At 35.9% G+C, this 144,179-nt stretch overlaps 9 protein-coding genes, 1 long non-coding RNA gene and 3 pseudogenes across 10 annotated transcripts; 5 read left to right on the top strand and 8 right to left on the bottom strand.

Annotated features, from left to right (window-relative positions):
• Positions 1–24,113: 24,113 nt before the first annotated feature.
• LOC116129421 (NADPH--cytochrome P450 reductase 2) lies at positions 24,114–29,797 on the top strand. The gene is made up of 17 exons (XM_031415163.1): positions 24,114–24,712; positions 24,829–24,905; positions 24,991–25,048; positions 25,146–25,229; positions 25,334–25,370; positions 26,078–26,147; positions 26,241–26,435; positions 26,532–26,624; positions 26,791–27,016; positions 27,124–27,207; positions 27,301–27,452; positions 27,690–27,786; positions 28,055–28,204; positions 28,307–28,384; positions 28,486–28,608; positions 28,720–28,833; positions 29,301–29,797. Exons 1-17 carry the CDS (start codon positions 24,281–24,283, stop codon positions 29,379–29,381), a joined length of 2,151 nt encoding a protein of 716 aa, XP_031271023.1. The 5' UTR covers positions 24,114–24,280; the 3' UTR covers positions 29,382–29,797.
• A 3,823-nt stretch (positions 29,798–33,620) lies between these two features.
• LOC116129759 lies at positions 33,621–34,820 on the bottom strand. The gene is made up of 4 exons (XM_031415492.1): positions 34,803–34,820; positions 34,523–34,627; positions 34,329–34,366; positions 33,621–33,948 (listed from the first exon to the last, which is right to left on the bottom strand). Exons 1-4 carry the CDS (start codon positions 34,818–34,820, stop codon positions 33,621–33,623), a joined length of 489 nt encoding a protein of 162 aa, XP_031271352.1.
• Positions 34,821–35,806: 986 nt separating this feature from the next.
• On the bottom strand, positions 35,807–38,759 carry LOC116130075 (probable small nuclear ribonucleoprotein F). The gene is made up of 5 exons (XM_031415826.1): positions 38,663–38,759; positions 38,100–38,187; positions 37,926–37,963; positions 36,653–36,717; positions 35,807–36,073 (listed from the first exon to the last, which is right to left on the bottom strand). The coding sequence occupies exons 1-5, from the start codon at positions 38,666–38,668 to the stop codon at positions 36,004–36,006; spliced, it is 267 nt and encodes an 88-aa protein (XP_031271686.1). The 5' UTR covers positions 38,669–38,759; the 3' UTR covers positions 35,807–36,003.
• Positions 38,760–45,885: 7,126 nt separating this feature from the next.
• Positions 45,886–47,244, top strand: LOC116129304 (auxin-responsive protein IAA33). Its single transcript, XM_031415060.1, has 2 exons — positions 45,886–46,463; positions 46,915–47,244. Exons 1-2 carry the CDS (start codon positions 46,060–46,062, stop codon positions 47,003–47,005), a joined length of 495 nt encoding a protein of 164 aa, XP_031270920.1. The 5' UTR covers positions 45,886–46,059; the 3' UTR covers positions 47,006–47,244.
• A 6,537-nt stretch (positions 47,245–53,781) lies between these two features.
• LOC116130046 ((DL)-glycerol-3-phosphatase 2) lies at positions 53,782–59,863 on the bottom strand. The gene is made up of 6 exons (XM_031415793.1): positions 59,657–59,863; positions 57,454–57,678; positions 56,616–56,676; positions 56,295–56,442; positions 56,075–56,154; positions 53,782–54,168 (listed from the first exon to the last, which is right to left on the bottom strand). Exons 1-6 carry the CDS (start codon positions 59,721–59,723, stop codon positions 54,042–54,044), a joined length of 708 nt encoding a protein of 235 aa, XP_031271653.1. The 5' UTR covers positions 59,724–59,863; the 3' UTR covers positions 53,782–54,041.
• Positions 59,864–67,142: 7,279 nt separating this feature from the next.
• LOC116129754 lies at positions 67,143–68,000 on the top strand. Its single transcript, XM_031415480.1, has one exon. The coding sequence runs from the start codon at positions 67,143–67,145 to the stop codon at positions 67,998–68,000; it is 858 nt and encodes a 285-aa protein (XP_031271340.1).
• Positions 68,001–85,677: 17,677 nt separating this feature from the next.
• On the bottom strand, positions 85,678–87,593 carry LOC116129335 (annotated as a pseudogene).
• Positions 87,594–90,674: 3,081 nt separating this feature from the next.
• Positions 90,675–91,032, bottom strand: LOC116130161 (histone H4). The gene has a single exon (XM_031415916.1). It carries the CDS (start codon positions 90,984–90,986, stop codon positions 90,675–90,677), a length of 312 nt encoding a protein of 103 aa, XP_031271776.1. The 5' UTR covers positions 90,987–91,032.
• Positions 91,033–103,885: 12,853 nt separating this feature from the next.
• On the top strand, positions 103,886–108,505 carry LOC116129738 (annotated as a pseudogene).
• Positions 108,506–109,640: 1,135 nt separating this feature from the next.
• Positions 109,641–115,733, top strand: LOC116129728 (annotated as a pseudogene).
• Positions 115,734–119,987: 4,254 nt separating this feature from the next.
• On the bottom strand, positions 119,988–122,513 carry LOC116130268. The gene is made up of 2 exons (XM_031416026.1): positions 122,331–122,513; positions 119,988–120,395 (listed from the first exon to the last, which is right to left on the bottom strand). Exons 1-2 carry the CDS (start codon positions 122,496–122,498, stop codon positions 120,348–120,350), a joined length of 216 nt encoding a protein of 71 aa, XP_031271886.1. The 5' UTR covers positions 122,499–122,513; the 3' UTR covers positions 119,988–120,347.
• A 7,760-nt stretch (positions 122,514–130,273) lies between these two features.
• On the bottom strand, positions 130,274–134,082 carry LOC116130200. Its single transcript, XM_031415940.1, has 5 exons — positions 133,957–134,082; positions 132,964–133,078; positions 131,905–132,579; positions 131,656–131,758; positions 130,274–130,343 (listed from the first exon to the last, which is right to left on the bottom strand). Exons 1-5 carry the CDS (start codon positions 134,040–134,042, stop codon positions 130,318–130,320), a joined length of 1,005 nt encoding a protein of 334 aa, XP_031271800.1. The 5' UTR covers positions 134,043–134,082; the 3' UTR covers positions 130,274–130,317.
• A 2,292-nt stretch (positions 134,083–136,374) lies between these two features.
• On the bottom strand, positions 136,375–137,647 carry LOC116130277. The gene is made up of 3 exons (XR_004128026.1): positions 137,049–137,647; positions 136,831–136,965; positions 136,375–136,508 (listed from the first exon to the last, which is right to left on the bottom strand). It is a non-coding gene; the product is annotated as an uncharacterized LOC116130277 (long non-coding RNA).
• Positions 137,648–144,179: the final 6,532 nt, after the last annotated feature.

The following is a 144,179-nucleotide window of genomic DNA, read 5'->3' as shown; positions in this document are numbered from 1 at the left end:
GCATCAAGCAAGAACTTAAGTCAAAACCATTTACTTATTTTTCAAGTATTCACATTCAATTTTAGGGGCAACTAATTACTAATGAGATAAATTGATGATACCAAAACATATATTTAGGGAATATTATTCCAATTCTAGAAGGAAACAAATTACTATTAGGGAAACGTTTTAAACATTAGTGTCAAATATGTCATAAATGCCTGCAAATATAGATTTTTTACATTGTAAATGCCGTTCTCGAATCTCGACTCTTTGAATTTTGGTTCAACAAGCAATCTAAGAGTTGAGAAGATGGTAACGTTTTTCACTTTTAAACCATAATTTTAAGGATTTATATCACTTCAATTTCTGTTAATTCTTAAACTATGTGTTATGCCTGGGAAATCAAGGGTTGATGTGGAAAATCACGTGATGGGGTGTGATCTGCTCCCGTCAGAATGGTAAGCGCACGTCAGGCCTACAAAACGCCATGGATCTCCCACGTGTCCATTCCCTGCTCCAAATCGCGTGAAATCAGCTTGGAAGGTGGGCAATGTGACGTAAAGCCGGATTTAGCCCTGACATTCACACCAACCAATGGATTTAATGATGATTGTTTGCACTCATCTCACGATAAAAAGGGGAAGACCCCTTCATTGGGGGATTCGGCCTTTTTACACTCTGAACTAACTTTCTCTCTCTTGTATCTTTGTATTTACTTTTCCTTAATCATTTGTAAGTCAGTCCGCTATTGCGACCTGACCCACAATACTAATACAACTATCAGTGGACGTAGGACTTGCTACCTTAGTATCCGAACTACTTTAAAAAGCTCTCATTGTTGCATTTACTCTACACGTTATCAATACCCACGTGTGTCTCTTGGCCCACCAATGTTACGCACGTGTCGATTAGTTGGTGTTAAAATCACGCATCAACAGTTTGGCGCTAGAAGGAAGGTCATATTAAGTGTTCATCCTTCATCAGGAGAATCTCTAACCTACTGGTCCTACAGCAACAAATGGCCTGCCAATCTGAACTTGAGCAAGCCAACCAGCGCACTGAGGGAGTTCCCCTAACCTAGGGGGATACCTCTTCCAGGATACTTTCGGTTCCGCAAAATGCTGCAGTGGATATCCCAGCAGCTTCGCAGCTTCACCCCGCCATCAGAAGCTACCTGGAGAGGTTCGACAATACTTTCCAGACGGTCAACCAAAGGCTGGACCGTTTGGACCAAGGCGTGCCATATAGAACAGCTGGGGCGATGCAACCGTCAAAAACGCCTGCAGGTCGTGCGAAAGCGCGACAAAGGGAAATAGCCCGTGCCGCGAACACTGCAGCGCGTAGACGTAAGGGTAAGCAAGTGGCAAAAAGCAAACCTACGGGCTCCAAAGGGCCTGCGAACACAAACCGTGCCCCAAGCAGGGTGTCGGTAAAGCTAAGACTCGACAAAAGAGTGAATCCCGAGCTGTCCCATGCCACGTCGCAGATGAACCCAAACAAAAATGCTGGGCGGGGTGATTCTTGTCACCACCAGCAGAACGATCCTGATCGCCATCATGCGGGTGGTCCCCACACCTCGCGGGGCGGTTCGTACCACTGCGAGGGTCGTGAAAATATCCCGCACCATCCATCGCCTTCACACGCCTCTAGCCAGCGTGTGTTGAGAGCGGCCGGAAGTGTCGGCCAAGGCGAAGAGGAGTCCGACCTCCAGACTTTCCTGAACTGTAATCGCGAGGGCCGGACTAGCATGGGTGAAAACAATCCCTAGCTGGCTCCGTTACCACAAATTGAGGAGTTGCAGCAAGCTCTGGATAGGCTGAGAGAGCGGCAAAACGAGCAGGCCCAAGTCGCCTCTGCATCCCCCTTCTCTCCCGAAGTGTTAGCTGCTCCACTCCCACTGGGGTTCAGGATGCCCGACATGCGGCCGTTTGATGGGAAGCATGACCCACAAGATCATTTGTATGAGTTCAACGACCTGATGGAGCTCCACCAGGTTTCGGATCTTGCAAAATGTCGTTGTTTGGCCGTGACTCTAATTTCTCATGCCAAACGGTGGTTAAGGTCACTCCCAGCGGGATCGATCAGTTCGTGGCCTCAGATGAGCACGACGTTCCTACGACATTTCTAAGCAAATCGAAAGTTTTCGATGTCTTTGAGCTATCTCAGCAACATAAGGCAAGAAAGTGATGAATCCCTACAACCCTATATCGATCGTTTCCAAAGGGAACTCAACAAGATGGCTCATGCCCCCGAAGAGTCCATCCGAACACTCATAATAGCTAGAGTTCGCCCGCAAACCAACCTGTGGAAAGAATTACAGGCTGAGGACGATGTCTCCCTCACCAGGTTCTATAACCTCGCGGAAAAATATCTCCGTATAGAGAATTCATTGGCGGCACTCCGTCGTCGCGATCCCGGTGCTTCAAGCAGTATGTCTGGCCGGGAAGAAAGTAGAAGAGCTGATCGCAGAGGAGACATTGACGATCAGCGAAAAGGAAAGAAACCCCGCTACGAGCACAAAAAGTCCTATGCTCCCATTCCTCGTCGTGATTGCGACAGAATCCAATACACTCCGCTGAATGTGTCCATATCTGTAATTCTTGACAAATCCGAGGAGGTCAGCCTGCTCGGTGAGCCGAAACCCATGAAAACCCCTGCTACGGCCAAAAACAGCAAAACATATTGTCACTTCCATCGGGACAACGGGCACCACACCGATGAATGCCGAGCTCTAAAGCAAGCAATCGAAGAGCTCATCAAGAAAGGACACTTCAAGGAGTATATTGATGACTCCGCTCCAAAAGAGAAGAACCTAGAGGAGCAAGGGAAAAAGCGTCGTGATCGTAGAGGGTACAGTAGTGTTAACATAATCTTCGGAGAGCCGCACCTCGCGGCAAACACTCGAGGTGCGCAGGAAAGGTACGCTCGCGAAACGTATCATGACCTGATCAGGGTAATGAACACATCGCAGCGACCACAAAAGGCTTGAAAGGAGGAGCCGATCACCTTCTGCGAAAAGGAAGCAGCTCGCCTCCATCATCCTCACGACGACACCCTTGTGATCACGCCCCTCATAGGGCACCATAACGTCCGCAGAATGCTCGTGGACAACGGAAGCGCTGTGAACATTCTGTTCCAGACCGCTTTTGAAAGGATGAACCTGGACGAGGCCGACCTGAAGCTTGCCTCGATCCCCCTCTATGGCTTTACAGGGGACCACTTGATCCCCAAAGGGATGATCCAACACCCGGTCACGCTGGGTGACTATGACGAGGTAACTAAGGTAACTGAGTTCTTGGTCGTGGATTGCCCATCCGCCTTCAATGGGATCCTGGGGCGACCTCTACTAAGAAGCTCCAAGGCAGTCACTTCTATATACCATCTCAAGATGAAGTTCCCCACCCCGACGGGGATAGGGGAAGTGAGCGGATTGCAAAGCGCATCTCGCGACTGCTACATAAAAGCGGTGCAGATGGCAAGTAAAGGAAAGGGCGTTCCGCAAAGTGCACCCCGACAGGCTATGGCGATCAGCAGGATCGAGCTGCAGCCTGGCCCAGCAGAGGATAATATGGATCATCGAATTCAGGAAATCCATTCCAACGGCCCAGTTGGGGACTTGTTTGAAGCATCTGTTGACCCGAAAGAGCCAAGCCGAGTGTTAAGGATTGGGAGCAGTCTTGATCCTCAGCTCGTGTCCGAGCTGATGAGCTTCTTGAGAGAAAACGTCGATGTGTTTGCCTGGTCGCATGCAGATATGGTCGGGATTAGCCCGGACATTATTTGTCATGCGTTAAACGTCGACAGCGAGGCCAAGCCAATTCGCCAAAAAAGAAGAGCAATGGATCCGGAGCGGTATGCTGCATTTAAATCGGCAGTGGAAAATCTCCTCCGAAATAGGTCCATCCGAGAGGCACTCTACCCGACCTGGGTTGCCAATCCGATCTTGGTAAAGAAGCCAAATGGTAAGTGGCGAACCTGCGTTGATTTCAACGACCTCAACAAGGCTTGCCCGAAAGACAGCTTCCCTCTGCCAAGAATCGACCAGCTCGTGGATGCCACCTCGGGGCGCGAGCTACTAAGTTTCATGGATGCATACTCGGGATACAATCAGATCCCGATGTATGGGCCAGACGAGGAGCATACGTCCTTCACTACAGACCGGGGGCTGTATTTTTACAAAGTTATGCCTTTCGGCCTCAAGAATGCTGGTGCAACCTACCAGAGGCTGGTTAACCAAATGTTCTCCGACCAAATCGAAAAAACCATGGAGGTCTATGTGGATGACATGCTGGTCAAATCCCAGGTCGCTTCAAAACACATTGCGCATCTCACTGAGATGTTTGACATCTTTCGACTGTATAGAATGAATCTGAATCCTCTCAAGTGTTCATTCGGGGTATCGTCAGGAAAGTTCCTAGGGTACATGGTTAATCAGCGAGGGATAGAAATAAACCCCGAGAAGATTCAAGCTCTGCTCGATATGGAGAGCCCGACCAACAAAAAACAGGTCATGTGTCTAAATGGACGAATAGCAGCACTTAGTCACTTCATATCACGGCTAACAGATCGCTGCCTACCATTCTTCAACGTACTAAAGGCCAACAAGAAGTTCGAGTGGACATCCAAGTGCGAACATGTGTTCCAAAGCATAAAAGAGCACCTCGGGAAACCACCCCTCCTGTCCAAGCCTCTTCCATAAGAAATCCTACTCCTCTACCTGTCCGTCTCTCAGTTCGCGGTTAGTGCAACTCTAGTACGGGAAGAGGAAAAGGCGCAATGGCCAGTATACTATGCGAGCAAGCGTCTGACGGATGCCGAGATGCGGTATCTGGAAATGGAGCGACTAGCCTATACCTTGCTGATCACTTCCAGAAAGCTGCGACCTTACTTCCATGCCCATATCATACATGTGATGACCAGTTACCCACTCAGGCAAGTCTTTCAAAAGCCAGAAGTATCGAGCAAATTACTTAAATGGGCAATGGAATTAAGTCAGTTCGACCTGAAGTACAAACCAAGATCGACTATCAAGGGGCAGGCTGTAACTGACTTCATATCAGAATTTTCCTATCTTCCAAGCGAGCAACAGCCTAGCGAAGCCATCCAGGAAGGTATTCAGAATCTTCAACCTAGAGCCTCTACGTCGACGAGTCATCGAACAGAAAAAGGGCCAGTGCGGGTCTTCTCCTTGTAAGCCCCGAAGGGGCCCGAATTCATGGCATTCTCCTGTTCGGATTTAAAGCGACCAACAATGAGGCTGAGTACGAAGCCCTGCTCGCCGGATTGCGACTGGCCAAAGAAATGGGTGCCACCGCGATCAGTGTCTACAGTGATCCATGCTGGTCGTCAACCAAATTTTAGGGGAATATCAAGCCAAGGAAGAAAACATGGTCCGCTATCTGAAAGAAGCTAAGGCCGCTCTCGGGCCGTTCAAACACTTTGAAATCACTCAGATCCCCAGAGATAGCAATTCTATAGCAAACGCCCTGGCAAAGATAGCCTCGTCGTTGGATTCAGAAGCTCCAGATAGCATTCCTGTTCCGTTCGTCGATGCTCTAACTATCAGTTCAACCGAACAGGTCGTAAGTGTGATGCAACCGGATTCCTGGATGGCTCCCATTTTCCAGTACCTCAAGGATGGGACCTGCCAGACGACAAGGTCGAGGCAAGGGTCCTGCGAACAAGATCTGCTCGTTACACACTCATCGGGGACTAGCTGTACAGGAGAGGATTTCAGTGCCCCTCTCTCCGATGTGTAACCAGTGAAGAAGCAGACTACATCATGAGGGAAATTCACGAAGGGATCTACGGTAATCACACAGCTGCTCGATCTCTTGCGAACAAGGTTGTTCGTCAAGGGTATTATTGGCCCCGGATCCAAGAAGATACGCACAATTTTGTCAAGAGGTGTGACAGGTGTCAGCGATTTGCGAACATTCCGTGAGCCCCCTCTCACGAGCTGATAACGATGTCTAGCCCCTGGCCATTTTCTATGTGGGGGATCGACCTTATCGGTCCCATGCCAGTCGAAAAAGGGGGGGTTAAGTATGCCGTGGTCGCGGTAGACTATTTCACAAAATGGGTGGAAGCTGAACCGCTGGCCGCGATCATGACCAGAAAGCTGAAAGACTTCGTTTTCAAGGATATAGTGTGCCGCTACGGAATTCCTCACACCCTCATCTCAGATAATGGAAAGCAATTCGACAACGAGGAGTTCAAGCAGTTCTGCGATGAGCTGGGCATCCATAAAAAATTTGCCTCCGTCGCTAGACCGCAAGCAAATGGCCAAGTTGAAGCTTTCAACAAGACCATCAAGCACACTCTAAAGGCCAAACTTGGGGCAGCCAAGAGAAATTGGGCTGACGATCTCCCCGAAGTTTTATGGGCATACAGGACAGCTCCCAGAACCTCCACCTCAGAAACCCCCTTTTCGCTAGCCTATGGCTGCGAAGCAATGATTCCTGTGGAGGTAGGAACTGGATCTCTTCGGAGAGACTTGTACGATGAGGTTGAAAACGAAGCACTTATGAGAGCGAGTCTAGATCTTGTTGAAGAGCACCACAGCAAGGCTTCGTAAGAATAGCAACCTACCAGCAACGTGCGAAGAGGTTATTCGATTCAAAGGTCAAGCGAAGAGACTTCCAGGTCGGTGACCTTATGCTAAAAGAAGTTCTCTTCAGAACCAGGGAGCCAAGCGCAGGGATATTAGGACCGAACTGGGAAGGTCCGTACCGGGTCGACAAGGTGATCAGACCGGAGACTTACCATCTAAAAAGGCTGAATGGTTCCAAAGTACCCTGAGCTTGGAATGCCGAACACCTCCGACCATACTATCAGTAATCCCGAACTCAGCTCTCATTATAAATTAGGTTTTGATTTTGTTAGTTTCCTTTTTCTTGTAATATGTTATACTGTTCGCTTGTAACAATTCGCATGTAATATTGCCTATGTAAACAAACTGAGCTATAAACTGCACTCATGTATGGTTAAGCGAACAACAATTGAAAGCAAATTGTATTCCATTTATGTACAACAAAAACTGTTAAGACCCTATTAATTCCTAGAGTCGGTCTCATCGCACTATGCCTGGTTAGTGGGGTGATTCTTCGAAGCAGGACCAGAACCCTCTGCCTGGTCGGATCCTCAGGCGGCTGCTGCTGCCTGATCATCTTCCATCGCCAAGGTCTGCAAGGCTTCCTAGCACTTCTTCGGGAGGTCGGACATATCCAGATCTAGGTTCTTTGGTCACAGGGCATAGATGGACCCGATCGCCCAGTTGACGGCCTTATCCTCGACCTTCTTTGACTAGATCCGCATTTCTTCAGTCAGGGAAGCAACTTTTCCCCGACTCTCCTGGAGTTCGGCCTCAAGAGCTAGCCTTCCCTTTTCGGAGGCCTCCAATTCTTGTTCTGCTCGCTGAGCCCGTATTAAGGTCGTCCGGAGCTCCTGGTCCTTCTCTCCGACCTCCTTAGAGAGTCTAGCAGTTGTCCTTTGAAGCTCTTTTACTTCCTCCGCGCGCCGCTCAAGCTCCGTCTTTTGTAAGTCAATTGTACACATAGCGGCCTCCTTTTGGTTCAAGTATCTGTTCGCCGCCTCAAACAATTGCGTTCTTTCTGCTTCGACGGCCTCCAGGCTCTGTTTGAGCTTCGCGATCTCCTCTTTCAGATCATTTTCTCCCTTCGCGGCCCCCAGTCGAGCTTTCTCCATGGACATCCTCATCGCGAGCAAAGCCTGCGAACAAGAAGTGAGTTAGAATGAAAATGGCGGACAAACTCTTCAAGAACAGTTCGTTTACCTTTCTTAGATGCTGGAACGACGTGGTCATCAGGTCATCGCCCGTATCGGCGAACTCATCATATGACTCTGATAGCCCACACTCAAGCAGAGAGTAGACTATCGGTTGCAGGTATTCGAGCAGGTTCCCCAACGAATCCAGCACTGGTGTGTCCTTCGCCTTGTCAACAGCAATCGTCTCGTCTGCGGGCTCCTTGCCCGACTTCCTTCCGACGTCCCACCGCGACCTCAGGGGTTCATCCTTAGATTCGGTCTCTGACTCGTCGACCTGAATCTGTTTCCTCTTCTTTGACTGCTGAGCTGGAGCCTTCCGCCTCAGGCGAGCAGGTAATGGCTGAGCGACCTGTTCTGTCCTGGTCGTTTCTCCCTTAGGACAAGGCTAGGAAGGCGCGGCAGTTCGCACCGGTTGCACCATTGTGGGGGGAGCAGCTTCGACCGTCTTGGCTCTCCTCGATCGAGGAAAGTTGAACGGCACTCGCCGGGGCTGCTCAGATTCTTTCGGAGGCATGGTCGCTGCATGCAAGTACGTTAGTAACTAAACAAAAATTATTCTACGACCAGAAAGGGATCAGTGTCCAACTTACATTCTGGGGACTCTAAGGACTCGTTGTCACTAAACAAACCGTACTTTCGCAAGTTCGCGGTCGTCACGCGCTCCCTCGCGTCTCGACTTTCTTCAGGGAGAACCCCAAAAGACACGATCCTGTTTGGGTCGGTGAGCAGGTCCAAGCTGGTCGTCTTGTTAACTTCAAAAGAATGCAGGTCGTTAGAAGACGGAAACACACAGTTAATGAATCTAGCGAAGAGGAACCTACTTGGTTTCTAAAAGCGGTAGTGGCCGTCGTAGCAGAAGAAGAAGAACTTCGTCTCGTTGGCCCCCGCGTTGCTGGGATAGCTATGTATCCCTTCGGCGATGGTAGATCGCCGAGACAAGTAATAGGAGTCTTTGTCCTTACTCCTTTTGAGGAAATACGAACATCCGAGCTCCACCACTGTTAGCTCGCCTAAGCCGCTCTCACGACACGCGATGTACATCGCAACAGCGATGACATACGCGTTTGACGTTAATTGCATTGGTGCGATCCTAAAGTGATCCAGGACCAACCTAATAAAAGGGTGGAGAGGAATCATCCCCCCACCCTTGAAGATCTCTTCGGAGATCGCAGCCAGGCCATCGGAAGGATGCCACGACGACCGGGTGGCGTCGAGGAACACCTCTACGCGGACGTCAAACTGTCTCTTTATCCTCTCGAAATCTTCTCAGGTGAGAACCGAGAAGACCTCAAGGGATTCATCCACGGGAACATCCCGCGAGGACGAACCGGCTCCTTCTTCGGATCTGGACGCTGAGGGTTCCATTCCGCAGTCTACAACACCGACAGACAGAAGGTCATTTTAGCCATCGTACGTCGCCTCGTACAGCGGCTTGGAACAAATTCCCTAAAACCTAACAATGATTCGAGCCGCCATTCACGGCAGGAACCCGACTCCATCGTCGCGTCTTTGATGAAACATCAGATAACCCAACGCCATTGTACCAAAAAAAAAAAAAAAAAAAAAAAGGAACAAAAAACCCTTACCTTTTGGGGGGCATGACTGTGGACGGTTCTTGCTTCAGGTATCGGAGAGATGTCAATCGGAAAAGAAAGGCTTCCGGTTTACAGAGAGTTTTCGCTCAAGGCAAAAGGGATTCTGGTGGCCTCATCTGAAAAATCTGGGTTTTATATGGACTACGAACCGGCGTTTACCACCCCTCAGAATCAAAACGACGCCTTTCTCTCTCTCCGCATTAAATGCGCCCCACGCCGCATTTATTGTTGTGATGAGAGTTGTTGTTACGGGTGTGTCATGCAATTAATGCTCTGCCAAAGCACGCGTCAGCACACAACGCATTTAATGCGCCTGGCAGACACCTGACACGCGCAAAGCGCCTGTCAACTCAGAAACGACCTCATTAAATCTCCATCTCTAAGGCACGGTAAGGAATGCCCGATGAACTCAGGACACTTGGGCGATGGTTGTTAGGTCGTTCGGACGAGGTTTGCGCGAGGTCATGTTCCCAAAAGGTCCTATCCTGAACTTCTTTCATTCAGATTGGAATGGTCAGAACCTCCAATCGCGGCATGACTTAGTTTCCAAGGTTTGATCCTCAAGCCTTAAAAACTAGGGGACTTCTATTATGCTTGAGAAATCAAGGGCTGACGTGGGAAATCACGTGATGGGGTGTGACCTGCTCCCGTCAGAATGATAAGCGCACGTCAGGCCTGCAAGACGCCATGGAGCTCCCACGTGTCCATTCCCTGCTCCAAATCACGTGAAATCAGCTTGGAAGGTGGGCAATGTGACGTAAAGCCGGATTTAGCCTTGACATTCACACCAACCAACGGATTTAATGATGATTGTTTGCACTCATCTCACTATAAAAAGGGGAAGACCCCTTCATTGAGGGATTCGGCCTTTTTACACTCTGAACTAGCTTTCTCTCTCTTGTATCTTTGTATTTACTTTTCCCTAATCATTTGTAAGTCAGTCCGCTGTTGCGACCTGACCCACAATACTAATACAACTATCAGTGGACGTAGGACTTGCTACCTTAGCATCCGAACCACTTTAAAAAGCTCTCATTGTTGCATTTACTCTACACGTTATCAATACCCACGTGTGTCTCTTGGCCCACCAACGTTACGCACGTGTCGATTAGTTGGTGTTAAAACCACGCATCAACACTATGATATAAAAATTGATTAAGAATTGAGAAGAGATTAATGTTACCAACCTTAGACCATAATCAAAGGGCCGAGAAGATGGTAACATTATTTTTGCAATGAACCTCCAAGTCAAGAAGGTTTGTCCCATTTATTTACTTTTTAGGTTCAAACCTTGTGACAATTTACCACATTTGTGATTTATCAAGTCCTTTAGGTTTATAAAGTGTTCAATAGACTTCAAAGATTAGTTAAGGTACGTGCAAACTAACCAAATCACCCTGGTTACAAAAAAAAAAAAAAAAACATTATTTTTGCAATTTAATAAATCTTGAAGAAAAACAAATCTGGATAAATTCTTTTATTGAACTTATGAAGAAAAACAGAGAAGCTTACAGTTTATATACTGGTCCAGTTCATCAGCTGAACAACCATCAACTAACTATCTAACTAATAACAGAATGCTAACTAACTATTAACAGAATGCTCCAAGACTCCCCCGCAAGCTGGAGAATGTATGTTTAACATGCCCAGCTTGGAAATCATTGCATGAAAAGGAGCGACAGCAAGTGGCTTCATAAAAACATCAGCTAGCTGATCGGTTGAGGAACAAGGCATGAGATGAAGGAGTCCATTGCGTACTTTCTTACGAACCAGATGGAAATCTATTTCGATATGTTTTGTGCGTTCATGAAATGTTGGGTTGGCAGCAATCTGGAGAGCCGATTTATTGTCACAAAAAAGCAAAGCAGGTTGAGGGTGATCAACATGGAGATCTTGAAGAAGATAACGCAACCATTGTAACTCACAAGCTATGGAAGCAAGAGCACAATACTTAGCTTCTGAAGAAGAACGTGATACAGTAGGCTGTTTTTTAGCTTTCCAGCAGATCAAGGATGATCCGAGAAAGACACAAAAACTAGTCACCGATTGCCTTGTGTCAATACATCCTGCCCAATCAGAATCGCTAAAGGCCTGAAGAGCTAAAAAGGATCTAGCAGAAAAAAAAAAGAGCATAAGCTGGATAGCCTTTGACGTAGCGAAGAACGCGATGGGCTGCCTGAAGGTGCTGAAAGGTAGGCTTGTCTAAGTATTGGCTCAGCTGTTGGACAGCAAAAGAAATGTCAGGACGAGTGGAAGTAAGGTAAAGTAAACGGCCAATCAGTCGACGATAGGAAGAAGCATCAGGCAAGATGTCACCATGAGATTGACTAAGCTTCGAAGAGCAATCCATTGGAGACTTGGCAGGTTTAGAATCCAAGAACCTTGCATCAGATAAAATGTTAGTAGCATATTTACGTTGACATAATGCAATACCAGCAGTTGTACGAGCAACTTCTAAGCCAAGGAAAAATTTTAAATCGCCTAAGTCCTTGATTTTGAAAGCATCATCCAAATACCGCTTTACATGATCAATTTCACCAAGATTATTGCCTGCCAAAATAATATCGTCAACATAGATCAGCAAGGCTGTGATGGAACTGTCATGGTGCTTGATGAAAAGAGAATAATCAGAGGAGGACTGAACATATCCCAATGCAAGCAAGGTAGCGGTGAGTTTTGAGAACCATTGAGGGCTAGCTTGTTTAAGCCATTAAAGGGACTTTTGAAGCTTGCAAACCTTATGAGAATCAGAAATATGGAAGCCAAGAGGTAACACCATGTAAACTTCTTCATGGAGGTCACCGTGAAGAAAAGCTTTGTTGACGTCAAGCTGTTTAAGGTGCCACTAATGTATGGCTGCTAATGCGAGTAATAATCTGACAGTGGTGAGTTTGGCTACTGGAGAGAAAGTATTAAAGTAATCAATGCCTTCAGTTTGTGTGTATCCTTTAGCCACTAAACGCGCCTTATAGCGCTCAATACTACCATCTGCCTTGTGTTTAACTCGATACACCCACTTACAACCAATGAGAGCTTTGCCAGTAGGAAGATCAACCAGAACCTAAGTTTTGTTTTGCTCAAGTGCATTGATTTCAGTTTGCATTACCTCTCTCTAGCTTTGAAATTTTACCGCTTGGTGATAAAATTTTGGTTCAAAGGAAGCAGAAATAGCAAGTGTAAATTGTAGATGAGAAGGAGATAACTTTGAATAAGAGAGAACAAAAGACAAAGTATGAGGAGTACCTGAGTGGCGATCACTGGTTGCAGCTGTAGTGGTAGAATGGCAATGATAATTAGCCAAGTATGAAGGAGGTTTAGATACTCTTGTAGATTAACATGGTACAGGTGGTATAAAAGGTTGATTATCTAACGGTAAAGAAGAAATTGGTGATGGTGTAACAGGAGAAAAATCAGAGGTTGGTAAGGAAGATTCACGAACAAGACGAACATGATCATGTTTTAAAGATGCAAAAGGGAAAATATGTTCATGGAAAACAACATTACATGAAACAAATATCTCCCTAGAAGTGAAGTCTAAGAGAACAAAACCCTTTGTACCATTTAAATCCAAGGAAGGTACACTTTCTGGCACCGGGATCAAATTTAGTACGATGAACAGATAAAGTAGAGGCAAAACAGAGGGAACCAAATACCTTTAAAGTGGCATAATCAGGTGGACATTTGTGTAGAATTTCAAAAGGAGATTTGTGCTTAATAAGAGGAGAAAGAAGCCTATTTATGAGATACATAGCATGTAAAGTGGCATAATTCCAAAACATATTAGGAAGGTTGGATTGAAATAATAGTGATCGAGCTACATTTAATATGTGTTGATGTTTATGCTCCACCACACCATTTTGTTGTGGTGTTTCTACACAAGATGTTTGGTGTATTATTCCCTTAGAGGCATAAAAACTGGGAAGATTAAACTCAAGACCATTGTCACTACGAAGAATTTTAATTGTAGTAGAAAATTGAGTTTCAATGAGTGTAAAAAAAGACTGTATAATAGGTCTCACTTCAGACTTGTGTTTGAATATAAAAATCCATGTATATCTTGAATGATCATCAACAATCGTTAGAAAATATCTATGACTATGAACAGAGGGTGTAGAGAAAGGCCCCTAAATGTCAGCATGTACAATATCAAAACAATTATTGGATTTTGTAACACTTACAAGAAACGGCAAATGTTTTTGTTTGGCTAAATGACAAATAGTACAAGTTGAGTTATCAAAAAACTTAAGATCAGAAATGTATGGTGCAAGGAGTTTAAGCTTGGAATCAGAAAGGTGACCAAGCCTATAGTGCTAGAGATCCAAGTTTGCATTGTTGGTAGTAGAAGTTAAAATTTTCGAAGAAGGAAATGGGACGTTGACTGGTGATTTTCTCATTAAGTAAAGACCATTCTCCACCTTAGCTGAACCAATCATCTTCCACGAATTCAAGTCCTATATAATGCAACATGGAAGAAGTGAGGTAAGTTTAGTCACAGAGATTAGATTAAAAGAAAATTCATGAATAAAGAGAACATCTGTGAGAACTAAAGTTTCGGTGAGATGGACAATGCCTGAGTATTGTGTTTTGACTTTGGTGCCATTTGGTAAAGTAACAAAGATGGGTTTGATTTGTTTATAAGATGTAAAAAATGATAAAGAGTGGGTTATATGATCGGTGGCTCCTGTGTCCACAACCCATAGTTGTGAATTGGATGAACAATGCAAAGAAAAATGGTTACCTGCTGAAGAAGAAAAATTAGGAGCAAGAACAGGTTGAGCAGTTACTTGGTTGGTAATGTGCAACGGCTTATCAGTACCAGAAGGCTGAATTAAGGCAAGTAATTGTTGATATTGCTCTTAAGTAAAAGAAATATCAGGTTCAAGAATCCCTTTCTGCATGGCAGTATTTTGATGAGATTCATCAGCTCCTTCAGTATCTTCTCCAGAAATGATATTATGAGCAGTAGAGTTTTGATTTCTTGGCTTATACCTAGGTGGATAACCATGCTTTTTATAACATGTCTCGATTGTATGTCTTGGTTTGCCACAAAATGTACAGAATCTATTATCCCCATTGTGCTGTGATTGGTTTGATTTTTTGATTCGTTGCTTAGAGGAATTCTGCACTTTTTCTCGTGTGCTTGCTTACAAACACTTTAGATGCACCTGAGACCATTTGTCTCTCTTGCTGCACAACCAAAGAAAATACCTTGTTTATGGAAGGAAGTGGTTCCATGAGCATAATTTGGGATCTGATTGTGGTAAATTGATCACCTAAGCCCTTGAGAAATCTAATCACATAATCATTGTTTTGATAAGTCTTGACCTTAGTTAAAGCACCACAAGAACAAGGATTTGTGCAAGAACAGCAAGGAATTGGCCTAAGATTCAGTAACTCATCCTAGAGGATTTTAAGCTCAGTAAAGTAATCTATTACATTTCGATCTTCTTGTTTGAAAGTATAGATCTCTTCTTGGAGATCTGAAATTCTGAAAATATCTCCTTGTGAAAACCTTTCTCGAAGATCTTCCCAAACTTCATATGCTTTATCAATCCATAACACACTACTAGTTATTGAAGGTGAAAGAGAATGATTAAGCCAAGAAATTACCATTGTATTACATCTTTCCCAAGTTGAAAAAGTTGAATCAGTAGTCAAAGGTGCTCGAACAGATCCATCAACAAATTTCAGTTTGTTTTTGGAAAGTAAAGCCATTTTCATGGCGCGTGCCCAAGAATGATAGTTGGTGCTGTTGAGAACAGGTGTAACCAAGACAACTGCAGGATTTTCATTTGGATGAAGATAATAATGGCTTGATGGATTCTGTGTAGGATCTGAATTCGCCATTGGAGTCACCATTGAAAATCACAGTAGAACAAAGAAGAAGAAGAAAACAAAGGAGCGGAAGCGCTCTGATACCATGAAGAAAAACAAATCTGGATAAATTCTTTTATTGAACTTATGAAGAAAACAGAGAAGCTTACAGTTTATATACTGGTCCAGTTCATTAGCTTAACAAACGTCAACTAACTAACTAACTCACAACAGATTGTAACTAATTAAATAGCAAACCTCAACTAACTATCTAACTAATAACAGAATTGTAACTCACTATTAACAAAATGCTCCAAGAAATCTATTGTCACTTATTAGATTGAATTCTAATGTTGTTCATATTAGATTCATTATTATATTTCAAGTTCATAAATAAATTAATTAGGAAATTATTATAGATGATGGATCTCCTAATTCATGAATTCTAATGTTGTTCATATTTGATTCATTAACATTAGTTGAAGATTATTTTATGATTGATTGAATTGATCAACCCTCCGAACATGTCAACCCATTGAGAAGCACCGTATAATAAAGTTTATTTAATAAATTAAATATACTATAATTTGCTGTAGTGTTTTTGACCAAGTAAGTGCCTCTTGTAACTTACTTTTTACTATTAAATAAAGTCACCGAGTAATATGAAAGCGTGGGGATGGTGGACTTAGTCAAATAAAGTCTAACCAAATAGTCCTTAAATATTTGACCTTATTTTGGTCACCAAATTCAATTCATACTTGCCAAAGTCAAAATTTGATAGCTTATTGAAACTATTGATTTAGTGAATATGTTCAAAAAAAAAAAAAATTCAATACCAATTGATGACATGTTCAATCTTGTTTGTATAAAAAATTATATTATATTTTATAGAATTGTTGGTCGTTAGAAATTATTATCATAGTATGGTACTTAGATATCATATCATATAACTTTTGGTAATAGTAATTTTAGTTAATTCATTTTGACAAATTCAAACATGTCTATGTGACTATGCCAAATTCAACAAATTATAGAAATAATATTTTTGATAATATTAATGATAATGAAATTCAGTATGGATCGATAATACGTTGTATGATATTATGAATTAATATTATTGGTATTGTTATATTCTTTTATATGTTTTATCAAATCATCGTTTTAAATAATTATTGTATGTTACTAAAATACTATGATAAATTTTGAAAATTTTGAGATTAGATAGGTGAAAAAAAAAAGTTTTTCATTTTTAAAAAGAGTACAACTAACAATGTTTTCTTTTCTAAAAAAAAAATTGATTGGAATTACTTTTTTAGAAGAACTTTGAATATTTTTCTTGTTTAAATTGTGCTCGGGTTTGATTTCTTTTAATTATTTATTTAAGGCATTATTATTTGAAGAACGCTTCTCTAAAATTGGAAAGAAAAAATATAAAGGATGCATTTTTTATTTTTATCGGTAAACGGTCATTTTTGTTTTTAATAAAAAAGAAAGTATAACCCATGTGATAATACCATTATTTTAATTAAATTCAACCAATGAAAAATAATTAGTGATAAAAAAAACTAATCTTAACAAAGTAATAAGTACTAGATTAAGAAAGCAAAATGAAAACGTGAAAGAAATGAAATCAATGAATAAATAAATAATTAAATATAGTAATTTGAATTTAACATCCTTGTCAATTTGGTAATGGGTTGATCTACATTAAGAAGTTAATTAATTAGGTTTAATTAGACCAATTTAGTGTTTGAATTTTACACACTTATACGGTTACGTATTGAAATGTTAAAATGTTTTTATTATTAATTTATTATTTGAATTTACATATATGTATTATATCTTAAGCTCCAATTTTTATTTTTTATTTTTTTAAATAAATATTTAAACTGCTCTTTGAATTGACTAATAAAAGTGTTTTTCATTTAATCAACCATAGCCCTTAAAATATTTAGTGATTATCTAGATTTGTAGATATAATTAAGACAATATGTCCATTTTACAATTTACATTATACTACTTAGTATTTTCTCTAATTAATAAATTATTCTTTAAAAAATAAATTTCATAAAATTATTTTTATTTGAATGGTAACATAATATTTAGGATACTAATCACTAACAAGGGTACAACTTAAAAAAAAAAAAGGCAAAAGATTTGAATTTTAAAATCTAAAAAAAAAATGTTATCATCAATATACAGACTGACGATACAGTAGAACCTCTCTATAGTAATACTCTATATAGGAATAACCTCCGTGTAGTAATAAAAAATTATGATCCCAACTTGGGTCAGTTATAAATAAGAATAAATTTCACATTGTAATAAGTTATAATTTTTCTAGTTCCCGTCTTAAGAAATTTGCCTCTACATAGTAATAATTATATGTATATTGCAAAAAAACATGTACTATGTTACATTAAAAGTTTAAGATGAAATAAAATATTTATTTAAAGTTGTTTGGGACAGTAATTTATGTTTTTGCGTTATTACCACAACTTTTATCTTGCGGGTATATAATAAGTCGCCAGCATGGATACCTTCTTGTTGAAATCAAAATATTTCTAGCTTCTCAAGTATGTTTAGAGTTCCTTGACACTAAACTTTTAGTATTTTCGTTATCATCCTCAAGATTATCTCCTTCCTCTTCTTGTCTAATTCCAATAATGATTTCTTCTTTAGTTAAAGTATACACGGCTTGTTGCTCATTTGGATGATTGAAGAAGACATTAATATCCATTTCATTAGTGTAGTGAAGTTGTCAAATCTGTTCACTCAATTTATTTGTACTACTGAAACACGAATTATGAAATAAGAAATCAAAACAATATTTTTTTATTCAAAATAATAATTCTTGATTACACCTCTATTAAGTTATAACCTCCTCATAATAATAAATTTAGTTAGTCCCAACATTATGACTATACAGATGTTCTACTGTATTTGCATGACCCTAACATAAGATATTTGGTCGTGAAAGGCAAATAAAATTCAATGTCTTCCACTCCATAGTAAAACATCACTTCGCACAATGAGTAAATCTTCACCATTACTGTAAAACAATTAAAGTCGATCATTTTAGTGCCAACAATGTCGTTGGATAAACGCAGATCAAATTTTTGACCCCTTTGAATAAGAGAGTTTCGAAAATTTAGGTCAAATATTTTGATTCATTTTTTACCAAAAGTTTAATTGTAATTGACTATTAAGTGGGGATATTTGTGAAGGTATTGCAATTGTATCCACTTTTAGATACTCTAAATGAAAATAGTCTAGTGTTAATTACTTACCCTTTATAATATTCCTAACATATGCTTTAAGGTATATGCTAATTAAGATGACCGAATTGAGTAATTTTCACCTTTAATCACCAAAGTTTAGTCTTAGGTACCTATAAATTTCATGTTAGTAAATATAAAATTTAATGTAATAAATTTCCCATTCTAAAAAGTAAGAGAAAAGATGTGGACTTCAATTCTATTTGAATGTGGGGATTTTTTCTTTCAACAAGTGAAAATGAAATCTCAATTTAATTTGTGGGTTTTAGAATTACGATAATATGTGAAATAATAATTCAATTAATAGTGAAGTAGTTAGAAAATGAGTGTTAAAAAATTAAAATTATCATTAAACCCTCGTCACAAGTACAAATGATTAATGAAGGGCTTAATAACTATTAATTTTATTTTTCAATCTAGAAAGGCTAACTAATTTGGTAACACATGTGAGTTCTACCAATGATTTATGTTGCGCGATCAATACCCAAAGCACGGATTTCACGTCATATGTCATTCCATTTAGGATTAACTTTATTTACAAATTTATCATTGTAACAATATATAAGTTTGCTTTTTACTCAAATTATGGATCTTTTTTCATCCCTATTTTTGTAAACCACACTTGTACGTAAAAAAGAAAAACAAACACAGAAAACAATAGACATAGGGTTTGCATCAAGCATCCGAGCCACTTTCAAAATCTTTTGTTATTTGTTGCTTTTGATTTAGTAGATTCCATACAATCCCTTGCGTAGATTTCATGAAGGAATTTATGTACATCTTGTTGATGCGAATTTTAGCATTACAATTTATTTGAGTATTAAGTGAACAAAATCCAATCAATTGTTTGATTTATATCACTCTATCATTCAATATAATTTGTGAGAGTTTGAAACAATTATAAGAATCTAAACTCTAAAAAAAAGTTGTACAATTATAAGTATTCGGTTCATTAATGAAGAAGGTTTTAAAATTAATAAACCAAAGTTGTCGGCAAATTGATTCTTTCACAACCAAACGTAATAAAAAAAAAGGTCAAAATCAAAATTAATATGACAAAGGAAGGAAAGTGAGTGGTTTTCTGAATCTCAGAAAAGATAGCAGGTGACCTCTAATAAGATCCCCTTAAATCTCAGGGGAGATATATAAGCCAAATCAAAATAAAAAATTACCTTTGCCTTCCCTAATGTTTAAGGAAGTACCAAAAGGACCTCCAAGGTATGAGAAATAATTGTAACCTCCCCTTAGATTTGAAAAAATCATGACTTATGTCTCTTTAATAATAAATTCTAACGATCAAAAGTCAAAACTAACATGATCAAGGAGGTAAGTGATGATCTTTAATACTTTTGGGGTCTTACTGATATTCCTCAAATCTCAACTATGACAAGCCAAGATCAATAAATAACTCAAATCACCGAATATTTAGGCTTCCAATTGGAGCAAACCTACTAACCCTCCCGAATGGTTTTCTATTTGTCAAACATTATTATTGGACAATAATAAAGACAAGCGTTTGGATATAGTCATTCACTCATTTGGACATGCCAAACGTGGGAACCTCTTGACCATAAACCCCCCCATGTTCCAATTTATCCTATTTTTTACCTCATTATAATCTAATTAATCTTGCTCCTTTAGTAAGAGGCTACTTTTGGTACCCAATTGATAACATTACAATAATTTCCGTGTATAACCATCTCATTAATTTTTATTCTCTAAATACTAAAGTTTTGTTTTAAAATGCATAAATAACCATAAAATTATGTCAGTTAACATAATATTGACAGAATGCATTAAACGACTTAGTTTAACATGCTTTAATTAGCCTGTTAAATATTAGACTATCAAGTTTAGAGCATATTTGGTTAGGCTTGTCGATCAAAGCTTGTTAAATACTAGACTATTAAGTTTAGAGCATATTTGGTTAGGCTTGTCTATTGATCGAGAGAGCTTTTTTAATCCTATAAGCATTTTTTACTTCTTTTTAGATTGTTCGGTTATGTTTCAAAAGTGTTTATATGATTATAAAAAAAAGCTATTTTATAGCTTATGGGAATAAGCTCTTTTTTAACTTATTAAAAATGCCTCTATTCAATCTTTTAAATTTCTCTTGATCGTTTCTTGTATTTTAAACCTTTTTTTGGTAAATTAATATTAGAAAACTCTTTTACACTTTCCTAGGCAAACCACATTTTTATTTTTTTAATAAAACCTCTACTCTAATAAGTTTTAATTCTATAGACTCTTTTTCCATAAATTCTACTCGAAGAGGCTGTACCAAACGGGCCCTTAGTATGGTCTAACATAATCTAGCTTAAAATGTTAGCATACTTTAATCAAAGTGTTAAATCCTTTGTTATTTCATCAAGGGCATAAATGGTGAGTCACGTGCTTTTATGGTTATATATGTCATTTAGACAATAACTTAGACATTTTGAGAATTAAAATTAGTAAGATGAGTATATTTGTCTAAACTCCCGCATATAAAATCTGTGAGATTGATTACTATTAAACATACTATCCTTTATATACTTTTTAAAATGATTAAAATACCTCGTAAGATAAATTTTAAAAACCTTCTCTAAAAGTATAAAATCGGGGATATTTAATTTTTTTTTTTATGCTATGAGATATTTTTATAGTAATTTATCTTATAGGAATACATGAAATAAATCCCAATTCAATATTATATGGATCCAGTTTTAGTAATAGGATTAGACTATATTAATAAATTTTTTTTACTAAAGTTTTTTTATGATAATTAATAGCCATTAATCCATTGAAATCAAAAGTTAAATAAATAATTATTGTACTATTAATTTAATAATTATTGTTGGATTAAAATCTCGAATAATTGATGATAATATTTGAATGAATTAAAGCCACCCACCAAAACAAAGAAAAATATTATTTGAATTGATTGCACCTCAATCAAATTGAATGAAACAACTAGATTCAAGTGACCGGCTTTCGGCCATTTCATCAAATATAGCATGGGCTTACCTAGTTAGTTCAGCCTCCTGTCCCTTTCCTTTATAGTTGGCTTAATTTCCAATCTCTCTTTAATAAAATTAAAAATTAAAATGTCAAAGATTTTAGAAATTTTATTTAATTATAAAAAAAAAATCTTTGATAATATATATACATATATATGTAAGACTTAATCAAAAAATAATTATTAACTTCCTTGGACATTTCTCATACATGAAGTTAGTTGACACATTAAAATTTGAAAAAGGGATTAGGATTACGTAACATTAAAATATTTACATTTATGAATTTTTTTATGCAAGAATTTTTATATATTTTTTTTTTCAAACAATATTTCAATATGGTTTTCTCGTTTGTTAGACAATTGCTATACAATAACAATATAAGGAATCATTATTAATATTTTATATATAATAACATTTCAAACCAATAATGGATCCACCAATATTTCAACGTCCTCATGACACAATTAATATCAATATTTCTTCACTAAAAAATTAATTTTAATATATTAAAACTCAAAAAGAATAAAAAATTATATAAAAATTTAAATGCGTACATTTATGATTTTTTTTTAAATTTTGAATTAATTTTTTTCGGAGTAGAAAACTTTTCGAGATATAATGTATCTAGAAGCAAGAAATTTTATCTAATGGTTGTCTTTTAATATTTTTGTGACGCGAGAAAACTTGACGGAAATTTAAAAAATATATAGAAAATCCACAAATATCAATGTCAAATAGATTTAATATGTTATCTAAAGACATTTACACACAAAAAGTCTAAATGACATATGCTTCAAAGACATTTTTCATTTTTGGTAAAACCTTGACAATATTTGAAACCCAATAGTCTTTCCATTTTCAACGTTAATCTCTTATTATTTAAATAAATATATATATTCACAATATTAATTTCATAAGATTTTGCCATCCCTAAATATATGGATTTTACAGATTTTTTACATGCTAATAAAGTTAATATTCTTATTTAACTATCAAATTAAATAGATTCAATTGCTATTATGAGATATATAAACTATTTTATTGATAACATTTCCTAAGAGTTGATTTAGAGAATAATAATTTAATGTAATATTTCGATTAAGATTTGAGATGTACAATATTATTAATATAATTACAACTTTATAATAATAAATAAAGAATTATCTAACTTATGGGTAATTTTATTCACATTTATGGCCTTTGGATCGTGGTGCGAGGGAGGGTGTGATCTCTAATAACTATAAAGAATTAAACATCTTTATTTTATTGTAAATTTAAGATTCATCGTTACAACATTATGTTCCACCTTAAAAAAAAAAAAAAAAAAAAAAAAAAAAAAAAATTCTTCTTTATGACTTTACCTCTACAATAGAATTACATTTAGGTCCCAATGTTTAAGTGAATTTTTAACTCACTAGAATTAGAAAATAACATTTTGATCTATAACGACATCAAAACTACCTAAGTTTATTAATATAACTCGAGCCCTTCTAAGCTTGAATATTGACATTCCTACCTATTGATGGGTCTAGATGTCAAATCGCAAATTCAATTAAGTAGAAAATGTCAATTTTAGCTCATGCCTGCACGAGTTTGTTTTTAGGCTTCAGTCAAGCGTTTTCATAAAGAAACACATCTATTAAGTTAAGAGGGTTACACTTTATAAACTTAATTCAAACTCATTCACTGACTAAGTGAGATGTGACACTAAATGTGTTAATTTCTGTTGATGCGTGATTTTGGGCACCAACTAATCGACACATGTGCAGCGTTGACTGACCAAGAAGCACACGTGATTGTGAGTTAAAAGGAAATAAATGCAATAAGAGCTTCTAAAGTGGTTCGGATGCTAAGGTAGCAAATCCTACATCCACTGATTTGTATTAATATGGTGGGTCAGGTCGCTAAAGCAGACTGACTTACAAATGATTGAAAAGTAAAAATACAGAGCCTTTTTTTTTTTGAGAGAGAGAGTAAATGTCAAAATGATCGAATCCCCTTAATGAAGGGGTCGTCTTCTTCTTATACCAAGCTGAATGCGTGTAATCATCATTAAATCCTTGGGTTGGTGTGAATGTCAGAATATAATCAGGCTTTACGTCCCATTACCCACTTCCCCAGCAGATTTTACGCGATTTGGAGCAGGTAAGCGGACACGTGGGAGCTCCAGGGTGCATGGCAGGCCTGACGTACTCTTATCATTCTGACAGGAGTAGGCCACGTCTCGTCACGCGATCCCACGTCAACTCTTTATTTCCCGGGCATAACAATTTCTCTCTTATATGAATTAAAGTGTTAATAGGGAGTGAATTACAATTTTCTCATTTTAATGGATCAAAGAGTAATCAGTCTAAAACTCAAGTACCTCAAAAATATCCATTACCTTTTTACACAAATCACGAAACACAAAAAGGCAAAAACTAAAAGTAAAGTAAAACAAAAAGGGGCATTTTAGACCTTTGAAACAAACTCTGACCAAAAGTCCAGAAAACTTAACCATGGTTAACTTGGGGTTAGGTGGGTTTGACCAGTAACCGGTAGTCTGGTTTGGTAGGCGTTGGTTTGGTTTTAAATCACACCATCTAATAATTTGATTTTAAATTTATTTTATTTAATAAAATGATAAAATTGTTTATATATAAATACCTCCCATATTTCTCTGCCTCTCTCTCTCTCAGGGACTTCTCTCACCAACACCACACCCACCACCAAAACAAACACAGCACAACTCAACGCAACAACAACAGAGAGATCTCTCCGGTTACATCAATTTAACAAAAAGCACGAGCTTAACAAACTCCTTCCTCCGGTTCTTACAATTATCATGCAATCTTCGTCGTCCTCCTCATCTTCCTCGTCAAGCTCGATGTCGCCGTTCGATTTAATGGCCGCGATTATTAAAGGAAAGAAGGTCTTGGATCCGTCGAATGTCTCTTCGGATTCCTCGGTGAGCGAGGTGGCGAATATTATCTTTGAGAATCGTGAGTTCGTTATGATCTTGACTACGTCTATTGCTGTCCTGATTGGCTGCGTCGTCGTTTTGATATGGCGGCGATCGAGCGGACAGAAGGTCAAGCCGGTCGAGCCGTTGAAGCCTTTGACGGTTAAGGAGCCGGAAGTTGAAGTTGATGACGGTAAGCAGAAGGTCACCATTTTCTTCGGTACTCAGACGGGAACTGCTGAAGGTTTTGCTAAAGCCTTGGCTGACGAGGCGAAAGCGCGATATGAGAAAGCGAAATTTAGAGTCGTCGATTTGGTATTATTAATTTACTTGACTTTTTGTTTTTTTTCATAATTTGAGTGAAGATTTGTCAAACACTAAAAAGTTGGACAGGTGTTAATTTAATTTTTATTTAAATTATGAAAAATCAGGATGATTATGCGGCTGACGACGATGAATACGAGGAAAAATTGAAGAAGGAAAGTTTGGCACTTTTCTTCTTGGCTACGTAAGTATTTGTAGATTATTTTTTATTTTCGATTTCGATTTTGATTTTTGTGTGTTGAGTTTATTTTATTTTATTGTTGTTGAAGATATGGAGATGGTGAGCCAACAGATAATGCAGCTAGGTTCTATAAATGGTTTACGGAGGTAAGATTTTGTATGATTTAGTTAGAAATCGATATATGTTTTGAATTTACTGAGCATAATTTGATTGGTTTTGTTGATTTTGTGATTGTTTGTTTAGGGAAAAGAAAGAGGGGAATGGTTACAGAATCTTAAGTATGGAGTGTTTGGTCTTGGTAACAGGCAATATGAACATTTTAACAAGGTTCGAAATTGAATTTCTCAATTGATATTTAGTTTTAGTCTCAAGTTGTTTGCATTTGAGTTTAGGTTGTTGATGTTTTGATTTGTTTTTGTGATGCCAAACAGGTTGCCAAGGTGGTGGATGATACCCTCATTGAGCAGGGTATGCTTTTTTTAAATTGATTTTTGTTTGAGGATGTGCTGATGCATAATGGGAATTGCATCTTAATGTTATTCTATGTTTGTGACATCTAGTTTATGGTTTTTTTTTTTTTTGAAATACTTAAATCGCTTAAGTGAATTGTTGGCACTGTGTTTGGATTATTTTGAATGTGCATGTTTTCTTAGCTTCCTTCATTGGGGCAATCCGTGTGAGTGTGGTACATTTGAAGCTTTATAACTTAATAGTAATATTTTAACGCTGTCATCACCACTCAAAATCATTCAATGAGTTTTGTATTAAATTTTTTTCTAATCAGGTGTATATGAAGGGGACCTCACAATGCAGGTTTAATGTCATATATTTTTGGAGTGCAATTTATTATTTCTGTATGGGACAATGGCATGTTTTTGTTTGTATTTTCAATCCTATGATTTACTCTATCCTCAAATAAAGAGGTTTACAATTTGAAAAAGCTTTCTGTTTTAGTTGCTATATGGTATCTTTTATTCAGCCTTTGTCAATTTTAAAATTGCAACTAGTTGAACATAAATCAACTCACACATACAATGCTTCACGATAGATATTATTCCTCTAACTAGTGAGAATTATAGTGCCACATTGCTCATTGACTACTTTACCACTTGACCAGTGTGCCACATTGGGTCTCTTTTCAGCAGAATCACATCTTTTCTTTTGTCCATTCTCAGGTGCAAAACGCCTTGTCCCTGTGGGTCTTGGAGATGATGATCAGTGCATTGAAGATGATTTTACTGCATGGTATTAAGAAGTTGAATTTATCTTGAATCAATAGTATGAACATTCTTTTACCCATTAATATATTAGAAATCTTATCGATTGTTCCCATAATAGGCGAGAAATGCTGTGGCCTGAGCTAGATCAGTTGCTTCGGGATGAGGATGATTCGACAACTGTTTCTACCCCGTACACTGCAGCTATATCAGAATATCGGGTTGTATTTTATGACCCTGCAGATGCACCACTTGAGGATAAAAGTTGGGGCAATGCCAATGGTCATGCTGTTCATGATGCTCAACACCCCTGCAGGTATGCCATAATAAGTACTTTGTGGTTTTTCAATTTGAATTTAACTCAGAATTCTTATTTAATTTATTCTAAAACACATTTTGTTTGCTGCTGTAGGTCTAATGTGGCAGTAAGAAAGGAGCTTCATACTCCACAATCTGATCGCTCTTGCACTCATCTGGAATTTGACATTGCTGGCACTGGACTCTCGTAAGTTTTTATTTCTATTTAGTTGTGTCTATGTACATTATTGATATAATTTAATTTTTCTTTTTTTCTTAAATTACCTTATGCTGTTCTAAAAAACACAAAATTTATGTACTTATGGTATATGATCATCTCTTCATCTACTTAACATAATTATTTTGTTCTTCAGGTATGAAACAGGGGATCATGTTGGTGTTTACTGTGAGAACTTAATTGAGACTGTAGAGGAGGCATTGAAATTGTTAGGCTTATCACCAGATACTTATTTCTCCATCCATTCTGATAAAGAGGATGGCACACCACTTGGTGGAAGCTCCTTGCCTCCTACTTTCCCACCATGCACTTTAAGAACAGCATTGACTAAATATGCTGATCTTTTGAGTTCTCCTAAAAAGGTTGGTTATTTTCTTGTATCATTGCATCAGGCAAATACTTTTCCTTTCCTTTTTGTAGTTTCTTTGTACTTCAAACAACTGATTGCCTAATTGCATATTTTTGCCAGTCTGCATTACTCGCTTTAGCAGCTCATGCATCTGACCCCACTGAAGCTGATCGGTTAAGATATCTTGCATCACCTGCTGGAAAGGTTATAAATCTTATAGAATGAATTGTTTAGCACTAATAGTCCCTTACTCTGCTTCTTTTTCTTTTTTTTAACTTTTATTATGCACTTATACAGGATGAATATGCACAATGGATAGTGGCAAGTCAAAGAAGCCTCCTGGAGGTCATGGCTGAATTTCCCTCTGCCAAGCCCCCACTTGGTGTCTTCTTTGCAGCAGTTGTTCCACGCTTGCAACCTAGATACTATTCAATTTCTTCATCACCAAGGTGAATATAATTTCTATTTTATAGTTTATTGAGATTTTATGTACCAGTATGTGATTATCGTGATTTTTATTTATTGTTTGAGTTCCTAGTCATGGGAATTTTTCAATTGTTGTTCTTGTAGTTGGGTAAAATGTGTTTAAGGACTAGTCACTGTAACTGTGTAGTTGTTATTTTTGCCATTTTTCATATATATTTCATTCAAGGGTATGTTAATTTTGTACTTAAAACTGTCTACAGGATGGCACCTTCCAGAATTCATGTTACTTGTGCACTGGTTTATGAGAAAACACCCGCAGGACGCATTCACAAAGGATTGTGCTCCACATGGATGAAGGTACTTAAATTAAGTAAAATTTTAAGAAGCTTGGAATTTTTTTTCGAAAACTTTCTTTGCTAGATAAGTAGTCATTAATGCCTGGATGAACTACTTTAGTAAACAAGATGTTTATGTACATGTGCACTGTGCATTTGTGTGCAAGTACGGGAGCCTGTATGTGATTCAATTTTAAGTGGCTCTTTTAACTCTCGGTTTCAAACCCAATTACATTTTTATTGTGACATTTTCATACAAGTTCACCATTTGAGGTTGTTTCTTATTGCAGAATTGTGTCCCTCTGGAGAAAAGCAGTGATTGCAGCTGGGCTCCTATTTTTGTCAGGCAATCGAACTTCAAACTTCCAACTGATCCTGAAGTGCCTGTTATCATGATTGGCCCTGGCACTGGATTGGCTCCTTTCAGGGGTTTCCTGCAGGTTGTTATTGGCACACTAGACATTCAATATCTATTTTGTCATTCTTTATGTTTTATCATGGTATCTTGAACTAATGTGTAATTATGTTTTTGTCCTTTTCAGGAAAGATTTGCAATGAAGGAAGATGGAGTAGAGCTGGGACCCTCCATTTTATTTTTCGGATGTCGCAATCGCCAAATGGTAAGTTTATGGCCTTATAACTTGTAGGAGTGCTGCCATGATTTGGGTGGCTGCTATTTTCTGTAATTCCAGAATTTTATGTTAATTTGCTTAATTTACAGGATTACATTTATGAGGATGAGCTCAACAACTTTGTCCAAAGTGGTGCACTTTCAGAGTTGGTTGTTGCCTTCTCCCGTGAAGGACCCACCAAGGAATATGTGCAGCATAAAATGATGGAGAAGGTATGGTATCTATATCTTGTAAGAAAGAAGATTTTGAACATATGATGGAGAAGGTATGGTGATATGTAATCATAAGCTCATTTTTTTCCCTTTTTTTTTTTTTTGATACAGGCTTCGGATATTTGGAACATGATCTCTCAGGGAGGTTACTTATATGTTTGTGGTGATGCCAAAGGCATGGCTAGAGATGTCCACCGGACTCTCCATACAATTGTGCAAGAGCAGGTATGTTAATAGAAGTGAATTCCCGAAATTAGAATTTGCTGATTTGATGCACACGTTTGTAGTTACCACCTACCCATAAAAACCAGAACATGCTTGAAAAGTTACAAGCAGTTTTGGGCTTTCCCTTCCTATTTTATGGTTAGGTATAATTAGTTGGGAACAAATAAAACTTTAGGAATTATGCATTTGATTTGCTCATAAACGGGAGCCCACTTAAAAGATTTTGCTGCTTGCATGACGTCATATGAGATTTTGATGTTTTCTGCCTTATAAACAAAAATTCATCATCTCATGTTATTCTAGGAGATATAAAGAGAAATATATTAAGATGCATGTAGTGACACACCAAAACCGTCACTTTCATGCTATTACAAATGTTCCTACTTGTTACTTTTTCTCAATTGGATTTCTTAGGTCATTCAAAGTCACTCCTTTTGACCCAATTGTGCTGTCTTACTTGATTTCAGGGATCCTTAGACAGCTCCAAGGCTGAGAGCATGGTGAAGAATCTGCAAATGACTGGCAGGTATCTACGTGACGTATGGTGATGATTCTTCCTAAGCATAATATATGTATTAGCTGGAAAAAAAATATTCAAGGAACTTTGCGTTATATATAAACCTGAGCCAACCTGCTTGGGATAAAATGAAATCTATGAATAGGGCTAATGCAATTGCCATTTGCGATTCCTGGCCCCTGGATCGGCAATTAAAATGTTGTTAGTAGTCGGTTATGTGATTCTTTTCCCTTCCCATATGAAGGATTTTTTTGTTCTTGTAATTTAATCTCTCTTATTATACGCAAATATGATAATTAATTACCTCTAGGGATTTAGGTTCCCTGTAATGAACCAAGAAAAGTGGTTCAAATGACAGATAAAAATGTTGTATTACTTTTTTATGTAACTGTTTTGCATGGACAATGTAAGTTCAAGTTTGCTTTCTGATACTCTATTTTGTGTGTATTTTTTTCTTCTTCTTCTTTCACGTCAGATTGTTTAATTCTGTATTTTTAATCCAATTTCAAATTGTTAATTGTTGCAAAAATGTCAAAAGGGTTTTTGTTTTACCATCAAATCTTTGTTGAACTCGTGATGTTGTTAGAGTTCAATTTATGTATTTAAATTTACCAATTAAGACGTGATGGTTTAAATAATAATTAATATCATTATTATAAATTTTGATTTTATTAGACTCTGAACAAAATCAGAGGTGGTGAGACGTTGACAAATAGTTTATTTATTACAAGTTACTCCCCGAGGTTTCATGAAACAATCCTTTGCCCCTCAAGTATCGCAAATAACAATTGACCTCTTATAGTCATGGTTTTGTTAAAGTTTTCGTCATTCGCCTAGTACATTTTACATTTAATCTGTCAAATTAAACTCTAAAACCCTAATGAAATACTGAAGTTACAGCAGGTTGCAATTGTTATTTATGATACTTAAGGAGGAATAATTTATTTAGTTATACCTGAGGGGAACATGTAACATTGTAATGAACTCATAGTAAAAACATTTGGCTGACATTAATTTAATTAAAATATTTTTCACATTAATAATTCTATTGATAGATACACCATATTGGATTTAGTGCATATGCAATAACATTCTCAGATGACATACCCACCTTGGAAGGCGAGTGATAAGACTAACTTTCGGATGTATGGTTAAGACGTACAGTCTCGTTTAAAGTCCCGTAGCTCCCAAGATTGGACCATTGTTTTAAAAATTGAACCAGAGGACAACCCGCTCTGTTAGCCAGATCACGGTTCAACTGGTTAGACCGCCGGTTAGCTCGGTGACGTCATCACACATCATGATGACATCAGTATATTTTTAAAAAAACATTTTTTTTTTCAGATTTCTATTTTTTAATAAGACAATAATAACTTAATTACTGTATAACATGGTTCAAAGTTCAAATTCAACAATAATCACAACATAATTTAAGTATTTAACAACAATTCAAAGTTCAAATTAAACAATAATCACAACATAATTTAAGTATTTAACAACAATTCAAAGTCCAAATCCAAATATGATGTTGTATTTACATATTAAATGATAAAATACATAATAATTAGTAACAAAACATTTGATGCAAGTGTTTTTTTTTTGATACGTTTCCATGTTGATTGAGTTTCACTCACTAGCATCAAAATTCATCATCATCATCATCATCATAACCATCACCATCATCTACGTAAATTTCAATGAAAAATAGAAATCATAAGTTAAAACTTGTAATTTAATTTAAATAGATACTAAGTTTAAAATATAAGATTCCAAGTAAAAAGTTTATAATATACTTTTTAAAAATGTAATAATACTTAATGTCGTATGATTTTCAAAGTGATAGATGTTGCTGTCGTTTTAATAAGATAACTTGTTGGCTTTACTTGTTTTGGTTCATGAAAACAAGAGTATGACGTCATTAACAGAGAAAATGGATTAAAAATTGGTATGAATTGACCATATCTAATGCTCGCCGGCTTCATAAAATTCAAACCAATCTTATTGTTGACTCCCAAGTCCCAAAGCAAACTTTGTTGACCACATCTTATTGTTTTACTAACTCTAAACCACTCATTTTCCATGGCAAATCTCGTCACATCCACCTCATCGTGAACAATTTTCCCGTTCTCAAGAACCTACCTCAGCATCCCCTTTCTCAACCGATCATACGTGGGCAGCCGTTCGATTGCCACCCACCTCAGTACCTCTTCATCATCCTGCCGTTGGCTCTGTGCGAATAAATTTGTTTGTGAATTCCACGCCTCCCGGATGCTCGCTGATGCCAGACTTGCAGACGCCATCCACTTCCACCGACTCCCCGACTGCATCATCGGGTGACGGCCATCGTTCTCGTTAGATCTTCTCCGGCCAAAGCCACAGCCATCTTAGTTACAATTTGATTGCGATTTGAGTGGGATTTCAGAGAGAAATTTTCGAAGAGAAGCTGAGAAATCTGAGAAATTTTAGTATAGAAACTGAGAAAGAGAAGAAGTTGAGAAACAGAGAAAGGAAATCAGTGGAATGGGCTGCGATAGTGCGATTGCGTAGGGTTAGGGGTTTTTGAAATCAGACCGATTTATCCGTCGGTCCGATTGGACCAGCGGTTCATTGACTTTATCTAGATTTTGACTGGGTTAAAGCGGTTTAATGTATACTAACGGATTTAATGTTGACTCGAACCGAGCACATAACCCGTTGGTCCAGTTTTTAAAACAGTGGATTGGACACCCTGTTTAAAAAAAAAAAGATTTCTCAAATGACTTTTACCTTCCTGTTACCCAAAAACTTTCTTTAAAAATAATCCAACAGACAAAGCATTTAATACAAAGAAGTTTCCAAATTTGGTTAATAAAGTGAAATAAGAAAATGACCAAAAATGTAAAAAAAAAAATATTATAATAATAATAAGAAAGGGTTAAACTTTGACCAAATCAAACTCATCTCCACAATTGATTTACGCAGCACACACGCAAAGACGGTTCCAACAAGTCACTCTTTCTGTAAATTTGGTGGCAACAATTTGAGGCCACCCATATATTTCAACAAAGTGATTATTATTAAAGCTTTAAAAAATAAAAGTATAGTTGAAGCACTTGAGACTCACAAAGCTTTTGGAGAAAGTGCTTATGGTTGTTGGGAGAATAGAATTTGGTAGGTAGATTCCAGATTCTCAGCTACTTCCTTTTCTCAACGTGCTTCATTTCCAGCCAACCACCTTCAATAAGCTGTCGCCAGCCGCCAAATAACTAGCCCATGGTTTTATTCTATAAAAAAAAAACACTTGTTTCTTTCTAACTTTTATCAGTGTATCAGATAAAAGTTTTGATATGATACAATGGTTTTGATAAGTTCTCCTTTGAATGATAAAAAGAGGGTCATACTATAATGTTGGGGCGGTGGTAGAAATAGTTTTCTGGGGAGGCTACAAGTCATGTTTAATGAATGACAGGATAGAAAGAAAATTGGAAGTTACATTTATGGGGGCTAACTTTGAAAACTGAGGGTAGTCAGAGGAAAAACTAAATTTATAGAGAGTAAACTGATATTCTTCTATATTTTGAAATTTTTGTGATACCCAAGTTGGGCGGTGATTAAATAATTCTTCTGAATTTTTATATTTTTATTTATTAATTGACACGTCTATTAAATTGTCCTGTTTAATCGTTTCATATGTTGTGTCATTTTCTGTTGATTTAGACTAATAAATATCTTACAGCCTTAAAATGGAAAAATAAAAAATGGATGATTCTTTCTTACTGAATCAAATATAAATTGACATTAAAAATGACATATTCGTTTTACATCATAATTTAAACATTAACTGATTAACATGAATTGAAATGAAAATGAAATATTTGTTCAATTATTTTTATATATTTTTAATATTTTCTTCTTTTTGTTTAATCTTTATCTTCACCCTCTGTTTTAAAAATCGGACCGGACCAACCGATCGGTCCAGTCCAACTGAGACCCAACAACCTCTCCAATCCGGGTTACTATTTTCTGCTATTCACAAAATCTCTAATTTGATCATCAGTGAATGAGGGGCTACCAAGTGTTAAAATTAGAGGGTTTTTGTAGAATAGAAGTCAATTGTTCAAGTGGTGGTATCGGATTGAATTTTGGACGTCAAAACCAACCGAAATTTGGCCAAAAATTCAACCCAATACCATTGTTTTAAAAACCTGACCGGAGGGCAACCCACTCTGCTGTCCGGGTCATGGTTCAATCGGTTAGACTGATGACATCATAGCACATCATGATGATGTCATCACATATAATTTGAAATATAGTAAACATCATAGCAGTTGTACTCATCTGCATAAGTAGATACCCATTCTGGGAACTTCAAGATACGAGAATTATCAAGAACTCTCATTCTCTTCATGTAACCTGAATCGCCGAAAATTGGGTCTGGATATTCTCCATTTCCTATTTCCGTTGCAGTGTGGGGAGATTGCCCCAACTTTAAGCTGTAAACTTCTCCTCCCCATTCTACACTTTCTGCACCACTAATTATCAAACTAAATAAGTTGAGGCTAGTACCCCACGTTGATTTTTTCTCCACACTGCATCCACCAATTGCTTGTATTTGAATCCTGAAATCAAAGGATTATAAAAATTTTGAAGATATGAGAATAAAATATTATTCAAAGCGTTTTCAATGAAAGAAAAGTTCCATTTCGTTTTACCTTAAATATGTAAATAGTTATCTGATATGGAAGGCCGTTAGCTACTGAGATGGGATAAATTGCAACCCCAAGTGCAATTTCCTTGCTAGTTTGAACAAAACCAGGGCAAGTAAGATCAAAGCATCCTGTTGCCTTTGATCCATCAACCTATTTAATAAAGAAAAGAAATAAAATTTTGGATCTTACGTTGTGTATTTAGTAGCATAGACATCTCCACAAGAAGTTAACCTCCATAAAAATTATAATAACTTATTTGTTGACAAGTACTTATGGTCCAATATACATACAATCGAGTCTTCTTATCCCCATCCACTCTTGGATTTACCTGAAAACTTATGAACCAAAAAAGAAAAAAAGTATTTGTTTAGCTAGTGCTGTAATGGATGAATGACTGAACTGAAAAAGAATTCTTAGTTATACTAACCGCCCATCCAGATTCAATGCTTTAAAAATCTTAGTAAGGACCACTTTGGAGACTAACTCGAGAAGTACTGTAGTCATCGTCAGATTCGACAGAAGGGTCCCAAACTTTGATGTCTGCTTTAGCTCCAGAGTAAATATAACCTAGTGTAAGCAGTACTGCCTTCTGATTTAATTACAGAAATTGAACCAAATCAGAAAAAATAGGAAAAAGATAATGATTCAAAGTGAATATGATCAGGTATTAACCATAAAAGTTCATAAGAGTACGAATCAGAAGATGTTCACTAAATTTATTGTTTGCAACTCATCTTGAATCAAATTGGATTGTCAAGACATACATGCCAATCAGCCTTCATGCGTCGATTTCCGGCGAGGGAGGAACACGTCGTCGCGATTTCAGAGACTGGAGTTGCGATCGATTTCAACAACGAATGGTTGCAATTTCAGCAAGGAATGGTTGTGATTTCAGCAAGATTCAGTTTTGATTTGTGTGGGATTTCAGATTTTCGCGATTTCATTCAAATTTTTTCAGAGTATTTTGCGCGTAGAGGAACTGAGGAAGAGGAAACTGCGCGATGGGGAGAAAGTGAGAAAATTAGGGATTTTTTTTCCCTTTTCAGTGTTGGGCCGGTTTTGCTTGCGGTCCGATTGGACTGGCAGTCCAGCACTGTTCACGCGGTCCATTGACGGGTTAAAACGGTTTATTGTATAATGCCAGTTTTTAGGTTGACTTGAACCAGACACATGACCGGTTCACGGTCCAACCGGTTGACCGACCAGTTCGGCTTTTAAAACAGTGCCCAATATGCAAGTCATGACCAATGAACAAGAGACTACCAAGTGCCGAGGTTAGAGGGGTTTTATAGAGTGGAGGATGATGGTTTAGGTGATGGTGTCAGATTGAATTTTGGCGGCTAAAATCAATCGAAATTTGACCAAAAAATTCAAAACCCAAACAGATCGCAAGGGTGTAGTTGCTAGATTTCAAACCTGCAAAGACTTATGAGTATTTTTCAAGGGTGTGTTTGAAAATTACAAACTTTTTGGATCACCGACAACCACTGGTTTAACCGGTCAAACCGGTCAACTTGAGACCTGTGGCCTTACCAAGTTGGGTTTTAAAACAATGCTTTCACCACTCCATAATCGTATTGGCATAATAAATTGAAAAAAAAAAAAAAAAATAGTAGACCTCCTTAATACATAATTTAAAGAGTTAAGCATAATGAACCAAGGACAAAAAAGGTTCATTTCAAAATGAGAATGTAATGCGTTCATGAATAATGTGGCTCCAAAACAAGGTATATACTTGAAAAGAAAACAAAGATACCCGGAACCCAGATTTTACAAGGCAATGGAACATAATTCAATTAAGTGAAATCAATTTGTTTAGTGCGGCCGCATAAGTGGCAACACCGGTGATATGTCAGTTAAATTACACACGGCATCTAATTAAGGGTAGCATTACAAACTAGCAAGCCTTACGCCAAAAAGGGGAGAGTTCTATTATGATCAAGACTAAACTGCTTGTGAAGCTAACTAGTCTCTGTCAGCATCTTCTATCTCCTCATCCTCTGGAACCCCACGGAGATAGAGAACATTGTTGCACCTGCGGGCAAACACAATATCAAACAAAAGGGTTAATAGAACTTTGAAGGTCATAATTTATGTTTAGACTTTTTGTATCAATAGCCCTAAGATTTTATAAATTGCGATGTAATATAAACAATGAAATATAAACAAGAAGATACCCAACAATGCTTTTTTTTCATCCTATTTATAATGTACTGCCATTTGTGGTCCAAACATTTTACTCATTTATCATACCGATAGGCAATCTGAATCACATTTTTATTGTTTTCATATGTAAGTCACTCAGTCTCAAAAGTTTAGATCAATGACTGAGCGATTAACACAATTTATACAGACAGATAAAATCTACCTAATCCTATAAATAAAACTAACAAACACAACAGATAAATGTGATGCCGAACTTTCAAATAATTTCAAAAATCTTATATAGTTTCCAAGTTCACTTCCAAACTTATCTCCGATTTTCTTAAAAAGTTCATGATCTCCAATTTCCTTAAAAAGTTCATGAGCTAAACTGTGGCAAATTCTCCTAAATTTGGAATCTAAGAGTTATTATAATTCAAGGAAGAAACTTCAGCACTTAAGAGGAAATTACCTAATCAAAATCTCTCCAAGATTTCCCGTGAATTGACCATCAATAAATTCTTCAGCATTGCCTAGCTGCAGACAGTGTATCATAGATAGGAAAATGTTATTAGCAGCATACAGCCTATATAGAGAAGGGTTGTTGTAAGCCCAATAAAAACGAAAGCCAAGTTCAACTAATACCACAAGAACTGGAATTTTAAAATCATGGAAGCATAAAATTTAAAACTTGGATTATCTTGCTAACATCATTCATCATCAAATAAACATGAGTTTGTCTTAATGTGTGTCCTAAGAGCACACGTTAAGACCACTAGAAAACAATTTTTTTTACTTATCTCAATGCATTTTATGTACAAAAAAACACAATTTTCAATGAATCGATATGATTATTTTTTTTAGTTGTCTTAATGTATGTCCTAAAACTAGCACAAAAAAAATTATCATATCAATGCATTGAAAATTGTGTTTTTTTATCTTTTTATACATAAAAAGCATTGAAATAAATAAAAATTTTACTTTTTAGTGATTTTAACATGTGGCCTTAGGGCACACATTAGGACAACCCAAAAAAGATTATATCCTTGTTTTGAAAGTTATCAAGAATTAAGTCCAATCTCTCACATAGACTTCCTTTTAATGTTTATGAACTTATTATAGTATATTTAGGTCCAGTCGCAAGATACGATTATCGCTTTTTTAAAATCAAAACCCACAACAATTTTCTAACTGACATAATAATCGTGTTTTAGCAGCAACTTTTGACTCATAATCAAAACATTTTTCGCTGTTCTATACAATTTTTTATTTTTTCATTCTGAATCAAACAATTGTCTATAAAAATCTGTATAAACAAATATATCTTCTACCATAAATCAGAGTCAAAATCATAGCTAAAACACAACTTTGTCAAAAGAGAGCGACTGAGCTTCTACATGAAAAAAGAAAAAGATATATCTTGCGGTTACAAGTCCCCATTTCAAGTATACAAACTACAAAAGGATGTCTTTGAGGTAGTAAAATTCATTTCTCGATAACTTTCAAGACATATGTATGATCTTTCACATATATTTATTTGTGACATGTGATGTTAATAAGTGATAGTCCACATATTAAATTTCATGCTTCCATGATTTTAAAAAGCCAACACATACAACATCAATGTGGTTCAAAATAACATATTACATAAGACAGTATCAAGACATATGATCTACACATAGAAGAGGCGAGCTAAAATTAAAAAATCATCAAAACACAGTAGAAAAAGGAATTTCTGCTCACACCTGCAAGTTCATGTATGAATCTACTGAGGCAAGAAAACCTGAAAAGAAAAAAACCAGTAAAATACATCAAAAATCACAAACAAATTAAGGCAATAAAATGCCATTTTGCCGTAATAACATCCTAATCCAACAATGTCCAGAATTACAAAACAAAGTAAAACAAAATAAAATCACCTTTGTACTCCATTCCCCACTTGAGTTTGACAATGACAGTCTTTCCAGTCAAGTTGTTCAAGAACGGTTTTGGGTTAACTGGAATGGTCTGCAAATGTCACATAAACATATCAAAACACAAGGCAAATCCCACCATATCCAAAACACTAACAAACAAACCACTATCAACAGCAAAATTTTAACCTTAGATTCATGGAACACCAAAAACATTCGATATACTTCAAAAACAATTTCATTTGAAGTTCTACTAACAGATAAATATTACAAATTTTCCAAAACTTCTTGAATTTACCTATGAATTTCATTAAAACTTTACAATTTTTTATAGCTAAATCTTAAAGAGATCAATGAAATTTACCTACGAATTTAAATCAATCTGATTTTTTTTTTTTTCAAATGGGTTTACTCACACTAACGATCCAAAAATATGACTAAACAAAACAAATACTGCACAGAATTCTCAAGTTTTAGTTTAACTAATTATACGATAGAGTTGTTAAACAAAAAATAAATCAAATTCAATAGATAAATGACGAAAATTGAATGAAACAAATCGCACTTACAGCCATTGGAGACGAAGAAAGAGAGAAATCTGCGCCCTTTGAACACTTGAGTTTCTTGACAATGAGGTTTTTAGGGTTTTGCCTTTTGGGGTTTGGGTTCAATGTTGATTTTGAATAACTTGTGTGATGTCTGAGCTTTTAGGCCCATAATTTATTACTTTTGGGCCCAGTTATTTTAAATTTGCGGACGAAATGGGTCTTTTCTGGGCCGGCAAAGCTTGTATAATAGTTTGTGGTAGCATTGATTAATTATCTTCTAGAAAAAATCAAAATTTTGAAAACAACCCTGCACCCAAAAGAAAAAAGTCAATATAACTGTATATCTAAATTTTTTTTGGCTATTTATTTAAATTTTTTATTTTTTAATCATGATGTTAACAATGTTGAAAATTGAAAGTAAAATTAATAGTTTCTAAAAGAGTAAACGACTATTCCCACCCAAGGTTTGACGAAATCTCAGTTGGTACCCCAAGTTCCATTTATTCAAGATTCTCACTGTTAACAATTTTTAGGGTAGTGAGAGTGCAATTACCATAATGCCCTTAACCCTAAATTAATAAATTATGTTTTAACCCCTAAATTACTAAAATTATAAATTATCTTATTTTCAAATTACTTCAATTACACTCTCAGTGACTGCGCATCCTCTCGGTTTTCACTGGATCTGGGCTGTTTCCGATGGTGTTGAACCCCCTGGTCACCTCCATCACCTTCCCCATCATCCGTCATCCAAAACCCCTCTGGTCCTCGACTCATTGGCCCCTCCAATCGCCGACGTCGTCAGGCTTAGGTTTTCGTTGTTCTTTGCTGGATTCCGGTCAATTCCGGCGACGAAAATCCAATTGGACATCACCAATGCAACTAGTGTCTCCAAATATACAAAACCCCTATGTCCCTAGCAACCGTTTAGTGGCCAATCACCGGTGGAGACCGACGAAAACCAGTCGCATGTGGCGGCTGTCGTGGCTGGCGATCGACGAGTGATGAAGGGTTGTGAAGGGTAAGGTTTTGTAGAGGGGAGGATGAGGGTTCGAATGGTGGTGACAAGGGTGATTTTGGGTGGAAGAATCGTTGGAAAAAGGCAAAAAACGTTGGCGGTGATGTTGGGTAACATGCACCGGAGCTTTGTTAGGGGTGACGATCTGCTAATGTTAGGGGTGGGATAAATAATCCGAAAACCAAAACGAACCAAAAATTAGGTTTTTTTTACAAACCGGTTCGGTTTTCGGTTAGCAAAATTCAAAAAACCGAAAAACCGGTTCAGTTTGAAAAATATTTCAAACTGGTTAATCAAAAACCGGTTTTACCCTAACTATAAAAGCAAAAAAAAAAATTTCGCTCCTCTCTATTTCTCTTCACACACAGTTCAGACTCTTCTCTGCGACTCCGCCTCCAAATCTTAAATCTCTACACTTCCAGAGTTCTAGTTCCAATCTTCCACACCGTGAGCTACAGAGCTACTCCATCCACACTTCCAGAGTTCCAATTCCAGTCTTCCACACCGTGAGCAGGCCCACCCTGAGCAGACTCCATCGTGAGCAGACTCTTGATTCAAATGGATTCTTTGTTTGTTTGTTTGGTTATTTACATGAGATACCCACCAGTTTTTCAGGGTTTAGTTTATGTATTCTGAGTCATTATTTTGTGGCTAATGGTTGATTTTTCTTGTTAATTTTGATACCCAGAAGCCCTTTTTTGTGGGTTTCTTATTTTGCTTATTTTACTAATCTTGTTTTGCTTTCTGGGTTTGTTATTTTGTTAATCTTGTTTTGCTTTCTGGGTTTGTTTTAGTGTGCTTTCTGAGTCATCAAAATATGGCCTCTTTTCTTAGACTTCTTCAACTTACATAAATGGTTTTCAAGTCTAGCCACCTGCTATGGCGTCCATGGAATCAACGGTCAAACTGGTTGCATCCAATACTGTTCTGGCTATTCAATTTCACCTAGTACTAGCAATGAAAACAACCCTCAAGCTAGCTGGTCCACAGAGAGATTAATAAGCGTTGATCATGTTCAACGCAGTTTAAGCTATGAAATAGTTGACAACAACATTGGGTTCAAGTCATATGTTTCAATGGTCAAGATTGTTCCAGAAGACAATGAAGGCGAAAATCAAAGTTGGTGTGTGATTGAGTGGGGGTTCACAATTGATCCAGTGGAAGGATGGGTATTGGATGATTTAGTGAAGAAGTGTGATATGGGCTTCCAGCGCATGGCTAAGAGAATGGAGGATGCATGCAATTCAAGTTTAGATAAGTAATTGACATTTGTTTTGTGGTTGTCTTGTAGTTTATCATTAATCTAATATGTTTATTTTTCTTTAGTTTTGTTGAAAACCGGTAACTGAACTGAATATTCGGTTCGGTTTACATTCGATGTTTAATCAAAATCGGTCCGGTTTTCGGTTTGGATTTTCTCCAAACCGAAAAACCGGTTCACTTTTCGGTTTTGATAATTCGGTTTGGTTAACCGGATTATCCCACCCCTAGCTAATGTGCGCCTCCTCTGCAAAATAACCAATTTACCCCTGAATCGTTATATCTAACAATTTCCCGTTACTTTAAGGGTGAGAATCTGAAATAAATGGAACTTGGGGTATCAACTTGGGATTTCATCAAACCTTGGGTGGGAATATGTCGTTTACTCTTTCTAAAATGTTAAAGTCACACATTGGAAAGGAAATATACCTAGTTTATTAACACTTGATCTCTAGATGGCTAGAAACCCATTCTCTAGTTCTAGAAATTGATTCGAAAACCATTTAATCAAGTGTGTAACGATGACAATAAGGGTGGGTCGGGGTGGAAATCATCATCCCCATCCCTATCTTCGAAAGGGGATTTGATCCCTATCCTCGATTTGACCGATACGGGGACAAGGATGGGGATCTCCGAATGAGGGTGGAGATTCTTGCAGGAACCTAATCCTCGAAATAAAAATAAAAATTAATTTTTTTCTTTATGATATTCTATGATGATCAATTTCAATATTAATTTTTATTGTATTTTGTTTTTGGAAGTGAAAAAGATGAAATTTAACCCTTCAAAATCTACACTAAGATTAACAAAATATATGTAACAAGTAAAAAAGAAGTCAAATTCATATGGAAAATAATAATAATTTGAATATAATTCAATGAAATATAAATACCCATTATTATAATAAAGACTCAATCTCACTATTTTAGTTTACAAAATTGAGTTTTCTTTGTGTGTGGTTACTTTATTTTATTATTTTAGAACATTTATTTTATTTCCTTATCTGGTTGTAAGAATTATCACTTGTAATTTTGTAACAAACATATCTATATACCTATGATATAATTTTATGATATATAAAATAAATGTTTATGCAAACTGAGCAGAACATCTCGTTGATTAAAAAAAAAAAAAAACTCTTTGTATCTTTTGTATATTTAATAATTAATACTATATAGCATGACAAATACTAATTGCCCACTAATTTACATCAATTAATCAAAATCAATTGAAATTTTGATCAACTTTATAAGTTGAGATAACATTTAATTGACAAGATAAGACACCATTTATAATATGATTAGATCACTAAATTTTCATAACATTATATTATAAAATGAAATGAAACATGACGTAAAGTTCTTACTTCTTATCAAAATATAATTTTGTCAATTTCAAAATTATTACCAAATTGATAAGAATTTATTCTCTCGTAATGATCAAATTATACATTAATTATGCAATGTGAAATGCTCAAAATTAATAAAAACTTTTAGTTTAGAATATGAACTAACTTTTTAGAATTTATTTTTTGAACAAACATGATATTTTATGTTTACAACTGAGTCATATAATACAAAAAGTAAATGATAAAATAGTTATTTTATGTAAATTTTGTATAATTTTTATCTGATTTTATGATTAAGTTGTAAATCAATTATTATTGTACTTTGTTTATGAAATATTTTGTTATTATTTTAAAACAATTAAAATCATAACACAAGTCAACGAAATGGTGCCCACCTAATCAAATAAATTTAGATTTATTCTGTATTTTTTAAGAGAACCAGAGACTTGATAGTCATTTTATTTTATAATATTTGAATTAAAAATTCATTTGCATGGAAAGTGCTTATGAAATAACCTGGTAAATTGTTTAAGCCTTTTTATTAAAATGTCTATATTATTTTAATTTGTTTTATTTTATGCTTAACATTATGAGTTATACAATCAACACTTTATAATAATATTGAAATATTAATGTAAAATTGCAAGTAAATTTGGATTAGAGGAGACTATATATAGCCGGGAAATATTTAATTTATTTTTAAAGAAAAAGGGGAAATAGAAAAATTCAAGCAATTTCCAAAGTAATTTTTTTTTGTTCATTATTTTATTAACTTAAATTTTCAATAAAATTATAATCTAAATTTCAAGTTTTAGCGGCAATATTAATCAATAGATTGATTGAGTGTTTATTTGTCAATCATTTTTATAATATATATTAAAACATCGTACAGAATCATCAAATTATCTTTCATACGTATTATAATTAATTCTTAGAAAAATTAAATATATTGACTTAAAATGACTAAAATTGATAAATTCTGTTCAAATTTCCATAATTTTCAGGATACTGACCTACTTAATTAGTACAAATTCACATGAAGTTAAATATGAATTAAAAGTCAAATATTTATTTGGGTAAATATGAAGTTCTTCTTGGTGTCTTCTTTTATTTGGGTAAATAATTATTAGTTTTCATGATGTACGATTTGATTGATTTGATTATTCTAGCAAATAGAAGTAGGTGATATAGTATAACAATAATCATAATATTTCTTTGACATTAATTCTCTATAATTCTAATTTTGTATGGATAAATAATAGGTCAGAAATTAGGTGCATAAATAGTTTTTTTTATTCAATTAATTAACAAATTATTTCCAAATTAATTATCAATACACTTGAAGTTAATTTAGAATCAAATTTTATGGCTTACTGAAAATATTATTTTGTGGGGAGATCTAAATTTTCTTAAGTACAAATTTATGAAATTTTCTTTTTTTAAACCAAACTTTTATTATTAATTTTTTTTGTTAGAAATATAGATTATTGCTTTTAACTCCTAACCCAATTGGTCTGGTTTTATGAAATTTTGTTTGATAATTATTGATTAATGATAAAATTAGAATGATTTATCAGTTTTTACATAGTTTAGATTTGACTAACCTAACCGAAAGTTTAATCATTAAACCTTATTATAAATTCATATTAGATTTTTATTAGACAAATGTATAAATAACGTGTAAAACACTTCACTTGAAACTTTTCCTTGGTAGAAAATCTTAATTAAAATCAAGAAATTACAACTTTCATTAAAATCTTAAATTTCATACTGTCGTGTGGCAAAGCTTGGGGGTTGTAGTTGTTGAAATTAGCAAGCTAATTTTGTATTATTTATAACATAAATGACCCAAATGACCCCCTTAATTTACCATTTAAGTACACTATTAAAGTTAAACTAGGGGCACAACAGTAAAAAAAAAAATAATAATAAATGATGACGTGGACTTCCCGACCGCCTCAGAGTCAAACTAGCGAGCCGTTCGCCGACCGTAGCGCGGTCGTCTCTACTCTATCGCCCATGCATTACAATTTACAAGATTTATTATTTGTTTTTCAATTAACTAATTATTAATTAATTAATCTTTAATTATATTCGATCTTGTTTTAATTAAAATATATATAATTTAATGCTTGCTTTAGCTTCACGCATTTTATCACCATCCCCATAAATATAAACTTATTTTATAATAAAAAATTGCCTTCACAGCCTTCACTATATAATATAACAAAGCAAACATGAATATTCAAAGATAATATTATAGTGTTTTTAGTACACACTCACACACCTTCTTTTGCACTCACAAGCAAACATCCCTACACTCTCCCTCCCACCATCTCTCCGTTGATGTGAAAGCTATAGTACATCTTTCTTTGATAATTCGAATATAATTAAAATTAAATATTAATGGATCTCTAATGTGCAACGAAGTCCTTAGAATCTATAAGATTTCAATAAAGTGATTCATGTTAGTTTTGATAAGGGTATATTTTTCAAGAGATTATAAGTTTGAATCTTTCTTCGATTACTAATAGAAATAGTTATTGAAATTCTTATCCAACAAGTGGTTTTAGTTTCGAAAGATTAGTTGAGTACACATAAGTTTGTCCAACATTCAGCTCATAACAAAAAAAAAAAAAAAAAAAAAAAGATTTCATATTTTGTAAAGGCAGTGTTTCAAATATTTACCCTTATTTTGTACTTTAAAACCACGCGATAACAATATTAAAATTATGAAATTTGTAAGGTATAAATTAAATGTCAGCTTTTGTTACTAATAACTTCACAAGCCTTAAAAAAACAAAGCCGGCGACTAGACGTTTTACTTTTGGTTTACATTAAATTTCAGGATTTGCAGGAGAATTTTTAAAGACAATTTTCGTTTTGGCAAGAATTTGACTGAAATTTTGGTTGTTAGCAGATTTTTCATGTCGAAATTTTGGTTGATTATTTGAGAACGTCACCAATAATGGGTTCTTAGAAAAATATGTATACGAAAGAAATTTGATTCGAAGGTACTACATTTCTGATAAATTAATTATTGTATATATATGAAAAGATAGCTGAGAGCTACAGAGGTCCCAGATCGGCCAGTGAGATTGGAAGAATGAGTTATGGTTTTAGTAATTTTGAATTTTCTGAATTCACAGAGAGAGAGAGAGAGAGAGAGAGAGAGATGGAATGAAGCCATTAAATTGCTTTGAAATTGGAAAAAAAAAAAAGAATCAGAAAACCTCAAGTTTAGGGTAAGCAACCTTCCGACGCCATCCTCTTCCTCCCCGACACTTGTGCTTTCTCTCCCTGCATGTGTGCTCATTTATTTACCCTGTATTTTCCCAATAACTTCATCAAACTCACCCCCAAAAATCACAATAAAAAAAAAAAAAAAAAATCAAATCAAACCCTTTTGAGATTAGATTAATTTTTTTTTCTTGCATATTCATTTATTGATACTAGTAAACGATTTATTACTAAAACATGATGTCTGCGCCTAAAAAATCTATTTGGAATGGAATCAAAATTCTACCAAAAGACATTAGACAGGTGGGCTCCTAGTCCTACCCTTATATACAAACACTCTCTCTCTAAACTTACACCAAATTAAGACTAAACCTCTTTATTCAGTTTACACCTCTTCATTCAAATTCTCCTCTCTTTCTCTAACACAAATCCCACTTTACACCAAACCCCTTCTCTCTTTCTTCCTTCTATATAAATATATAGATAAACTTCTCTTTTTCATGTGCAATTCTAGCAAAATCAAATTATAATCTTTATAATTTGATTAGATAGATGATGAATAGGTTTGATAATTCATCTTTGAAAAGGAGATCGCCATCTTCATGGCAAGAGAGAAGACCAGGTGTTCCAAATATGAACAACACCACCACAACGCTTTTTGGAGCTTCAACTCCTCCTTCTTTTCCTGGTCTTGCTGATGATGATCTTGTGGCCACTGTTGTTCCTCCTGTTACTGTGGTTCTCGAGGGCCGTTCGATCTGCCAACGCATCAGCCTCCACAAGCATGCAAGCTACCAGAGTCTAGCCAAGGCCCTCCGGCAAATGTTCGTCGACGGCGGCGACGTTGCGGGAATTTCCGAGCATGATCTTGATCTCTCTAATGCCGTTCCTGGTCACCTCATTGCTTATGAAGACATGGAAAATGATCTCCTCCTTGCGGGCGACCTTAACTGGAAGTATGTTGATTAATATACTCGTGTCATATGTATATATATTTATTCTTATTTTATCAATAATCAATTACTTCGTGAATAAATTCTAAATGATACAAATTAAAACCCTCTTTAGATCTTCATTTTTCTTTTTATACGGTGAGTCGATCATTTTTGCTAATTCAATTATGAAAATGGATATTATTAACAAAAGATAAACGATTCATAACTATTATTAAAATTTTAGGTTAAATAATTCAATTATTTTTTTTTTTTTTTTCTGTATTGCATAACTCAGTTTTTCTAATGGTAATGATTTATTTGAATGTGGATAGAGATTATTTATGAGATGAAACATTCAACAAAAATGAACTGTTAACAAACAGTATCAAAAAATTAAGTCAAAGTAATCAAAACTCTTTTTCATATTGGTTATATATATATTAATGGTAATTGTTTATTTGAATGTGAATAGGGATTTTGTACGGGTTGCAAAGAGAATCAGGATACTGCCGGTAAAGGGAAATTCTAGGCAGGGAGGAAGAGAAAGAGAAAAAGAGGCATAGCTTAATTAAGCTTGCCATAAAATTTAATTTAATTGGCATTTTGATGAGTTGGTGGCTTATAATGAAGATACCAAATTGATGAATCCAAACCTAAACATCTGTTCTGGGAAAATATAATATGAGATCGATGTAATGTACTATTAGTTTAGACATTTGCATGTGTAGAGTTCCCTTCTTTCCTTGTATGAATAAAATACTTTTTCCCTTATTAATTATTTTATTAACTAATTTTAGTATGATTTTTGTTCTTTTTTCAGCTTCTTTGTTCATAAATTCTTTTCTTTTCTTTTGGTTAATTTAGATTCAATTAAGAAGAGAGACTATATATTATAATCCCAGAAAATTTTTAAGTGGAATATTCATATATGTCATTAATTACTTTTTTATCTCCGTTTAAAAAACATTAATCAACATATTTTCATCACTTGATCGTCATTATTGTTAATTACTAGCAATTTACTTTAAAATTCCTCTACTGAAAACACTTATACTATATGGTTTCTTTACATCATAAATGAGATTGTCCATTTATATAAGTTCAAAGGTTACTTCACTAATTTTTATATCGTTATTTGGACAAGTAAATTCAATAATACATGCTCTATTATCAAAATTACTAAATTCATATTGCCATAATTTGTGAATATTCGTTAATTCAATCGGTTGAATCTCTTAAGGTTGCATAGAAAGTTTTAAGATCGAATCGTGTTTAGGTAAGTGTGGTTTTAGTTTAATTTTGTAATTTTTATTTATTTATTTATTTATTTTGGTGTTCGTAAAGAATCAAAATCAATTGCCAATCTTGCATGGAATAAGCTTAATTTGGGAAATGGGGTTTAAATGGAGGAAATGATAAGATATAAGGAATTATATTCATATGCGTTGTGCCTTTGATTTGGTTTATTTCGAGATTCTCTTCATTTGATGTTTGCATTTTATTTTTTGTTCTTAATACAAATTAGTACTTGATCAACATGAACCTAAATTCTATAGGTAAAAAAATATTTAGATATAGAATTTCTGATTTAAATTTAATTTGAGAAAATGCAAATGTTCAAAATAAAGAATATTTTTGAGATATACAGTATATAGATATTATAGTTGTTGTAAAATACAAGAAACATGCTAAATAAACCGCTTCTAGGTGTCCGAGTGATTCGATAGGAACTTTTGGGTGTATTACTTAACAGATCCTGAGTTTGAACCTCTCCTTGGTTGCTAATAGGGGTAGTTACTGGAACTCTTACTCGATAGGTAGTTTTAGGATTCCAAATGATTAGTTGAGGTGCACGTAAACTGGTCTGGACATCTTCCATCATTTAAAAAAAAAAAAATGCTAAATAACAAGATTACCAACAAAGTAAATGTACAATAAAGATAGGACAATTTAACGTGGTTCAATTATGTAAAGTCTACTTATCTAAATATGAAAAGGAAAAATCGATTAATATCACAAGAAGTACAAGAAAAAAAAAACAGCAAATAACCTTCCCCAAAAAGAGTAATGGTATCCAATTTAAACCTAGTACAAAATATCCCAAGACATATACATTTTAAACAAACTGTGACCCTAACAAATTCTCCACGCATAATTAAAATAATTTGACTCTCAACTTCCTATAAATATAGGCTACGAAGATCTTCAAATCCTAATGAAAATTACATTCATTGTATTTTTTATTTAGTGCAAAGAAATATAATTCTAATTTTACGATAAAATATTAAAGAAAACAACCAAAAATTCACAACTAGTTTATATTTTTACAAACTTTGTGACGGCACTCACAAATTCGCCACTCGTAATTAATAATTATATTGGATTCTCAACTTCTTCTATATTTATGTGTATGAAAATCTTTAATCCCTAATAGAAATTAGGTTCCTTGTATATATATATATATATATATATATATTTAATAGTTAATAGAAACACGAACTCAAACACAATAAATATTAGAGAAAACGAGTAAAAACTCACAATCGGACACATTTCCTTACATCTCAACAAACTTTGTGATGATTTTCAACCTCCTATACATATATGCGCACGCGCACGCAGGCACAAAATCTTGTATCTATTTGGGTTAAGTAGGGAAGGTATCGAAAATCTAGCTATCTACTCTATACATAGATTTGTGCCCTTTATTGTTAAGGTTTTTAATTATGTTAGGTAAGAAATTTAGTGTGGCCGCATCGATCTAATTTATTTATAATATTTTACTACAGTATATATTATACTTTAAAAAATTAATTGAAATCAAGAAAACAACTACTTTTGTAGTTGTAATCACTACATTTAGCTACCATGTTATATAATTTTCATTACTAGGTTAAATTAATTTTGATTAGAAAAATATAAATCAATAATATAACTCACATGCATATCCAAAAATATATCAGTTATATATATATAGTGAAATAAACTATTATTAGTCGTGATGGTATGACGTATACGTTTTAAAATTAACATCAATGTAATGATATCTCATTTGACGAAGTTATTGCTTAGACAAGATGATATAATACGTACGTTTTCATTGAATAATTTTGATGAAGACGATTGACTTTTCTCATCTTTATACGTATTCAATCCTAAACTTGATAATTCCATACTTTGGAATAAAAAACAAGAGATAGAAAAATGCTAAAAAAAAAAATGACCAAAAATCATTTTTTTTCAATATTCAAACATTATAAACAAAAAGATCAAGACAACTCAAAATTTTGAACTGTATTTCAACTTTCAAAAATTATTTTCGAATCATGAATCAAACCCGACTTAATTTTTCAAAGTGATAAATAATTAAGAAGAGAAAATGTGGACCATTAAAATTAAAGTGGTGTTGGTTAAGGTATGGACCCTTTATTAGGTGGAGTTAGTTAAAGCATGTATTTAATGTCTCTTCATGACAAGTGAATAGTTTTCAATTAACATTAACTCAGTGGTCCTTCTTGTTAGCCACTACAATTACAATCAATCATATATCCCTTGAAATTTAATTATTTTTATTCAATTTCTCTTTAAAGTTATTCTTAATTTTATTGAGCTATATATATATATATATATAAAGTACCACGAAGAAAAAATATAAAAAAGGAAAGTAGAGAAGTTTGCCTTGGTTTAAATTCTTTTTCAGAGTAGATTTTTCCTCTGGTGGTTTCATGAGCATTTATCTTTTTTCCTATCTAGTTTGATATGATGAGACAGACAAAAAAGAGGTGAGTTTCTCATTTTTATTGTATTTTGTTTTGTTTTGTTCCTAACCGAAGGTATGTCATGAGGTAGGAATAAGTTTTTTTATTGTTTTCTTTCAATTCAGTATAGGCTTATTGATTTTTGTTTCCTAACCCAAGGGAAGAGAGCGTTTGCCTACTCTTGTTTTTTGCCTCTTTTAGTCTTGTATAAGTTAATTGATTCTATTGTTCTTAAACCAGACTTTGTCCTGAGGTAGGATGATCATTTTTTCTAACCTCCTCGTACATTCTCTTTTTACCGGTGCATACTTACTCAACAAAAAAAAAAAAAAAAAAAAAATGTTAAGTACGATTTAAAATTAGATTTATGCCATGGTTTGTCCATTTATATATGTAGTGCACCGTACTTTATACTATTATTAGTAGATTGAAGTAGGTAAAATAAGCTTTCATTGTTAAATATTTTGTCTAAAAACAATTTATTAGCTATAACTTTAGCTTGATACTCTAATCAAGTTTAGGACCATTAATTAAGAGTGTATTTGAAATATTTTTGTTGCACGAAATAATTATTGGGTTTTTTATGATTTGATTTATAAATTAGGTTTAAATGCCTTTTGATGTATTAATTTCTCTTTATTTTATATATCCTCCAGAGGTAGAAGCATTTATAAAAAAGTTTTAAATATAATTAATTAAATAATCAATCGATTTCCACTTAATTATGTTTGATAAATAATTAATGTTCATTTAATTTCTCTGAACAAATCAAAGCATTAAACAGTTGCAGTACTGTCAATTTTCTTTTCTGACATTTACATTTATTTTATTAAATAAAAAAAATAAAAATTAGATACCTAAATTTAAAAGGATAAGATACGAAAGCAACTTACTAACTACCATCTTATGTATATTATCCGTCTTAAAAATATCGATACTGATGTCTTCTCATTGTCTTTTCGGATATTTATGTCTTATAATTATAAGTTTATGATAAAAGTATCATTGAATTGGTAATACCCAATTTCACAATTTAAATACAAAATTTTCATTTATGAAACCCATTTGAAAAAAAAAAAAAAAAAGTTAAGGCCCAATTCATAGTTGTTTAGTAACATTTAAAATGCCTTTTTTTATATAAATAAATGCAAATCATTTAAAAGGGAAAAAAAGAATAATTTCCTCTCTTCTATCAAGACATTGAAACATTTGCTTGCAAAGGCGGGAAAAAGGTAAGAAACCGACCACAGACAACCTACATAGAGGTGCTGCGCTTTGGGTTAGAAACATTTTCTTGTTCCCAAAGTATGTTTTACTTTCTTATTGCACAAGTCGCCTGTCTTGTTTTTGATTCACTTAATTCTTGTAATGAAAAATCCTAACCCATTGTTTGTGTTGTATGAAATTTTTCAGATGCCGGACACGTGGATTTAAATAAAAAAATCCAGATATATAGTTAATAGCAACTAATAAACGCTAAAAGTTAAACTTTCACAAAATTTCATATCAAAAACAAAGGAAATTTATCTTCTAGGATTACTAGGATAATAAACCATTAACTGCTCGTAAATATGATTTGAATTTTAAGAGTATACGACATTAGCCATAGAACAGTAGTTTGTGGTCGAACGATAAGACTTCTAACGTGTGGGGGGTTATCCAAAGGTATGTCTTAAGTTCACAAAGTGGCGATTACGTATATTTTGATTTACTTGATATTGGACTTTAAAGTTGACATGGAACACCGCAGTTTAAGCCTGATTGTAAATTTATACTTTAATTAGATATGTGACTTGTTGAGAGTTTTTTAGAGATTAATTTAAAACTTTTAATAAATGAAAAATAAATTTAGCTACAGTTTACATAGGTGAATATGAAAATATTGTGGCCTAAGCTGGATAGGCAACTCATTAATCATTATAGGAACTTCGTCTTGAAAAAGTTTAAACAATTTTCTCCTTAGAGTTGTTAGTATTTCATTTAGGCCAAGTTTGGAAGATGGGATAAACCAGGATAAAGGGTGGGACTGGGACTAACAACTTAGTCATCTCCATGTTCGGTTAATTTTCTTGAAGAATGGGGTTGGAATAGACCTAATCCGATCTCTTTGATTAATCCCGATAGATGGGTTGGGCCCATGGCATGCCTATCCCCAGGATTGGAAATTTTTTTTTTTAATATATATGTTATGTGTATTAAAAACTTAATAATTAAATTAATTTATAAGAATATTAAAAATATATCTACAAATATCAATATAATATAAAAAATAGTTTTTATTTTTAAAAAATGTATTTTATTATAAAAATGTTAATAATAAATATTATTTTATTAGAGTTTTTATACATACTTTAATTTATTACCTAAATTAATAATATCATAAGGAATAATAATAAATATTATATATATAATAATATATTGATTAAATTTTAAAGCATTAATTAAATATTTCTCATTCAAAATGTTATAAATATTAAAATTCTAATTATTAATTTATTTATATTAAATAAATTAATAATTAGAATTAATATCATAAATAATAATATCTTATTATCTAAATATTATAAATATTATTTTTAATTTTTATATAATCTTAAATAATTTATATCTTCTCATAAATATTTTAATAAATATTTTGTATTACTTAATTTTAATTTTTTTTTTATCAAGAATAAGAAATATTATGTTAAATTATAAAAAATATGTTACATATTTTTTATACATTTAATGAAATAATAGTTTAAAATATTAAATCATTGTGTAAAACTAATATTCAATTTATTATATTTAAAATATATAATGATTTTAATTCATTTTAAATTTAAATTATCTTCTCCAGTCCTATGCTTCACCAAACACAAGACAATATGATTGTAATTCAATCATATCCTATCCTATCCTAACCCTAATCCAATCCTATCCAGTTCTGCCTCCCAAACGCAACTTGAGTTTCGATGTTCAATTTTAAGAGCAAAGATAAAACTTGTCTGTTAGAGTATCTCCGATGATACTCTTTATTTTAAAGAGTATCTTTCATATAAATAAAGAGCATCTTGATTTCTAAATATAAAGAACAAATTCTTATTCAAATCCAATACTCTTTAAATTTAACAAAGATGCTCTTTATTTTCAAGAAATAGACTTAATAGGAGAGAGAATTAATAAATAAAATGCATAAAAACTTGTAGTTTATAAATTAAAATTAGGATACATAGTAAAATTTAACTCTTTATATGTAGAAAGTCAAACTCACTCTTTAATTTATATTTAAAGGATAAAGAGTCTATTAAATTCTTGTTTTTATGAATAAACTCTTTATAATAAAGAATTTGGATCATATAAAGAGTCATTTGGAGATGCTCTTGGACGCTTGAATCTCTGGAATACCTGAGGGGAAATATTGTTATTAACTGAAATCTCAAAGGGACCTTGCATTAAACTCGTAATTTAAACCAACCACTTTACTAGTATTTAAGAGACTTGCACAGATAGCTCGCTTCTGTAACTGTTCAGGTCTCTAATCCTTTCCCTAATTTTAACAAAGATAATTGAAATAGAATCATGATATAAACTGCATAACATAAGCTATATCTTGTTCATTTCTCAAAGTTTTTTTTTTTTTTTTTTCGCATTTAAATAATAATAGATCTTACTCTGAAAGAACTGCATTCATGCCACAATGGCAATTGGATCAAGAGTTGAAGTGACTGACCTATAATAAAAATAAAATGGAAGTTATGCTCAGGGACCTGAACGATTAAGAACTTCCATCAATCAATCAATGATCTTATAGCATTCTGTACGATGCAGGCGTTTGTTTTATAAATAGGGAAATCTTGATTTATGCATCTTCAAATGGCGGCAAACCCCAATCACTCGGATTGAAATCCAATAGCGAGCTCAGGACTTGGTCTGCAGTAGCATGATGAGATTTGTCCAGCTGTGGATCTGGAACCATAACTGCAGACCTGCATGGTAAATGCAATTAGATGTTAGGTTCAGGATTGCCGTGATGGTAATATTCTAACTGACAAAAAAATTACAAACTAGTACTTTCAACTGATACACTTCAGTTAATCATAGAGGACAAAGTTGATGTATTAACTAAATTGATCAACATATGTCACATGCATTAAAAAAAATGTATGGGATGTCAGAGAATTTGAGAAAGCAAATAATGCCATAAATGCATGTAGATTATCCTAAATTGGAATTGATCACGACCTAGTGCGTGGAAAAATTGTGGAATGTTCAATTTGCAAGAAGGTCAGCATCCAATATCAACTCCTATATGATCCCACAAGCCATATTGCAGTTCCCTTGATTGTGATGTCCCCATCAGCCAGCACTAAATCAAGATATGATTTAATGGTTACTTTAATTGACAGAATTGTACTAAGATTTGACACAAATCTCTAGTTATTGCTAAGACACCCAAATGAAATAGAGAACATCAGCATACACTGTTACAAATCAAATATCAATTCATGTATACATAAATCCTCTTGTTGGTCTCCACAATATCTCATATAAAAGCCATAGGAGATATAAGCATTTGTAAAGGATTTATCCTTTTTCACCACCAAAAGTGAAACTTGTATGCGTAAGTTTGCAGTTCGCTCTAGGAAAGGTTTGGCTAAACCTTACTGGTCCACATAGAGAGGAATACTGTAAAATGCTAGTGGCTAAAGCAACATACCTATTGCTAAAGAACATAAAGCACAAAGCTTTTTCTACAAGTAGGTGTATCATATGCCAAGTGAATAGGATGTCAATCACTTATTAGCCACTAGGTATGTTGCTTAGACTAAAATCCAAATAACATTCTGATCACATGGGAGCCCTTAGACAACTTAATCAATAATATTAAGCAACCAACAAGAAACTACGACATTAATTGTTAAAAAGTGATGAATTAATTCAATAAAGTCATAGCTACCAATTACAAGCCATCCCAGTCAGCAAGTAGCCTGTAAGCTGCTATATTAATTGAAGCTTTAATGTCACCTGACACAGTGTCCACTTGACATTAAAAGATGAACATTTGTTTCCTTTAACCATTGGGGTTAGCTATACCTAGGGGTTTTGTGTTTGAGTCGCGGGAGAGGCAATTACCATATTTACACAAAAAAAAAAAAGATGAACATTTGTTTTGATCATAAATTGTATAAGCAACACTTGTATACTCAACACTCAACAGCCAAACACCCATCTTGCGATGGTGAGATTATAACATAAGGATGCAACTTTTTATTTTATCAAAGAGTTGATAATGAAAACATATGGCAAATGCCTGATCAAATTGATTGGGTTGTTGAAGAAAAAGGCTCAAAAATCAGGTGCCCCCGTCCTGAAAATTCTTAGATGGACGAGTAAAACAACAAAGACCAAAAAACCACTTGTGGCATTAAAGGAGCTGTACAAATTTATACCCCAACACAAAGTCATATAATAAGAATAGAATTTTGCATTTACCAAAAACTTCCTTTGAGCGGTAAGCTGAAAGCTTATTTATCTTGAAAATAGTGTTTCAGACATAATCCTCTCTGAGAGAAAAGAAAAATTTCCTACATTTTAAGACTAACTCATCAAATTTTACTTTCTATAAGCAACTTGTAATAGTAATTTACTATAATTCTATCCCAGTCAACAGAATATATTCAGAAAAAAATATAGCATAGCAGGTCTTACTCTGTATGTGACCACATTATGTGCTCCTGATAACACTTGAGACAATCTTTTTACTGAGATGATAGTGAGCATGGGTAGGACAGTATGAAGTTTTGAATTCATAAATCGAAACTTTATCTTTTGGGATAAAAATCACAATGAAAACTCGAAAACAGAAGTAAGTGTTCTTGTAAATGTGCTTACATCCCAGCATTCTTAGCTGCGAGAACTCCTGATGGTGCATCTTCAAACACGAGGATCTTATCTGACTCGACCGGACTACCCTGTTTATCCAAAAACTTTGATGAGTATTTGTGTTGACTAATAACCAATGACCAGAATTGACAAGACAATTTTTATAAAATCCAGTAGGTGCTACTGTCACAAATTACAATATAGAAGAGCATCTGTGAAATGATTTTACCTCAAACCTCTTGGCTGCTGCAAGGAATATATCCGGTGATGGCTTGCCTTGTTTAACTTCTGGATCATCACCAAGAACAAAATGATGCATTAATGAGAAAAGTTCACCATGTCTTTGGGTTTTCAATTCAAAATGCCGCCTGTGAGAACTGCAAAATACATCTTAAGATAAGCACTGCCCATGAATATCCTTGATGACTTCAGCAAATTCAGTACAAAATGTAAAAGGTAGAGAAAACTTCACAGATAAATGAGCTTTTGATTCTTGCAAATCAAAAGAATTAAATATAACACAAATTGCAATTGTCTGGATGAGCCTTACCCTGTCGCCAAGCAAAATGGTATTCCTTTGGCATGGAGATGTTTGATCAAACGGCTAGCCCCTAAAATACAAAAACAACTTAAAATTGTTTTATTTGCAATTGATTTAAATTTCAAGAAAAATAAACTATAAAAATTTGTTATGTGGTTGTGGCTTGGTGGGCCAACTTGGCTGGTACTATATTATTTATTACCGTGTGAAACAGTTATCATACAAAAATAGGGTGCAGAGGATCAGGGTTTGTAGTCAACTTCTCATTCTCTCGTTCTTTTCTTCATCTTTCTGTCTTCTCTATACTTCTTCTGCCTTTTATCTTTTTATTTTATTATTTTATATATCAACCTAATATTTAAGCACCTTTTTTATGCGTGGGTTCTTCAAGACTGATTACATTAAAGTGTTCTTGTGTTAGTGTGTCTATGCACCATTCTGTGGCCTATGGTGCAGGGTTATGCAGAAATTGTTTGGTGTGTTCAGCTAAGTTCAAGTTCTAGATTATCTGCTCTGTTTACAATTTCAATCTTAAGTGCACGTTTTCTGGTTTTGTATGTGAATTCGTGTGTGACTTTATGTACATAAACACACACACATATATTCTCTATTTGCGAATTTCCATCTTGACTAAACTTTTTTCTCGTTTATTCTCTGTGTTTCAAACCTCCTGTAACTACCGCAATCTGTTTGCAAACAAATCTCCTCAGAATACTATTGTAAAATAGCAGGGGTTGTAACCGCTGGATTATTTATCACCTCACTTTAACAAAATTAAGCAGAGAAAGACTAACAAGAGAAATTTATCCACAAAAATTCATTTAAGTGGTGCTCTGATAACTAGTACCTGGCATGAGGTCACTTGTTGGAAACAATTTACGCAACATCTCTTCTCTCTCTACAAGAAAATCCTCAGCAGAAAGTGAGTCACTAATTCCAGTCTCTTCAACAAAGACCCGAGCAGCTTCAATTGCTTTCCTTCCCATCATTTTTGCCTTAAGGGACCAATCAAAAGTTTTATTGTATCTAGCAAGTATGATCTCTTGGACTTCAGTGTAGAATTTCTCCGTATCTGCAGTAGTCAATAATAGAAAACCATCAGATGTATAATAATTTTCCTAGGATTTAGCATGTATCATTATCAACTCAATTGATGAAAGAATTAAGAACTCCAAATCTAAATATAACAATTTGGCACAAAATGTAAGACTCCAACTGAATCAAAATTATATAAATCTTAATGAAAGTAGCATGGCAGCAATTCCCAAAGCAGAATTGACACTTAAGGAAAACATAGAGGACAGGGTTGCCCAAGAATATGGAGTACAAAAGATTAAGTTGCATAAACTTAGATTGAGATAATAAAAGTACAAATACAGAAAAAAAAAATGAAGAAACAAAAGAAAAATGCATTTCCAGGTTAATGTATGGTTTGAACTTAAAACTTTTCAATCCTACAAGTTGTTGCTAATCGTAGCAATTAGGCCTGGACAAAAGAAATCCAATTTTTGGTGCTGCACAACTCGAATAAGATAGCCAACATTTTCACTAGCAAAGTAGGGTGGCCCTAGGCAGAGAATGGAGGTTAAGGAGTACAACTTATGATCAAAGCACATGTAAGGAGATTCCAGAAACAACAAGAAAATGAAGACAGAAACCATCTTCAGGATCTAGGGTATTCAACTACTATGTTGGAATCCATCAAAAGAACTGGGCGGCATTGATTCTAACTTATTGAATAATCATATGATTAACAATATTCTAGCAGAAGATTATAACCCTATCCTAACAAAAGGAAAGGAGAGAGAGAAGATTATAAATTGAAAAAAGCTTAACAGCAAAAAATGATAAACACAACCAACCCTAAATTAGATGGGATTACCGTTAGCTGATTGAAGAGATTTTCATAATTTAACAAAATGGATCTTATTTACAGAATCCGGAAAGTTCTACAGAGAGAATGAATAATAAATAAAGAAAAAGGATGTAAGTAGTTAGTAGCAACCCTCAGAGGGAAACAGCATGAAAAACCAAAATTATAGAGTTCAGTCAGAGACATTAATTAACAAAAATCATACAATGAGAGTCGACTTCAAAAGATACCAATGAGACCACAATGTAACATAACAGTAACATTTAGCTCAATGTCGTAATCAAAATTTTTTTCTCTAACAAGTAAATATAGTAGGATTGATATTGCTTTGTGGAACTGATCTCATTTGGATAACAAGGGTAACTTGAAATTTTTATTTTAATCACTAATATTACGGGGATGATGGAATGCCATTTTCCAGAATTCAATTTACTTGGTTGAGAGTCCAAAATCTTTTTTCTTTTCTCCTTTATAAATGGAGACTCCTATTCATCATGAATAATCGTTTTAGGAAAAGAATTATTCAGCAAACATAATGGCATCCATCAAACCAGTGAATTCACACATGCTGATACAGCATGTTCCCTTTTGCAATTTAAAATTTTGATTCATATTGACGATTTGCTTTTATCGAAATGAATAGACATTAAACGTAGACCTATATGTTAAAAATACTGATATTCATTTACTCCGGCTTGTAAAACAAATTAGCTAAACACTTGCTCCAAATTCGCGCATTCAGACCTTTTCACATAACTGATAAAAACAAACACCCATTTAACTACTTATTAAGCTACCAGACAACAGATAATCCAAATCAACATAACACGTCTGGCGCCTTTACCAAAATCATCTTAGAGGCATTTGCCATCAAGATATGGTTAATGGGTTTGAAAATTCTAATAAAAACAAAGAAGCTGATTTATTTGTTTAATCCTTTGCAAAAGTTGTAGCCGGAATTTGATCCAGAGTTGGATTCTTCATATGAATCATTGAATCGATCCCTGAGTTATTGCCAAACATATCTACCCTTTCTACAAATTGGCATTGTACTTTGAACCAATTAAACATGAACAAACTATTTCTATTCTCCAACTACATTTACTGATAAGTTATGATTAAACATAAATTTGAAACTGAAATCATCAAATTGAAAGTGTTTGATGAAAAAAGTTACCCAGTAAGAGACCGTCCATGTCGAAGATGACATGAGTGACTGGTTTAGGGCCCGAAACAGCTGCCATTGAGAATTGGGTTTCCAGGTCTCACGCTTCTGCACTTCCAAAAACAGTTGACTGGTTTGTTCAAGCTTTCTATATTCGTTGCTTGCTCATTGCCAGATGCTAGCGCTTTAGTGAGAAGTGAGAACTCGATTCCAGCACTCGGATCTTTCTAGACCCTCTATACTTTTTGTTATATAGCAAACACCCTTTTATTTTGACAACTAGTTAAGCACGTCCTCTGTTGACTGTTAGAGATAATTTATTTCACCATGAAGTCCAGTTAAAACTTAAAAGTGACACTTTAGTCTTATAAAATTTAGCAACGTTTTGGTCGTTATTAATATTAGTAAAGTTTTGGTGTAATAAAGGCCAAAACGATACTGATAGGAACCATTTCTTCGCATTGCAAATTTACCATTTCTAGTTTCCCAATTGACATTAATTACTTATCATTTAAATAAATAAAATTTAATTTATTCACAATAAATATTTATTTATATGACAAATAATAATTAAAAAAAAAAAAAAACTTACCAATTTGAATGTATTGCTTGTCAAAACTTGAAGAGAGATCATTAATATATGAAGTTAAAAGTATAAAATTATTGAAGGGTAATATTCATTTGGGATATTCTCAACAATAATTGAAGAAATAAACAAAGACCCCAAATGTTTCAAATACACCTGAAACTGAAACTCCTTCTTGTTAGCTTTCATTCAGTTAAGTTATTTATCCTAATAAGTATAGTAATTTCACAGCAACAACATTGCAACACAATCCATGTATTATGCCTAAAATAAGGGCTGAACTATGCTGATGTCAGCGAACACCAATCATAATTCAGAGAGACTTCTCACTGTCCAGAACATGCCACGTCTCCAAAGATAGAAAGAATATAGTTGTCAACAACCTAGCAAACTCAAACATTTGTCTATGAATGAATTTGGTTCGTACACTTATCTAAGCCCCGTTTAATTTAAGGATATTCTTTGAGTTCTCAACGAATGGGAAGTTAGGAGAGATATGCACGGCACCAACCCACTTGCAAAAGTGTAATCATTACCTTGAGCACTGGGGGTATAAATAGGTAGCTCCCCCTCATAAAATCAGAATCAAACACTCTTTAATTTAACAAAGAAAATAGTAAAGACACACTACAAGAAAGAGATTGACTTTATATTCTCTAAAAACACTTAAAACACCAAGCCTCTATAGTACTAGATCGCAGTTCGCGATCTCTTCTAATCTTGGCTAACGACCAAGAACATACTCATATAAAAAAATACAATGGATGTAGAGATTCGCTTTAAGCATCTGAACCACTATAAAAATCTTACTATCTCATTTATTATTTTCGTCTTTGCATGCTACTGTGAAAACAATATCTTACTCATTTACTATAATTATCTCACGTATGATTTGTTAGCATTTTGCACGTACGAAGTTGCTGGTGTCAAAATCATTAAATGTTATTAAAAACATCAATTAACACCTAGCAATTGAAGGAAAAATGTCTTTGACAATGTATTTATGGCATTTGTCATGTTACTGGATTAATTACCTAAACTGATGACTACTGTCACATTAACTTGAATTCAATCTAATTCTTCAATTAGAAAACTAAGTTTGCCACTAACAACAACAACATATTTTTTGAGCATGCAGTTGGCCTGCAAAAGTATAAATCCGCACAAAGCAAAAACTTGGTCAATCAAAGGCTTTTTTCCCATTCATGAAAGGTTCTCTTCACCGCTAGTTCTTGTTCATCTAGAAGTACTAAAAATTTTCACGTATTAAATAGGCCTTGCTCGCGAAGGAGCAATGTTCTAGCAAAAATGACTATCAGATTAGAAATTGAATTGATGAGGATGATCTCGCTTGAAAGCAAATAAAGTGAGAGTTATGCTCAGAGTCAGGGAGACAAAGTAAGAAGTGTCTTGAATCATTAACAAAGAATGGATACCAAAATTTCCTTTCGACGCGTAAACATGAAAATCTAGCCTTCTATGTCTTCAAATGGCGCAAACCCCAATAACTGGGGTTGAAATCAATTAGGCAGTGCAGGACTTGGTCTGCATTGGCATGATAAGATTTATTCAGCTCTGGATCCGGAACCATAACTGCAGACCTGCATTTTACATGCAATAAGAATGCAGTTAAAACTATATATTCTAGCAGCAAGGCATGTAACAATCAAACCAACTAGCATATCTCTACTAGATCAACGCTTTTTCATATCAAGTTAACACCTAGTGACACTCCATACAAATAAAGAAAAGGAAAACAAAAGAAGGATCTAAGCAGGAAGCAGCCGATAATGACAGGAAAATCTGGTGAGTGCACAATGTTCTCCTTTGAATAAGAATTACAAATCAACAAAAAAAAAAACAGTTATAGAGTTCAATCAGAGTCCATTGAAATGAAGATAATGCAAATCTTCTGCTTGATCTCATCTGAATAAAACATAGGTTTTTGTCTTTTATAGATAAAGTTCATTAATATAATCAAAATTTTATCTTTTCAATAAACTTAATGCATACCTTTTAAGGGCGCATGTGTACAAAGCTCTTCCTAATAAATACATTTACAGACTACATTACTCTTGATTTTCATGTGCTGAAGTTTGAATTGCATGTAAAATACAACCACCTAATAATTATAAGTCAAGATATAAGATAAGATTTGAAGTGAACTAAGAATGAGAAACAAATTTGAAAGTGTTTGATAAAAGTGCTTACTGAGTAAGAGTTCTCAAAGATGACATGAGTCGTTTGTTTATTCACTGAAACTGCCGCCATCCAGATTTGGGCTTCCGGGTCTCTCGGTGTACGTGCCTTTTTTTTTGTGTTTGTAAATTTGCATGTTTCCAGTTATAATATATAGGTAAGTTTGTGCAAAACGTCAAACAAGAGGGGTTTGATGAAAATTTGACCAACTCTTAAAATTTTCTAAGGAAATGATTATTTGCACTTAAAAAAAAAATACCCTCGATGCACCCACCTATTTTATTGAATGGACACATTAATATATCTTTTTTTAATATAAAATTTCAAATATATATTTATAAAATTTCAAATATATATATATATTTGTCATGAAAGACTTTTTAAATTACTTAAATGTCATGAATTTGTCAGAAAATTCTTACTCATAACTTTTATCCTAATATTTATGTATACTCAAATACAAGTCANTAGTCTTTTCACTATTATCTAACGAAAATCATTAACAGAACATAACAGAAGATACCTATTTGTCGTTTCAAAACCTTTTAGGTACCAACTTATCGTTTCGACAAACGTTGGGTATGTATAAGTCGTTCTCCCTGTAAATGGATGGAAAAGCGAAAGAAATTAGATATTAATCCGAATTCTCTTTTCACTTTGACCATGTATACTTGTTTTTATGCAGAACCCCTCTTTTTTTTTTTAAATTTATTAAATAAATAGCATAAGTTAATTAAAAATAAAATAAAATTAAGGCTGCCCACTTGAATCTTCTAAACTACGTACAGATTATGTTATTACGTAACTATAATTTAAATGGGCATCATTTTTCTAGTATTAAAAATTCTAGAACGAGTCTCTCTCCCACCACCGGCCTCCATTAATTATAAAGTCCTAAAATTTTAGAACATTCAAGGATTTTGATTACTTTTCAACGCCTGCAAGTAGAGCTCATTATACGTACATCCATACGTCACAAATAACTCTCTTATTTTGATTCCCAATCAATCAAAGCCATTGAAAGAGTGTAGTAGATTTAATGCATTTGTCAGTCTAGCTCAATACCAAAATATTTCCGAACCGTCGAGGTTTCTAAGCTTAGCTAGATTACCTAAACGACAGTCAGTATCTTTAGTTACTTGCCATCCTTTTGATTTTTGATGGTACGACAATGAAGATTATTCTAAAATAAATACCCATTAGGGCTGCGAGCTATATATATATAAACATATACAACACTTGATTTTTATTGAAAGGATAGACTCGTGGGGTTACTAGTCACAACCTAGATTGTCATTTTGCGTACCCGACCCAAACACGTTTTGGAGCCCAAAAAACGACTGTGCTTTACCAAATGACAATGACAATTGGCTAGTATCCAAAACTTAGCCAAAAGAGTATAAAAGTATAAAATCTACGTACATTTCAAATTAATTCATATACAATTCAAATATATATAAAATTCAAATCATACTAATTGGCATGGACTATCACTATAAAGACAAATTATTATATTATTTTGTCCAAGAGAATTTGGTGGAAATTTTATTATTTTAGCGTTAATTAATGTAAACTAATAGGATTATTATTTTAAAAAAAGGGTTAAGTTATTGGAACAAAACTTTTTGACACAATTTCATTCCATAAATTCTTATCTATTGATTTAAGACAATACAACCAAATATAAACTGAAGTTGGAGATAATTATTTTTATTAGATATGATGAAGATAAACTTTTATTATTATTATTATTATTATTATTGTCAATACGAAAATTCATACCAACTAGAGATATCTAGCTGGCCTCCAAAAGGACTAGGTAAGATATATGCATGGCTGGTAACAAGCAAGATCACTAAAAATGGCATAATAAAGTAAAGAACAAAATAGATTTTAGACTGTATAGAAATCAAACCTACATGCCTTGTTATATTATTATTGGAGGATGTTACAAGATCATATGAGGTTACAAAGGGAAGTTCGCGAGATAAATAAAGGAGATTCAATTCTTGCGACCTATTCTCTATAAACACTTTCTAAAACAGGTCAGTCTATTTTTCTCTTGAACTTTACTCATACTAGAATCTTCCCTTGAAATGGAGGTTGTAGGCTCCTTTTACTTTTGGCTTATCTGACAGTGGTTGAAAATTGGTGTTACAAGGTTGTTTGCATGCATAATCCCCTTAATTAGGATCTGAGTTAGTAATTTGCATGCTTGTAACAAGCCAAGTCATGCTAATGGCAGCTTAACTCATGCTTTTGATAGTAATCACCTTGTGAGAGAAAACATGCACTTATGAGATGACTCGTGGAAGGATCCAAGCCATCAGCCTTTGACACACCTTGAGGACGCATGACGCAAATTTGACCACCAAAAAATTAGGCACAACAATTATTATTATTATTATTATTATTATACAGTAGAACATCTCTATAGTCATAATTCTAGGACCGACTAAATTTATGACTATAAAGATGTTATAACTTAATAGAGATGTAGTTATAAGAATTATTGTTTTAATTTCTTATTTTATAATTCATGTTTTAGTAGTATTAGAATTTCAATTAATTATTTTAGTAGCATTAGGATGGTATGGAAATGAATATCAAAGAGTCATTACAAAATTGAGTGATCAGATTCGATAACTTCATTACACTAATCAAATGGATATTAATATTTTCCTTAATCATCGAAATGAGCAACAAGTCGTGTATGTTTTAACTAAAGAAAAAATCATTACTAGACTTAGACAAGAAGATGAATGAGATAATCATGAGGATGAATATAGTTTGGGAATATCAAAAGTTTCATGCTAAGAAGCTCCAAACATGCAGTTAGAAATATTTTGGCTTCAACAAGAAAGTGTCTATGTTGATGACTTATTACGTACCCGCAAGATAAAAAATATAGTAACAACTCTAAAACATAAATCATTGTCTTAAATAACTTTAGATAAATATTTTATTTCATCTTAAATAGTTAATGTAACATAACATATTTTTTTTTATAATATACATACAATTATTACTATATAGAGGCAAGTTCCTTAAGACAAAACTCAGAAAAACTATAAATTATTACAATGTGAAATTTGTTCTTATTTATAACTGACCTAAGTATGGATCATAATTTTTTATAACTACATGGAAGTTATTCTTACATAGGCTTCGTTTGGTTCAAAATTTTGGGTTTTTGGGAAAAGTTTTTTGAAAAAAGTTAAAAAAAAATTGAATTGGGCGGGTATTACGATGTAGGATTTATAAATTAATAATATACCCCTTATGTTTATTTTTTTACAAAATACCCCTTATAATAAAACATTAAAAGTTAACAAAAACACCCACAACCCACCCTCAAATACGAACAGTCGGCCACCACCAACGGAGGGTGGCCGGAGTCGCCGTATCGGCGCATGACCGGCTGGATCTTACCGATCGTGCGCCGATATGGCCTTTTCCGGCCAAATCCACCGTGGATCTGGCCGACAAAGGCCAGATCTGGCCGTATTTGCTCCTCAACGACGACCAACAAACAGTCGTCGTTGACCGTTTGTTGGCCGTCGTTATAGACTGTTACGGCCAAAGATCTGGCCGTCAATGGCCAGATCTTTGGCCTTAGATCTGGCCGAAAAAGGTTAGATCGGCGTACTACCAGCCAGATTTAGCCTGTAGTGCGCCATCCTAGCAGATTCCGACCATTTTCCGGTAGTGGTGGCCGGAATCTGGTAAATGTGGATTACTGGGGTGTTTTTATAATTTTTAAAAAAATATTTAGAGGTATTTAATTAAATTAACAAATTCAAAGGGTTTAAAAAAAGTTAAATAATATTGAGAGTAGTATTCCCAAAAACTCTGGTTTTTGAGTATTTTACTGTTGAACTTTTTTGGGAACACTAAAAGTAGTATTCCCAATTAGCAACCAAACGAAGTCATAGTATCATTATAGAAAGGTTCTTATATATATATATATATATATATATTTTTTTTTTTTTTTAATTTTATTTTAATTTGTTAAAAGCCTATTTATGGAATATTTAAGAAAACCTTCCGTACCATCATGAAAGACTTTTTCAATTACTTAAATGTCATGAATTTGTCAGAAAAATCTTATTATAACTTTTATCCTAATATTTATGTATACTCAAATACAAGTCAAAGATAATATTCTTAACCACTTCTCCAATCCTATTTATACATGCAAAATAATTTAATTAATCAAAATTATCTCCCATTTGAACTTGTCTCAAACTTTCTCTTCCCATTCTGCTGGCCTTTCTAGAAGCATTTATTTGTCTATTAATTAATCATCTCTTTAATTTCATGTTTTTTTTGTTAATCTTCTTCTAGAAGGCATGGACAATGAGAGAAAAACTATGAATACACTTTGTCAAGACTCCCAACTCAACAACAAGTACTTGGAAAGAAACTACATTTCCATCAATAAACACACTCTCCACTACTTTGTCTCTTTTCCTTTGTCTCCTTATATTTTTATTTTATTTTATTTATTTATGATTATATATTTATAATAATTCATATTATAATCTTTAAAACATCCACACCTAAGTATTTATATAACTATGAAAATTCTTGTATTATTCTTAAAACTAATTAATCACCGTTTTAGCAATAAATCTTTCTTTCTGTTTTACTATAAAAATGTCCTACAAAGTCTTTCATCTTCGTTCTCTCATTTCTGAAAAAACAATCACTATGGGAGCTCTTGAAAAACCCGACCATCATCATCATCATCTCCACGACCCGCAAGAAGAAGAGGAAGAAGCTCTTTCTCTCTGTGACTTTCCTCTCGACGAAAACAATGGCAACAATTTTCAAGAAACGACAACAAGAAGCCACAGTAATTCTAATACTACTCGACGAACATCTTCATCTTCATCAACCGAGCCCGGCGACCCCGAATTCTTCGAGTTTCTCAGCAATCTCAGCTCCGAAATGCGTGCCGCTGAAGATATAATTTTCTGCGGAAAACTCATCCCTTTAAATATTAATGAACAAAATCCTCCTGTTTATCATCATCATCATCAACAACAACAACAGCAATTCTCATCGAAAGGTTTCACGAAGTCGTCGATTTATGAACACAGACACGGCGATTTTCGCCGGAGATCGGAGTCTCTTTCTGAGTTACAGAGCTCTCGTTCTAAGAGTAAAATCTTGAGAAGCAGTCGGTCACTCGACTATCAGAAGTTGCACCGCGTTTCGAGTTCGAAGACCTCGCCAGACTTCGATATGGAGCGGAATTCATCCGTCAGAAGCGTCGGAAAATCGGATAATGTTAATAAAATTCGGGCGGTGAAGCCGTGGTGGTACTTGTTAATGTTTGGAATGGTGAAGTTCCCGCCAGAGATGGACCTGAGAGACATCAAAAGCCGCCAATTCCGTCGCAATTCATCCGTGATGTTCCCTTCGTTGGACGCGGCAGGGAATTTCCCGGTTAACCGGAGCTCTACCGCCGGCGGGAAGACTTCTTGGAGGTTTCTCAAAGCATTAAGTTGTAAAGATGATGCTAGTGTGGCCGTAACGACGCCGTTGTGCATGCCACACGCGTGAGGAAGATTTGTACGTGCCATGCATATTATTCCATTCGACGAAACTACCCCAGTTTGTTGTGGTTTTCATTTTTGCATGAGGGGTAATTTCGTCATTTAAAAAATATTTGAATTTTTAACGAGAATTTCTTTTATTTTCGTTTAAAAATTTAGAAGGAGAAATTATAATTAATGACTTTACGTACAAGGAAAGGTATGATAATGTACAGTGCGGAGCATGAGAGATTATGATGATGATTGTATGTTAGTAAATGAGAATGAAGATTTGATTTTGGTTTGGTAGGTGGGGGCCATTAGAAATGAATGATAATCACGAGACTCTCGATAATGACATAATAGATCTTTTATTTGTAGTTTTAATTATTTAAATTTAATTTTGTAATAAATTTTGGATTTTTGTATTTATATATTTGTGGGATAATAATTTATTTAAGAATGAGTATCTTTAATTAATTTGTTATATATCTTAAAATTATAACAGGTTAAATGTTGCAGTTGTACAACTTAATCTTTTGATCTATTTACTTGTTTTATTAGTCTGTCTCCATCAATTCTCTTTGTTTAATGGTTTAATTAAATAAATTAACATATAATGTTGGATTATAGTGATTGATTAATCAAAATATTGATATAAAAATATATATTTTATATTAATAGTCAATTTCTTGTGTACAAATAAAAAATATGGGCTAATTTTACTCACATGTTTGATATTCCTACCTAATCCTGAAGTGTCACGAAACACTTTATAAATCCAATAAACTAAGATAATTACACAAATATAGTAAGCACTTTTCTTACGACTCAAACACAAAACCCTCTTAAGTATAGTTAACCTTAGTGACTAAAAGGTTTATCATCTGATCATAAGGGAAGAGGTTAAATGTTAATTTTTTTTACGTAAATACGTTTCAAGTATTATTTAAGAAGCACCCTAAACAATTTTTTTAGTTTTGGACCTTTTGGGTAAATGTTAATTATCAATTTCAGTTAAATATTAAAAAAATTAGTAAATCAAATGATTAAGCAATTATAATGGTAAAAAATACTTTTAAACTAACAATAATTAAGAGGGTTTGATAACAATTTCTGTCTCTAATCTGAAATAATAATTTACTCCATATTGTCAATATATATTTCATTAGGGTTTTTATAGCCTAATTAACAGATTTTTTATTTATTTTATTTATTAAAGTAGACGTTGAAACTCTAGGAGACACAAATGATAATACGTAAATTGTTATTTTAGATACTTCAATAAAAAAAATTATTAAACTACCTCTAGGTGGTCGAGTAATTCGATAGAGACTTTTGGATGTATTACTCAAGAGGTTTTGAGTTCGAATCACTTCTCGATTGCTAATAGGGGTAACTACTGGAGCTCTTACCCAACCGGTAGTTCCAAGGTTCCAAGGGATTAATTGAGCTACGCATAGACTGATTCGGACACCCCCGATTATAAAAAAAAAAAAAAAAAAATTATTTCAAGAAATCTTAGGGGAAAATTAGATTAAACCCTAATTAAGATTGTTGTTGTATATGATCCCACTACATTATACCCACCAATTGCAACTCTCTTGTTTATGGTTTATATTATCTTCATCATGCATGAACATGGAGAAAAAAATTTGATATTTGATTTGTCTTGGTTTGATTGTGGATGTTGTTAAGTTGGGATATACATTGAACTTGAGGAAAAAAAAAATGTCATTACAATATGATATGAAAAGTACTAAGCATATATTCTTGTTAAAGTTAATGAGAGTTAATCAAAATTAATTAAAATAATAACTTCATAAAATCTATTGCATGTCATGTTCACAAGGAAAATAATTTCTATGGGCGGCTACACATGGGAACCACTCTTGTTTAGAGAAGCCTTTTTTTTTTAAATTATTTATATTTTTAATTGATTTATCCCATATTTTATATAAATAATCTTTTTTTCCTATTTAATTGAAAGTTAATTATCATATCATAATACATAAGATTATTATCTATTAACATAGATCCATTACTTAATTTACAATTTTAATTTTAAAAATTCTCCTAAAATCAAAAACTACCAAAAAAAAATCAAAAACTCCGGGTTTGTAATCTTTTTGAAAATAATAGACGTCGAAAAATTAAATGAAAATTTATGGGAGCTTATAATAACAAACCTAATAAACATATCATAGATAATTATTTTTTAATATATATATAATTTTGGAGAGTTTTAGAGAAATTTATATAGTTTTCATAATTTTAATTTATGTTGGGCTAATGGCAAATAATTGAGAGAAGGGGTAAAGAAAAATCTTTCATTATTATTATTATATTATAAATAAATAAAAATTTCATGATTATTTTGGAGAAAAAAAATGAAGAAATAGAAAAAGTAGATCAGGACAACATCAATATTACATCTACACTCAAAGTAATTTTCAGGTTACGAAAAGAGAAAAGATAAAAGATAAAAGATAAAGAAAAATAGTAATAATTGTGAGCATCACTAAGATAGCAAGATCGAGTATTTTGTAGGCTACACTTTTCCAACTTTTCTTGTAATTTCAATCCTTTACTCCATTTCACTTTTGATGTTATCAATTTTTTTTTTTTTTAAGTTTGAATCCAAAAATTCAACTCAAGAAAGTGAACAAATCTCTTTGATCGTTAAGTCAATCTCTTGAGATTAATTACGTTATTTAGCTTGATAATTAATGTAATTTGATAACAAAATGTATAGATTATGAGCGTATTTTATACTAACCTTCCATCCAATTTAATCTAATAATTGAAAAAATTATTGGGTTGGTATTAATGTAACTAATTAACCCCCTTACTTTCTTTCTATTAACTACTAAAATAAATAAATAAAAATTAAGTCCCACAATACTTATGTTAATATGTTAGTTTTTTAAATTATTATTTTTTTTAAATTATGAACCTTGTTTGTTGAAATAATTTAATAGTTAAACAGTATCGTAAATACTAAAAAAAAAGTATCGAAGGTTGTAAAATTTTGTCTTTTAATATTTATTATTTTTTATCGACAACCATCCGCATTTTAAAAATATAGACGGTCTACATCCAAGAATTTATGCTTAATAATTTGTGCATTTATAGAGTTAAATAACTATTCACATAATTTAAACTAACTTTAGGTGGACAAGTGGTTCGATAGGGATTTTTGGATATATTACTCAAAAGGTCTTAAGTTCAAGTCCCTTCTCAGTTGCTAATAGGGATAGCCAATGAAACTCTTACCTAATCGATAGTTCCAAGGTCTTGAAGATTAGTTGAAATACGTGTAAACTAATCCGGATACCCCGATCATTAAAAAGAAAAAGAAAAAAAAAAAAAAAAGAGACAAAACTAAACACATAATTTGCTTAGCAGGTGGAGCTTGGGAAGAAATTATGCTGGTTTGAAGTGCTTTGAAATTGGTAATTAGTGTAATTTATAAGCCAATCAAACTTAGTTTGCATGCAATTAATTAGAAATGAATTCCCATGCGAAATAATAGTATACAATGTAATTTATGAAGTAAAGTAGTTTTACTGAATATTATTATTAATTTCAATTATTATACTACTATCATGTTGCCAACAATCATACTGCCGGATAATTGTGGGTTTGACTGATAATGGAAAATAATAATAATTTCTTTTTTTAAAAAAAATTTAACGTACAAAATAACCCTTTGAGGTGGCAAATTTTTGGACGCACAATTGATTGGAAATATGGAAACAAATAAAACAAAAAACATGTTTTGGCTTTCAAGCAAACATTTCAAGTCATTATTTGAGTTTGTTCCTAATAATGGGAGAGTTTTGAATACTCATATCTTATTTGGTTTAGGAAGCTTTTTAATTTAGGGTATGTTTGGTTTGATGATTATTTTTGTATTTTGGAAACATTTTGGCTCAAAATGCCTTGTGGGTATTTGAAATATTTAAACGAGATTATTTTGTCAATTTTCTAGAATTTCATCGTAACCATACTTATACACGGTTGGATCTATCCCATTGGATGGTGAAGAATTAAATTATCACTATATTTCTCTTTCTACTTCTTCTAAGTGCAACGTAATTCCAGGGTGCTGATCACTTGTATAATCTAGGGTTTTAACTACCATAAAGAATTTCATACTCTATACAGGTTTTATTGTAATTAGTTTAGCTTTGATTTGAACCTGAGAGTTAAGATATACTGTAACTATTTTATGTTTTTTCTTATAATTTGGTGAAATTAGAATGATTTTTTGTGTCAAAAATGCAAAAATCATAATAATTTTTCATAATAATAATAATATTCCTAAACTTAAAGAAAACGTAGCTTATAGGATTAAATGATTTAGCCCCCATTGTTGATGATCATTAAGAAAAGAAAAATAAAGGTAAGATAAAAAAGCATAATAATATAAAATACGAAGTAAATTCATCGAAGTTTACTTAGGTAGGAAGCTTTTAAAAAGCAAAAGGGTTAATTAGTATATTAAGAGCTTAATCAAAGCATATATTTTATCATTCTAAGTAAATTTGCTAGTTGATTTTGTGACATTTGTCAAATTCATAATTGGCTTTCATAGTAAAAGTAACGATTATATCAAGTAAAACCTTTTGTATTATAATCTTAGTAATATAAGTGTAATAGATTAAGGAAGACAAAATATTAAGAAAGTAAAGTCCAAGGGGGGGCTATAAAACTTCTTTTCTTTTCACTTAATTGTAGTAAAAATGAAGGGGAGTGAGGGTTTTTACAGCCAATGCCCCCTCCCCCCATTCACCGCCTCAAAGTAAGGCGATGGATAGCCAATTACAACACTCCCCCTTGGACATCCACCTCTTAAAGATAATTGTATTTAACCTTACTGAAGAAAAACCTAGTGGGAAAAAAAAAAACTTAAATAAAGAAATACAACTCTACTGTAACGTGAAATTGGATGTGCTTCATATTGCCTCATTAAAAACCTTATCAGGAAAACCCAACGGGACAAAACTTAATCAAGGAAAAAAGAGTACAGTGCACATATGTCCAGTACAATAAACTTTTCTTAAAAAACCCCCGCTAATCGGTACTCCTCTTGGTCAATGCTCCCCCTCATAATGGTAGAATTAATTTAGTAACTTATTGAGCCGCCGAATACTGATGTTATACACTAACTTTTCAAATGCTGATGTCGGTAAAACCTTAGTGAATAAATCTGCAAGATTATCACTGGAGCGTATTTGTTTGACATCAATCTCTCGATTTTGCTGGAGTTCGTGAGTGTAAAAGAACTTCAATGAAATATGCTTGGTTCTGTCTCCTTTGATATATCCTCCCCTGAGTTGAGCAATACATGCTACATTGTCTTCATTTATAATTGTGGGAGCATATGAGATATGTGGCAATTTGCATGTACTTTCAATAAAATGGATGGCAGATCTTAACTATACACATTCTCGGCTGGTTTCATGAAGTGCAAGAATCTCGAAGTGGTTGGAGGAAGTGGCAACCAATGTTTGTTTTGTAGAGCGCCTTGATATTGTAGTACCATTGTAGGTGAATACATATCCCGTCTGCGAGTGGGCTTTATGAGGATCAGAAAGGTACCCAACATCTGTATAACCAACTAATTTAGGATCATTAACATATTTTCCTGGATAAAATAATCCCAAGTCTTTTGTTCACTGAGGAAACGAAAGGCATGTTTGATACCATTCCAATGTCGGCGAGTTGGTGTAGAGCTAAATCTTGCCAACAGATTTACTGCAAATGCTATGTCTGGTCTCATATATTATGCCAAATATAATAATGAGCCTATTGCATTTAGATATGGTGCTTCAGGACCAAGTATCTTTTCATCGTTTTCTTTAGGACAAAATTGATCGTTTTTAGGATCAAGAGACCGAACTACCATTGGGGTACTTAAGGGGTGAGATTTATCTATATTATTTGTTTTAGGATCTTTTCAGTATAATTTGATTGATGGAACAAAATTCCATCTGAACAATGCTCGATCTGTAAGCCGAGACAATACTTTGTTTTCCCCAGATCTTTCATTTCAAATTCTCTTTTTTTTTTTTGTACTCGGCAGCTTTTGTGAGCTCTTCAAGAGTCTCTATTAAGTTCATGTCTCCAACATATACTGCGACAATTGCAAATCCTGATTCTGGCATTTTTATAAAGACACATAGGCATACAAGATTATTGATATATCCTTCCTTCATCAGATATTCACTGAGACAATTATACCACATTCGTCCTGATTGTTTCAACCCATATAAGGATCTTTGCAATATTGAATACATGTTCCTTTTATTTGCTTCTGGCACTTTGAATTTTTCAAGGATTTTCATATAGATATCAGTATCTAGTGTATCATACAAATTCGCAGTGACAACGTCCATGAGATGCATATAAAGTCCTTTTGAGATTGATAAACTAATTAAGTATCGAAATATGATAGCATCAATCACTGGTGAATACGTCTCATCAAAGTCAATTCTAGGTCTTTGTAGGAAACCTTGAGCCATTAGTCTAGCCTTATACCTAGCAATCTCATTTTTCTCATTTCGTTTCCTTGTGAATACCCATTTGTATCCTACGGGTTTCACATTTTCAGGCGTTTAGACTACAGGTCCAAATACATTTTGTTTTGCTAAAGAGGTTAATTTTGCTTGAATCGCCTCTTCCCATTTTGGTCAATCATGTCTTTGTTGACATTCATCAACAGAACGTGGCTCAAACTCATCATTCATAATTTCAGTAGCTATTGTGTATGAAAATATGTTATCAACAATAGTTGTTTCATGATTCCACATTTCTTTATTATGAGCATATGATGAGTGATGAAATGATATATATATTCCATGATTTTATGAGTAGATTGCAGGGAACTCTTGACTTTGATGGATTATTTTTGTGCAAGTTTCTTTGTATATTTATATTTTCCAGAATCACAGGTATGTGTATGAGTTTTAGGTTTTTTAGCGGAAAAACTGATGAATTTATGCTCACACGTTGGTTGGAGGCGTACATGCTAAAGAGAAAAGTCAAATTGTCAAGCAAAAGAAAGAATGTGAAATTGCTGGATTGCGCCGCGACATAATTTTTCTGTGTTGTGGCTTGAGGAGTTGAATTTGGACATAAAGTTCATGCCACAGCATGAAGAAGTTGGCGCCGCGATGTGACAAAGTTTTATGTTTGCGGAATAATTTGACACCGCGGCGCCAAAAAACCACGCCTCGGCATGGATCGTGAGAAAAATAAAAACCTCACATTTTCCAACTCCGACTTGAACTTGTGTTTTTCCAAAAACACCCCTAGCAAAGGAAAAGTATAAATAAGACTTTATAATTTATTTTAGGGATTCTTTTTTTACCTAAATTGAGAGTTACTTTTTATCAAGAAATAGAAGGAGAGTCTTCCTAGGGCTTGGATTATTCATGCTTTTGGGGGAATTTCAAGTTTGCTCTCTTTAATGTCAATGTGTAACTAAACTCTTATTTAGGGATCTAATGTAGCCTAATTGGAAGGCTCCGTGTTTAAACATATATTATTGTTATCAATTCAATGGAAATCTAAATTCATTCATGTATTTATTCTGCCTTTAATTTTCATCATTGTGTGATGACACTTAGTGTGAATTAGTAGGTTGTTTGTGTTGAGATTATTGAATGAATTATTAGTATTTTGTGCATACGTCCTAATTGAATATTAGTTAGTTCATGATGAAAGAATTAGCATGCATGAAGAGTGGTGAAGATGGAGAATGAAAGCATGAAAGCATGGATTCTAAAACCGGTTTTCAAACAAAGCTTGAAAAGAGATTATACCTACTCCTTTGCTTTGGATTGATGAAGATTAGCTTCAAAATGATGAAACCTCTACACTTTAACACCACCTTGAGAGATTAGAGAGTGGCCTTGGGTTTGAGAGAGAGTTTTGGTTTGTGTTTTTGTGAACTAGTCAAGAATGAACAAAAATGCAACCTTTTGCACTTATATATACTTGGGCAATATTGCAATTATTTATTTTTCACTTCCAAGCCCAATAAAATCTTATTTTATAAAGGGACCCCACGAATTTAATATGCTACCCTTTGAATAATCAATATTATTCAAGGGCCCATGTAAACTAAACTAGTTTACATTAACAACACCAAAAATTTACCCCTTTTTACCTTTAACTATTAAAAGGTTATTTTTGTTCATCTCATTAATCTTAACACTTTAAGATATAATAATTAAATAAAATTAATTATTGCTTGACCATTTTAACCCTTAAATGTCACAAATGATTTCTATGTAACTATTACTATAGAAATCCCGTTATTACCCTCGGAAGGTGCTAGCCCTCTTCGGAAATCATTCTCTCTCCTCATCCTTCTGTAACTTCCCAAGGCTATTGGTGTGACCATGTAGGTCCACCGTGGATTAGCCGTGAGCCGGTTCTGGATGAATCCGGAAACCTGTCCGGAGGCCCAACGACTATGGTAACCATCTAGCAATGTGCCATAGTCCCTAAACCACGATGAAGAAATACTTCATCGAACCCATTTCAGATCATATGTACCATGCAGGTAAAGTCCCTCCATTGAGATATCCTAATCGAGTATGGTTCATGGAACATCAAAATCCTAAACTCGATCTTCTACCGAATTGTCGATCAATATGTCTGGAACTTGTCATCACAAACTTACTTTTGTATACTAATAATAGACCTGGCCAGAGATTCAGTTTTTTGACATTTATATCGATGTTCGTCTAGGAACTCAAATCCGGATGGAGTCAGCGGTACTCCAGATCCTATATTTCCGAGTCAATGGATCCCCTCTTGACCATCGTCGTTTCCGCATAACAATGCATGACCAATAGGCTTTATTGTACGAAAACTGATTAGTCTCGTACTTATACACCGTATGAACCATACGCATCCATATCGGATCCGTACAATGTCTCAGGTCAAAGACTACATCGTGCACTGATATAACCAAACGATAAATCATTGACTACATGCTTTTCCAAGTGATTTGTCGTTATTCGGTCACGTTCGAAAAACAGTTCACCAACCGTTAATCCATACCAATGCCCTAGTGACATGACTATCATCGTCATCCATACTTATATCAACTCATGATTCTTTCGGAAGCATCCGTATGCCTACTGTACAATATGTTGCCCAAATTTATATTGCTTCCGCAGGGAACCCTTTTCGATAATTCATTTACCTATTAAATGAATCATCTAGACAATTCATATACATACTTTATTTTAAATGCAGTACTGAATAAGGAAGCAATTTACATATATGATGAAGAACCTTTTCTTCTATTATTTTGATATATATAGATACAAGACAAAATGCTCTGAAACCGACAACACGAATGATTTCTAGGGCATACACTAATATACACTAACACATGACTTCTTGAATATTTAGTTTTTGTGCATACGCCCTGACAAATGCACATTTATTCATAATTTCGAGTACTCTTGAGTTTAATGGGTTTTTAATTCATACGCTAGACTATACGCCCTAGCTAGTCTTAAATATTTTCTGAATTGAATATTTTTCTTAATTTTTGTGGATTTTTTTTTTTTGGCGAGGGGGGGGGGGGGGGGGGGGGGGGGTATGGTGTGCTTTTTGATATTTTTAATTGAGTGTGTTCCAGTTTTTCTGAATTAATTTTATGTGTCAATGATAATAACATGATTGCAATGACATGGGCATTTAGAACAATCAAATTTTAATTTAGTTTAGGAATAATTATGAATGTTGGTTTTGCTTAAGTTTGAAACTCTCATGATGTGTGTTTTGTAAGGTGGGTTAGTTCTAGCATTTAGGGATGTTTTGTGTGTGATTATCCTATGACATTGTTGAGATCCCCAAATTCTAGAACCTATTTGATGACCACTTGAGGTAAAATCCTAGACGAACTGACTGAAGAAATGACTTAGGCCATCTTTGGACCGTTTGTGCCTTTCAAGCCAACCCTACATTTTATATCTCTTGTCACCCTTTTGTGCCGATATTGATTTTATATTAGCCTTGATTTTCTTTCATTTATCCCACAATAACATACCCTTTTAACCCTTAAACACACTACTCTACCCATGATTTTAAGAGGATTTAATCTGAATTTATGCAAATGAGAGTGTTTGTGTGTGGCTTAGAGTGTTTTCTCAAATTTTGAAGGGTATTCATAAGAATGGTTGGGGTTGTGGTGTATTGTGAATATCAAGTAACAAGGGGAAAGATTGTAATATCCATACTTCCTGACTATAGTTTCTTCCAAAAAAAAAAAAAAAAAAATCAGAAACAAAAATTCGGAAAAAAAAGAAAAGAAAAAAAAAAATCTGAAAAAAAAAAAGGAGAAAAAAAAATGAATGAATCAAGGAAGTAGGAAAGTGTGAATGCAAATGCGGTTGGAAGAAAGACTAACAAAGGCTTGGGAAATTTAGAGAAATGTATATGCTTTGAGTAATGTTGTTGCAAATAAGTAAGATTAATCCTCTTACTTTGTTTGATTCCTTTCCATTCTTTCATAACCCAATATCTTAGCCTAAACATTACAAGCTCAATAAAGTCCTAATGCTCTAAAGTTGTGTGATTGTTCTACTTAGTGGAGAGTGGTTTGAAAAGTAGGCTATGAAGTTTGTATTTACAGAATTTTATTCATATTTCACAATTATTGGGATCAATTGTTTGTCTATGGATGTTGCATATGGAATTATCTCTAGTGTTGGGATTGATAGATTGTGGATTGATGGATGTTAGAGAGTTGAGAACGAACGTGAGATTGATGTTTAGGATGTTCCTAGATTTGAGATAATGTTTGATTATTCTCTTGTTGTGTGTATTCGATTTCTAAACACTTAATGAATTAGTTGGAAACTTTGTTTTGTTTTTATTTATGTGTGAATGTTTGTGTGTTTTATGACTTGTCAGATGTTTGTGGGTAACATCGCTGTAAACCCTCACGAGACTATAACTCGTCCACTAGGGAGACCTAGGGGTTTAAAGGCTTATTGCATATGCTAAATACAATTGTATCAACCTACGAAAAGAGTTTAGTTTAAAGTGTTAGAATAGGGTTAGGTTATTTTTTATCGCTTTGATCGCTAGAGACTAGCAAAACGTTGGTGGGGGTTGTGATGAGTGATGAAATGATATATATATATATATATATATATATATATATATATATATATATATATATATATTCCATGATTTTATGAGTAGATTGTAGAGAACTCGTGACTTTCATGGATTATTTTTGTGCAAGCTTCTTTGTATATTTCTATTTTTCGGAATCATGGGTATGTGTATGAGTTTCAGGTTTTTAGGTGGAAAAAGTAATGAATTTATGCTCACACGGTGGTTGAAGGCTTTGTACGTGCTAAAGAGAGAAGTCGGATCGTCAAGCAAAAGAAAGAATGTGAAATTATTGGATTGCACTGTAGCATGGTTGTTCTGTGCTGCGGCGCGAGAAGCTGAATTTGGACAGAAAGTTCATGCCACAGCATGAAGAAGTTGGCGCTGCGACGAGACAAAGTTTTATGTTTGCGAAAGAAATTGGCGCCGCGGCATGGATAGCGAGAAAAATAAAAACCTCACCTTTTCCAACTCCGACTTAAACTTGTGTTTTCCCAAAAACGTCCCTAGCAAAGGAAAAGTATAAATAGTACTTTATAATTTATTTTAGGGATTCTTTTTTTACCTAAATTGAGAGTTACTTTTTATCAAGAAAGAGAAGGAGATTCTTCCTAGGGTTTGGATTATTCTTACTTTTGAGGGAATTTCAAGTTTGCTCTCTTTAATGTCAATGTGTAACTAAACTCTTATTTGGGGATCTAATGTAGCCTAATTGGAAGGCTCTATATTTAAACATATATTTATTGTTATCAATTCAATGGAAATCTAGATTCATTCATGTATTTATTCTGTCTTTAATTTTCATTATTGTGTGACGACACTTAGTGTGAATTAGTAGGTTGTTTGTGTTGAGATTATTGAATAATGATTAGTATTTTTGCATACGCCCTGACTGAATATTAGGTAGTTCATGATTTCTTAAATATTTAGTATTTGTGCATACGCCCTGACAGATGCGCCTTCATTCATGATTTCGAGTACTCCCGAGTTTAATGGATTTTTAATTCATAGGCTAGACTATACGCCCTAACTAGTCTTGTGTTAAAACTACTAGGTTAATCCCAAAAGTCTTACGGTAATATCTTGATTTAGTGAGTGCGAACCTTAGAGAGTGAATTGAGATACAATAGATAGATTGTTGATATAGAGCTTGATAGTTATGGTGAAATTAGAACCCTAGGTTTTGGTCAATTGGGTTTTAAATAGTTTTAATAGTTGTTTAATGATAGTTTTATTCAGTTGTTGCCTTTAAAGTGATTTTTCTTAATTATTTATTATTAATTCTAGTTATTAGTTTTAATTGAAGCATAGTTATTAGGATTAGTAAATTGCTTACAAATCTATGTGGGATCGACCCTTGCTTTTACATACTAGACTACGAGAGCAATTCGTGCATTTGTGAGGAATTAGAATTTGTTCATCAACATAGTTTATAGAAATTTATTCATTTCTATATTCTTACATTCCTTTGGGGATTTGTTCCTCTTCAGGGGTTTGTGTCCATTCAGGGACTATTAACTCTTTTAGAGTTAGTTTAAAAGACGTGGAATTATCTATTATTCCAATATTATTAACATTGGCACCTATTTGGTTCCATGTCTTTTGTTTCCTAGGAACAGTATCATTGGCTCCAACCGGCCTGCCACACTTCTAGCATGTAACAAATGAATTGATCACTGCCCGTAGATTGTTCATTGGTAACATTAATCCTTGTTGGTGTATTGACAGCAGGAATGTATGATCTTGTTATTTTTGTTGCATCTGTAAATGTTTCAGACATTTGGTTGACAATATTTTGTAGATGTGTTATTCTTTGCACTTCAATTTCAGATTGAGATGTACGAGGATCTAAATGAGACATATAATTCACTTTCCTGTAACGTTCAGGCCTTACTTCAGGAGGCTTTACCTTTTTCCCTAAAGATGGGAATGTTGTCTCTTCAAAATAACAAACCACAAAATGTACAGTAAACAGATTGTCCGCCAGGGGCTCAAGATACCTGATAATAGATGGTAAGTTGTTTGGGTCCCATTTTGGTGCGTAAGGGGGTGCAATTTGAACTTGCACAACACAACCAAAAGTTCTTAAATGAGATATATTAGGCTAATGTCCAAATACAAGCTGTATTGGAGAGTATTGATGATATGCAGTGGGTCTTAGACAAATTAGCACCGCAGCATGTAAAGCAGCATGAGCCCAGGCAAAAGTTGGTAATTGCGTACATAATAGCAAAGTTCTTGCAATTAATTGGATATGCTTTATAAATGACTCCGCCATACCATTATGGATATGTACATGTGGTATTGGGTACTCAACATCAATTCACATTGCTGTACAATAGTCATCAAATTTCTTTGAGGTAAACTCACCAACATTGTCCACACGAATTGCTTTAATTGGGTAATTTGGAAAGTGTACTCGTAATCTGATGATTTGTGTTAGCAATCTAGCAGAGACAACATTACGGGTACATAGTAGACAAACATGTTACCATCGTGTCGATGCGTCAATCAATACCATAAAGTAGCGGAAAGGTCCACTTGGTGGATGGATAGGACCACATATGTCCCCATGAATTCTTTGTAAAAATGATGGGGATTCTATACCAATTTTAGTGATGGATGGCTTAAGTGTCAATTTGTCTTGTCAGCAAGCAATACAATCACTCTCATTAGGTGACGGAATCTTTAGGTTCTTTAATGGGTGCCCATGTGAGTTTTCTATAATTCTACGCGACCAAGACTGTCATGCCAAATTTTAAAAAGTTCTGGATCAGTGAACTTCTGGTTCATAACTGCATAAACTTCAACATTCTTTAGGAATGTATAATATAACCCTGATGAGAAAGCAGGGAGTTTCTCCAGTACATGCTTATGGCATGAAATATTAGCAGTGATGCATAAAAACTCTCCATCCTTTTCATTAAGGTTTCAATGTGGTATCCATTAAGTCATATATCTTTGAAACTAAACAAATTTCTTCTGGATTTGCTAGAATATAAAGTATCATTGATACTTAATTTAGTTCCACTTGGTAACAAGAGTGTTGCTCTTCCAGAGCCCTTAATTATGTTTATCAACCCTAATATAGTATTTACTTTAGCTTCAGTAAATTTCAAATTTGAAAAATTATTTTCTATCCTGAAGGATAGTGTGCGTCGTTGCACTGTCTACTATACAAATGTATCCATCATTACTGGATATCGATGTTTCATTTTTTATGTTCATCTTTCAATAAGAGTGCACTATTACATTTGTTAAACTCTTTGTGTTGATAATATATTATAATATTAATGGTATAAGTGTAATAGACTAAAGAAGACATAAATGTTAAAGTAAAGTCGAAAGGGGAGTGTTAAACTTCATTTCTTTTCACTTTAACTATTGTAGTAAAATGAAGGGGAGGGGGGTTTTTTATAGCCAACGCCCCTTCGCCCCATTCACCGTCTCAAAGTTAAGGCATGGATGGCCAATTACAACATTTTGTTTATTATTATTATTTTAAATATAAAATAGTTGATTCATTGTCCGCGAAAATCTATTATCCAAGGGGAATTACATGATCCATATGCAAATCACTAAATTAAATATTATTTATAAATTTTTCTCTCCCTATCTTTACAATTGATGTGATTGATTACTTCAAAAAATGATTTTTTACTATTCATCCAAATTCAATCAATTTAATATCCAAAATGTATCAATAATATTGAATAGTTTATATATTTTTTAAAGGTTAGATTGATAAAATTGTTGATCAATTTAAAGGTTGAATTGATGACAATTCCAAAATCAAAGAGTTAAAAGATCGCATTTCTAAAGCAAGGGGTGATTCACTACCCCAAAAAAAAAAATAAAAAAAAAAAAATAAAAACAAACTGTGTATACATAGCTAGGGACACATTGATTTCTCAAATAGGTATGACCGGATTGGAAGATAGGGTGCATTTTATGTAGTTCAACTCCAACTGATCCTAGGATGAGTCAAATGGGCAGGCCAAGTCTGGGCTTACCCCATTTTCTGGGCCCAGTAAGCGATACAATCTACCCATTTTATTTTGTTAAACCCAACCAGCCCATAAAACTCATCAGATTGAGAGTGATCCTGATGGATACATAAGTATATATATACCTATACATATTTGATGCATATGTATTTACGTATACCCATTTATAAATATGTATACTTGTTCATATTTATGTATATCTATGCAAATATATATATATATATAATATATATATATATATATATATATATATTATATATTTTTTTTTTTTTTTTTTTTTTTTTTTTTTTTTTTTTTTTCACGCCTAACCGACATCTCCGATCAGCTCTATCAATTGCTGGAAACCATAATGCAGATGAGTCTGGAGCCTAGTTCCATTTTCAGTATGAAGTGAAAGAAAATACATTCTCAGGTAAGACATCAACTAGTGAATAAGAGAGGATAAAAATGTGAAGATAGATGTCAAATCACTGCAATCTGATTACTGACTTGATTGCTATTACATATCCTAAAAGAAAAAGTATCATATATTACTGAATCCCTCCCTAATTGGAAATTATACGAGTAAAAACCAAGTTGAAGCTTTCTCATGCAACATCAGTCAAGTCACATCAATATGTACACAGCCTCAAATTGCTTTCAGAAGAACTTGACACGTCAACACGAAATCACACAATCAATTCTAGTCAAAAGCACATTCCAATCTAAGTTTGTAGCAGAGTTACAATGGACTAACTGAAAATTTGTATATCTAAATAAGCTAATAACTTCACTAGTATTTGCTGACTGCTAGCTCTCACATGGACCTTCCTCATTTACAGATAAGAACATAAATTTGATTAATAAACTACGCGCATCAAGCTTCATAACAGTTGCAAGTTTCACAACTCAGAATGAAGAAAAATACTTTCACAACTTAACGTTTACTATTTGAATGCATTCTCAGCAGGATCATGCATAAGAAAATACACTCATTAATTGTTTCCAGATTCCCATGCATTGGCAAGGTAAACACATAAAACCTATCACATTGGATCATACAAGCAACTCTGCATAAAATTTTTTAACTTCATTAAAGGTATGTTTGCAAGTGCGTGAAAACGGTTTTCCAAAAAAGCAATCGTCAATTCTTTTGAACTTCTAATTAGAAAAAAAAAAGTGAAAACCTTTTGCTCTGCTGAAGATATGGCATGGAAAAAGAAAAGGATGAGGAATAAAGTGTCAAGATTAGAGCTAAAAATAAGCAGGCAAAGAAATTCCAGTACAAGCCTATTCATAAATAAGAAAAGGCACTGCCTTAAAAAACAGAAATAAGCATGGCCTTAAGAGACACAATACAAATTTCATCTGCCAATATGTTTCAGTTCCACACGATATATCTGAGAATATTGTTACATACATAATTTTACTTATAACTGACGATCTAGCAGAAGACCGACATTAATACTCCCAAAAGTATCAAAGGAAAATTATTCAGAACTTGAATCTCATCTCTATTTCACCTATGATCATTTTCTCCATCTCAACAAATCTAATAGTTGGCCAGCTTAATAAAATAGAGCACCACAAATTTCTCATTGTGAAAGGAAATGGGATATAGCTACCAAAATTATCCTGTACAATATTTAGAAATTTACTATCCTTTTTAACCAGAACCATGTAGAACATGAAATATAAAGGAAGCTTTCAGTTTGGGTCTGAAACCATATCACATTTTTTACAAACAATTAACTACAAGACTCAGTAGCTCATGGAAGGAGAAAGAAGAAAATAGAAGAAATTAAGGAGACAGATTTTGAGTTCTAAGAGATCAGGAGAAAGCAACCACTTAATCTCCCAATTGATTTATATCCTGACATTCCTACTTCTAAGATTTTCAAACCATATAATATTATTCTGCATCAAAGACCTTTAATAAACAGAAGAAGCCTCTTCTTGCATAACCTAAGCAGCTACAGATACATCCATATCTATTAATAAACAAATATTTGAAATGCAGCCCAATTACATAACAAGCATTTTTTCAGGTTATTGCCTTCAATAGATTTAAATAAAAGTTCCCAACAACGTTCTATTATCAAAACATCACTTTAACTGATCTAACCCATATTGCACTGTACAAATGAAAGGTGATGTTTCCCGATTCTTCATAGCTTATACTGATCATAAGTCATTCAGTAACTATTTACTTGAACATATTAGAAGTTCTTACAGATACGCTATAATCAACCACAAAATTTGTATTCCGGAAACAAGGTTAGTGTTAAGCAGATATGAATTCTAACATGCATGTAATCTCCAAATGCAGCGAAAGAACTGATATATTGAACTTCAGAAATAAACAAACAAAGACCATATACAAGAACAACGTACACCACCCATTGATGAAAACCAGTAGCTGATAACAGAAAGACACAAAGCTTTTACATAAATCTCGATCTAAATTACAAGCTTGTAATCAAAAATGCTACAGACACAATCAAACACATACCGCTTGATTCCCCTCCAAAAAATTAAAAGCAAAATGGAACATAACAAATGTGTTTAATTGCACATGTAAACCCCAGTCTCATACTTGTAAGCAACTTCATAAAAGTCTGTCTTACCTTCAAGACGGCCGTAGACAAACCCCAGATAATGATACATCCCTTCTCCAGAATTTTACATAACCAATAACATCAAGCTCTTCCCCACCACTCTTCCTCAATAAGAATCCACAGGCATTCTTACTCTCAGCCGGCCAACAGAACCCTTTACTGGAATCGCTGGTACATGCCACTTCAATTCTCTATCAGTTCTATTCACACAGCTTTAGGCGAAACTTTCAACAATGTAGGATCAACCGTAGTTTCAACACAAACTTTACATCATGTAATGGTGTAGGCAATCAGGTTTGAAACATACTGTATCATCACAGAAGCAAAGTCCCTACTTCTTTTTATCAAGCGAACTCTTAAGGCAATGTGTCATCCTAGGAAGTAAACTATACTTCAAATCGAATTGGCTCATCAGATGGAGCTGTTCTCACATGAAACATCCCATTACCTAGACTACTAACTTTACTACTCTGCAAACAAATCTCTTAACCCCACTAGTACCATCAACACGAAGAGAACTCATTTCTTTATCGTCACCAGAAGTTTTCTTGGGCAATGTTCTCAAATAAACCACACCCATTAACCCTGTTCTAGCAAGCAATGATTCCCTGAACTCTGCACTAATTTGCTCCACAATATACATTTCAGACCCTTCATTCATTCTTTTTCACCAAAAGTTTCTCAAGTGGAGTCTCTAGCTCCATCAGCCTTCTTAGCCGGAGCATCAGGACCAGTTTGCAACAGTTCAAGCCCACTAAGCCCTTCCTTTTTCGCAATCTTCTTTGGTCCAATAAACTCAGAAGCATCCAATCCACCACCCCAAGCTTCAGTAAATCCTTCAAAAGTCTCCTCCATCGTAGCCTTATCATTACTAAACTCAATCCCACCATCCTCCCCTTCAAAACCCTCCACATTAATATGAGTCGACTGCGTCGCCTCAGCCGGCGGCAATGTAGTAACTTCAATCCCGCTAACGCCACAGTCAAATCAGTCGACGAACCCTTATTCTTCTTAACCCCACCACAAGTTCCTCCTCCTTATTCACCACTTCACTCGCCGCAAATGGGTCCTTCTCAACATTAGACCTCCTCACTCTTCTCCAATTCCTTATCTTTTTCTTGCTCATTAGCATTTGCACAACAAGTAGCTGCCACCTCATCTCCGGCCGCAATAGTCTCAGCCGGACTTCAAACCGAGCATTCGAAAATGAATCAACCGCCGCCAAATGCTCGAGCGAATGAATCTCAACAGAACTCCAATGATCCGCCCCACGAATCTTACTCTCCGTGTCTAATGCAGAGTGAACCATCTTCGCAATTCCGTCACCGTGCATTGAACCCAACATTGCAGCTAAACGTATACTACTAACGCCACGTAGGACATATCTAAAGCCTATAGATTTCAGCGTACTTACGATTAAGTTTCTCGGGAGTGACATCCACGCCACGGCACGCTGTCACAATGACACTAACGGCTTGATTAACGGTGTTAATGCAGTCGAAGACATTGATTGAGTTGTCGTGATCGGGTTGGTGATGCCGAGGACGTAGATGGAGTTGACGAGACGATACCACGACGCGGTACCGAGATTCAACGCCGACGATGAGCTGGCCGCTGGAGGCGGCGAGGGGATCACGCCGAGGGGCGATGGATTCAAGAGAGGCGTCGTGGTCGACGAGGGGGAAACGGAGGGTTGGGATTGATGGGCTTGGTGTGGTGGGGGCGTTTCGTGGCGGCGAAGATTTCGCGTTTTGACGGAAGGCGGAGAGGGCGGCGAGGGCTCGGGTCGAGGGAACCATTCTCGGGTTTGAGGAGGATGTCGGATCCGTTGACGGGTTGGAGAGAGAGGGCTAGACACGACATTTGGGTGAATTTGAATTGGATTGGATTGGATCTGATCGGGTTTTGAATTGATCGGATCTAGGGTTTGGGAGGTAGAGAAAATGAAATGGGGAGTGTATTGAGTTGAATTGAAGAGCGAGTCAAGTGAGTTAGCGAGTTGGTATTTTGTTCGTTGAGGTTGATGATTTGAAGCAGAAATGTTAAGTGGTTTGTGTTGCAGAGGAGCAGAAATTGAAATGAGAGAGAAAGGTTGGCTTGGTGGCTGATGTGAACTGTGGACTATGGATTGTTATGGGCCGTGGTGGGTGTACAAGGAAGATGACGGACGTGAAAAGGGAGGGCCTTTCTGTTTTTGTTTTAGCCCTAAACCTTCTACATTTAACGAAATACTGTAGTTTATCTTCATAGTTTCAAAAATTATGGGGAAGAAACTTTCACCCTCTTGGTTTTAAAAAATATTACTGAAAAAATAGTATACCATTAAAATATATTATCTTAAATTAATAAAGAATGTAATGTTATATGTCTTGTTAGATTGGTAATATAAATAATAATATGTTTGGTTGGGGAGAACAAAATTATCCGAGTGGTTTTTACTTAATTATTCTTCTTTTATAATATTATTATTATTATTTAGAGTATTACTTTAACCTCCTAAATTTGAGAATTTAGCTAAAACACGATAATAACAAATGTTTAAAATTTAACAAAATACCCACAACCACCCAAGATGACTTCTAACCACCACCACCAACAATTGTCAAAATGGCACACGATTGGGCGGATCTAGCTGAAAACGGTCAAAATAGATCTGGTCGTTTCCGACCATATCCATGACCATCTGGCGGTTTCTAGCTTTCAATCTGACTGAAAATGACTAGATTGGCACATAGCCGATCGTGCGCTGTTCCGACGACTGTTGATGATGGTCGACGATTGACAGCCATCTTAGGTTATTATGGGTATTATTCATGTAAATAATGAGGGTATTTCTATCAAAAAAATCAATATATAAAGTTATAGGAGTCATTTTACACGTTTGAGTTAATTGTTACTTGGTAGACATATGAGGATAATTGTATCCGAAATGTTTATTAATTAAAAATAAAATTAGTATGAACAATAGATTACATGATAATAAAAAATAACATCATTTCAAATAGTAATCAAATTACCCCTCATATTAGTCACTATTGATATTGGTCGATTACCGGAATCTTTTATTACTTGACACTCAAACGTGTTAATTGCCTAATTAAAATTTAGATCATTGGTGTTATCTTTCATGACACCGAACCAGACGCTACGTCTATGTCATGTTATGTGTAAATGATAGACCTGACAAAACGGGTCTGGACCTACAGGTCGACCCTAAACCCGGGTAAAAAATATAGGGTGTGGGTCTTTAATATTAGACCTGTTTTTCTTCTACCCATACCCGGCCCAACCTGTTTTGCCAAAGGGTCAGGCGGGTACACCCGCGGGCACCTGTTTGTTTTCCCCTTTTCGTTTTGCAAGAATACCTTAAATTCTAAATTGGGGTTTGGCCATGTTTTTGCCCCAAATCGCAATATCCCTAACCCTCTCAAACTCATCGTCGCCGCTTCTCCTGTCTTTGTTTCTCATCAACACAAAAGGACTCTGCAAATAAACCCAACAAAAAAACAAAAACATAAATCACACAAATTCAAAAATCCAAAGGAAAAATTCAATCAAACAAAAACAAAAATCCAAAAACCCAAAGGAAAAATTCAATCAAACCTGGTGATTAAAGTCAGATGATTAACTCTATCTGGTGATGCGATGGAGGATGCGTTGCGGCCTATGGGGCAACAGGTGGCATGTGGGACGTGGGGAGTGGAAGTGGAGGTGATTAAAGTCAGAGTTAGGTTTTGGTTGGAATAAAGACTGAAGAGTGGAGAATCTGCAGCAGAAGTTTCAAAAACTAAACAGTAAAAGAGGATACTCAGATCTGTTCAATCTTTGCCTGTTTGTAGAGTCAATTCATTCTCAAACTGTTGCTTTTCTTTTGTAAATTTTTTCTTTTTTCAGATTTTTTTATGTGGGTTTATTTGGTTGATGAGGAATAAAAAGACAATAAAAAAATTAGAGTGAATAGTACAAGCACCCACACCCGTATAGGGTAAAGTACGGGTCCAAAATATTGAACCCGTTTAAATCGATCCATTTTAGATCCGTACCCGGCCCACCCGCCCATTTTGCCAGGTCTAGACTAAATGATACACATTGCTCACTATGAAAAAGTTGCGCAGCTGAACCAAACGCCTTACTTTACTATACAAGGGGAAGGCAGCAGAGCCACTTCAAAATAAAAACCAACCCCAGTTTGATCTTATCAAAATTCTCATCGTAATAAAAAGGCGGCTTATTTCAGCAATTTGAATCAATAATCATCAATGCATAAGGGAGCAGCACAAAGCGATGGTATGCTTCGCCAGCAAGTAGGTCAATGACTTGATAGCGGCAGTAAGATTCCTTGTAAGGAAAAACTAATATTAGTTTATCTTTTTACTAATTCAACAATGTTTGCACATAACAATTTGAATTCATCAACTATTATGGATAGATCATACTGATGTGCCCAGATTCTGTTTTCATTAGTTGACCTCAAATTTAACTTTTGAAATCATTCTATGCTTCTATTTACTTTGTTTTCATTCTTGAGACTAGTGACATTTTCTCTTCGGCTTCAATCCTAAATCCCTTTTAAATTCTTCAGAAAACAGAACAAATTGCTTCCGAAATGTAATTTGACACTTCGATTTCAGTTTACATTTAAAGCCAATTTTAATCAAAACCGAAAGCAAATTTCAGTTAACAAGTTTAGCTCCTTCAGTTCAACAATAATTTTCCCCTTCCTTTTCCCAGACATTTTCTCAGCATCCAAACACACTTCCAATTCCAATTTTAACCTTTCACCAACCAATTAGATCAACAAACCGAACCAATCAGCCAAGCATAAACTCATAAACAAAACACAAAAAATAAATAAAAAATCAGTCAATTACCATAAAAATATTCATTAATTGATGAAATGTCATTACAAAATCCATTAAAACGCCGGCAAACCAAACCCTAACCCTAACCACCAAAACCATAGAGAGTCCGGCCCTGACGTTTCAAAGCATAAACGACGTCCATGGCGGTGACGGTCTTCCGGCGAGCGTGCTCGGTATAGGTCACGGCGTCTCTAATCACGTTCTCCAAAAAGATCTTGAGAACACCGCGAGTTTCTTCATAGATCAAACCGCTGATACGCTTGACGCCGCCACGCCTCGCCAGACGCCGAATTGCCGGCTTCGTGATCCCCTGAATGTTATCTCTGAGAACCTTACGGTGACGTTTGGCTCCTCCCTTTCCCAATCCCTTGCCTCCCTTTCCCCTTCCTGACATTTTTGCGTTTTCTTCTGTTTTCCTTTTCTCTTACTCTCTGTTTAGATGTTTGATTGTTGCGTTTAGTGAAAGATGAGACGGGGTTTATATGGAAAGAGATGGGGCTCGGTGGCCGTTAGATTAGAAAGTGATCCGCGTGAAGGGTACTTTTTGAGATGCGAACCGTTGGATTGTGAGATCTTGAATGTGATTGGTGGAAATGAATTAGTGTTGGATCGTGCTATGGAAATTGAGACTGGGCGGGTGATTTTGGTGGGAATGGTGCGTGGGAAAAAACACTTGTTATTTGCCGCGTTTGGTTGGATTGAAAATTGAAAATTGAAAATTGAAAATTGAAAATTGAAAATTGAAAATTGAAAATTGAAAATTGAAATTGAAATTGAAATTTTGCCTTAATAATTTAATATAACCATTGAGAGAAGCACCTTGTCTTTTAAAATTAATACCATATTTTAAAATTAATATTAATTTATGATTATCATATAACATTGTGATTATATAACTTGGAATGTGTATCTTTAATACAATGTTATTAAATAAAAATTATGATGTATAACCGCACTTAATTAAAAACATTGTATGATAGTTAGGCGTTATATTAGATGTGGATAAAGATGAACCATATTTGAATAAGTAGGATGACACAATTTTTTAAATAATAATATAAAGAATGTTTAATTAGGTTTGTTTATAAATCTAAACTCAATTTGGAATTTGATTTTTTTTTTTTTTTTTTTTTTTTTAAATATGAGTTTGAAGTAGATGTATTGACCTAAGTCTACATATCACTACCTTACATTATCAAATCAACTCTAGTTGATGAGGACATAACCGAGCAGCCTGTTGTCGTAAAGCCGACACAAGATCGTCTTCACATTCCGATGGCCCAGATTATGAGAAGTCGAGCTAAAAAGATGCAACGTGTCTTGTCAAGCGTAATTGAAGAACTTGAAGCCAAGGAAGCAATGCATGAAGTCGAGTATGCCTTAGAGAGATCCAAAAATATTATTAACAAGATTGAAGCTCAAGTCCAAGTTTGAGGAATTAAAGACAGATTCTTGCTAGCCCTAATTGAGTCCAAGTTGGCGTCCAAGCCTTTGTTCATGAGGCTTAATAATTGTTATTTTATGTGGGTTTTTTTAAGTTATTTTAAGACTTATTTTGGTGTAATTGGTTGGAGCTGTTTATTTACTAAAGCCCAAGTATTTTATTATTTTTATTATTTGGGTTTGAGTTTGGGTTAGTTATTAGGGTTAAGACCTATTAATGGGCTGTTAGCCTTATTTTGGGCCAATTAGTTAGTTATATATAGTGGTTGGATGTTTTGGCTGCAAACCTTTTGGGAAGGAATAATTAAATATTTCGTTTTTTTTTAAGATTGCATCTTGATCTCTAGAACTCATCAAGAATCACCCATTCTTGTGGCATTCTTCCATGAAACTTATCAATCTAAATTAAGATTATGACGTTTCAGATTATCTATACCAAGGTTCTGACAATAGATTCGTTTCAGGTCGCGGTTCTTCAAATTCTAATTGTTCCTAGATCTTTACGTTCTTGATCGACGGGTTTCTTTGCAAATTGAAGCAGATCGCATCAGTTGGTATTAGAGCCAGGTTCAAATCAGAATCTCTGTTATTTTTTTTTTTCTTTTGTTTCTTTTCGAGTCTTTATTCTTGTTTCATCGTATTCAATTTGTCTTAGTTGAGTCTTGCTGAATATCTTGAATAAACTGATCATCATACTATTGAATTTGGTGTGATTTCTTGGTTATTTGAACATCTTGGGGGCTCTCTTGATCAATTTGTGCACCAAATTAGGGTTTCGATTAAGTTTAGTTCAAGTCATTAGGGTTCTTTGAATTTAATCTTATGTTTCGTAATCTGCTCTTGTGTTGAATCCATGTTATTTAGTTTGGGTCTTGATTTGTAATTGATTGAATCTTGTTAGCATCTTTTCTTGATTTCAAATTAAATTCAATACAAATTAGATTTGATTTAACAAAAGTCGGCCAAGTTAAAAAAAAAAAAAAAAAAAAAAAATTTGCAACATATATCAGATCTGAATCTACTGTTCATCAGATCTTGTTAATCTTGAATCTTGGTCTGATTTGTTACAATCTAATATTTTACAATTGTTTTTCTAAAGATTCGATCTTGATTGAAGTTTTGTTCGTTTCATATTCTTGGTGTTGATTTTTTTTTATTGTCATGAACACTCCTTTGAATTTTGGGTGTTCTATTGTCTTTGTGATTGATTCGGATCTGTCCTTTGCATTATCGGTAGGTGATTTTGAGCGACACATCTGAAAATTTGATAATTCTTGTCTTTCGTTGTTTGTAAAAATAAAAAAAAATAAAAAAATTCAGATCATGAGATTCAAAAGAACATTCTAAACGCAAGTGTGAGTGGCTTGAATAATTGAGTGTAAACACCTGAGGGAGTGGTTGTGAGGAATTTTCTAACATTTTCTACAAGTACCCCTTCATGAAAAATCTTGAAAAGGACATTGCGAAAGAATCGGAGAAATCCAAAGCTTTCACAATGAAAGCTATGCAGCAACAATTAGAACATATGATGAATGTTATGAGTAGTTTTGAGAGTAGGGTAGAAAGAATGAAAGAAGGGGAAAAGAAAAATAAGAAGAAAGCACCATCTGTAACGTTTACGTGAGGTACGTAGTTAAAGTATGTAGTATTGCCTAAATGATTCATTGATTTTGCCCTTAATTGAGTTTACATGTTGTTCATATGGTTTGGTTGACCCTTCGTTGAATTAGTGTTTTGGTTTGGTTGAGTGGTTGCCCTGAATATTTTAAAGACTTGGCGAAATTTTGGTGTTCCATACTTCGTCGCGGCGACGTAGGTTCTATAATTGTGTAGGTTATGTAATTTTTTGCCGCGACAAAGAGCCTGTTGTTTTGTTTTGTGAAGTTTCTAGAGAATTTTCCATAGGGGCAAAGTGACCATTTTACCCCTAATTAGCAGGTAAAGTGGGGAGTAAAATGTAAGAAAATTTCATGGAGAATACATTGGAGTTGGGGGTGTGATTGCAATGAATTAAAGGACAAGGATGGAATTTTTAAAATAGTGTAAGGGAAAAATGGGAAAGAATGATTGTAAAATGAGATATTAAGAGTTTAGTATGAGAAACCCCCTCATTTCTCTACCTCCACCGCCATTCCCATTCTTCTTTTTCTCTCAACTTCCCACTCAATTATATAAGGATTTTTAGAGCGCTTTTGAGTGGTTTTTGGTAAAGAGTTAAGCCAAAGCATCCCAAGGCAAAATTTCTTGCTATATATGTGAGATTTATTTATAGAAGTGTTAAAGTCTTATAGTATTATTGCTTAAGGTTTTAGAGAAAGGACAAGCTACCCAAGGAAAAGAGATCCTAGTGGAGTCACTCAATCACAAGGTAAGTAAATCCAATTCAAGTTAAGGTGTAAGAAATCACTTGAGTAGAGCTTTCTTTATGTATGTATATCTTATGCTTGTTGAGAAGTTGAGATGAGTTGTGTATTTATTTGTGGTTGTTGAAGATATTTAAGTTATGAGAAGTGTTTTTGGATGTGTGATGAGAGATTGAGGTTGGGTTGAAGTTGGAGGAGTTTTGAGTAAACTTTTTAGGAGTGTTTTTTCCTTGACAGGAATTATGATTATACAAGGGAGTTTCCTCTCATCTTGGATGGTTAAAGAGAGAAGTAGAGCTATAATTAAAGTAGAGTTTTTGTATGCACACTTATTGTTTGATGAAATGTCTAAGTGAAGCATGAGTATGAGTAGGGAACCTTAAATTCTTGCAACATGGCATATTTGCATTTCATGAGTACATTTAACGAACATGAGCCATCCACATGCATATAGTTTGCATTTGTGTAATAGCTTGAGAAAGAGTATAACATTCTATAGCTTGAGAAAGAGTATAAGAGTATAAAAATTCTAAGAATAAAGCACTATAAGAGTAAAGAGAAAGAGAGAATGAGCACTAGAGAATAAAATAATGAGAAGTGCTAAGGAAGAGAATAGAATAAGTTGTGCGATGGGGAACCAGTGAGTGATAGGTAGAGTATTCCCATATGTACGCTGCATTGAGAGAGCGGCCTGAGCGTGAGAGAAAGAATTGGTATAACCCGTGAGAGTACATGCGGATGAGGGCTATACCCGAGAGTACCCGAGAGAGAGAATGCACTCACACGGCCAAGGGTTCTGAATCCATGCATAACCGAGTCCGATCGGCAAAGAGTAAGAGATCATGAGAAAGAACAGCGAGAGAGAGAAAGAGAATTAGTAGAAAAGAATTGTGAGACACAGAGAAACCGAGATGGAGAATAGAAAGAATAAGAAGAGAAAAAAAATGAGAAGAGAGTAATGTAAGGAAAGAATTAAGAAAAGAGTTACAGGGATGAGGAATAGAGGATTTACTTACTGAGCATTGTTCGTGCTCACCCCGTTGTTTTCTATGTTTTGCAAGAAATAGGTGAGGATGTGGTCGGATGGATGTCGGCAAGCGGGGAGCAATGGTTACACTGTCCACTATTTTGATGGTTTTGTATATGATATTTTGTACTATGTAAAGAATGTATATATTTTAATAAAAGAAAAATTTGGGCCCAACTACTTTTGTTACTATACATGTATTTTATTTATGTGTATTTTTATGAGTATATTAGTAGAAAGAGGTTATTCCACCATCCACATGAGCTCATGATAGGATAGTAACCGATAGTGAGAATGAGCGCAGTGACGATGAGATGACCATAATAAGTGCGGATGGGTAGGTTAAAAAGAACGGTGGGAAATACTTTAGAGGAGGTAGGAACTCAGTTTGAAAAGATAGAAACTTGGGTAGTATTAAGATAAAGATTCCACCATTTCAAGGTAGGAACGATCCGGAGGCTTATTTGGAATGTGAGAGAAAGGTAGAACAAATCTTTGATATCCATAGTTACTTGGAAGAGAAGAAAGTGAAATTAGCGGTCGTGGAGTTTACTGATTACGCCAGCATATGGTGGGACCAATTAGTTAGGAATACGCGTAGAAACTGAAAGATCAGCATGCATGCATGAAGAGTGGTGGAAATGGAGAAGAAAGCATAAAAAAAATTGGATTCAAAAAACCGGTTTTCAAATAAAGCTTGGAAAAGAGATTATACCTACTCCTTTGCTTTGGATTGATGAAGATCAGCCTCAAAGTAATGAGACCTCCACACTTTAACACCATCTTGAGAGGTTTAGAGAGTGGTCGTGGCTTTTAGAGAGAGTTTTGGTTTTGCTTTGAGTGAACAATGTGTGTTATGAACAAAAATGCAACCTTTTGCATTTATATATACTTGGGCAATTTTGCAATTATTTATTTTTCACTTCCAAGCCCAATAAAATCTTATTTTATAAAGGGACCCCACGAATTTAATATGCTACCCTTTGAATAATCAATATTATTCAAGGGCCCATGTAAACTAAACTAGTTTACATTAACAACCCATAAATTTACCCTTTTTACCCTTTAACTATTAAAAGGTTATTTTTGTTCATCTCATTAATCTTAACACTTTAAGATATAATAATTAAATATAATTAATTATTGCTTGACCATTTTAACCCTTAAAATGTCACAAATTGTTTTCTATGTAACTATTACTATAGAAATCCCGTTATTACCCTCGGAAGGTGCTAGCCCTCTTCGGATAATCATTTCTCTCTCTCATCCTTCTCTAACTTCTCAAGGCTATTGGTGTGACCATGTAGGTCCACCGTGGATTAGCCGTGAGCCGGTTCTGGATGAATCCGGAAACCCGTCCGGAGGCCCAACGACTATGGTAAACATCTAGCAATGTGCCATAGTCCCTAAACCACGATGAAGAAATACTTCATCGAACCCATTTCAGATCATACGTACCATGCAGGTAAAGTCCCTCCATTGAGATATCCTAATCGAGTATGGATTCATGGAACGTCAAAATCCTAAACTCGATCTTCTACCGAATTGTCGATCAATATGTCCGGAACTTGTCATCACAAACTTACTTTTGTATGACTAATAATAGACTCTGGCCAGAGATTCAGTTTTCCGACATTTATCGATGTTCGTCTAGGAACTCGAATCCGGATGGAGTCAGCGGTACTCCCGATCCTATATTTCCGAGTCAATGGATCCCCTCTTGACCATCGTTCGTTTCCGCATATGAACAACGCATGACCAAATAGGCTTTATTGTACGAAACATGATTAGTCTCGTACTTATACACCGTATGAACCATACGCATCCATATCGGATCCGACTACAATGTCTCAGGTCAAAGGACTACATCGTGCACTGATATAACCAAACGATAAATCATTGACTACATGCTTTTCCAAGTGATTTGTCGTTATTCGGTCACGTTCGAAAAACAGTTCACCAACCGTTAATCCATACCAATGCCCTAGTGACATGACTATCATCGTCATCCGTACTTATATCAACTCATGATATCTTTCGGAAGCATCCGGTATGCCTACTGTACAATATAGTTGCCCAAATTTATATTGCTTCCGCAGGGAACCCTTTTCGATAATTCATTTACCTATTAAATGAATCATCTGGACAATTCATATACATACTTTATTTTAAATGCATGACTGAATAAAGGAAGCAATTTACATATATGAATTGAAGAACTCTTTCTTCTATTATTTATGATATATATAGATACAAGATAAAATGCTCTGAAACCGACAACATGAATGGTTTCTAGGGCATACACTAATATACACTAACAGAAACATGGGTAGACCTATAAATTCATGGGAAGATATGAAGAGTGTGATGAGGTAACGATTCATTCCGAGCCATTACTATAGAGATAGTAGATAGAACATTATCTACATTGTTGCGTGCTATTTTAGAAAAGAATTTGAAATCTTGGAAAGATTGTTTCCCACATGTAGAATTTGCATATAATAAGGTTGTGCATTCTGCTACAGGTTATTCACCATTTGAAATTGTTTATGGTTTTAAACTTATAACCCCTTTGGATTTGTTGCCTTTACTTGTTGATGAGCATTCCAGTTTAGATGGCAAGAGAAAAGCGGAGTTTGTTCGACAACTTCATGAAAAATAAAGAAAAATATTGAGAAGCGAACCGAACATTACGCGAGACAAGCTAACAAGGGGCGAAAGAAAGTGGTATTCCAACCAGGAGATTGGGTGTGGGTACATTTACGGAAAGAGAGATTTCCATCTCAGCGGAAATCTAAGTTGCTAGAGGCGATGGTCCATTCCAAGTGCTTGAGCGAACTGGAGATAATGCATACAAGATGGATCTTCTAGGTGAGTATAACATAAGTGCCATTTAATGTTTCTAACTTAACTTTTTTGATGATACAGATTTGAGGACGAACCCATTTCAAGAGAGAGGGTATGATGAGGACATGACCGAGCAACTTGTTGTTGTAAAGCCGACACAAGATCCTCTTTACATTCCGATGGGCCCGATTATGAGGAGTCAAGTTAAAAAGATGCAATGTGCCTTGTCAAGCGTAATTGAAGAACTTGAAGCCAAAGAAGTAATGCATGAAGCCGAGTATGCCTTAGAGGGATCCAAAAAGATTATTAACAAGATTGAAGCCCAAGTCCAAGTTTGAAAAATTAAAGATCGATTCTTGTTAGCCCTAATTGTGTCCAAGTTAGAGTCCAAGCCTTTGTTCATGAGGCTTAATAATTGTTATTTTATGTGGGCTATTTTAAGACTTATTTTGGTGTAATGGGCTGGAGCAATTTATTTATTAAAGCCCAAGTATTTTATTATTTTTATTAGTTGTGTTTGGGTTAGTTATTAGGGTTAAAACATATTAATTGGCTGTTAGCGTTATTTTTAATTAGTTAGTTATATATAGTTGTTGACTGTTTTGGCCGCAAACTTTTTGGGGAGGAATAATTAAATATTTCGTTTTTTTTTTTTTCAAGACTGCATCTTGATATCTAGAACTCATCAAGGATCACTAATTTTTTTGGCGTTCTTCCATGAAACTTTTCATTCTAAATCAAAATTGTGGCGTTTCAGATTATCTATACCAAGGCTCTAACGATAGATTCGTTTTGGGTCGCGATTCTTCAATTTCGGATTGTTCCTATATCTTTACGTTCTTGATCGGCGGGTTTCTTTGCAAATCGAAGGAGATCGCATCACTTGTCTCTATATTTACTTTATAGCAACCATTTACATGAAAAGCGTTATATGTATATATAACTTTGGAAGTTTTGTTGACAAAGAAATAGGGGAAAAGAAATTATGAAAGAGTTTTTAAAATGTTATTAATTTTCAATATCTTTATAACAATAGTGATAATTTTAGAGATAATAGATGGAAGTGTGACTCTTTTTGCATTCCTAGTGTTATGATCCCACACATAGACATGACTTTATTGACCTTAATATATTAGCTATTTACGGATTAAACTGACTTCAACCTTAAACAAATCCGATAAATTGACTCAAATGGGCGAAACTCCCTTCTAAACTATTTATAACCCTATACTGTCGTAGTACTAATGCTATATGAGCTCTTAAATTGACCTCATTAACTTTAGCCTAATGTCACGACCAGCCTGCTTGCCCAAGCATGCTGCACGTTACTTACGGACTAAGTATACTTCAGGGTGAAGCAAACTTAAGAGCTAAGTTAACTTAGGGGCTAAGTTAACGACTCAACAGCTAGGTTCGGCGACTAAGCACCTTCGTTTCCAAGGTTGCACATATGCTCGACACCCACGAGCTTCGTTTCCAAGGCTGCACCAATGTCCGACACCCAGGGTTTTCTTAATGCTGAAGCATGTAGCTTAGTCATAGTTAATTTGAGGTGCTTGAGCCTATAAATAGGCAACTCCACCATGTAAATCATATAACTTGAATTCCAGCAATACACAGAGTTTATATTTTCTCTATACTTCTCTCTTGTTCATATACTGTTAGCCTGTGAGCGTTAGGCTGCTTAGCTCATTTCCGACGAGTTAAGGCCGCACGAACTTAGCAAAGAAGTTAAGTGCGTGACAAGTGGTATCAGAGCCTCGGTTAGCATAACCTCGGTTTTCATTCAATGGCAAAAGATACTGTCGCTTCCAAAGGAACCAAGACGGCAGAGATGGAGGCTTCCCAGGAACGTGGTCGTCCGGAGAAAGTCGACCCCAACCCCAACCCCTCAAGGCAGAGAGGTAAGTCCAAAGATTTTATTTCCAGTTTTGACTCACGCCTATCTCGTGTAGAAGAAAGGGTGAGCACGCAGTCGGAGGATCTGGATCATCGAGTGGATGATCTAGAGTCGGAGGTTTCCGAAACTCACACTGTCGTGAAAGCCATGCTGCTTCAAATGGAAGAGTCGCTAAGGACTGAAATGGGGAGAATCCGTGAGGAGTTCGTGGGGGAGCTTGCCAAAACCCGTCATGTGTTCCAAGCCGAAATCAACAGCACGCTCGTTCGTTTAGACGAGGTGCAGGCTGAGTTAGCGCGATGCAAGCGCGGCATGGTTACTAGGACCGGCAGCAGCGTCATTGAAAGCCAAAGGATTGACGTCCCAAGGCCTAGAAGTTTTGGTGGCTCACGCAAGGCACAAGAGGTTGACAACTTCTTGTGGGGACTAGACAAGTACTTCGGGGCCGTAGGCGTCACGGAGGAAAGCTCGAGGATTGAAACTGCAGTCCTCTATCTCACAGACACCGCAAGGTTGTGGTGGAGGAGACGAGAAGGAGACATCGAAAAAGGTATTTGCACTATCTCTACTTTTGATGATTTTAAAAGAGAGCTTAAACGGCAGTTTTACCCGGAGAATGCCGAGGATGAGGCAAGAGCTCGCTTGAGATGGATCAAGCAAACAGGAACGATCCAAGATTATATCAAGGACTTCACTGACTTGATACTGGAGATCCCGGAGATGTCCGACAAGGACTCGCTCTTCAATTTCATGGATGGGTTGCAAACATGGGTGAAAACAGAGCTAAGGCGTCGGGGAGTGCAAGATCTTGCCACAGCCATAGCAGTTGCTGAAAGTTTGATTGATTACAGCACCCAGAAAGAATCCAGCAGCAAATCCAAAGATAAGAGGGGCGACTTTATTAAAGGTGCGGGAGACAGGGGGCAATTGAAAGAAAGCAACCGAGACACCTGCCAAGACTACTCTTCATCCAAAGGTAAAGACAAGGGCAAACGTTGGGACAAGGGCTCCAACAAACCCCGCAACAATTGCTTTATTTGCAATGGGCCTCATTGGGTGAAAGACTGTCCGGAGAAGAAAGCTCTTACTTCTCTCATAGCCAAGCATCAGAAGGGTAAGCCAGCCGAAAGTAGTAGTGATGGGGCACATATGGGATCGATGCAACAACAACTCAATGGGATCCAGTCCGCACCAAAAACCCAAACCAAAGGGTTGCTCTATGTCGATATGGCTATCAATGGGAAGGCCACCAAAGCCATGGTAGATACGGGTGCTTCACATAACTTCATTTCAGTAAGTGAAGCACGTCGGCTAGACATCAAGGCTTCAGGAGGTGGAGGCACCATCAAGGCAGTTAACACAGTGGCACAACCGATACAGGGAGTGGCTCGGCATGTTAGAACCACAATGGGGACTTGGTCCGGCTACTTGGATTTCTCAGTTGCACCGATGGATGACTACCAGGTTGTTCTTGGCTTAGAGTTCATGGAACAAGTCAGGGCATTTCCTTTACCATCAACCAATACCATGTGTATCATGGATGGGGAGCAAGCTTGTGTGTTGCCCACTAGCCGCTCTACCAAGCCGGAGACAGCAACACTCTCGACTATGCAGTTCAAGAAAGGCATCAATAGGAAAGAGGAAAGCTACTTGGCCATCCTTAAGCAATATGACGACGAGGAGCCAAACCCGCCAGAGGCAGTGCCCCGTGAGGTAGCACAAGTACTCGAGCAGTTTATTGATGTCTCACCAAACGAGCTGCCAAAGGAACTACCACCTAGAAGGGAGGTAGACCATCAGATTAAGCTGGAATTAGGCGCCAAGCCACCTGCCAAGGGTCCTTACCGTATGGCACCACCGGAGCTTGCAGAACTAAGGAGGCAGTTACGAGAACTACTAGATGCAGCGTTCATCAAGCCCTCCAAAGCTCCCTATGGCGTACCAGTTCTGTTCCAAAGGAAGAAGGATGGTTCCTTGCACATGTGCATAGACTACCGAGCACTGAACAAGGTATCTGTTAAAAATAACTATCCTATTCCTTTGATTGCCGATCTTTTCGATCAGCTGGGGCATGCCCGCTACTTCACCAAACTGGATCTGCGGTCAGGTTACTATCAAGTGCGCATAGCCAAAGACGACGAGCCAAAGACCACTTGTGTTACAAGGTATGGGTCTTATGAATTTTTGGTTATGCCATTTGGTCTAACAAATGCACCAGACACATTTTGCACTTTGATGAATAAGATATTCCATCCGTACCTCGACCGGTTCGTGGTCGTCTATCTAGACGACATAGTAGTGTATAACAAAACCTGGGAGGAGCATATGCAGCACCTCAGGGAAGTGTTCCAAGTCTTGCGGGACAACAAGCTGTATATCAAGAAAGAGAAATGCTCTTTCGCCAAGCCGGAGGTAATGTTCTTGGGTCACAAGATCAGGGATGGGTAGCTTATGATGGAGGATAACAAAGTGCAGGCCATTCAGGAGTGGGAAACACCCACCAAAGTGCCGAAGTTACGATCCTTGCTTGGATTAGTAAACTACTATCGATGGTTTATCAAAGGCTACTCAGCAAAGGCAGCCCGGTTGACAGACTTACTCAAGAAGAGCAAGCCGTGGGACTGGTCTAATGAGTGTCAAGCCGCCTTTGAGGAGTTGAAAGCTGCAATCAGTAAAGAACCTGTGCTTGCCTTGCCAGACCATACTCAGCCATATGAAATGCACACGAACGCATCCGACTTTGCCATCGAGGGAGTACTCATGCAGAATGGGCATCCGATTGCTTACGAGAGTCGAAAGCTCAATGAGACTGAGCGGCGTTACACTGTGCAAGAAAAGGAGATGACAACCATCATCCATTGTCTTAGAGTATGGCGACACTACTTGCTTGGGTCCAAGTTTGTTACTTTGACAGACAACGTCGTGACAAGCTACTTTCAGACCTAAAAGAAGTTGAGTCCGAAGTAGGCACGATGGCAGGACTTTCTTGCTGAGTTTGATTATGTCCTGGAGTACAAGCCGGCAAGACCAATGTAGTGGCAGATGCACTAAGTTGCAAGGCCGAGTTGGCGAGCATCAGTCAAGTCACAAGCGCATTGGCTGACCGAATCAAGCAGGTACTCCAGCATAAGCCATTGGCTCAAAATATCATTACCTTGGTAGAAGAAGGGAAAACCCGGAGGTTTTGGCTGACTGACGGCTTACTTTACACCAAAGGCAACCGCATCTACATCCCGAGATGGGACAATTTGAGGAAAGAACTGATCAAAGAGTGTCATGACTCCTTGTGGGCAGGCCATCCAGGTATGAGACGCACCCTTGCTCTCTTAAAATCTACCTATTATTGGCCTGGGATGTAGGATAGCATTGAGGGGTATGTGCGAACGTGCCTTGTTTGCTAGCAAGACAAGGTAGTATAACAACAACCGGCAGGCTTGCTACAACCATTGCCCGTGCCCGAGAGACCATGGGAAAGTGTCTCAATGGACTTTATCACATGTTTACCAAAGTCCGAGGGGTCCGGGAGCATCATCGTTGTTGTGGACAGATTTAGCAAGTATGCCAATTTCATCCCTACATCCACCGATTGCACAGCAGAGGAAACAGCTAAGCTTTTCTTTCGCAACATCATCAAGTTATGGGGTATTCCGACAAGCATAGTCAGTGATTGAGATCCTCGGTTTACCGGGAGATTTTGGACAGAGTTATTCAAGATGCTAGGATCAAACCTAGACTTCTCGACAAGCTTTCATCCCCAGATTGATGGTCAGACCAAGCGCGTCAATGCACTGTTAGAGCTATATTTGCGGCACTATGTGAGCGCTAGCCAACGGGATTGGGCAAAGCTCCTTGACACAACCCAATTCTCATTTAACTTGCAGCGGAGCGAGGCAACCAACAAAAGTCCTTTTGAGATCATCATGGGACGACAACCGAACACACCTCTTTTCCTAGCCACACGCTATGATGGGAAGAGCCCTGCAGCCTTCAGGTTAGCCAAGTCTTGGCACGAACAAACTGAACTTGCTCGTGCAGCCCTACACAAGGCAGCGAAGAGAATGAAGAAGTGGGCCGACAAGAAAAGAAGGCATGTTGAGTTCTAAGAGGGTGATCTTGTTCTTGTAAAGCTTCTGCCCCAACAGTTCAAGACATTGAGGAAAGTGCACAAAGGCCTCGTGCGCAAATACGAAGGGCCCTTTCAAGTGATACAACGCATCGGCAAAGTTTCGTATCGACTCCAACTCCCTCCGAAACTGAAGATACACCCAGTCTTTCATGTAAGCTTGTTGAAGCCATTCCATGAAGACCCGGAGGAGCCATCCCGAGGAGTCTCTACACGAGCACCAACGGCCGTTGTAACATCATTTGATAAAGAAGTTGAAGAAATACTTGCCGACAGAGTCGTTCGCCAATGTGGTGTGCCAAACTACGAGAATACTTCATCAAATGGAAGGGACTTCCTGATACTGAAGCCAGTTGGGAGACCGAAGACTCATTGTGGCAATTCCAAGATTCAGTCCTACGCTATAAAGATAATGCGATGAGGGCGTCGCAGCATTAGGTGCGGGAGAATGTCACGACCAGCCTGCTTGCCCAAGCATGCTGCACGTTACTTACGGACTAAGTATACTTCAGGGTGAAGCAAACTTAAGAGCTAAGTTAACTTAGGGGCTAAGTTAACGACTCAGCAGCTAGGTTCGGCGACTAAGCACCTTCGTTTCCAAGGTTGTTCCAATGCTTGCCACCCACGAGCTTCGTTTCCAAGGCTGCACCAATGCTCGACACCCATGTAGCTTAGTCACATTTAATTTGAGGTGCTTGAGCCTATAAATAGGCAACTCCGCCATTTAAATTTCATAACTTGAATTCCATCAAATACAGAGTTTAGATTTTCTCTATATTTCTCTCTCGTTTATATACTTTGAGCCTGTGAGCGTTAGGCTTCTTAACTCATTTCCGACGAGTTAAGGCCGCACAAACTTAGCAAAGAAGTTAAGTGCGTGACACTAAACTAACTTTACATAAGTCAGACTAACACTTAGTTGGATCGGCTAGTGGTAGTGTTGAAGGGATAAGTGGGTCTTGTTATGTGAATTAGGGGTGTTCAAAAGCGGTTAACCGAACCGGTTAATCGCTTTTCTAAACCGAATCGGTTTTCCCTTTTTTTTTTTGATAAAACTTTTTTATTTTATTTTATCCTAAATTAAATTGTAAATATAGACAATACATTGGGAACTAAGAAAAAAATTTTGGGTTGAAATTTTAGATTGAGTGAATTACGGATTTATTTTAGTTTAGGTTATTATTTATTTATTTAATATAATATATATATTTGAAAAACTGGTTTAGAAAACCGGTTTTCGGTTAATAGTTTCTAATTTTTTCCGAACCGATAACCGAACCGAAAATTCGATTTTTTGAATTTTTTTAACCGTAACCGAACCGTTTTTTCGGTTAACCAGTTTTTCGGTTCAATTACCGGTTTGGTTAGCGGTTCGGTTCGGTTATTGCATTTTTTTAAACACCCCTAATGTGAATACCTAAAATGACTCCAAATAGTGTTAGAGGAATAAGTTGATTTTGTTATGCAAGCTTCTGAACTAACCCCAACCCTAAATTAACTGTAAAGAAACTAACATTACATCATGAACTTTTGGGGGTGATAGTATCAAACATTATAAAAGTGTCACATGATTAGGTAGAGAAAAATGTTCCATCTCTAAACAAATAAAAATGTCTTAAATTTGGACAAACATAATCACTTAATAAACTAATCTATTATATGTAAGATTATTATTATTATTATTTTTATGATCGGAAGTATTCAGATTAAATTTATGCATATTTCAACTAATCCTCCCAAGACTCTAGAATTATCGACCGGTAAGAGCTCCAATGACTATCTCTATTAGTAATCGAGGAAGAATTCTAATTATTTTTATTTTTTACCTTATATTATAAGTAATATTATTAAGAGAGAGTGTTTATTTAAAAAAAAAAAAAAAAAAATCTCACATAAACTATTATAACGTTTGATATTAAAAATTTATTAGAAGTAAACCTATGTTAAATCTTTCAACATTGTTGCAAATATTATTGCAAAATCAATCAATTATAAAGTTAAGTGTATATCACTACGACTTATGTACTATCTTATATTTGATTTGTTGCATTTGAAATCTTTATCTAATAAACTCAATAAGCAGGATTAAACTTTTAAACTCATATCTATTGCCGCCAATTTTCGCAATCTATGAGGCCGCAAAACTTGTTCCACCGCCCATTAACCACCCAAATTGCACCCTTGGCTGCCCGATCCTCGACCGCTGCGTCGGCGGCGGCATTCCCTGCAACTCCATTACTGAGCTGGTGGCCGAGAGCGCCTCCGGCAGACCCAATTCTGCCTCCAACTCTCCCTCTACGCTCAACTCCCTACCTCCCACGGCGGTCTCTCCGCCTCGTCCTTCTACCTCCACACAGAATTCCCTTTCCCCCTTCGCCGGCTCCGCCAACCAGCGCCACTTTTCGCAATTCCAATTCGGCCCTTCGACTAATATGATCATAACCCCTGTGATCACATATTTGTTCAGAGTGTACATTCTGTGGACCAACTACTCGATGAAATGCCCAAGATAGAATCTTTTATTAAAAATTCAAAGTCTCGACTCCATCAGCTCATTGTATTGATTCTATTGCGCTTTGTTTCGATCCGACTTTGAGAACACCCCAGGTGATCTTAAAAAGGTCGTCTTTGTTTTTCAAGATATCAGGGAGTTAAAGGCGATGGCGGTGGGGTTTGGTTTGGCGGTTTTGGTGACCATCAGGTGGTTGATTTGATTGAGCCCATGAAGGATATGGGTTGAGGATTGGGAATTTGGGTTTTTTGTATTCTTCAGGAAGCGGGTTTGTCCTGCTTGGGATTAACTTGGCTAATTGTGTGAATTCGAGGTTGTTTTTGTTGAGGAATGAAGAGTTTTGTTAGTGGAAGAATGGGACAGTGAATGGTGGTGGGAGATTTTGTGTGTAGGAGGGCAAGAAGGCGGCTTTGTGTTGTTTTTGCGCCTCATTTGCCTGATTCATCTTGTGAGTTTGAGATCACAAGAGAAGGGGTTTTTGGAGTTGAGCGATAAGGGTTTGTGTTTTTGCACAAATATTGTCATTTGAAGGTATTGCTGTACAATTTTTTGATTTGCTTGACTTAATATGGGCTTTTGGTGAAGTAGAGCTCTATGCATTGTAATTATTTTTTCTTTGAATTTTATCCTAATCTTATATATCATGGTGTTACGAAGTGATGCTAGTGTTTGATTAGCTTTTCTTTTCGATGTAAACTGTTTGATTGTAGATGCTCTATTAGTTATGACCTTCATTTTGTATAGATGTAAAAATCGAATTTGATCACTAATTGCCTAATCCCATGTCAGTGGGGAACATTATTGGAGAGGTTTATTTTACAAATGCTGTAAAGAACCTAACATCATAGTAGTTATGGTATGACAAATAGTTTCTATCTTTGGTAGAGAGGGCACTAACTTCCATGTAGTATTTTGGAGTGTCAAATCTCCAGCTGGGGTGGGTGGTGAAAAGTGGAATTCCCCTGATAGTGTTTACAATTTGCTTCTGTAACCATCATGGCTCTTGTTTGTGTATACATCAAAGAATTTATGCATTATATTGCAGTAGTTTATGTTTTAATTGCTATCATACTGAAACTTGCAGTTATAACAATTCTGATGTTTGAAATGCTATTACATATTGAATCTTGTTTGATAATTTAAACATCTGCCACTTTCTTAGACAACTGATATAAAATATACCCCTTTGCATGATTTTTAACATACTCTTATTTTTATTTGAGCTCTACTTGAACCAAAACTAGCTAGGTTTATCCCTTGGAGTCAAATGGTGTGTATCGTTCGTTAACAATAATTCATATCTTAGTGTGAGGGTAAAATAAAGCAAGACCTTTAAATACAATGTTTAGATCGTTAATTGTTTGAGTTTTTTAAAAAATATACTTAAAAACGATAATTGATCGACAAATGTAATCTTCACTGCTTTCTCAATGCCGCAACGAAGTAATATTCCTGATTGTTTTGTAAAAATAAGTTTGGCGGGACCTCGCTTTAAATTATAAGTTTACCGATAAATAACATAAGCAAATAACTGAATTCTCCTACATCGATTAAATATAAGAAAGGAAACTGAACAACTCATACAAAGTAACAAAGAAAACTAGCCTCTTCTTCATTTACGGTTAGCATGCCATATTTCTCCATATAGACTGTATGATCCTCACATAAGATTTCTTATGCAGGAATTCAGATAGAGATGGACAGCTTGGATGTGCATATCAGAACCTTTTTCAGAAGCTTCCCAATCAATTGAGTTTCTTCAACCCAATGCTTGCCCCTTCATTCATTATTTTATCTCCTCCATAGATCACTTAGGCAGCGGATCTTCATGCATAGACCGACTCTTCTTCGGATCATGATAAACCGAATCTACATCAAGATCAGTACTTAGGTACTTCACTGTATCCTTCCGAATACGGAAATTCCTCACCATCCTGACTTCCTATACTTCCCCATTAGTAGTACAACGAACATGCTTCATATGCTTGCTCTCATTGACCTTCAGATCAGCATCTTCATCATCCTCCTTTCCATTCTTCAACAGTTTATCGCATCTAATTTTGAAGCTGCTGGCTTTAGGGTACTCCCTCTAGCCTCATCCCTAGCTTTGTATAGCTGAACAACACGAGTGTAGATCGCTGAGGTCTCGTTGACATTGTAATCAAGCTCAAAATGCTCATGTGTTCATCAGTGCAATTTCATGTTTGTGATTTTGCTTCTTTTTCTCTCGGCCTCTTAAAGCACAACTTAGTAGTATGTGTAATTGCACCACATTTTTCACAAGCGCCCTTCCTTACTTGCGAGCTTGATATTTTTTTACACCTTTGTGATACAATGATTTAGATCGAGTGTATTTTGGTTGCTGTTTCTTTTGGTGATTCAAGGTGGGTGACGATGATGATCCATCAGCGTTAAATAATTTGGAATGTGGGGATTAACTGAATCCATCTGGGGTTGACAGAAATTTTGAATCAATTGATGGAATTAAAAAAAAAAAAAAAAGAAAGATTGATTTTCAACTATTGATATTCAAACATACCTAATACCAAAAAGGACAAGGAAATGGGTAGCAGTAAACTACCAAAATTGAAAAATATTAAGCTAAGATAAATAATGAAGACGTAATTACTCGTAGTAAAGGGACCTTTCAGGACAAGGAAATCAAAACTATGTGTTTAATCGTTATGAGTATTTTTGGTAGTTTCCTGCTATTAATTTCCTTGTCCTTTTAGGTAACCCTTTACTAATAGTATTAGGTATGTTTGAATATAAATAGTGGAAAATCATATTTTTTTCATTCCATCAATCGATTCAAAATTTCTGTCAAGCCGAGATGGATTCAGTTAATCCCCACATTCCAAATTATTTGTCCACTGCCCCTTGGTATCTTAAGGCTGAGAGAGAGGGATCGTCATCACCCTCCTTAAATCATCAAAAGAAACAGAAACCAAACTACACCAAACCTGTGATAAATCAGAGAGGTGTAAAAATATATCAAGCTCCTTGTAAAAAGTTAACTGGATGAGAGATAGATGGATAAGAGTTTTTCAGATTTTTTTCAGTGTGTACAGTGTATAATATTTATACACAAACTCTCCATAACTTTCTCCTATACATAAGCTATTCAAAAATAAAAAACACTATCACAAACGTAGCAATGTTGTTGGCCAGAAATATCAGTTGTAATCTTCTCTGTTTTGACTGGGCATTCTTGTTCCGAAATATCAGTTGCAATCTTCTCTGTTTTGACTGGGCACTCTTGTTCCCTTGCCTGCTGCTGTGTCGTTAGAAGCAAGTTCAGTTTTACCTCCAATACGCCCCCTCAACCGAATGGGCAGATCTTGAACATGAAGGTTGGTTCGCAGGAGATGAAAACAAATGGATGACAGTGGTTTAGTTAATAAATCTGCAAGCTGATTTTTTGTGGATAGAAATGAGACCTGAAATTTTTTAGCTAAGACTTGATCCCGAACATAGTGAAAGTCTATTTCAATATGTTTGGTTCTGGCATGGAAGACTGGATTAGAGGACAAATACATAGCTCCAATATTATCGCACCATAATATGGGACTGGTCTCTAAGGGAAGCCGTAGATCATGAAGTATGGATTGAAGCCAATGTAGCTCTGCCGCTGTGTTGGAGAGAGATTTATATTTTGATTCAGTGCTGCTACGAGCAACAGTTTGTTGTTGTTTGTAGCTCCAACTGATAAGATTGGATCCATGAAAAATGCAGTAGGCCCCAATACTACATCGGTCATCTTTGTCGCCAGCCCAGTTGGCATCACTATACCCTTGAAGAGAATGATCTGAAGTACTTTGTAAACGAAGTCCATAGCCCACCATAGATTTTAGATACCGAACGATTCTCTTGACGGCTTGCCAATGAGTGTCTTTGGGTTGATGCATGAATTTGCTAACACGGTGGACTGCGAAAGCAATATTTGGACGAGTGAAACCCAAGTAATGTAAGGTGCCAACCGTGCTTCGATAAAGTTGAGGGTCAGAAAAATCATGACCTTCAAACTTAGATAAACTGCAAGTGGTACTCATAGGAGTGGAACATGGCTTTTCTTCATGCATGTTAACCCGTTGTAGCAGGTCGGCCACATATTTTCGTTGTGTCAAAAAAGATCAGGACCATCAAACAAAGCCTCTACACCAAGAAAATAGCATAGATTGCCTAAATCTTTGACGAGAAAAATATCTCCAAGTTGCTGAATAAATCTGGCAATCGCATCTGAAGAGGGCCCAGTGATGACTATATCATCAATGTATATGAGGATAAAAATAGAGAAGTCATTGGTATGAAGTGTGAATAGAGAGGTATCTGCCTTTGAACCAACGAATCCCATTTGCTGCAGTGTTTCGGTCAGTCTGGAAAACCAAGCTCGGGGAGCCTGTTTAAGACCGTATAAGCTCTTTTTTAAGCGGCATACATGATTAGGAAAATCAGGGTGAACATACCCTTGAGGTTGTTGCATATAAACTTCTTCTTGCAACTGGCCATGGAGAAATGCATTCTGGATATCAATCTGTTGAATGCTTCATTGCCATGTAATAGCTAAAGATAATAACAACTTTATAGTCCCTGGCTTAACCACAGGGCTAAAGGTTTCTGTGAAGTCCACACCGGATTGCTGATAATAACCTTTCGCAACCAGTCGCGCTTTAAAGCGCTCAACACTGCCATTTGCATGTCTTTTAATTCGGAACACCCACTTATTTCCAACAAGATTATTACTTTGCGTAGATGGGACAAGATCCCAAGTGCCATTTTTTACGAGGGCATTAAACTCGGTGTCCATGGCGTCACACCAGTTTTGATGTTTTGAGGCCTCAGAAAAACAAGTAGGTTCAACATAAGGAGCTTTTGGCTTGAGAGATTGTGTTTGTGATCGGGTAAGCATGCGACGTGGCATTGGAATATCACGTGAATGAGGAGGATTTGGTTGGTGAGATGGTCCAACAACATCTTCTGAAGTGTGAGTGAGATCCCTTGCTGGTACGTGAGCAACACCCGAGGAGAACAAAGTAGACTGAATATCCGAAGGCACTTGATTTTGTAGATTGACGTTGTCAAGAGGCAGCTGACCATTGGGACATATGTGTGGACCTGCATGGTAAGTCAGAGGACTCGGGGGACACAAGAAGGGTGGTAAGGAAAAAATTTCTGGTGCAGGAGGATTAGATGTAGAGGACTCTTTTTGGTATGGAAACAAAGACTCGTAAAAAATGACATGGCGTGAGACATATATTTTTCCTGTGGCCAAATCAAGACATTTGTAGCCCTGGTGTGATAGACTATAACTAAGAAAAATGCAAGTTTTAGATCAAAAATCAATTTTTTGTTTGTTATAAGCACGCAAGTTAAGCCAACAAGCACATCCAAAAACATGCAAAAACAAATAGTTGGGTTTTTTATTATAAGCCATTTCAAAAAGGGATTTGTTGTTTAGTGCTTTGGAAGGAAGACGATTAATAATATAAGTGGCAGTTAAAAAGGCGTCTTCCCAATAAGGTTTGGGCAAATTTGAGTGAGCTAGCAAAGCTAAGCCCATTTCAACAATTTGACGATACAGACGTTCAACAGAACCTATTTGTTCATGTGTGTAAGGGCACGCTAAATGATGGTGAATTCCACAGGTTTTGAAATAAGTATTTAAACGTCGATATTCACCCCCCCAATCAGTTTGAATGGCCTTAATTTGGAAATCAAAATGCCTTTTAACATATTTTTGAAATTGAATGAAAATAGTTTCAACATCAGATTTCAGTTTCAAAGGAAATATCCAAAGGAATTTAGTAAAGGCATTCAAAAAACAAACATAATAATGAGATCCATAACTAGAAACAACCGAGTTGGGCCCCCAGACATCGGAATAAATTAATTCAAGGGGTCTTGAAACAGAATAAAGGGAAGTAGAAAAAGGTAAATTGTGGCTTTTAGCCATTGCACACTCAGGACAAATATTTTGTCTCTTATTGGAACCAACAGGTAAATTATTATTGCCAAGCACATGTCGAATAGTACCATAAGAGGCATGACAAAGACGACGATGCCATGCTGTAACCGAGATCCCAGCACCAACAAAGGCAGATGGAAAAAAGCGTTGAAGAGATGGAGAGAAGCAATAAAGGCCATCAGACATAGAGCCTTTATGTAGGAAGTTCCTCGAGTAATCCTTAAGCAGAAAAAAAGAACTGTGAAACTCAAAATAAACATTATTATCTTGAACAAATTCTGGAACAGAGAGTAGATTTTTGGTAATTTGGGGTACAACAAGAATTTTGTCAAGAATAAAAGAGAGGTGTCAAGAATAAAAGAGAGGATGAGTTAGATAAAGATGCAGTTCCAATATGAGTTATTTTCAAACCTGTACCATCACCAATTTGAATTTGATCAGTGCCAGCAAAATCATCATTTCAGATATTTAGATTACTCATGTTGTTGGTCAGATGGTGCGTCACACCAGTGTCAGGATGCCATTCTTGTTCAGTCAAGTGCTGTTGAGATTGGTTGGAGGCAAGGTGTGCTTGAGGAGTTGGGTGAGGTTGGGGGGTTTGGAAATTTGGATCAAAGCGCTTCCAATAGCGGGAAGCCGTATGGCTAGGTTTCTCACACAGTTGACACCACATACTAGTGTTGCCGCGGCCACCTCCACGATTGCCATAGGATGGATTACGCCTCCTGCCTCGAGGAGCTGAGAAGGTGCCACGACCTCGTCCTCTTGTAAAGTTTTGCTGTCGGGTGGCAATATTGGCCGAAGCCATGGGCAAGGATAGCATTTGATTATTATGCTCGATGCGAGCTTCACATGCCAGGAGCATTGAATAAAGTTCTTCCAATGTGAGAGAATTATCTCGGTGAGAAACCATGGAAACAAGAGAGTCATATTCGGGACCGAGCCCAGCAAGCAAATATGGAATAATTTCCGCACACGTCAGAGCTTGACTAGTAATGGCCAATTAGTCCGTGAGATGTTTGATAGTCATGAAGTAATCAATTGTATTGATTACCTTTTCGGAGGGTAGAGAGTTGAGTGCGAACATGTACCACTTTAGCACGGGACTGGGATGCAAAAGCAAAGCTGAGGGCCTTCCAAACTGCATCGGAGGAGCTGCAGTGAGCAACCTGGGCAAGTACTTCATTAGAAAGAGAAGAATTTATGCAGCTAAGAATAAGGTTATCCTGGGTTTCCCAAATATCATATGAGGCGTTGGGGGTGGTAGAGCCATCAGAGGCAGTGATGGTTTTTGTAGGTTGTTGAACGGTGCCATCGATGTATCCGTAGACTCTCTGGCCTTTGAGGTAAGGTAACATGGTGGCTTTCCACGTGGGGTAATTAAGATGTGTGAGTTTGTGGGGTTGATGGAGGAAGATGGGTTGAAGGTGGGAAGGTTGGTTTCGGCAACATTAGAAGTAGAGGAATTTGGGGAGGCAGACATCTTGAAGAGGATTGGTTTAGACGTGAGTCGTTTTGGGCTCTGATACCATGTAAAAGGTTAACTGGATGAGAGATAGATGGATAAGAGTTTTTCAGATATTTTTCAGTGTGTACAGTGTATAATATTTATACACAAACTCTCCATAACTTTCTCCTACACATAAGCTATTCAAAAATCAAAAACACTATCACAAACTGTTATGCCTGAAAGAGTAGGGCTGACGTAAGGCCTATTCAGCATAACAAGTTAGAGCTTAGGTATGTCCGCAGCTAATCAGAGGAAGCCACGTCACACAATGATAAGGGCGACATACTCCTGTCAGGGCAGTGGGTGGGCGTCAGACCAGCCAGGAGCTAGAGTGATTCCACGTGTCCAATCATTGCACCAAATCACGTAAATCGCTCTAGAAGATGGGCAATGAGACATAAAGAAGGATTTGCATGGATAATCCCACCAACTCACAGATTTAGTAATAATAACCTTAATTCATCCCACTATAAATTAAGAGCTCCTCTCTCATTTAAGGGATTAACTAATCTCTCTAAAGAAAAAATAACATTCTCTCTCTTGTATAATCATTTGTAAATCAGTCCACTGAACATGACCTGACCACTATCATTAATACAAAATAAGTGGACGTAGGATTTGCTTCTTTAGCATCCGAACCACTTTAAACACTATTCTTTGTTACATTTACTCTTACTCTCACATTCACATGTGTCTTTTGGGCCCGCTTAGTATTTCACACGTGCGTTTGGTTGGTATCAAAATCACGCATCAACACAAACGTAACAAAGTTGTTGGCCAGAAATATCAGTTATAATCTTCTCTGTTTTGACTGGGCATTCTTGTTTCGAAATATCAGTTGTAATCTTCTCTATTTTGACTGGGCACTCTTGTTCCCTTGGCTGCTGCTGTGTCATTAGAAGCAGGTTCAATTTTACCTCCAATACTCCTAAATACAGGAAAGGGGCTTGCGAAAATTGTGGCGCAATTACACAGACTACTAAGTGGTGCTTGGAGAGGCCGAGAGAAAAAGGAGCCAAATTCACAAACATGAACATTGCAGCCAATGAAAACAGTAAGAATTTTGAACTGGATTACGATGGCAAACGAGACCAATGGAATGGTTTCGATACAGCAGCGACTATGCTCGTGTTGTTCAGAGATACGAAGCTAGGGTGAGGCTAGAAGGAGTATCTGAAAGACCAGCAGCTTAAAAAATTAATGAAATGCTGATATGAAGTAAACGAGAGCAACATTGGAGTTTGCAAAAGTAAAAGCGTGTTCGTTGTACTACGGATGGCGGAAGCACAGGAACGGTGAGGAATTTACATATTGGGGAGGACACAGCAAAGTACCTTCTGAATCTTGATTTAAATTCGGCTTATTATGATGGTCTATGCGTGAAGATCCGCTGTGGACGTCGGTCACCAAATATGGTGTGGATTCAGGATTGTAACAATCCTGATTGCTAAAGTATGGCTTGGCATGTGAGATAAAAACCCACATGGGCTTCCTCCTCTTACAAGCGGTTTTTAAGAGTAAGTTCTACCTATTTGTGTTGTTACAATCCTATCCTTTGTGAAGAATAAGCACATAGAGGTAGATTGGAATGCATATGCTGATCACATTACATCATGTTGATTTCAAGTAGCGAATATGGGAGATTATGTGTACTGCCAAATTAACTAGCAAAACTCATAATAACTCTCAATATTTTTATAAACTCTTTGTATTCGTATATTGTCAAATCTATTTTCTTGAATAATAAATTTTTTAATCTTTATCAAGACATTTGAATCAGTTCATAAATATATGTACAGTATTACTGTAATTTTTATAATTATATGATAATTAATTAAGCTCTCAGTTTGGATTTGATTCATGGATAGGACGTGTATATCGTGAATGTACATTGTGACATGATTTTTATGCATTTTCAACTATCAGTTGTTTATGCATTTTTATATTGTATATATTACACCTAATCTTAATCATAAATCATCAGGAAAAAGTTTATAATCGCATATTTCTAAATATCACCATATACTTCATTAATTGTCTTACAAAATTGTTTCAAGTTTCCTAAGCATATTAAATTTATAACATTAGACATCTAAATCACTCTAATCACTTAGATACTGGGAGAAATTAATTTACACATTTCTTGGGAGACAGCTGGAAAGCTGTGAAATTTGCTAGTGTTATTGGAAATAGAATCTACCGCCATTTATGTAATATTAGTATAATTGAAATAGATTTTTTTTTTTTCATTATAATTAATTCATATTATATCATATCCCATTGGTGGCCTCACTATGCAGATTGTTGTTTATTTAAATAGAAATATATCTAAGAGCTTTAGTTATCGCTCGGTCCTCAATGGTGGTTATTGTTAAAAGTTCTTCGTATTTGAAAAAAAAAAAAAAAAAAAAAAACTCCATTAATATAATGGTTTTAAAACAAAAAATTAACTATAAATGATTTCAAATCTCTGCATGAGAAGATATAGGGGAAATTAATTAATTCTGTGAATTTTTCCCAAAAGCAAATATGAAGCGTTCTAGAAGCAAGTTGTTGCCCTCTCCTAAACAGTTTCACTTCACCGCCTTCTACAACAGAGAATTAGTCAAGATTAGTAAAGGTACCAAAAAGGAATAGCAGTAAACTACTAAAATTGAAAAATATTAAGCTAAGGCAAATAATCAATACGTAATTACTAGTAGTAAAAGAAATCGAAACTCGGGCTAGCTAAAACTCATTTTTACGAGGAAAATTGATCGCTTAATATTGACTACTTTATCTTGTAGTACCCTTTGGTTGTGTTTATATATTAAGGTTTTCTTGTTTTTGGGTTGTGTTTTATTTTTTGTAATTTTTCATATTTAATTATTTATTGTGGTTATGATTTTTGGGGATGAATTGTTTATCTTTTTTTTGTATTGCGTTTTGGAAGGGAATTGAAAGACTTTGGAGGTGTAAGGTGTTTATATGAATTTGATTGAATTTTATTGATTGTTCAAATGGTTGAATTTGTTGCAAGGATATAAATTTGATTGAATTTTGTTATAAGGATAATACTATACATACAACTCAATCTCATAAATTTTCTCTCACAACTCCGACGTTACACTCAGAAATGAATTCCACCTGCTCGTTATGGGTCTCACTTATTTAATTACGAACTGACACGTAGGATTTGGAGAGAAATTTTGTAAGATCGGTTGTAAGCCAACTTTATCACTGTTATAAAAGTGGATGAATATGATTTGTCATTACATTTAATTTGGTAATTTCATTATTTTTGAATAATATAGTACTTATAATAATGATGGTCAAATTGATCAAATGTAAATTATATGGACAATAACTACGTTAAGAAATCAAAGTTACTATTTAAATAATACTATTTGTACAAACTCTTTCATACAAACTTATGTGTTATAAAATGAATGATGAATGTACATAAAAAGTTAACTCATTAATATTCAACAAATTAGATAAATGATGTTCAATTAAAGAGTGGTGACACAAGAGATTGTAGGCAAAAAGTTTGTATACAAAGAGTTGGTGTAAAAATGTCAAAACTATTTTAATTATTAATTATACATAACCTAATACTATTTGGAGTGTAGTGGTAATATATGTCAAAATTTTCCAAAAAAGAAAACATGTACATTAGATTTTCTGTTTGGTCACAAGACTTTTGATAAAAAAGAATAGAAAATGGAAGTAATTAATCATGCTCTTAGTTTGGTTTGGATTCATGGATAGTGAATGTGCATTGTGACATGATTTTTATGCATTTTCAACTATCATTGTTTATGCAGTTTATATTGTATATATTACACTAATCTTAATCTAAATCATAAGAGAAAAAGTTTTAATCACATTTTTCTAAATATCATCCATATAATACTTCATTATTTGTCTATTAAATTTTGTTTCAAGTTTCATAAAGCATATTAAATTTATAACATTAGACATCTAAATCACTCTAATCACTTAGATACTGAGGAAATTAAATTTACACTATTTATTGGAGACTGAGCCTAAGGCCACCTACTCTATTCCCCATTGATCTCCATTGTGGTGGTTATTCCCAAAACATTTAATAAAATTTAAAAAAAGGGGCATAAAATGAAAAAAATCCAATTACCAAAACACCAACATGCAATGACACATAATGGACTGCCCAAGAAAACCATACATCCAATGAACTCATGCTACAATACTAGCCATCATGTAAGTTTTTTTTTCTTTTCCTTCTTCTTTTTTTTCCTCGATTTTTTTATTTTTTAAATTTGGTTTTTTTTGGGAACTTTGTATCTGACTCACAAGACTCAAGAGAAATCAGCTTGCCCAATAAATCGAGGAAAATATTGATAGAATCAATATTCAATTCCATGTTGTAGTCATTTATTCATGAATAGTAATTAATTGGACACATCATAAAATTTAGTTATTGCTCCAATGCAGTGATATTTCTCTAATAAATAATTTTTTTCTTAATCATAATATTCAGGATTAGTAATTAATTGAAAGGAAGGATAAGTATTGGGACCGTATTTTCCTGTATATTCATTTTTTTTTAAGTTAAAAATAGTTAAGATCAGGAATAAACTAATTACTGTATATGGTATTAGAAACTCCTGCCAGTCATGATTTTCTCTTAATTGCAATGAGACATTATTGTATTATGTTGTTGTTTTTTATTTTTCACCTTAACAAACAGTCGACATCATATATAATAAAACAAAATACAAATTCGGATTGGTGGTTCATAAAAATATAATAACAAAACACATCTACCATATATTATCATTTATGACAAGTATCTGAGATCTTTACAAGCTCAGAGAGCATCCTAATTCAACTTTTCTGGCAATCTTCGATCTCTTGATAACATGAAAATATAATTTGATGTGTGTGTGTTTTTTTTTAATTAATATTGCCTAATAAAAAAGTTCTTAATTTTAATAATTACTAATCCGTATATTAATTATAGTATCTAAACTTAAACTGTGTTATGGCCTTTTGAAGCTGGCTATCAAATGACTTTTGTTATTGAATTAACGTGTCACAAGTTTGCTACCTCTCATTTTTGAGTCATGTAGATGTTATATGTCATGATTTTCAAATTTAAATAATGTAATTGATTCTTGAAACATGATTTTTTTTAGTCTAATTTTTCATTTTAATTATAACATGATAAACACAAATTCCTTATTACCACCACATTTGGTTTATTAATCTTTAAAATTTTCATTTTTTGTGAAGGATTTTAAATTTATTCATATAATTATTCAAATCATCTATAGATATGGGAGGAAATTAAATTTCAAACATTTACATTACCTCCATGCTTATTTAATTGTTTGAATTAACTAACAAAATTTTCCTCTAAGTTTAGAAAATAACAAAGAAATCCCTTATTATTAAAAAACCGTTAATAAGATAAAGGGGTAAAATTGTAACTTTGGTCTTATTAGAAACTGCTGAGGTAAAATAGTGACCCTAGTCTCATCAAAAATGTTTTGTAAACGGAGTTATGGCAAAAGAAGTACCTATGATAAAGCTTTAAAACTTTGAGGATCAATTAATAGCATAAAGGGGTATCAGTAATGTATTTTCCAAACTTTGAAGACCTTTTTGATAAAAAGCGCAAAACTTGTCATCCTGCTGTTATCTACCCTAAAACATTATCAGTCTAATGTCCAGCGTTTAGATTGATAACCAAACGTTTGTTTCTTCTAAACTTATTGTGATTTATATTACAGACTTGAGTGCTGCAACCCTAATTATGGAGTAACACAAGAATCTATCACATTGTGCAGCTTCCGTCGTGCAATTTGAAGTGTACAAGAAGAATAAAATTAAAACTAGTCACACAGAGTGGAGATACAGTTACAATAACTTGAAGCAAGTATTATCAAACAGAAACTTGTGATACCCTGCAATATTCAGCTTTCTAAGCAATGCGCAGAATACAAACAACTGCAAATGAAAGCAGTTCACAAAATTCGGAAAATGGCACACTCAGTTTTACTTCATCATAATTATTGTTAAAAGGAAATTTCGAAGAGACCTCACATGAATTTCCTATATGGCCTGCCCGCATCTTCATCTTGCATATGCTGTCACATAGTTAACAAAATGTCAGGAGAATTAATAATCAAAAAACAAAAAATGATCCTATCAGAATTTTCATATATCATGGTGTATGTCACTAAATCTATGCCAACAAGTTAAAGCAAATTATATGTCTATCATAATATTCATTTACATGACATAATTAAACAGATGTCCTGCATATCATGTCCAAATGAGTACTCACTCCTCGCTCTTAGATTTCTGGGAAAAGGGAAAAAAGAAAACACCATTTTAAGGATTCCTACTTTCTAAAATCAACACAATTAGTTGCTAAATCCAGTAAAAGTTCTCTAATTTGAAATTTATACTTGAAATGATTAAGTTCCCTTTCTAGTGATTGAAGAATCATATAATGACAAAAATGAGCCTCGTCCTAATTTTACTTGGATAAAATGAGGAAGAGAGAGAACAAAAATTAATGAATATTTTTTAATACGCAGATATCCCCGAGCCTTCTAACAAATTGGCTCTAAATTGGGAAAATGCTGGAACTGATTAACTTTGTGTGGTCGTGATACTTGTGGGATGGCAGTAGGGATAGAGCAGAAGATGGGTATTAAGATGGGGCTGGTGAGGATCAGGGAATGCACACCTAGCCTGCCAGTTGCAAAAATATGAATACAAACACAAGAGCACGACAGATGATAAATTAGTCAAAAAGAAACAATTATCATGTGGTAGAACTTAGAAAACAAACCAATTTCATAGCTATCTTTACGTTATACTAGAAAAAGCTTTAAACAAGCATAAAATGTAACCTAAACTCTTCCATTCATTTTCTAAACACCAAACCTTCCCTCCCCCTTCTAATCCCAAACCCCAGCTTGGGCATTAATTGATGAGACGTTCATTTGCTTGCTAGGACAAAAGAAATACAATAAACATCCTTCACATATTTGTTAACTAACTAAACCTGCCCAATAAATTTTAAAGAACCAAGCCAACATGAATCTGATTTACTTGTAGTGCCTTTACTAACTATTTAATCATGAACAACAATTTAAATTAGCATTTCTTACCCCATTCATACTCCAATACTATGGCATACAAATACTACATGGAAATGGTTCTCTCCTCCACACTACTATACTTGGTTGCACAAATAAATCAACGGATAAGCTCATACATACCATAAACTATTGCCTAAACGGAATGATACAAATTTAGTAACCAAAAAAAATTTAAGAGGCACTAGGAAGTGTACCTACAAGAGACTGTCTTTTTTCTCAGAGCTTTTTGCTCTTTTTGATCCCTTAAACCAAAAATACTGAATCAGCCCTCCCCAAGTCAACCACCACAACCACACTCTTTTTTACCCCTCTCTCAAATTCTATTCTACCACCCACAATTACTCATGTTTGGTTATGCAACAAAAATCCCATAACCATTTTTTTCTTTTGATACCCAAAAATCCCTCGGTCTCTCCTACATGTTCACCGTTCTCCACACTCTAAACTAGGTCCACCAACCTTGATAACCAGGAAACTTGTACAACATAATATCCCAAGTAGGTGGTCTCAAACGGATTTAAAACGGACTTAAAACTAATTTAAACCCTGAACCTCAAGTCAAAACCAAAGGCTTTTGCCACTAAGCCCAGCCCTCGGGATTGCCCCACTCATGTTAATGCTACCAAGCTTAGTGCCTCATGTCACTGAATCTCCTCCGTAGTAACAGTTTCATCATATTGTGTGGACACATAACGGCACCATAGCTCTCGAAGAGCATGTCATCTGAGTTTCAATAAGAACGTTAAGTGTTTGATGAATTGCTTTAAAGAGATAGATTCCTAAATAACATTGATATAGGGTTTTGTAATAGAGCTCAATTTAATCATCAACCACACCCATTTGATTATCAAAGAGATCAGCGCTGAATTATTGTTATAGCTAATTAGAAGGATCTATAAAGAAACTTACGAATTCTTTGACGATGCCCTTGTAAATGAAGACCGGGAGAGCGATGCCAAAGAGGCCGACGAGAGCCAAGTTACGGCGGGTCCACCTGAAATTGTGCTCTAGATTCTCACGCGCCGCACCCCACTCCTCTATGAACCTGTTCTTGTTTGTCTCCATACCTCCCCCCATTGTTGCTGTCACTCTTTCTCTCTCTTCGCAGTACTCCACTTTGGTCGATCTGCTCTCTTTTCAGCTGTGGTTGAAACTTTGATGTTAATGAAAGGCCCACTGTTTGGCTATGAGAACTAGCGTATTCCTGATCAAATTAATATCCATACACCCCTAATGTTTTAGTCAAATAAGTCAACTCTACTTATATTTATAAACTATCAACCATACCCCTATGGGGAACATGGTTGCAATTTTGTAGATTACTCCAAGACTTGGTAAACTTTTAATCTCCTCTTAAAGTAATTTTTTTGGCCTTTTTGAGTTATTATGCATCAGAGATTGCGTTACTATTTTCTCTTGGTTATTGTTAGGGCCAAAAATCGTCCTTGGCCTAAATAGGAAAATGGGACTGAATGAGGAAGAGACCAGACCCAATCCCGATGCGACCCAATCTGGATTAGGCCCATTTGATACGAGGTACAGTCGGCCCAAACCATCTGGGCGCAAGCCTCCCAATCCCAGTTCACTTCCTGGACTTATGAGCAAGTCCAGAGCCCAAGGCACCCACAGATCACTTCCCTATTCGAGGTTATCTTCCTGTTTGAGGTCACCTTCTTATTCGGGATCACTTTCCTGTTCCAGGACAGCTTCCTATTCGGAATCACCTTCTTATTCGAACATTGGTAAGACAGCTCACCACCGCCCTAATTCCTCTAGGGTTCGTATCAGAGTCACACTAGGACTCCTTCTCGCACCAGGATTGGGAGACCAGACAATTACTATATAAGCAAAGGCCAGCCCTCTCACAAGGGAGATTACATTACACCTTCACACCCGAAGCTCCTACTTGAGAGCTTCACATCATTATCGTCGTCACAGTCCCTAACTAGACTTCCGGTAACCTCTCTACTCCCTAGCTCTCACTATACTAGCCTCTTTTAGCCTTGCTGACTTGAGCATCGGAGTGCTTACGGCAAATACCACCCCGGTGTTTTCCGTTCGCTTCATGCATTTGTTTCTCTACGTGTGTAGGTGCAGCGGATCGCTAGTGGCCTCAACCTCACTGGATCAGACCCCCTTCCGTACAGGTAGATTTTTACGTCTACAGTTTGGCGCCCACCGTGGGGCCTCTAGCAATCATTCGGCTCGACGAACCTTGCTACGTAGAGGAACTTTCCATGGTTGACTATTCGGACAATGCTAGTCTTAGCCTTGAGGCCAAACTGGAGGCTCTGACCGCCCTCATGCAACAGAATTCAGACAAGGTGGCCACACTGGAAGCCGAGAACATTGCAATCCAGACCGAAAACACCTCCATCAGGGCCGAAAACCAGTCTCTTAAAGAGAAGGTGAGTCAGTCCTATGATTTGGAGCTTCTGCCTTGCCAGGTACCTCCCAATCGATTTCGCGCCCCAGTTCCATCCATGCAACCTCTCCAAACCCCAGAGCACAGACCCTCGGCCTCCGGTAAAAGGCCACGTCCATTAAGTTCATTGGTGGTTGACGACTTGATCCTGACTCATGGAGGAAAGGATCTGCCAACAGAACCCCATTCATCCGATCCACCCCAGTCTCAAGATCAAGACGCCTAAGAGACAGAGAGCCCACACCCGCAAGACCAACCCATTCTTACCATCTGGCCTCACCTCCAGTCAACCATCCCCGCACAAACACCATTCGGCTTGGCTCACCCTCACGGGTTGAACGGCCAACCCAACTAAACTATAGCACTCGAGCCCACCTATTCTGACGGACCGAACGAATATCAAATAACCCCCTTGACCATTCATGTAGGACGAAACACCAGATCAGTTACCATAGGAGTCATCCGACTAGAAGGAATGAACGGAGATCCAGGCTATCAGGGTGTGCACGAAGGAATGATCCACCAGACTACACCGCGCGGGATGACCCAACGGAATATGCCAAGGACGAATGCAATGGCTGACCCAGTCAAACGAGATGACCTAGTGGTATCCCCCTCTCCTATGGAACAGGTACTGGCCAAGAGGCTGGCTGATGTAGAGGCAGTGATGAGGCGCATCCTAGGAATGCCAGTCTCGACCAAGAAGAGCATGCCTCACTGTTACGCAAATTCACCCTTTGTGGACGAGATCGTCCTAGCCGACATGCCCTAGAAGTTTACTATTCCCAACATGAAACCCTACGACGGCACAACCGACCTAAATGATCACATAGCCTCGTACAAGCAGCGGATGTTCACTGTCTTAATACCCCGACCGCTGAGGGAAGCCTGCATGTGCAAAGTTTCGGTTCGAGCTTATCCGGTCCAACACTCCAATGGTACACAAATCTACCAAACGGTTCCATCGATTCATTCGCTCAGCTCACCAACACCTTTGTGGAGCAGTTCGCCAGCAGCAAGAAACTCGAGAAGCCGTCGGCCGACCTATACAGAGTATACCAGAGGAGAGGAGAGCCCCTGAGAGAGTATGTCAGCAGATTCAACAAAGAGAAGATTTCCATCCTTTCTTGTAACCCCGAGACAGCAGTAGATGCCTTCAAGAAGGGTCTCCTCTCGGATGGTGAACTATACAAAGAACTAACGAAGCTAGGTTGCACCACGATGGAAGACACCCTGGCTAGAGCAGTGACTCAAATAAGGTGGGAGGAAGATGAGACGAATCGGGAAATTCACGCCAAATATGACTGAATGCAGAACGACAGGAGGCTAGAGCTTAGATCGATTGTAGGCCCTACAAGATCACCAAAGAAGCAGGGAAGGGTGCCTACCGGCTCCAAACTCCCAAAGGCAAAGACATCAGCAACAGTTGGAATGCAATCTATCCCACACGCTACGACTTTTAGGTGAAATCAATCTAAATATTTGTTGTCTTTTCATTTTTTATTTAAAAAGGATGAGTGTGCCCATCCACCGCCTTCATAGAGAGTCGGTCTCATGGCCTGAATTCAATAAAGCATTATTCAGCAACTGACACCTTCGAATCAGCCCTGTCCGATTCATGAGTTTTCACACTTCGGATCGATCTTGCTCGATCAAATGTTTGTTACACCTTCGGATCGACCTTGCTCGATCCACAGAATTACACCTTTTGATCGACCCTGCTCGATCCACGGATTTACATCTTCGAAATAAACCCTGCTCGATCAAATGTTAATTACACCTTTGGATCGACCCTGCTCGATCCACGGATTTGCATCTTCAAATCGACCCTGCTCGATCAAATGTTTGTTACACCTTCGGATCGACCCTACTCGATCCATGGAATTACACCTTTGGATCGACCCTGCTCGATCCACGAATATACATCTTTGAAATCGACCCTGCTCTATCAAATGTTAATTACACCTTCGGATCAACCATGCTCTATCAAATGTTAATTACACCTTCGGATCAACCCTGCTCGATCCACGGATTTGCATCTTCAAATCGACCCTACTCGATCAAATGTTTGTTACACCTTTGGATCGACTCTGCTCGATCCACGGATTTACATCTTCGAAATCGAAATTGCTCGATCAAATGTTAATTACACCTTTGGATCGACTATGCTCAATCCACGGATTTGCATCTTCAGATCGACCCTGCTCGATCAAATGTTTGTTACACCTTCGGATCGACCCTGCTCGATCCATGGATTTATACCTTCGGATCGACCCTGCTCGATCTACGGATCTACACCTTCGGATCGACCATGCTCGATCCACGGATTTCACAGATTTTGTACACCTTCGGGTCGACCATGCTCGACCCACAGATTTACATCTTCGAATCGACCCTGCTCGATCCACGAATTTATACCTTCGGATCGGCCCTGCCCGATCCACGAATTTACACCGTCGGATCGGCCCTGCTCGATCCACAGTTTCACCTTCGGATCGGCCTTGCCCGATTCGTGGAACCACACCTTCGATCGGCCTTGCCCAATTCATGAAGCTACACATTCAGTCGGCCCGACCAAGTGAAAGGTTCTTACACCTCAAAATCGACAAGTCATCGACCCAACTCAACAGAGAGTTCACACGACTCAGCCACTAGGCTACACCAAAATCATAACACAAGCATACGGCTCAACCCCTAGCACATCTACGAACAAGGAAGCAATCAACAAATCATTCACCATAAGGAAAAGCATCAAAAACAGAATCACAAGTACCATATAGAAGAAGCCTCAAGCGGCTAAGTTCATAATACAATGAAAGGCGCACACGCCAGGAAAGGGCATCGCAGGCCCCGAGATACATGAGCAAAAGAAAAATAGAACTAAGTGTCATCGGTGCGAGTCGTCTCTCCTATCTCCGACTCGGTCACTCTATCGACAACACTCACCCAGCCTTTTACCTCCCAGTCAACCTGTTCATACGAACGTGGCGCCCTGATCTGGATCAAATCTGGAATGTGATACATTGTCTAGAGCCGCCACACGTCATTTTCTTTAAGTACGGGCAGATAATCCCTGCTTAGAATCCCACTTTCCTGTTGACTCGGCTCGTCCTCAGAGCCACTACTAGACGAGGATGGACTACCAACTCCTTCGGAGTCTTCCCCACTCCCATCTTACCTGCCCGAACCACTCGGATTAGCAGCATTTGTCCCTTGGGCAGCCACGTTCACACAGGTCAGTATACCTACCGGAACACCCTATTCGGGCATCATCAACATGGTTAGGGCACTCTCGTACTCATTCCCGACATATGCCCCAGCTCTACTAAAACCACTCGACCACGAACCAGACATTTTTAGCGTATCCACTCTACCCAATCGACCGACCGACTCATCTCCACCATCCTCCCCAGAAACCAAGTATTGGATCTCCACTCTACCCAACCGATCGACCAACTCAACTCCACCATCCTCACTCCCCAGAAACCAAGTATTGGATCTCCACTCTACCCAACCGACTGACCGACTCAACTCCATCATCCTCACTCCCCAGGAACCAAGTATTTGATCATTACTCTCCCTATACCACCGACTGACCGACCGACCCGGTCTTTTCAAACTTTGACTATCATCACTCACTCCACCCCACGCCACCGATCAACACACAAACTTAACCTGTTTAAAGATTCAATCGCCCTTCCTACCTGACCGAGCCAACACATTGCAACACGCCGGCTCCCACAACGAAGCCGACACTCCCATGCTTCATGTCCAGAAGATTCTCCCAATCGGGGCGACTGGCTAGGAGCAGTCTAGTGCATGTTCACCCTCGAGGCGATCAAGCCAAGGGGCCTCGCCCATTCGGTCTTCCATAGCGGACGAGTGGGCAGCCATGGGTCAAGTTTACGCATTTTATTTGGCCCTTTGGCATCCAGTAAAGAGTGCCGTGGAATCACAAGCGCAAGTCATACGGTCCAACAAGTCGGCCGAGTCGATTTCATCCCACTCGATCACCTGAGTACCCCAACAGAACGTACCTTCAATTTAACATCATCTCCAACTCATTCGACCCGGCATACCGAGCGGATACCCCTGCCATGGGATGCTTGCTCATTTCCCCAGTCAGCAAGACACACCGAACGAGCACATGAGCTTCAGAAGTCTCGTTGTCTCAATCTCTTCGGCCCTTCGGCCCTTCACACCGATCGAGCACACCCTCTTGGGATGATGGCATACTCCGGATCGATAATGGATACCGAACGACCCTCGACTACCAATCACCTACATTAAACTGTTCAACTACACCAACAATCGGTTGTCCAGGAAGGGAGACCAAGCGCGCCTCGATCGCTTCCTACTCTCTGTCTTAAGAAAATCTTAACTCAGAGAGTGGGGGGCAAACTGTTAGGGCCAAAAATCGTCCTTGGCCTAAATAGGAAAACGGGATTGAATGAGGAAGAGACCAGGCCCAATCCTGCTGCGGCCCAATCTGGATTAGGCCCATTTGATATGAGGTACAGTCGGCCCAAACCATCTGAGCGCAAGCCTCCCAATCCTAGTTCACTTCCTGGACTTATGAGCAAGTCCAGAGCCCAAGGCACCCACAGATCACTTCCCTATTCGAGGTTATCTTCCTGTTTAAGGTCACCTTCCTATTCGGGATCACTTTCCTGTTCGAGGACACCTTCCTATTCGGAATCACCTTCCTATTCGAACACTGGTAAGACAGCTCACCACCGCCCTAATTCCTCTAGGATTCGTATCAGAGTCACACTAGGACTCCTACTCCCACTAGGATTGGGAGACCAGATAGTTACTATATAAGTAGAGGCCAGCCCTCTCACAAGGGAGATTACATTACACCTTCACACCCGAAGCTCTTACTTAAGAGCTTCACATCATCGTCGTAGTCACAGCCCCCAACTAGACTTCCGGTAACTTCTCTACTCCCTAGCTCTCACTATACTAGCCTCTTTCAGTCTTGCTGACTTGAGCGTCGGAATGCCTACGGCAAACACCACCCCGATGTTTTCCGTTCGCTTCACGCATTTGTTTCTCTACGTGTGCAGGTGCAGCGGATCGCTAGTGACCTCAACCTCATGGGATTAGACCCCCTTCCGTACAGATAGATTTTTACGTCCACAGTTATTGGATTTTTGTCAAAAGAATTTCTTATAAACCCATCTCAAATAAATTAACTATAACCACACTTATAGAGAGGAAATCTAATTTTTTTTATTTACTGATTGGTTTGTTGAAATCTACATTGGAGTGTAGTTCTTTCATCATCTCAATTTTATTATCTCAAGAGTCAATTATAAGGTCATGTTTATTGCAAAAGTTTATTCTAAATCTTGACCAATATATAAGGACTAAATTTAAACCACTTGTGCTATTCTCATGAAAATTTTAATATTACTGGTCTTACTATCTAGTTGGCCTACCAGAAAATGAACTTATGGATCTGATAATAACATTGAGTAACTGCTACCAAATATAAAGAGAGGACACTTTTTCAAATAATACATAGGAAGTCATGGTTTTGGCCCATATGCATGATTGACAATCCTTCTATAACTCATCTATGTTCAGTTTGAAGCTAAATTCAAATGGGATTGTCAGCACTCAATTCAAATGGGACAGTCAGCACTCAATTCATCTTCGAACGATATGTTTACAACTATATGAATCAATTTACAACTTCTATGGCAAACACATCTAAAATGAAAACCTAACCCCTGTTTCTAGTTGTATGTGTGTTTCGATGAGGAGTTTTAGGCTACTTCCAGAACTATAAAAGGACTGGACAACTTTGTGGAATTACAAGCATCCTCTGCCTGAAGGCATTTCCGGTTTCATGAATAGCTCCATTTCCTGCAGATTCAATGGACGAAAGAATTTAATTCTATAAGAATTCAGAGTAACAGAAAGCAATTGTTGGGATGTTACAGAATATTAACAAAGAGTAATTGGAGGCTTTTGCATGCGTGCTAGTATCTTTAGGTACAACTAGAAGGCGTGAGAAGAACTTCCCTACACACTTACTGAAGGGTACCTTCATTTTTAGCTATCAACTCCCCTGTTTCTAAGCTCAAACTATTTAGATTTTGCTGGTTCGGAATATAATCCTCCCCCAACTCCCCAAGCATAAACAGAAGTTACAGAAGTTGAATAACAGACTCTTTGTCGGGTGTAAATAACATAGGAAATTATTGACGTGTCATGCCATTCGATTGCAAAACAGGAACTCATATGTAGACATCAGTGCAGAGATCTTTTTAAATTCTTAGGTTAGATATTAAAGAGTCTGATCAAAACTGTTAACTTGCGAAGATTAAGCTGAGGAATCCGCAAAATCACTATCTATAGATGATCAGGCTGAGAATTTTTTATGTAACAAAATTAGCTGAGGGACTACAATTACCTCTGATCTTGAATCCTTGATCATGAGCAGTAAACTACCACTTGTTCTCATGTTGAATAAAGTACAAATGGCACTGCAGAATAAAAAAATGAGAATCCATCATTAGCATGTTTTATCAAAAAAGAAACAAAACCATTAGCAGCAGATAGAAAAATTATAGATTCAACGACCTCTCACTTTTCCCTTTAAAACAATATTGTACACAATTTGCAAACTATTTTACCAGGGTTCAGAAAAAAGTCACTTTCAAGGCATCAGAACTCATAACATTAAACAACCTTGTATCTAAAACCTTTTTTTTTTAGTAACTTCATATAACAAATGATATTCACTTCATGCTAAAAAAATTCAATGTGTTTTGAGTGGTATAGCATAACACGATCAGACATTCACTGTCTATCAACTCAAAATTTCTTAGAATGCAGTGGAACCCAATTTAAAGGGGTCCATATTGTCCACAAGAGCAAAACACGTGGTCATATACATGGAGAAATAATTAATATAAGTTATTTTTTTGCTTAAGAAACAAAGATCTCTATAAAAAGTGTAGAGAGAAAACAAGAATGGACAAGATGTCCATACAAATAAATAATATAAGTTGTAAAACAGCCTAGTTTCAGGAGGGATTGAGAAGGTCCAGTGCTAGCAGTCAAAAATTGTTTACTTTATCACCAAAAGTATTTTTTTAATTTGATCATCCTTAGCAATTTAGCAGTTCTGAAAAGGCAAACATCCCATTCCCCCTACACCCCCTAATCCTTGAAAATACATATGTAACAAGTATGCCATGTGCACAATAGCATTCTGGTAATTTTTACTGAATATTAAATGGTCTATAAACAAATTCAGCAAAAGTACACCATACAATGTCATCTACTGATCACAAAAATAGTCATCCTTTAAGTTGCTTTCATATATATAACAAGTTTAAAAGATTTAGATTATCTAAACAATAATCACAAAAGAAAGATCTAAGTACTCAAATATAACATCTTGTAGAGACTGCAACTTGATATCCCTAAAGCAAGCACAAGTTTTGACACTGTCAATTAGCTGTCATAGAAATTAAATTCATCTCTACCCACCCAGTTCCCCAAGTATACAACTCAACTATTCAGAATTTTTTTATTATACACACACCATGACCATATAAATGAAAAGAGCTAACTCTAATTATATTGAGATTGATACTTCACATGAATCTGTTCAGAACTCAGATTCCAATGTGTTTTACCAGCAAAAATAAATGGATGAAGAAGAATAGAGTAAGAACCCTAAATAATAATTGAATAGAACAAAAGAATACATGCAGTTTCAATCACAGAACGGTCCTTCGGTTCTGTTCACTATAAATAATTAAATAATTCAGGTAGTCAATAGCTTACCAATCAAGAAAACTGTTAGCATCAACACAAGCATAAGTCGAACAGAGCGATTAAATGGAAGAAGCACAGGATTTTGCCGCTGTCTTTGAACCCCACCAAAGAGCTGCAGAACATCAAGATTATTAGATTTCCAGGGACTTCAATTGATTATAATCATGCTCAACCATCAAATTACAAATTTATAGATCACTACAAAGAAAAATACAAGAAGTTTATGAAGTATAGTCAGAGTGATGCATGTAAATTTACCTGATTGAACACATTAACGACTCCCCTTGCCTGTGGATGTTCCACACAACTCTGCTTCCAAAAAACAGGTTTGAAACCTTTTTCCTTAGGTGTAGACTCCACGCATTGCATTAATTTGTTATTTTCTCCACCTTCATCAGCAATTACAATCTTCAATGCACTGAAATTTGGCGAACTCCACGTTCTCCTAGCACCAGTTCCTCTATCTGCTTTATAGATTATGTCATTGCTTGTTCCAGGAGAATCATCTTTTACTTCTATGACACACTCACTATTTTTATTGATACTGCCAGCATCTTTTATAACTACTAATTCATCAGAATTTTCTCCAGGGCAGATAGCATTAAAGTTTAGTCCTGCATCTCTTCTGTGGTGGCTGTTCTCCAAATGTGAGTTTTTCACGAGAGATCTGGAACTGTTGCATTCATCTTTCACAGAAGACGAGGTTGGGGAATTTCCAGAGAGAAACATGGCTAAATCATCGCGTTCTTCTTCATCCAAGTTTATCCATCGAAGGGGTTGCTTTCCTTCCTCACTAAAATATTCTCTTAATGCTGCTTCCACATGCGAAATTTGGTTCTCAATGGCAGCAATGAATTGTCTATGCCTAGCTGATGCATTATCATTGCAACGATGGCTGTAACTCAACCTGACAGCCCTTTCAAATTCTTCCAACTGATTCAACATTCACATTTCAATAAGACAAAATCAATATTTGTGGAAGTTGATTAGCCAACAAAAGATAAACAAGGAAAAACTTAATCAGAAAGTTTTGCTTAGATCACAAGAATATGTACGGTAAAAAATTATGACACTTATAAAGACCTAAAAAAGAAAAGTATGAATTTATTGTTCAGACAAACCAAACAGTTCATTCAAAATTGATCTCAACTTAAGGCAAGAATTTTCGTTTTCTTTAAAAAAAAGACAATAATGCATAGCACAAACTAGGAATTTTACTAGGCACTGAAGAAGTTATGATCACTGAAAAGACTTCAAGTCTGTCATAATTTCGATGAGCATAGGAAATAAAGGGTTTCATCAGAAAAGGAAACATACCTGCCATTTAGCAGTACCTAAAGCCGTTTGGAGCTCCCTACAGAGTTCATCTAAATCCTCTTGTTTTAGGCCTTCTCTCCTTTCTCTTATCCACAATCTGTATGCTGATTCCATTCTGGAAACAGAAAAAAATTCAGGAAAATAAACAAATTAAGTAGTAAAAATGGTGCTCAATATTATAAATGAGATTAGGAAATCTCTATTATCATCACATTAACAGAATAATTTAGATAACTTTAAATTACACAAAGCTGATTCTTTTGTATGTTCATCTTAACTGCACATACAATATACCTAACCATAGCAGTGTGCTCTGATGGCATATCCATAACTACTTCAGATTCACCAAAATAACCCCGGATATGCTTACCAAGAAGAACATCAGACTTACAAAAGAGAAAAGTATCACTTGTAAGTGAAAAGCAAAACTTGTAATATTGAATAAAAAACCTGTAAGTCGCGAATCAAATATCTAACTTCTCAGTTCTCACTTGTACAATAAGAACACCTAATTGAACTATAACATGAGAATTTCCCTCCCAAATCTAATCCCAAAAATTTGCAAACTTAATTATTTCGTGCTCAGAATGCCCTGCAACACAGTCTCACAGAACTCAAACCAAATAAATTAATAAATAAAAATCAAAAGAAGCATATCCCAGCTATATGATTAGATACAAAAAGAACTAGAAACCAAACCCAAAAAAACCATAGACAAGACAAAATAAAACGCAACATATATTATAACTAAAGAATTATATTCAGCCTAAGCATTAGAATCCCTTGAATTCCCACCTAAAAAATCCCAAACCCACGTCACAAAACCCATCAAATTATCGAATTTACACATATCCCCAGCTCAAACAAGCTATTCAACCCAAAACAATCCACAGCCACATCATAAAAACTAGTAAAACAAACCATGAACAAACGAATCAAGCACAAAAACCAAACACCTCAAGATAAAAAAAAAAAATAAAAAAAATAACATACACATCAGTTGATTCTTGAACCTCCTCAGCTGCAGAAAAAAAGGAATCATTTTTCCATAAATCAAAGCTATTATTTGCCACCATCATCTTCACCAAAACGATATAATTTTTATCTATAAAAAATAAACATAAANAAAATGTTTTAGGATTCATTTACAAGCTAGCGTTTGATTTATTCCAAAGACAGCTCACAATAAATTGGAGTGTAAAGGTAGCACAAGAAAGAATTAAGCAATTGAAATGGTCACAGCTTAATATCTCAAAATTATAGGTTCACTCTACAACTTAAAACTCTAATATAGAGAGGGAAAAAAATACTTATGCTGCGTTTGTTTCGTTATTTCACCACTATCCTGTCCTTATTCCAAAAACAAATGCGTGTTTGTTTCCCTATTTTCAAAATCATATTCTAAATTAAGAAACTATTTTAAACCCCTTAGGTTTGTTAATTGACAAAAACACCCCCAACAAAAAAATTTATAAATTGACAAAACACCCCCACCCACCCATAGTTGTCAGATTTCAGCAACCACCATCGGTGGTGGCCGGAATCTGTCACAACAGCGCACTACCGGTCAGAAATGGCCGGTAATGCACCGGTGGATCTGGCCGAAAAAGGCTAGATCTGACCGTCAATGACGACCAAGAGTTGGTTGTTGTTGACCGTCAACAACGGCCATATCTTTGGCTGTCAACGACCAGATCTGGTCGTAGATCTAGCCAGATTCATGGTGAATCTGGCCGAAAAAGGCTAGATCTACGAACGACTGGCCAGATCCAGTAGGTCGTGCGCCGTAATGCCAGATTCCGACGGTGGTAGCCGGAATCTGCCCACTGTGGGTGGGTGGGGGTGTTTTTATCATTTTACAAAAATTTTATATATTTGGGTGTTTAGTTAAATTAGCAAATCTAGAGGTTTTTTTTGGTTAAATTTTAAATTTTACCTTGTAATAATCACCCAACTCTATTTAACAATAATATTTTAAAAATACTACTCAAAATAATAAAACAAACACACCCTTAGCATTTAAATGACAACAAAATCTAATGAGCTGCCTTTATTTAATTGCAAACCAACCGCAATGAATGACTATAAACAAAGTCCACAAACCTATCACAAAATAAAATTTTCCATAATGCACAAACAAACATATACTCTAAACAAAAATCAACAAAACTAGCAACAGTTCAGTTAATTTTAAAAGCCCTAAACATCTCTTGGAGCAAATAATATCAAAGCCAAAAATTGTCGATCGTAGCAGTTAGTTATTCATCTCTCGTTATAAGTGATTACAATCTCATTAGAGAATTATGGAGAATTGGTGTCACCTAGCTTAGGCCTCAATGGAAGAAGATAAAACTTCTTGCATCCAAAATGCAATGTGGCGTATAACAAGTACATTGAGAATAACCAATCAGCTCACATTTGTGAAAGTTAATCATAATTGATCAGCTGCATCCTCTAACCCTTTATCTAAAGGAGAAGGCATAACAGAGAGTGCAAAGCACTCACTTCTAATCATTAAAGGTTATCTAAATTGAAAATATCAAATCACCAATTATAAAGTCAACACTGGGACATCCTACGAAATTCAAATTCAAAGCTGTAGAACAACAATGAAAGATCTTTTAATGAAAGTTAAGCTCATTGGTGATTAGAAATAGACAAAATTTTGAAATGATCAATAGTTATTTTTATCATTAAATTTGACAATCATAAATTGGTTCTGAAATATGGCAAATGTAGTCTTTCATTTGGCAAAATCACTACTCTCATAAGTCTGACTATGTCCATATGCATTAGAAGTAACACTATATTTCTCAATTTATCTTTCAACCAGCCCTAGTTGGACAAAAATGTCAGCGTGAAAGAACCTATTCCATGACAAACTCACAGTTCTTACTATTAAAGAACCTGTTTCTTGGGTTAGAATAGAAGAAACCCTTCAAACCTACTAGCAACATTATTCAAAGTTAATCTTTTAATTGATCCAAGTTGGAATCCAATAATTGATGTGATTATGAAAGTAGCACTCCAACAAAAGTCACAAACATGTATAGGGTTTAATTTTATAAAAAAAAAATTAAGTATATATATATATATATTGCATTAAGAAAAATTCAAAAAATAAAACCGCATACAGTTTTTTAACAAAAAATGACTATCTTTAAAAATAATCTCACATAATCTTAGGAAAAAATTACATGTTTAAAGATATAGATAAGAGAAATGAGCTATTAGCTAACAAAACGATAATAAATATAGGCAACCATTGGTACTGCAATTATACATAACCATCCACCAAAATCATGCATAAAAAGACAAAGACAGATATAAGCAAAAGCATCCATGGCAGAAAGTTTTACCTGGGATTTTGAAGCTTGTTGCACGACCTTCTTAGAACCCTTTGCACCAGCATGATAGGCATCCAGGTCAACAAGAATGCTATCCAAAGACCATAATACAAAGGACGAAAGTGCTTCAGGGGATCGTTGGTTGATCCAGTCAATTGATGTCTTATAAACAGCATCCGAAATGTGAGAAATGGGGATCTGTTATAAAAATATTAACCAATTAGGTAAACAAACTAGCAAAAAGCGAGGAAAAAAAGCTCAACAGTTCCCCACAGCCATGTAGAGTTACCAGACATTTTATTTCTCAATGTAATATCCCCATTGAAAAAAAAAAAAAAAAAAAAAAAAAAAAAATCATTCATCACCCACATGAAACTCTAAACAGTAAATTAATAAAAGCAAATAAGATTTATAAAATGTGCCTCCTCATAACCCAACCTTTCAAACAATTCTTCAATTTTACAAACATTGATATTTCGACATCACAATGTAAGCTTCATAAACAAAATCACGAACTTACATCAGCATCTTCGCCACGGTGTTCTCTTTGAAAAGCTTCATCCAAGGGAACTGAGACCACTGACCGCCGAAAATGCCCTCCCGAAATAATCAGCAAACCTCATCTTTGTATCTCTTGCTGGGATCCATACGTGCCCTAATCAAACATCCAATCAAATCAACGGATCGAAACGAATCACCAACAAAACCGCACATTTCGGAAACCATTTCCTCCCTTACCGATATATCAACAAGAAATGCGCGAGATCGGCCGAGTCAATCTTGGCCGCAGCTTCCGCCACAGAATCTTCGGCTTCTTCGGCTTCTTTTGCTTCACCTTCTTAACCTCCTCGGCCTTGCCGTTTTCGGCAGCCTCCGCGTCACTCTCGCTTTCGTCCTCGTCGTCAGATCGGTGTTTCGATCTCACTTGAGGAGCGTGAACAACAGCGACGTTCGCCTGCTGAGCGCTGACCATCGACGACGTCGTTCCTCGGCTTGCTGCTCGAGGTTACGAACACACTACTCTTATCTCCATTAACCGGAGCCGTTAGTACGAGCGGTAACGGCGGACGGATCGGCGTTAGGTTTAGCGGCCTTGCGCTGGCGCTTGACGTAAGTGACCTTTTGCCAGCCGTGATCATTGTTGTTATTGTTGTTTGGTATGGAGTGTGCTGGGTGATCTCGGGAGATTCGTTGACGTTTGAGTCGACAAAGCGGGTTCCATGGCTTGTTTGATTTTGATTTTGGTGAGGTTTGAGGATTTTGTTTTCGTTTATCTGCTCCTGTTTTTTTTTTTTTTTTTTTTTTTTTTCATGGAGAGAGAGAGAGAGGGGGGGAGAATGGGGCTGGACTTGGAGTTGGGCTTTAAAGAGAGAGTACTGTGGGCGTGGGAAGGAGGATTTATGGAAGTAGACCTTCTGTTTTTGCCATTTGTTGGTGCGAAATTACAATACTGCTACTCTTCAAATTAATGATCCTCATTTTTGTTTTATTAATTTTCATACTTCCCCTAACGTATGACAATAAAATATTCTCCTGAGGTTTCAAAAATAACACAAATCCCCTTACTATTAAGTTTAAGTTTAATTAAATAAAACCTACAGGAGACAATTTAGACCATATACGAGCTATCCAAATGTCTAGGGAGTGAATATATTTTTTTGACCATTACTTATTTTGGTAGATAAATCCATAGAAAATTATCCCATTATACTATTTTCTAAACCTAAATATCATATGTATTTATTCATTGTATTGAGTTTATTCTTGGTTCTCATTATCCACATAATTATATTAAAAATTGACCTTGCAAATTAAATTAATAGGAAATAATAATATATAAATGCATAAACTTCTAAAGTAATAGCAACTTATTCAAATATCTATTATGAAATGGGAATTTATCGACACCCCTTAAGTATTGTGAAGGAACATTATTACGCACAATTTTCCATAAACTAACAATGTTATCTCTTTTTTACTCTCCTACTCAACACATTTTTGATTAATCATATTTGACAGTGAAAATACCCCACCTTCTGAGTAACGGTGTAACCCTTATGACAAGAACAACAGTGAAGGTATTGCTATGATCTAGTTGTATTTAATTGAAGCAATCAAGTGAATGTCAACTAAATTTAGAGATAAAGTTGTGAATTTATGGAATTTGTAAGATCTGATTGTGTTTTTAGAACTTATGGTGTCATGTAATTCCTGCATTATCATCAAATTTAGAGGTGTCGATTGTTAGTTTATGGAATTTGTGAGTACTGAAATTCTTTTTAAGAATATTGGATGTCATGAAATTTTCTCTAAATAAGTTATTAGGCGAGAATGTGATAGGATCATCATCACGTGCCAGCCATAAGATTTACTAATTAAATGAAATGTAAAATGGTAACTTTTTTATTACTAAAGTTAGCTTTTTGAAATTTGAATTGCCAATTTTAATAGTTTATATATTTAGAATATTTCCTAGCATATAAATTTTACTAATAAACGTACTCAGTTTGAAATTTTTATATGAAGAAATTAGCAAGTGGTTATAATATTTATAAGATTTTATGAAAAATTTACAAATCCAAAAATGTTTTTATGGAGGTTAACAAATTTCCCATTTCTAAAATTTAATCTTTATAAAATTTCTATTTTTAATCTATTTTTTTGAAGAGAAAACGACTTTTTCCCACCTAAGGTTTGCCTTAAGATCTTTTCCACCCAAAAAGCTTCAAAATACCATTTTTTCCGCCAAAATTTATATTCCTTTAATACAAAAAATATACTTCACTTTTTATCCGTGTTCGACGAGTTATTAAGAGCCAAAATAAGAGAGCTTTTGTAGAGTGGAGGCCGATGGATTGAATGGTGATGACCAATTGAATATTTATCGTCAAAATCAACCAAAATAAACTAAAAACAAGAAACCTAGTTTTGCGTGACCAACAATCGACGAGAAATCAGGTGTCGGATTGAGAGAGGTTTGTAAAGAAAATCCCAAGGTTTAAATGTTGGTGACGAAGAAATTTTCACCATCAAAATCGGCCAGAATTAGCTTTGGGTATAACGGAATATAAACTTTGGGTGGAAAAGTGGTATTTAAAAACTTTTGGTTTACAAGTGTCATTCAGGCAAACCTTGGGTGGGAAAATATGTTATCTTTTATCCTTTTATAATAATGAAATCGTGGCGAATTTTAATAGCCGTAGAATGTTTTTTTTTTAGATAAAGATATATTAATAAATTTATATTTTTAGATCATTTTAAAAAAAGTGGATGAAGTTGAGTAAAGAAAGGAATCGGAGTCAAAGAAAGGCTACGGTGGTTAGTTTCGTAAATCATAATCAAGTTGAAGGTCCATTTTGAAGAAGGGGTCAAAAAAATCAACGGTAGATCGGGGCCCACGGTCATGTGGTCAGTCGGATCACATCCACTTCTATTAATAATGTTTAAAAAAAAATAATAATATTTTCAGGGTCAATCGCATATATATTGATGGCAATATGGTCGTGCAATTATCATTCACGTTGGAGAGTTATTAAACACACGTAAATCATGATGTTGACTTGATATGGATTGATTGATAGGGTTTATTTAATAAAAAAAAAAAAAAAAAAATCATTGGGCTTCGGGGTGGGCCAGTCCATTAGATTTAACTTGGGCTTCGAAAGGGTCTATCCATTAGGATTCGCGAAATATCATTTATCCCCCACATCCTTTTGCGAAGTATTTTTAGCCCCCATTAATTGATCTTCATAACCATGGCTAAGTATATTTCTCTATAATTAAAAAAAAAAAAACTCTTTAAATCCTATTTAATATTGAAATACCTTCTAAGCTTAATTAGGTTTTATTTTACAACCTATTTCTCAATCAAACTTAATTAGGTTTTTTCTTTACACTTTTTTTTTCTCGCAATTTCCTAAATTCAACTTATTTTCTCTTCTTCGAATTCATCATGTTATTAATTACTTTTTTCCATAGTTTTAATATTATATTTTCATCAAACAAACAAATATTTAATAAAAACAAATATTTTAATGACTATGAATATTAAGATTAGTTACAAAATTTAGAGTTACAGTTTGTGTAACATTACATGTTAAAAATTAAACAAAATATAAATAAAGTATGAGTGTATTTAGATTTTAGATATTATAATGTTATTTCTAGTCATTTAAATTAAGATAAATATGTAAAAAAAAAAGTGGGGGCTAAAAATCAATTAGGTGGGTTTAAAAAATCACTTTCCTGTTATTTATTTTTCATTAGTCTTTATTTCTATCCAAAATAAAGATAAAAATGGAATTACAAATAAAATTGAAGTATTTTAAGGGGTTATTATCATTAAGAGGATTTAGTAGACATGGCAATGTTCCCCAGAATTTCGGAGACCTGTCCCAACCTGCCCCATATGGGGTGGGGAAGCCCCGGTTTTTTTGGGGATTGGGGCAGGGGTGGGTGATGCCTTTCCCCTCGCCCCGCCCCTTATATATTATATATAAAAAAAAAGAATATATATATATATATACTAATACTCCTATATTTCACCTAATTACAGAATTATCCTACCTATATAAATCTATATTTTCCCAATTTCCCTCACCCTAAACAATTGAATAAGAACAAACCCTAACCCATATTTATGTTAAATTAACTATATTTAAACGATTAATTTAAGTGTTTGTCATGTAGATGAAAATTAACTATTATATTTGGTAATGCTCAAATTAATTTATGTTTATGTAAAATTAACGGGGCGGGGACAAGCTTCCACCATCCCCCTTTGGGGTGAGAAAGGGGAATTCCTATCATCACCGTAACGGGGATAGGGTAGGGGTGGGGAGTGATTTTGAGGGCCTGCCCCATTTAGAGGACATTTTTATTTTAAACTAGAAGATAGATAATATAAGTCTACATTTATCATTCAACGAAATTTTTTTTATTAATAAACAAACATTTTTTTAAAAAGAGTCTTTTAACGGATAAAAAGTGGTCGTTGAATGATAAAATGAAACTTGTACTTTTATTTTTTTTTTTAGTTTTTTAACAATATAATCTCTAAATGATAATATCTTGTGTTTTAAGAATGCCGATCGATTTTAATATAATTATGTAATTTTAGTAAAATTATATGAATTAATTGGGTGGTGAAAAGGCGTTTTAATATTTTGTAAATTACAATTTTCATTTTTTTTTAATCATCGGGGGATATTTGGACTAACTTGCATGCACCTCAACTAATCGTTCGAGACCCTTAAACTACTGGTCAGGTAAGAACCCCAGTGGCTACCCCTATTAGTGCCTAGGAGGATTTGAACTCAAGAGCTTATAGAATATTTTTTTGCTCTTTTTCCATTAGACCACCCAATAGTGGTTACAATTTTCAGATTCGTGAACATAAAAAGTAAAAGTCTGGCCTTATTGGTGAGCATAGGAAAACACCAATTAAGAAAAGTTTTCGTTATTTAAAATAATATTTCAACCAATACACATTAGTTATGAATATATTAACGCATAACAAATAACATTGCATATTTGATACAAATCTAAGATAATTAAATTATGAAATTTAATTTTTATTTATTATATTAAACTTTAAAAAATTATTCGAAGATCACTGCTTAAATTTTCAAAACTTTTCATATACGAGGTGTAAACCACTCTACTTTGTTTAATTATTTGTTTGAAAATTAGATTGAACAGATAGAAGATGAGTGTTAAATTTAATAGATAGAAAGTAAGTGTTGTTAGGGCCAAAAATCATCCTTGGCCCAAGTACGAAAATAGGCCTGACAATGTGGAAGAGACCAGGCCCAATCTCGATGCGATCCAATCCGGATTAAACCCATTGATACAAGATACAGCCGGCCCAAACCATCTGGGCACGAGCCTCCCAATCCCAGCAGACTTCCTAAACCTATACGCGAGTTCAGAGCCCATGGCCCCCGCATATCACTTTCCTATTTCTAATCAATCTCCTATTCGAGGTCACCTTCCTGTTCAAATCACTTTCCTACTCCAGGTTGCTTTCCTGTTCGGGATCACCTTCCTATTCGAACACTGGTAAGACAGCTCACCACCGCCTTAATTCCTCTAGGGTTCGTATTAGAGTCACACTAGAACTCCTACTCCCACCAGGACTGGGAGTCCAGACAATCACTATATAAGCAGAGGTCAGCCCTCTCACAAGGGACATGACATTACACCTTCACACCTGAAGCTCTGACTTGAGAGCCTCACATCACTGCCATAGTCACAGTCCCCGACTAGACTTCCGATAACCTCTATACTCCCTAGCCCTTACTATACTAGCCTCTTTCAGCCTTGTTGACTTGAGCGTCGGAGTGCCTATGGCAAACACCACCCCGGTGTTTCTCGTTCGCTTCACGCCTTTGTTTCTCTACGTGTGCAGGTGCAGCGGATCGTTAGTGGCCTCAAACTCATGGGATCAGACCCCCCTTCCGTACAGGTAGATTTTTATGTTTACAGTTTGGCGCCCACCGTGGAGCCTCTAGCAATCATTCCACTCGACGAACCTTGCTACGTAGAGGAATTTTCCATGGCTGACCCTTCGGACAATGCTAACTCCGGCCTCGAGGCTAGACTGGAGGCTCTAACCGCTCTGATGCAACAAAATTCAGACAAGATGGTTGCATTGGAAGCTTAGAACAATGCACTCCGGAGCGAAAGCGCATCCATCAGTGCCGAAAACCAGTCTCTTAAAGAGAAGGCGAGTCAGTTTTATGATCTGGAGCTTCTACCTTGCCAGGTACCTCCCAATCGATTCTGCGCCCCAGTTCCATCCATGCATCCTCTCCAAACCCCAGAGCACAGACCCTCGACCTCCAGTAAAAAGCCACGTCCATTAAGTTCATCGGTGGTGACGACTCGATCCTGACTCATGAAGGAAAGGATCTGCCAACAGAACCTCATTCATCCGATCCACCCCAGTCTGGAGATCAAGACGCCCAAGAGACAAAGAGCCCACACCTGCAAGACCAATCCATTCTTACCATCCAGCCTCACCTCTAGTCAACCATCCTCGCACAAACACCATTTGGTTGGGCTCACCCTTACGGGTTGAACGGCTAACCCAACCAAACTATAGCACTCGAGCCCACCCATCCTAACGGACCGAACGAATATCAAACAACCCCCTGACCATTCATGTAGGGTGAAATACCAGATCAGTTACCATGTGAGTCATCTGACCGGAGGAAATGAAAGGAGATCCGGGCTACCAGGGTGTGCACGAAGGAATGATCCACCAGACTACACCGCGCGGGATGACCCAACGGAATATGCCAAGGATGAATGCAATGGTTGACCTAGTCAAATGAGATGACCTAGTGTTATCCCCCTCTCGTATGGAACAGGTACTGGCCAAGAGCCTGGCTGATGTAGAAGCAGTGATGAGGCGCATCCCAGGAATGCTGGTCTTGACCAAGAAGAGCAAGCCCCACTGTTACGCGAATTCACCCTTTGTGGACGAGATCGCCCTAGCTGACATGCCCCAGAAGTTTACTATTCCCAGCATGAAACCCTATGATGACACAACCGACTCAAATGATCACATAGCCTCGTACAAGCAGCGGATGTTCACTGTCTCAATACCCCGACCGCTAAGGGAAGCCTGCATGTGCAAGAGTTTTGGTTCGAGCCTATCTGGTCTAGCACTCCAGTGGTACACAAATCTCCCGAACGGTTCTATCGATTCATTCGCCCAGCTCACCGACACCTTTGTGGAGCAGTTCGCCAGCAGCAAGAAACTCGAGAAGCTGTCAGCCGATCTATACAGAATGTACCAAAAAAAGGGAGAGCCACTGAGAAAGTATGTCAGCAGGTTCAACAAAGAGAAGATCTCCATCCCTT

Source organism: Pistacia vera, unplaced genomic scaffold (genome assembly GCF_008641045.1).
Source record: "Pistacia vera cultivar Batoury unplaced genomic scaffold, PisVer_v2 Contig106, whole genome shotgun sequence".
Taxonomy (NCBI): domain Eukaryota; kingdom Viridiplantae; phylum Streptophyta; class Magnoliopsida; order Sapindales; family Anacardiaceae; genus Pistacia; species Pistacia vera.
This window is presented reverse-complemented; position numbering and strand designations above follow the sequence as displayed.

What these genes read in the sequence shown, in the direction of transcription:
- LOC116129754 (XM_031415480.1), top strand. Translation starts at nt 67,143, where the DNA reads ATGGGAGCTCTTGAAAAACCCGACCATCATCATCATCATCTCCACGAC.
- LOC116130161 (XM_031415916.1), bottom strand. Translation starts at nt 90,986, where the DNA reads ATGTCAGGAAGGGGAAAGGGAGGCAAGGGATTGGGAAAGGGAGGAGCC.
- LOC116130268 (XM_031416026.1), bottom strand. Translation starts at nt 122,498, where the DNA reads ATGGGGGGAGGTATGGAGACAAACAAGAACAGGTTCATAGAGGAGTGG. An exon ending in AGGGCATCGTCAAAGAATTC is followed by an intron (nt 120,396 to 122,330) that starts GTAAGTTTCTTT and finishes ACTATGTGACAG; the next exon opens with CATATGCAAGATGAAGATGC.
- LOC116129759 (XM_031415492.1), bottom strand. An exon ending in ATGACTACAGTACTTCTCGA is followed by an intron (nt 34,367 to 34,522) that starts GTTAGTCTCCAA and finishes ATAAGTTTTCAG; the next exon opens with GTAAATCCAAGAGTGGATGG. An exon ending in GGGGATAAGAAGACTCGATT is followed by an intron (nt 33,949 to 34,328) that starts GTATGTATATTG and finishes CTTTGATTTCAG; the next exon opens with GATTCAAATACAAGCAATTG.
- LOC116130200 (XM_031415940.1), bottom strand. Translation starts at nt 134,042, where the DNA reads ATGATGGTGGCAAATAATAGCTTTGATTTATGGAAAAATGATTCCTTT. An exon ending in TAGGTACTGCTAAATGGCAG is followed by an intron (nt 132,580 to 132,963) that starts GTATGTTTCCTT and finishes ATGTTGAATCAG; the next exon opens with TTGGAAGAATTTGAAAGGGC. An exon ending in TCGTTAATGTGTTCAATCAG is followed by an intron (nt 131,759 to 131,904) that starts GTAAATTTACAT and finishes GATGTTCTGCAG; the next exon opens with CTCTTTGGTGGGGTTCAAAG.
- LOC116130075 (XM_031415826.1), bottom strand. An exon ending in ATTCATACATGAACTTGCAG is followed by an intron (nt 36,718 to 37,925) that starts GTGTGAGCAGAA and finishes CACTGTCTGCAG; the next exon opens with CTAGGCAATGCTGAAGAATT. An exon ending in CTTGGAGAGATTTTGATTAG is followed by an intron (nt 36,074 to 36,652) that starts GTAATTTCCTCT and finishes GTTTGCCCGCAG; the next exon opens with GTGCAACAATGTTCTCTATC.
- LOC116130046 (XM_031415793.1), bottom strand. Translation starts at nt 59,723, where the DNA reads ATGGCAGCTGTTTCGGGCCCTAAACCAGTCACTCATGTCATCTTCGAC. An exon ending in AACAAGTGACCTCATGCCAG is followed by an intron (nt 56,677 to 57,453) that starts GTACTAGTTATC and finishes TTTGTATTTTAG; the next exon opens with GGGCTAGCCGTTTGATCAAA. An exon ending in CAGCAGCCAAGAGGTTTGAG is followed by an intron (nt 56,155 to 56,294) that starts GTAAAATCATTT and finishes TTGGATAAACAG; the next exon opens with GGTAGTCCGGTCGAGTCAGA.
- LOC116129421 (XM_031415163.1), top strand. Translation starts at nt 24,281, where the DNA reads ATGCAATCTTCGTCGTCCTCCTCATCTTCCTCGTCAAGCTCGATGTCG. An exon ending in AATTTAGAGTCGTCGATTTG is followed by an intron (nt 24,713 to 24,828) that starts GTATTATTAATT and finishes ATGAAAAATCAG; the next exon opens with GATGATTATGCGGCTGACGA. An exon ending in GAAGATGATTTTACTGCATG is followed by an intron (nt 26,148 to 26,240) that starts GTATTAAGAAGT and finishes TTCCCATAATAG; the next exon opens with GCGAGAAATGCTGTGGCCTG.
- LOC116129304 (XM_031415060.1), top strand. Translation starts at nt 46,060, where the DNA reads ATGATGAATAGGTTTGATAATTCATCTTTGAAAAGGAGATCGCCATCT. An exon ending in GCGGGCGACCTTAACTGGAA is followed by an intron (nt 46,464 to 46,914) that starts GTATGTTGATTA and finishes GAATGTGAATAG; the next exon opens with GGATTTTGTACGGGTTGCAA.